Below are 143020 nucleotides of genomic sequence, written 5' to 3' on the forward strand. Positions count from 1 at the left end.
AACCCACTTCACTGCTACCAGAATCCCTCCTGCCCGCCCCTGCTAGAGGCCCCTCCCTGCCCAACCAGGGTGGGGGTGGGAGGAGAGGGTTCTGAGAACTTGAGCTGTGGTTTGGAGGTGGATCAGCTGTCAAGGGCACTGAGGGGGAGGTGGCAGGAGCCCACCCTTCAAGGAGGGGGTTTGGCACTGGAGGTTACTAGAAAGGACAACAAGACTCCATTCTGGGGGTCAGGAGGTGAATTCATCCCTCAGTGGTGGGCAGGTGCTAGGTGGAAATGCTGCTGGTTCCAGGTGCCCTTAATTCCCCCTGATTCCTCGGGGCGTTTGAGTCTCTGACAGGTTCTCATTCCCTTGCAGCAGGAGGACGTCACGGCCAAAGTGATGCACCAGCTCCGCATCATCCAGCTCTTGCGCCAGGTGCCTGAGGCACTGCAGGGGCTGTGCCTCTGAGGCCACCAGCAACTCCCGCTCCCTGCTGCAGGTACTGCTCTGGCTCACTGTAAATGGGGAGCTAGTGGAAGGGGAAATGGAGCCCCCTGGCACTCACTAAAAGGGAAAGTGGTGGATTCTCCATCTCTTGATGTCATTGAATGAAGACTAGATGCCTTTCTGGAATGTGTGTGCCCAAAAAGTAACTATTGTACTATACAGGAAGCCTATGATATGCAGGGGGTTAGATTAGATGCTCTAAAGGTCTCTTCTGGCCATAAAGTCTACTAATTTTGTTAAAACTGAGTGTAGCATTGGAAGCAGCCTCTGATGTTTTACTGTCTAGCCGGCTTGCTTCCTAGAATGAACACTCATTGAGTGGGGTGATCCACAGGGAGTAGCTCAAACCTTCAAAGTGTCTGGTCAGCGGCAGGACAATAGCACTTCAGGGGAGGGCTGTGTGTGGCAGTGACATCACAAAGGCCTTTTGCAGGACCTCAGCCTATTGGTCAAAGGTGGTGGGGAGGTGGTGCTGACGTGAGCCAGGCAGGATAGGGGCGCAGAGCCAGGAAAACCTCGGAGACCCCTGTGGCTTTGCTTCAGCAATTCTCCTTCTCGAGGTCTCTCTTTGAGAGAGTATTAGGGTTCACGTAGGTGAGTGCGAGGAGGAGCCTCTTTCGAGTTTTCTCCTTTCCTTTTACTGATTTTACTAGAAAGCAGACATCCCTGTTGAGAAGGTAAGAGCCTCGGAGAGGTTTGTAACCTGTTCAGTCTGATCCACCTGGTGCCAGCTGAATTCTAGGCATGGAAAACACTAGTTTAAGGTGGCAGAATTTTATAGCCCACCTGGGATTTTGTCCCGTGGAATCACTGGGGACATTAGGGTTTGTCCTTTTCGTTTTACCTTTTCCTCCATCCCTCCTTCCTTTCGCTTCATCTCTTACTTCTTTTGTCCTTTCTCCTGTCCCCCTCCCACCACCAGGAGGTGTGAGTGTGTGTGTGTGTGTGTGTGTTGCGGGGGTTGCTCTGCATCTCCCATTGTGGGAGGTCCACCCAAGAAAGTGGGGCTGAAATAGTCCTCGGACAGTGATCCCTACCGGTGACCTGGGCCTTCCTTTGGACTCTCTGGTGAGAACTCTCAGCCTCCCGCCCCTCAGTCTCTACCCTGATTGGTTGAGCAGGGGGTTATTGACAGGGAGGAGACTCAGGTCCTTTTTGTTCTCTTTTAAGAACAAATAAATAACTCATAACCAGTCATCTGTTTGACTAATTTTGCTGCTTCTGTACATTAATTGTCTCCGCGCAGTTCATGAACTGTTGTTGGTCTGTTTGAGAGCACTTTATTCAGGCTCTGGCTTCGGCAGGGATGGGGAGGGACAAAAAAGGCTGGTTAGTGAGAGGCTGCCTTGACCCCAGACTCACGCCTGCTCCCCGCTCGGTTCCAGGATGTCCAGGCTCCTGAGGAGGTTCAGGAAGAAGGTTCTGCAGGTGGCCCCAGAGCCTGAGGGAAGCAGCTGCCATCTTCCCCAAGAGCAAAGCGGCTTCTCCGTCCCTGCTGGCGGGGAAGGAGCTCCCGGCCGAGCGAGGAGGTGGAAGTGCCCAGCCTTCTGGCAGAGGAAAGCCGCTCCTGGCGCAGGCGCTGAGGTGAGAGAGCCACCAGCCAGGCCGAAATGGAGCTGGCCCAGGATGCGGCTGGGCAGGCAGGACCCAGCCCAGAAGGGGAGCCGGGCAGGGTGGCTCTGGGGCTTGTTGTGTGGGAAGCACCGGCCCCAAGAGCCCAGCCCTGATTCTCAGCAGGAGGCATCGCCCTGCCTAGTCCCTGAGGACCTTCCAGCCTCCCCACAGCAGGAGGTGGAGGATCCCTGTCGCAGCACCAGCAGCTCGGCCCACTCCCCAGGGGACAGCAGCAGCACCTGGGACTCAGGCAGCAGTGAGGCCGATGGGCGCTGCTGCTTTGTTCCAGGTGAGGAGCCAGGCTGGGCTCAGGGAGGGGTGAGGAGGGGGCTGTGAACACCCTGGGCCACGCACTCGACCAGTACTATGGGGGCGGGTCCCCAGCCTAGGTGTCTGGTCTGAGCCACGTGAACCCCACTGACACTAGATGCTGCGATCCTGTGGCTTAGCATTAGTGTCTGGGATGACTTGGGGCAAGATCTCAACCTCCCCGCAACCCACTTCACTGCTGCCAGAATCCCTCCTGCCCCCCCTGCAAGAGTCCCCTCCCTGCCCTACCTGGGTGGGGCTGGAGGAGAGGGTTCTGAGAACTTGAGCTATGGTTTGGAGGTGGATCAGCTGTCAAGGGCACTGAGGGGGAGGTGGCAGGAGCTCACCCTACAAGGAGGGGGTGTTACCAGATGTGCCCATTTCTTTGGGGTATGCTCATTTATTCGGGTTACTCTTCTGGGGAAGGGGGTTCTGTAATCCTGTCAATGTACTGCTTGTGTCACTTGTGTTTTCATATGAAGCTCTACTTCTCCCTTATGCAAGTCCCCTCCCAGTGGAGCTATCCTGCAGGACCTAGGCTCCCTAGGGCTGGGTTACTCCAGCCCCAGAACCGGATGAACACCCACACATACATTAACAGAGCAAGTGTGAGCGGACCGGGTCAATCAGCACTGTCAAGCTGACCCCTTATATGTCTCTGGACTCACTGGGCTGGATGAAGCAGCACTTTCAAGCTACCTCTCCTTATATGCCCCTGGGCTCCATGGACTGGGTCAAGCAGCACTTTCAAGCTGTTACCCTTATGCGTCCCAGATTCAGCACGTCCCTATTCCCACTCCCCCAACACAATTGTACTGGCAGTAACCTACTCGATGAGCAAACCCCACAGTATTTTGGGCGCTGCAGGGATCTTTAGCTTAGGTAAAAGAAGCGTTGCTGTAGAGTGAATGGGGGAAGCTAAAAACACAAACAAGTAAAGTTCAGCAAGAGAGAGAGAAGCAACCAAGTTAACCATAAAAGTTATTTATTGAATAATAGTGATAACTACACAAGGAGGACTAAACCAACATAACATACATTATTAAAGGTTAATACCTAAGGTAGAAAGGAAAACACAGAGAGAGAAAGAGGGGGGATCTCACCCACTCCATGAGGCTTGAACTGGTCGGGGTTCCCAGGTGATGGTGGTCGCAGAGGGTCCTGAATGTAGGAGACAGGCAGAGCCGCCAGCACGATCAGTCAGAAGATGGAGTTCCAGTGGAACTGATGCATAGTGTGGATCTAAGCATCAGAACCCTGACTAGAGGGTGAGTAGGGATTTTTGTAGAGAAATTACAATGGTTCAAGGGAGAACACTAGATTTGTTTATAGGTAAACTGATGACTCAAGGGTTTTCTTTAGACTAGACAATAGGAGCTGATCACTCTTGGCTATGGGTGGTGTTTTCTTCCAGGGAGCTCACAATGCAACTAGGCTGCTTCAGTATTTGGATCTCAATTAAGGATTCATTACTAGAATTGGTCTGATAACTGCTGAGCCGGGTGTGTGCAGGCGTAGGTTCATTAGCATCTGGAGCAGAGATTCCCAGGATGCAGTGCTTCCCTGCTTTTCTGGTCCCAGAATTCAGTGTGGTTCTCTGTTCTCCATTCTGTATGTAAATTGAGATGTCTTCCTGTCCCATCTTTCATGCAGATGAGGCTAGGGGAGTTGTCTTTGCTCTCCATTCTGTATGCTAACGGAGATGTCTTAATCTTGTCACCCTTGTCAGGAGGGGTCTAGGTGTGTCACCCAACGCCCTTCACTGCTCTCTGCAAGTTTTCTTCTTCTGATGGGTTTTAGTTTAAGCAGAGGTGGGGGGGAGGGTTTCTTTCATGAGTCAGGCTGGATACTGCACTTTAGACTTTAGTTTACATTTTATATTTATTTACATAAGGTCGCAACAACTTCTTACAGTTTTTTTCCATTTGCCTTACACAATTTTTTACAAATCTTGTGTTATTAGGGTTACAGTTAGCCTGACTCTTGCTAACAGAGAGTGTTCACATTGAAATCCCTTTCAAATCCCTGTCAGTTCTTGCTCTACTTCCACATATGCTACAGATATACTAACACATGTAGCACGAGAAAATGGATTTGGCTACATGAGGAACTTTCCTCTCCCCCCTCAGCCGAACAAGGACATCCCCTCTGTGACCCCCCTTTTATACACTGGTACAAATAAGTTACGTATTGCCCCACCATTTACTTTGTACTTGTTGGTTCGCTCAAAACATCTCTATCCATCACCCTGTCATCCTGACCTTATCTTTAGGAGGGGTCGCTGTGCCCCTGTATCATCTTCAGGGAGTGTGTTTAACTTGTATTAGGATGTTATGCCACTATCCTTCTGGAATGTGTTTACATGAATACTTAGTGCTTGTGTTTTTGACACGCGAGCCCTGTGCTTGGCAAGTTCATGTATCAGATAGGGAACCTGCAAGCAGGCATCTGCTTAGTTACAGGGCTTCACTTTTGCCTGTAGCCTGACTCTTGCTAACTTTATAGTTATCTCAGAAGAGTCTGAGTACACTACACAGCCAGACTTCAGGTGAGGGTGGGTAGGGAATGGGACATGGGGCCTTTCCCCTCTAGCAGGCATTGGCTCCAATCCAGCCCCAGGATGGGGGATGGCTGGCTCAGGGCGGTGGGAAACACGAGGCCTTTCCCCTCTAGGGGGCACTAGCTGCAAACTAGACCCAGGGTGAGGGACTGTTGAGCTCAGGGCGTTGGGGAATGGGATACGGGGCCTTTCCCCTTGAGGGGGCACCAGCTCCTATCCAAGACTGGCTGGCTCAGGTGGACTGAGAATCCGCTTCATTGTTTCTGTTCCCATCCCCAATGCAGATGTCTGAGGGAACAGATGGGCAGTCAAACCTGTCACAAATGAGCAGGATCTGGTCTCCTTGACCCAGATCCCTCCCCCCGGCTCACACCCACACTGTGGAGGAGGGGGGCAGCTGAGCAGCATCAAGGGGCCGGGTTCCCACCAGAAACTGAGCTGAGTCTTGGTCAAACTGCGGCTCCCACCACAGTAGCACCAAGCCTGGGCGAGAGCTCAGACTCTGTTGTAAGCTGCTGAGCCACCTCCCCCAGCTCCGCTCCAGATGTTTACAGTACACAATGGTGCACATCTGCTGCAGGGGTGGGGGAAGCAGGGTCCCAGCTCTATGTGGCCATAGCTGTGCCTGGCACCACAACAGGTAGCTCCCAGCTGGGCAGGGCTCCTGGGGCAGTGCTCTGCCAGGGGTACATGTGACCCAGCTGGGCCTGATCTCACCCACCCACCTCCCCAGCCTGCGTGGTGGGGTTTCCAGGAATGGAGACGGCCAAGGCTCCACCTGGCTGGTGAAAACATCAAACTGAGGTGTCCCTCACACCTCCATCTCTGTTCCAACCCAGGCACCTAGAGGAAGAGGACAGCAAAGCTGTGTCAGCAGATTTCTCAGCCCTAGCCACATGCTCCACCAGGTACATGCACGGAACCGGAAGAGAGCTATTGCTGTGCAAGGTGCATCAGGGCTCAGCTCTGCCCCAGATGTGCATGGCTACAGGCTGGGACAGTGACCAAATGTGCCGCAGCCCCAGCTGTGGAAGGTACCAGGCAGTATGGAACCTTCTTCCAACCCCTTCACCTGGATGGGGGTTGGGGGCAGGGATTTTGCTTTACAAGACAGAAGGCAAGCAAGTCTGTGAGTCTGTGGCTTGTTAAGGTCCCAACCAGACACAAGAGACCTCCCAGTGTACAGAGATGCTGAGATGAGGCTGGGTTAACCACCGCCTGGGCCTCAAACTGTTTACGGGTTTACAGGTACGGCCGCTGGCAGCTCCCAGTGGCTGTCGTTCACCATTCCCGGCCAATGGGAGTTGCGGGAAGCGGTGGCCCGGCCCACTTGTTCTTCCAGGTTGTGTCTGCCTGGCTTTTTACTTTGTATCTGCCTCACTTATGTCCTCAGGTCTTTCTGTTTGTGTTGTGATTGTCTGATCCAAATGCCCCATTACCCCAGAACAATATTCAGTGACAACTTTTTCTCCTGAATCATTAGAATTCCCCCTGGTGTACAGGGTTTTACATCAGCCGAGAGGACTCTGCAGCAAGGGTTGAATTTTCTCAGTTGAATTCTATAGGACATCTACAAATGCTGAAGAAAGGATTTGATATAAAAATGATCAAGGGTTTTCCACCATCAAAATTCCTAACTGCAGCACATCATTGGCTAGCTTAAATCTTTCCTTCACCCAACCAGAGAGCAGGAATGGGTCTATGTAGCTTAGATGGCCAACCTATCACCACGAAGCGTGGCTAGTCGAATTAAACAGCACATGAGAATAGGACACTGAAATGGTTGTGTGAAAAAATTTGCAAGTTCAAATGTTTTGTTTTACATGTTTTGAGTCGGACCCAACTTTTGTTTATTTTCAGTATTTTATATTCTTTTTTCCTCTTCCCACTCCACCGATATTTAATTATGTATTATTTATTATTGTGATAGTGACAGGACGTTGGAAAAATCCAAAGGAAGGGAACCAGGAAAGCATCTCTGATATACATTGGGACAAAAGAAAGAATTGTGTATTTCCAGCTATTTGGAAGATATAGAAAATGTTTGAAAAACCAATGGCCCTTGAGGGGGAAAAAAATCATTTTTTGAAAATAAACAGTTTTGTTTGAACAATTCGCTCTACCTTTTCCACCACTGGCATGTTGATTGGACATCACATGTGTGAACGATCCAGAGTTGGGGAGGATAATGGGGGCGGTGGGCAGAATGCAGGGAAGATGGGTTGAGCCATTAACAAAATTAGAGCTAAATGAGACCATCTAGGCCTGGATCCTCAGAGGTGTTTGGGTGCCTAACTCCCATTGAAATCAGCAGGAGCCTGAATACCGGTGAGGATCTGGGCTCTAGCTCTTCCCTCCAGGAGATCTCAAAGTGCTTTATAAAGGGTGGTCAAGATCATTAGCCCCCAATGGGAAAACTGAGGTACAGAGCTGGGTGTTGAATTGCCTAAGGTCACCCAGCAGCAGAGCTGGGAACAAAACCCTGGAGTCCTGAGGTGCAGGCTGGTGGTCCCACTACTAGACCACACTGCTTCCCCACAACTCACAGCAGCTCAGTCAGTCAGTCCCAGGTGCTGTGGCCCTCCTACCCCCTGCACCGCACTGCTTGTTAATTTCAACTCCCATCTTGTGTCTTCTGTAATCCATATAGACCTGATAAAAACATCTCCAGTGCTGAATTCCCTCCTGACCTCGGTTATCTGGGCCAGTCACTGGGTCCACTAGGGCAGGGCAGGTCTCTGGTTACAGGGTGTGGGGCTGCAACACCTACAGGGCTGGAATTATGTCCACCCCCAAATCGAGGACCGTGGAGCAGATACAGACAGAATTGATCTGTGTGTCTCCACACTCCCCTCCATCTGGCTCTCTCTGTCTGGTATCAGGGGCGGTGATGGCCAGCACTCCCCAGTACCGGGCAGTGCCGTGTGGCTGATCCCTGTCTGGCTAAAGGTCAGATTTGTCTGAGCCAGAAACATGAGAGAGATTCCCAGAGTTACTCTCAGATGCCCTGGGTCCCCCCACCCCGACCTGCTGCATTATGAGATCAACGTTCCTTCGACATATTCATCTATTCCAAGCCAAGAAGTTGCCAATGTGCTCATCCTGTCTGACCCCTGGGTAGCCCCAGTCCTGGGATGGCCCTGAGCTAATCCTGTCTCGAACTAGAGCAGAGCTGTTAGAGAAACGTCCTGGATTGAGTATCAGAGGGGTAGTCGTGTTAGTCTGAATCTGTAAAAAGCAACAGAGGGTCCTGTGGCACCTTTAAGACTAACAGAAGTATTGGAGCATAAGCTTTCATGGGTGAATGTCCCCGATTGAGTTACACATCGCCAGGGACAGAGAATCCAGCCCAGCCCTTGGAAGAAACATCTCCGTGCCTGATCTGGGCCCAATCACCAAAGGGATTTGAATGGGAAATTCCCAGACAATGTCATTCAGATCCCCTGGGCTGGGCGCTCTGGCCTGCGTGGTATGGGAGGGCAGAGATGGTCTGATGGCCCATCCTGGCCATCAGATCTCCGGCTCTATCAGCATCGCACCGTTGACATGATAGAAACCTTTTCACCTTCACGGCGTTTCCATCTCTGTATTCAGGGCAATTCCCGTTAAACAGTCTGTCTCCATCGGTGTAAAAAACACCAGGGGGTTCTCCCACATCTTGGGAGGGGAGACCCCCTAACCGCTGACAGTTACACTGCGGATTGTTGCTCTGCTACACCCCACTCACCCCAGCTGGGGATCTGGCCCCATTGACACCAATGGAGCTATGGCCCTTTGACCCTAGCTTGGTGAAGTGGCAGGGAATGGGACATAGGGCCTTTCCCCTCTAGAGGCCGCCATCTCCCATCTGGCCGCAGGGAAGAGAACAGGCTGGCTCAGTGGGTTGTATTGTCGCAGCCTCATCACGGTACGTGTGAGAGGCCCTTCTATCACTGATGCCTTGAAGTGCAGTGTTTGGTCTCTCTGACCTCAGCCCCTCCCCCTGTCTCTCTCATGGTGGGGGGAGATGTGAGAAGGATCAAAGGGCTGGGTTACCATCCGCAGCTGAGAGGAGTTCAGGTTAACCACAGCCCCCACTATAATAGGCAGGGAGAGACTCTAGTGTCTCTGGTGTTAGCAGGGAACTGATGTCCCCTAGCTCAGCACCAGATGTTCATGGAGACAGAGGCTGCTGGGCCCCAGCTGGGTACAATGGGGCATGGACCAGCCCCAGCTGTGCAGGGCTCCAGGTGCTGAACATCCCCAGAAGATGCCCAGCTGTGCAGACTCAGCTGGTCCTGACCCTCCACCTAGCCCATGCGGGGAACTCTCCAGAGAGCCACATGTCAGAGAGTTTGACACTGAGCTTTCCTGTTCCCCACCCATGTTTGTAAATGCCCGGGGCTGTGTGTGAAACACCTTCCCCTTCCCTGCTCTGCTGCAGAGGATGCTGCTGCTACTTCAGCTCCCTGTGGCCATTCTCCTGCCCCCCAGGGCTCGGGCTGGTAAGTATGGGGGACCTCATAGGGAGCACAGCCTGCCCATGGCTCGATGGAAGGGCCTGAGGCTGCTTCCCCAGTACAGTAATCCTGGGTGGCTCAGCTTCTCCTCGCCATCTCCCCAGCCCCCTCGTGGGGTGCCCCACGGCCGAGGCATCTGTGGGCCAGTGAGGTGGGGAGTAGAGGGGGGGAAGCTGTTTCCACTGATCTATGGGGATCCTGTCTGCATTAGGGAAGCTTCCCACCAATGAACAGCAGCCCCTGATCGTGTGTGTGACATCCCCTTGAGGCCACATGCAGGATAACAACTTCCTACTGCTGCTGGCTAACAGCCTCGCACCTTTAGCTCAAGGACTGTGCTCTAGGGCTGGGGTCAACCAAAGAGCTGGGAGGCCATTGCATCAGCTCCTATGGGAGCCCACCCAGATTTGCAGCCCCGGGTGGAGACCGGCTCTTCCTGCACCAGAAGCCAGCACAGGCGTGCTCCGAACGCAGCTGACTCCTCTGGCCATCTGTGCAGGGCACAGCGACCTCGGGGCTGCCCTAACCTGTCTGTGCCCCAAGGGGCCATTCTGGTAGCTGGGCAGAGCTGGGCACCTCCAGGGCTTGGCATAGATCTGCTTCCCCCAGTTGTATGCTGCTGGGGGCCCTGCCAGAGAGATTGCGCTGACAGCTGATTAATGGGGCGGGTGTTGCAAGGGCAAGGTGGGTCTGGAAAGACCAAAACTCCCATGGCCGGTGGGTGAGGGGCAGGTCTGACCTGGGACATGTGGGGCAGGATTACAACAGTGCTCTAGAACCACTGGTCTCAATGGGATTCTCCAGTGACCTCAGTGGGGTGGGAGGGGATTGTCAGTGATCTCCACATTATCTGGGCCGAGGGGCTGATCCAGGAGGAGGGGGCAGGGAAACTGGGCTGGCTGGGTTGAGAGGCTGATATGGGGCAGCAGAGAGCTGGGTAGAGGATGAGGAGAGGGATAGGACAGAAGTCCTTTGTTAAACTCTCCAGCCTCATGTTGTCCCAAAGCAGGTGAGTTTTTCCCCTCCCTGTCTCTCTGCCAGGGGAGATCATTGGGGGATGTGAAGCCCAGCCTCCCTCCGGACCCTACATTGCCTTTGTGAAAATAGGGATAGAAGGAAGTGGTGGAGGGTTTCTGATTAGTGAGGATGAAGTGGAGAGCCAGCCAGTCTCTGTCCTGTGGCTGGCCTCTTGTCATTTTGGGCCAGAAATGGCTTGAGGCACTGTTGTGCTGGGTACAGAAGGTGTCGGCAATAGAGATCCTGATCTGCTGCTCCAGGAATGGTATTGTAACCCCCTTTGAGCCAAGCAGTGAGTGGAGGGCTTGCAGGATGTTTCCATTAGGAGGATAAATTGCTGGTGGCATTTGGCATATTCTTTCATGCAATCCTGTTTATTTACAAAGAATGTCCAAATTCCTGTTTCTCTGAATGCAGTCAGAATTAAACAAGTGACTGTTTCTTTACTCCAAGTCCCAAGCCTCTTTCAGCCAGCACTGTGGCCAAAAGCTCTCTCCCCAGGCTTTAGCGCAGAGTCACACTTCACAGGCTTCTTTGGATGTGCCTGGTGCCTTCTCTGGCAACTTCTCTGGTCTTTCTGCTGCTTCTGTCAGACAAGCACAACTCCACCAGTCAATGCCCCACCCCATCCCCTGTGTTTACTACCTCAGTCCCTAGGGAAACCCCTTGGGTCACACGGCTCAGTTTGTACTCCTCTGATGTGCCTGTGGTTATGTCTACATGACACAGCCTGTATCAGCCCAGCGCTCTAGAGCTGATGCAGCGTACTCTGACAAAAAGGATTTTTCGGATGGTTTGAGAACACCACCTCCCCAAACGATGTCGACAGTGGTGTTCTTCCATCAACAGAGCTACCTCAACACTGAGGGGTTGCCAGAACCGCTATGTTGGGCAGGGATGTGAGGCACATTTGAGATGTAGGCCAGGCCTGTGTGATGGGTGGTGATTCTAGTCATTCAGCTTCCTCATTACATAAACAAGCATATAATGCCTTCTGTGCATTGATCCTGAGGCAAGACAGCTGTTAGACCCACCTACTTTAACAAGGTTAATGACCCAGAACTGTATCTACAGTATTGGCCTGTCTGTAGCACCTGCATCCCCTTGTATTTCACAGTACCATCACTGGGCTGCTGGGGGCCCACAATGTTGAAATAGATGAACTGGGGAGGCAGAATCTCTGGGAACATTGCCGAATCTCCCACGAGACATATGAAAATGACATCATGTTGCTGCAGGTACCACCCCCATCAGATCACCCCGACTCCAGTGGCCTCACACTGCTGCAGGTACCACCCCCATCCCATCACCCTTCCCTCAGTGACCTCACACTGTTGCAGGTACTGCCCCCATCCTATCACCACACCCCCAGTGGGCACATGGCATCACAGTGTTGCACAGTTGTCATGGGGATGCCCCACCTGGTCCCATCTAGCCGCATCCCCCCAGGACAGGATCCATCCCACAAGAGGAGTTTGATTTCCCTTCTCTCTCTCCCCCATCACAGCTGAAGCACAAGGCCAATCTGACCCAGACTGTGGTCACCATCTCCCTGCCCCAGCGAGAGGTGAAGGAGGGGGCTGTTTGCAGTGTGGCTGGCTGTGGCCAGACTAGTAGCAAGACAAATACCCAGCCATCCCCGACGCTGCAGGAGGTGAAACTGAGGGTCATGAGCAAGGGTGTGTGTTTGTCTCAGCCATATCTGCAGAACACCCCATCCAGTATGCTGTGCGTGGAGGACCCCCAGGAGAGAAAGGCATCAAACTCTGTGAGAATTTGCATGGAGCGGATAACGGGGTTCCCTAGCTCGTAACTTTCTACCATGTTTGATCACAATTCCTACAGAGGGCAGTTCACCTACTTACCAGATCAGCAGCTCACCTACTTACCAGATCAGCGGTCGGGGTCACCAGTGTTATCAGTTGTTGGCTGTGTGTGTGTTTGCTGTGTGTACTGCACCAGCTCTAGACAAGTAGTCCATACAGCAGATTTCTATCAAACTGTCCAAGAAGACCACAGACTCGGTTCAGTGGCGAAGGCGCTCAGCCAGGTTTATTGCCGACAAAGCACGGTATTAATGCCGTATATGTGCTACAGGTACACTAACACATGTATGCCCGAGACAAAGGACTCAGATCAGTGAGGAAATTTCTGCTCCCCCCTCAGCTGAACAAGGACACCCCATCTGTGACCCCTCTTTTATACACTGATACAAACAAGTTACGTATTGCCCCTCTGCTGTGGTTAGTTACCCCCCTTTGTTGTGTCCCTGTTGGTTCGCTCAAAACATCTCTATCCATCACCCTGTCATCCTGACCTTATCTATAGGAGAGATTGCTGTGTCCATGTATCATCTTCAGGGAGTGTGTTTAACATGTATTGGGGGTCTTTACCTTGTATTGGGATGTTCCAGCATGATCCTTCTGGAATGTATTTATGTGGATATTAGTGCCTAGGAGTGCTTGTGTTTTTGACATGCCAGCTCTGTGCTTGGCAAGTTCATGTATCAGATAGGAAACTGCAAGCAGACATCTGCTTGGTTACAGGGCTTCACTTTTGCCTGTAGCCTGACTCTTGCTAACTTTATATTTACCTCAGCAGGGCCTGACTCTAGCTCAGGCCTTAGGCCTTACACCAGGCCCCTTATAGCAGGCCTCATGTCTCAGGATCCCTCCTTCTATTACACCCTCCATGTCCATCCACCCCTTCTATCTATCCCTCCCTTTCTCCCTCCCCATCCACACCCTTCTATCAATCCATCCTGTCATCTGTTCCTCCTGCTCTCCCTATGCATTTGAAAGTCTCCATCCCTGCCTCCCACCTCCTCCCTCCATCCATCCATCCATCCCCTGACAGTGTTACCCGTTGCTGCAGCCTCAGCCCTCTTGGTGCCTTAACCTGTGTTTGCTTGTTAATTTCACTCCCTGTACTTCTTCTGCTGGCATCAATGGAGTGTAGTGACATTCAGCCTCTGTCCGTGTTTAATTCCTTCCAGGGCCTTTAGAACTGGCTGCTGCTATCACACACAGACAGGCTGGGATGTTCAAAGCCACCTGCAGAGTGAGGTGTCTAAATCCCATGGACTTTCAGTGGGGTTGGGCCCCTAACCACCTGACCCCCCGTTACAATCCTCAGCCCATCCTGTCAAGTGCTGGGGCTCAATCCCATGGAAGCTCAGCGCCCAGCATCTCCCAATGGGGGGATATGGGGATATTTTCAGATGCACTGAACAAGCAATGGGCCCCCCCAGGATGTATGGCCAGGAGCAGGTAAATACTGGAGTCCACTCGGCTCCTCTCTCAGTGCAATGGGAGCAGCTCCTCATGGGATCCAGCCTCACACTACATAGCGACTCTTGATATGAGGGTGGGTGGGAAATGCTGGGTCTTTCCCCTCTTGGGGTGTTGGCTCCAAACCAGCCCCAGGACGAGGAATGGCTGGCTCCGGGCGGAGGGGGGAGGGGAGGGATTAAACACGAGGCCTTTCCCCTCTAGGGGGCACTGGCTGCAACCTAGACCCATGGTGAGGGACTGGCTCAGGGGGGTGGGGGAGGGGACATGGGCCTTTCTCCTCTAGCTCCCATCCAAGACTGGCTGGCTCAGGTGGGCTGAGAATCAGCTTCATTGTTTCTGTCCCCATCCCCAATTCGGGTGTCTGTGGGAAGTAGTGCTGTCACAGACGGGAGGGATCTGATCTCCCTGACCCAAGTCTCTCTCCCCAGCTCACACCCACACTGCAAGGGAGGGTGAGGAGCTGAGCCAGATCAAGGGGCCGGGTTTGCGTCAGAAGCTGAGCTGAGTCTTGGTCAAACCACCGCTCCCACCACAACAGCAACAAGCCGGGGTGAGAGCTCAGAGTCCGTTATTAACTGCTGAGCCACCTGCCCCAGCTCCGCTCCAGATGTGCGGGGTACCCCGGAGTGCACAGCTGCCAAGGGGCAGAGCGGGGTCCCAGCTAGGTGTGGCCACAGCTGAGCCTAGCACAAGGACAGGCAGCCCCCAGCTGGGCAGGGCTTTTGGGGCAGAGCAGTGTGTGGGGGGGGGGAGGATGGCGCAGCTGGGCCTGATCTCACCTCAACCCAAGCCTGTGTGGTGCGGTTTCTAGGAATGGAGACGGCCAAGGCCCCACCTGGCAGTTGATAACATCATCCTTAGGTGTCCCCCCGACTCCCATCTCTGCTCTGATCCAGGCACGTGGAGGGAGACGCCAGCAAAGCTGTGTCAGTGAATGTCTCAGCCCTAGCCACATACTCTACCAGGCACATGCACAGAGCCTGGGGTGGGGGAGGGGGAGGGAGAGGGAGAGGGAGGGCTTCATGTGTAAGGTGCATCAAGGCTCAGCTCCACCCCAGATGTGCATGGTTCCAGGCTGGGCCAGTGCCCAACTGTGGAAGGCACCAGGCCGCAGAGGAACCTTCCTCCAACTCCTTCACCTGGATGCTGGTTGGGGGCTGCGGGTGGGGCGTTGCTTTGTAAGACACCAGGCAAGCGAGTCCGTGAGCTTGCGGCTTGTGTTGGTCCCAGCTGGACACAGCAGCCTTCCTGGTGCAGAGAGAGGCTGAGATGAGGCCAGGTTACCCACAGCCTGGCCCCTCCTCCTAGCTGCAGAGCTACTTCCCCCCGCTCAGCAGGGCTGCAGGGCACTGCCCAGGGTGAGCGCAGCCCTGCAATGCCCATGGCCCCACCGCAATGGACTCAGGCTGAGAGACCCCAGATAGTGACTCCCCTTTTCCACCCTCCGCACCCCAGGTGGTGTGTTGGGGGGGGGGGGTGATGTCCAAGCGCTGAGACCCACTAACACCCCCAGAGCACATGGTCTTGAGGTTTCCTGCCTTGCATCCCCGCTGCTCAGCCAGGCCTGTAACCCATCCCCCAGGCAGATGAGCCCCAGCTGCGCCCTGACAATGCTGCTCCTACTCCTGTTCCCTGAGGCGCCGGCTGGTGAGTGGGGGGGGGCATAGTGGCCCCCATGTGCAGAGCACTTGGGGTTCAGGGCCCCAGATCTGCACAGCCCCAGCAGGTTGCTTTCTGCTAGCTCTGCAGAGTGGCTGGTGAGAGACAATCCACGTGTGAACTCCTCCCTGGAAGGATCCAGGGGCTGTGGTTTACCCAGGGCCGGCTCCAGGCACCAGCTTAACAAGCAGGTGCTTGGGGCGGCCAAGGGAGAAGGGCGGCACGTGCGGCAATTCGGTGGCGGCAGGTCCCTCGCTCCCTCTAGCAGCGAAGGACCTGCCGCCGCCGATCGCGATCGCGGCTTTTTATTTTTTCTTCGAATTGCCGCCTCCGATCGTGATCGCGGCTTTTTTTTTTTTGCTTGGGGCAGCAGAAATGCTGGAGCCAGCCCTGGGTTTACCCTGAGCAGACCGTCACCTGGGGGGACCCAGCCCCTCCCCTTCCTTCTCCCTTGGCCAGGTCTATAAGTGACCCCATAGGCAGACGCATTGTCTCCTTCCCCAGACTCCCTCTGAGGATGCTGCTGCTGCTGCTGCTCCCCATGGTGTTTCCCTCCTCCAACCCCCCCCCCCCAGGGCTCAGGCTGTTGAGTATATGGGGAATAGGCTCCCCAGCCCCATAGGGAGCAGAGCCTGGCACTATCAGAGGTGTCTGCAAACCCAGGCTCCTCCCCAGAGTCAAATACTTCCACCAGCGCTATCAGTGTGTCCCCATCACCCAGACGGGGTGCCATGGGACCTGGGGGGCTATCAGTGTTTGCCCAGGATGCAACTGGCGAGCCTCAGGGCTGTGCGGTCTGCAGGTGGTTATCATTGTGTGCCCAGGATAAAGCTGAGATGCCCCAAAGCCATAGGGTTTGGGGGCATCGGTGTGTGCCCAGGACACAGCTGGGGAATTGTGGGGTCTGGGGGCAGGGAGCTAAGGGGTGAGGGTGAGGGGGGGTTGATGCTACCATAATAAATCCCCTGAGAGGGAACTGACACACAGAAACTCAATAAGGGCTGATGTGAACAGTCAACTTAATAAAGAGATCTTGGAGTCATTGTGAATAACTCTGAAAACATCCACTCAATGTGCAGTGGCAGACAAAAAGGCTAACAGAATACTGGAAATCATTAGGAAAGCGATAGATAATAAGATAGAAAATATCATATTACCTCTATATAAATCCACGGTACACCCACATCTTCAATACTGCATGCAGATGTGGTCGCCCCATCTCAAAAAAGATATATCGGAATTGGAAAAGGTACAGAAAAGGGCAACAAAAATGATTAGGGGTATGGAACTGCTTTCATATGAGGAGAGATTAATAAGACTGCATCATTTCAGTTTGGAAAAGAAACGACTAATGGGGGATATGATAGATGTGAGGTCTATAAAATCACGAGTAGTGTGGAGAAAGTAAATAAAGAACTAGGGGTCACCAAATGAAATTAATAGGCCGCAGGTTTAAAACAAACAAAAGGAAGTATTTCTTCACACAGCGCACAGTCAACCTGTGGAACTCTTTGTCAGAGGATGTTGTGAAGACCAAGACTACAAGGGGGGGTCAAAAAAGAACTAGATAAATTCATGGAAGATAGGTCCATCAATGGCTGTTAGCCAGGATGGGCAGGGATGGTGTCCCTAGTCTCTGTTTGCCAGGAGCTGGAAATGGGGGACAGGGGATAATCACTTGATGATTACCAGTTCTGTTCATTCCCTCTGAAGCACCTGGCATTGGCCGCTGTTGGAAGACAAGATACTGGGCTAGATGGAATCATTGGTCTAACCTCGTATGGACGCTCTTATGTTCTTAACTCCTAGACAGGAAATGCAGACTTGTGCTACCTGCGTGGTTAGAGCAGGAGCAGCTGGGAGCCAGGACTCCTGGATTCAGTTTCTGGCTCTGGGAAGGGAGTGGGTTCTAATGGTTAGAGGGTGGGGACAGGGGCTGAGCATCAGGACTCCTGGGTTCTTTTTCTATTTCTACCACACTCTGCACCAGTGATCTGGAGTGAGTCATTTTCCCATTGTGCCTGGATTTCCCAGCGTGTGAAACGGGGACAAGGATCTGTCCTGAGTCTACGGAAACTCTGTGGACAGGGCCGGCTCCAGGCACCAGCCGAGCAAGCTTGTAGGAGGCGGCATGCCGCCCAATCCTAGGGTGGCACGGCGGCTTTTTTTTTTTTTGGTGGTGTTCCGCTCCAGCCGCCCTATAGGGGGCAGCGGCGCAGAGGACGGGAGCGCCCTGCAGCAAGCCCGGCAGGGCAGCCTGCGTCCTTTCCTCCCAGGCGACCGGAGCAGCGCAGAGCTCTCCCAGCAGGCGGCGGGGCCGCGGGGCCGCCCCCCTTCTCTCTCTCTCCCCCCCGCTTCCTCCCCCTCCCCCCGCTAGCCGGGGCACATCTGCAGCGCAGGGAGTCCCCCTGCACCCTGGCTCCGGCCGCGCCACAGGTTGTTTTTTTTTCTTGGAGCGACCAAAAAGCCAGAGCCGGCCCTGTCTGTGGATCAGGATTTCTCACTGTTTCTCTGCAGTGCCTGGCACAATGGGGGCCCTGATATCAGTTGGGGTCTGTGCAGCGCCCACCACAATGGGGACTCTGATCTCGGTTGGGGGAGAGGTACACCAGTTGGCTGAACTAATCCCCTCTCTTGGCATCTATACCAGGGCAGATCATCGGGGGATGGGAAGCCTGGCCTCACTCCAAACCCTACATGGCCTTCGTGAAGATATAGACAAGAGTAAAAGAAGTAAACAGGTGTGGAGGGTTCCTGCTCCGGGAGGACGTGGTGGTGACGGCAGCTCTTTGTAACTGCAACCCTGGGTAAGAAATATAAGATCCCCTCACTCTGAGCCAGCTAGTCCCCTGCCCGGGGGCCAGTTCAAAACTGCACCCCCACACACACAGCAGGGGAAAGGCCCTGGACTACTGGCTTGTGTACCTTCATCCTGAGGGCCAGGCAGTGTCTCCACCCACCCACTTTAACGATGTTAACGATCCATGACTGTACCCACAGTATTGGCCTGTCTGCAGCACCTGCATCCCCTTTATCACAGCATCATCACCATGCTGCCGGGGGCCCACAGCATTTCAATAGATGAACCAGGGAGGAAGCATATCCAAGTATGTCAACGAATCCTCCACCCAAAATAAAAAGAGGAGACAGATGAAAATGACATCATGCTGTTGCAGGTACCACCCCCATCCCATCCCCCTATCCCCAATGACCTCACACTGCTGCAGGCACTGCCCACATCACCCTGCCTCCAGTGACCTCACACTGCTGCAGGTACCACCCCTGTCCCATCACCCTGCCCCAATGACCTCACACTGCTGCAGGTACCGCCCCCTCCCATCACCCAACCCCCAGTGACCTCACACTGCTTTGAGGGCTGCAGCTGTCACATGGCCATACCCCTCTATGGCCTCCTCATCACTCCTCTCTCTCTTTCCCCCTCCCCTGATCCTTGTGTCCTTTCCCACTTTCCCCTTGGAAGCTTGAACACCTGGCACAGATGAATGGCCGGGTGAAACCCATTAAGCTGCCAAAGGCAAACCAGAAAGTCGAGCCAGGCACAAGGACTTACTAGCTCAGATACTGAGAAGGCTTCAGATGTGCTGATGGAGGTGGAGTTGCCAGTGAAGGGGGACAACTTCTGCAGGCTTTACTTTGGCAGAGAGTATAACTATAAATCAATGCTCTGTACTGGGGATATGGGAGTCCTTGAAGGAACCTTAGAGGTAAATCTCCTTTGGCCTTGGATGGTTCTAATTCTCAGGGAGCTGTGATGGGGCTGGGTTTGGGCCTGGGCCTGGGGGGACATTTGCTGGAGAAGTACATAATGGGAGTGAGTGGGCACATCTCCTAATAGCTCGGCCCAGGGGAGTCACCTCCATTGTGTCTCACTATAAAGACATGGGGAAAGTGCTCCGTCAGATGTTCCTCACCCTGTTCCTTGTTTTCTTTTGAAGGATGATTATGGGGGGGCCCTGGTGTGTGATGGGGTGGCCCAAGGCATTTCCTCTTGGAATTTTCATGCTATGTCCCCTCCTGAAGTCTACACAAGAGTCTCCCACTTTGTCCCCTGGATAGAGAAAATGATGAAAAAGCTATCGCATTCAAGGAGAGCTTCCCAGCTCCTCTGCAACTTCTGCTACTCTTCAGGGATACTAGGCTCCATTCCCCATTGGCCTGCCCCTCATGATGTGGTTGGCTCCAGGATAAAGATGATCTAGACCTTTAGTGGCTATTGACATCCTCTTGCACTGGTGCACGAGAAAATCTTCAAATGATGAATCCCAAAAGCTCCTCCACCCGAAGGTAAATAGATTATAACTCAACCTTTTTAAAGAAAATCTCATAGTTTCATGATTTCTGGATACTTGGGATTGGCAGCATTGGTTAAATCATCTTTTTCTGTCAATTAGTTAAACCAGTGCAAAATCCCACGTAGATGGACGATTGATTTGTCTCCATTTACTTTGTGTTGTCCAAATGAGCAAGTTGCTTCTGTGTAACCTAAGGTGTGAATTTAAGTTGGTTTCGTTAAATTGGTGCAGATCCTCATGTGGACATTCTGATTTTGGTTTAGCTAAATCATTAGCAAACAGGTTTCAGCTAAACCAAAATAAGCCACTTGGAAACCAAAATTCACAGATCCATAACTTTTAAAGCCAGAACATAACAAACTGGGCCAAACTGGGTCAGACCAGTGGTCCATCTAGCCCAGTGTACTGCCTTCCAACAGTGCCAGATGCTTCAGAGCGAATGAACAGAAAAGGACAATTATCAAGTGATCCATCCCCAGTTATCCATTCCAGTTTCTGATAGTCAGAGGTTTAGGGACTCCCACAGCATGGGGTTGCAACCTTGGCCATCTTGGCTAATAGCCATTGATGGAACTATCCTCCATGAACTCCATGAAGGGACTGTTGTCCTCATTCAGTCTGACTTGCTGACCCCCCCCCCCCCCCACACACACACACACACAACTTCCCCAGCATCCAAGCACCCACACCGTGGGTTTAAAACTGATTAAAGTCAAGTTGTGGCCACTTTCCCATGTAGAGAAGGCCTCCCGAGTGCTGGATAGACCAATGACACCACTTTTAAACTGATGTGGGTCTGTGTTATTATTACTAGCATTGGTTATTTCTGTTGTGGGAGCCCGAGTCATATCCCAGGACCCCAATGCACCAGGCGCTGTAGACGCATAGAACAGAAAGACTCTCCCTGCCCCAAAGTTCTTAGTTTAACTCACATTGAGCCGGGGAGCGTGCTTGCCCCTGAACCACCTGAAAATGAAATGATTGATCGCTAGGCCCTCGTTCTTTCCATCCCCTCCCCCACCACACTATGCCTACTGGTTCTTTTTGCTCTTTGCTTTGTACCCCTGGTGTCTGGGCTGATTCCCCGCTCTGGCACTTTGAGTGCAGAAGGTGGGGGCCCACAAGGACTTTAAAAAAATAATACTTGCCACTCCGGGCTTCTGTTATACTCCCAAGGGTACATATGCCCCTGACCTTGGGTTGTAGTGCTGCCACCATCCAAGTGCAGAACGCATTTGAGAGCCCAGGAAGCCGCCCTTGGGAATTCCTTCCTGTGGGGTACCCTCAAGGCCTTTCACCCTCCTCCGGGAACAGCCGAGAAAAGGAAAAGAAAAAGAAATCAGCTGTTGCCACCAGCTGAACCTGGAACCCTCTGTTCCTCTTAGTAGCTAATGAATAACATATGCACAGATCCCTTCACTCCTAAGGCACAGGAATCCAATCCTGTTCTTAAAAAAGGTAAATGTGATTAAAAAAAGAAAGAAAACACATCTGGAAAATCAGGCTGTTGCTAGATATTAAAAGAGCAACTGAAAAGGATAAAACACAAAGAATGGCCTTCTTGGGGTCCAGCTTAAAGGTTACAAAAGAAACCAAAAGCATCTGTGTTTAGGACAGAGGAATCCACAAACCCAAAATAAAGAGATAAACCTGATCGCGTCTAACTAACCATTTCCTGTTCTACTTACATATCTGTAGTTCCAAATGAGTAATTTTAGGTATGAATATTGATGAATTTTCATACCTGGCCCAAGCTTCTTACAGCATAGCTGCTGCTCTGTCTCTCCAGCCCAGAGAACAACAAACAGCCCCAGAGGGGAAGTTTTTTTCCCAATTTTAAAAGTTTCTAGTCTTCCCATTGGCTCTTTTGGCCAAGTGCCAACTCAATTCCTCTTACCTAAGCATGTCAGTGAGACTTCTTAACCCTTTACAGGTAGGGCAAGTAGAGAACAGCTGCTAAGAAGGATTTTTATAGCTAACTGACTGGTTGGGTGTCCATAAAAGGGTGCTACCTTCCCCACCCCCACCCCCTCATTTACCACACCCTGCAATGAATAAAAATGAAGGTAACAAACTCCAAGGGTTGCCTTCCTGGGAAATGAATGAACTCCCCAAGCCTCGAAATCCAGAGTAGCTGCTGCATTGCTGATGGGGAGGGGGAGGGTCAGGCCAAATTTGAGTGAGTGGCGCTGTGACCCCATGTGCCAGGAGGCTATGCCCAGAGTGGGGATCCAAGCCCAGCCAGCCCCGGAGGACAGGAGCTGTGGAACTGTTGGGCGGTCTGTCTCTGTGTGACCCAATCCCCTTGACATCACTCCCCCTTGCGGGTGGAATTGATTTGCTCCATGGGACATGGGTGATCAGGCCAGGTATTCGAGCCATAGAGCCACTATGACTGTCTGGCCAGGAACGGCCAACCCCGCTGAGACAGAATACCACCGAGAAGAGGCAGCTGAGCACGGGATTGTATCAAGAGAACAAAGAGCAGAGGGGTCTGGGGTCTGTGTTAAGATGAGCAGGGTTCACAGACACAGGGGAGCCCATGTGGGGACAGAGAGACGAAGGGACAGGGAGCAAGAAGGAGCAGGACGGCGTGGGTTTTGTCTCTCTGTGCTGACCCAAGCACTTGCAGATGCTCTGTGCCGGGTGACTGATCGATGGTTCCCTTGTTTTGAACAGGCAGCCAGATGTCACAGCAGAGAACTGTACCCTATGGGGGGGATAACGTCTCCCTTAGGAGTCTGGCTTGGCTGTCCTCACGGCAGGGAGCTATGGAGAGAGACATGGGTCGCTGCTTCCCCAAGGCCAATCTCAGAGTTGTGGAGGCCACAGGCTTGCCCCTGTGAAGCTGGATGGGTCCTTGAGGTCCAGCACGCTCAGGGAGTCACTGCCAGGAGACAGGGTACAGGCTGGGACGTGGACTAGACCCTGAGTGTCTGTGATAGATGCACAGATGTTAAGGCCAGAAGGAACTAGTATGACCAGTCTGAGCCTGCATAGAACATGTCAGAGAATCCCCCCCCACCCATCCCATTGAGTTCTGGCCTCAGCCCAGGAGCTAAATCTCTCCCCACTGGAGCTGGCTGTTCTATTTTATACCCTCAGTCCCATGTGCTTGGGGAGCACAAGTCCAGGCATGTCTGAGGGCCTTGCTGAGTTCCCAGGCAAGGTTGAACAATTCCCCTGATGTGGCCCCATGCAGGTGAATCATTGCATTGTTGTTCCCTTGCTGGACAATGGCTGTTGATGGGTTGTTTGACACCCCGCCCAGGCGTTGGCTACTTTCCTTGCTGTTGTCTCTGGGGAGCTAATATCTGGCCGATACCCCAACTTACAGCATGTTTTACTGAAAGCCATACTACACAATCTCATAACTTCATACGCATTAATGATATACATATTTAGAGAGAAAAAGGACTTTCACCAGATCGTAACCTTTCCCCTGATACCTCACATGACATGCTTTATATGCAAGATCACAATTATATGTAAATGAGAGATATGGGGGTTACAGGGCACTCCCCCAAGGTATAGAATGTCAGAGCAGGATCACTCTCCCTCTTACACAAGCATAGAATTTTCTCTGGAATTCCATAGGCCTGCTACAAATGTGGATCATTTTATGTCCATTACCTTCCTCAAGGGTTTGCTACCATTAAAATTCCTAGCTCCAGAGTTTCAATGGCTGTCTTAAAAAAAAGATCCTTCACCAAATCAGAGAGCAGGAATGGGGTCATGTGGCTCAGATGCCGAACCTATCACCATATAGTGTGGCTAGTCGAATTAAACAGCCCATGACAACAGCACATTGAAAACTGAAATGATTGTGTAACGAACATTGAAATTTTGAATATTTTATTTTTTGAACTGGACTCAACTTTTATTTGTTTTCAGTATTTTCTTTTCTTTTTTTTCCTCTTTCCTTTCCTCACACACAAGTATTTAATGATGTGTTATTTATTAGTTATTATTTTGATACTGACTGGTGGTCAGAAAAACCCAAATGGAAGAAACCTGGAAAGCATCGCTGAGATATACTGGGACAAAATGAAGAATTGTGTATTTCCAGATATTTGGAAAATATTGAAAACGGACACCTGTTTGAAAAACAAATGTCACTTGAGGGGAGAAAAAAGCCATTTCTTGAACAAAACCATCTTGTTTAAACAATGTGTGCTTCCTTTTCCTTCACTGATCTGTAGAGAGGATGCTGCATGTGCAAATGATCCAGGGTTGTGGGAGGATATTGGGGTGCGGGTGGGGTGAGGGGAAGCTGGGTTGAGTCATAAACAAAATTAGTGCAGAATCAGAAAGTCTAGTCCCAGATCCTCAGAAGTGTTTGGGTGCAAAACTCCCATTGAAATCACTGGGAGCCTAGATACCTTTGGGGATCTGGGCCTCTAGCTCTTCTGTTCAGCAGATCTACAAGGCAGTTGAGATCATTAGCTTCAGATGGGGAAACTGAGGCACAGAGCGGGACCATGACTTGCAGAAGGTCACCCAACTGCAGAGCTGGGAACAGAACCCATGTGTTGTGAGGCGCAGGCTGCTGTTCTAGCTACTAGGCCACACTGCTCCCCAACTCATAGCACCTCAGCCAGGTGATCCTAGGCCCCCAGTCCCTCAGCCCCTTCACCATATTACTTCTTAATTTCACTTCCTGTCTTGTATCAGAGGGGTAGCCGTGTTAGTCTGGATCTGTAAAAAGCAACAGAGAGTCCTGTGGCACCTTTAAGACTAATAGATGTATTGGAGCATAAGCTTTCGTGGGTGAATGCCCACTTCGTCAGACGCATGTAATGGAAATGTCCAGAGGCAGGTTTCATGCATATTTATACCTGCCTCTGGAAATGTTCATTACATGCCTTCGTGAGTGTTTAATTCCTTCCAGGATCTTTACAGCTGACCACCGCTATCACACACAGCCAGGCTGGGATGTTCAAAGCCACCTGCAGGAGTGAGGTGTCGAAATCCCATTAACCTTCAGTGGGCCCTGGGCCCCAACATCCTGATTCTTCTTTACAAGCCTCAGCCCATCCTGTCACATGCTGGGGCTCAATCCCATGGAAGCTCAGTGCCTAGCATCTCCCATTGAGGGGATATGGGGAGATTTTTACAAGGACCGAACATGCAATGGGCTTCCTAGAACATATGGCCAGGAGCAGGTACACACTGGAGTCCACTCAGCCCCTCACTCAGTGCAAATGGGAACAGCTTCTCTTGGGATCCAGCCTCTCTCTACACAGCGACCCTTCATGGGAGGGTGGGTGGGGAATGGGACAGGAGCCTTTCTGCTCCAGGGAGTGCTGGCTCCGATCCAGCTCCAGGGTGGGGACTGGCTGGCTCAGGGGGTGGGACCTGGAGCCTTTCTCTTCTGGGGGGGAACCAGCTCCCATCAAAGACTGGCTGGCTCAGCGAGGTTGAGAATCAGATTCAGTATTTAAGGACCTCCTCCCCCAAATCTGGAGGCAGCGCTGTTACAGAGGAGGGGATTTCGTCTCCTTGACCCATGACCCTCCCCCCAGCTCACATCCCCTCTGCAGGGGAGGGGGGCTGTTAAGAAGGATCAAGGGGCCCCCACCGGAAGCTGAGCTGCATCTTGATAAAACCACGGCTCCCACCACAGTAGCACCAAGCCGGGGTGAGAGCTCAGATGCTGTTATTAGCTGCTGAGTCACCTCCCCCAGCTCCGCTCCAGATGTGCACAGTACCCAGTGGTGCGCGGCTGCTGGGGGGCAGAGCGGGGTCCTAACTAGGTGTGGCTCCAGCTGTGCCTGGCACCAGAACAGGCAGCCCCCACTGGGCAGGGCTCCAGGGGCTCAGCTATGTGAGGGTGTGACCCAGCTGGGTCTGATCTTCCCCCCAGCCTGTGTGGTGGGGTTTCCGGGAACGGAGACAGCCGAGGCCCCCCCTGGTAGGTGGAAACATCACACTGGGGTCTCCCCCTCCCCCACATCTCTGCTCCGACCCGGGCGCCTGGAGGAAGAGGCCAGCAAAGCCGTGTCAGCGGATGTCTCAGCCCTAGCCACATGCCCCACTCGGTGCATGCATGGAGCAGAGGTGGGGTGTGGGGGGGTTGCTTTGCAAGTCACCAGGCCAGCGAGTCGGTGAGCCTGCAGCTTCTAAAGGTTCCAGCCAGACACTGGAGCTTTCCTGGTGCAGAGAGATGCTGAGATCAGGCCGAGTTAACCACAGCCTGCACCTCAAACTGGGCCCCTCTTCTTAGCAGCTGAGCCACTTCCCCCCCCCCCCCAGCTCAGCAGGGCTGCAGGGCACTGCCCAGGGTGAGCGCAGCCTGCAATGCCCATGGCCCCACCAGAATGAACTCAGCAGCTGAGTGGCTGCAGATGGTGATTCCCCAGTTGGAGTGATAGGGGGTTCAAGCGCCGAGACAGCAAGACTCCCACTCAAGGCCCTTATCACATGACCCTGAGGTTTCCTGCCTTGCATCCACTCAGCCGGAGAACACACCTCCCATGCAGATGCCCCCCCACTGGACAGTGCTGCTCCTACTGCTGCTCCCTGGGGCTCAGGCTGGTGAGGGGGGGCGGCATCAGGGCGCCAGATGTGCACCTCCTCCAAGGCATACAGGCAGGGCCAGATTAACTCTTCTGTGGGTCCGGGGCTATTAGATTTGGTGGGGCCCCTGTATAAAAGTATTTTTCCTAATTTAAAACAAAATGATCACATGGGGGGGCAGAGGCTCGGGGCTTCCCCTAAGCTCTGGGGTGAGGCCAAAAATCAGGGGTTCAGAGTGCAGGAGGGGGCTCCAGGCTGGGGCAAGGGTTGGAGTGCAGGAGGGTGTGAGGGCTCCGACTAGGGGTGCAGGTTTTGGGATGGGCCTGGGGCTGAGGGATTTGGGGTGCAGGAGGGGGCTCAGGGCTATGATGCAGGGTTTGGGTGCGAGTTAGGGTGCGAGAGGGGGCTCAGGGCTGGGGCAGGGGTGTGGGGAGCTTACCTGGGACAGCTCCCATTAGGGGTACAGCTGGGCTCAGGCGGTCTCCTTGCCTCCCCTGGCCCCACGCCACTGCTGGAAGCTACTGGCATGTCCTTGGCTGAGGCCCGGTGGGCGGACAGGTGGCTCCGCGCACTGTCCTCGCCTCCAGGCGGCTCCGCGCACTGTCCTCGCCTCCAGGCACCGATCCTGCAGCTCCCATTGGCCGGGAATCACGGCCAATGGGAGCTGCAGGGGCAGCGCCTGCAGGTGAGGGCAATGTGTGGACGGACCTTCCCTGATCGCAGCCCAGCGGGGAGGAACGGCAGCGCACGGAGCCACCTCCCCTTCCCCTGTCAGGCAGGGCCTGATAATGCAGCAGAGGCTTCAGTGGCTGCAGCCCAGGGCCCGGGCTAAGGAGAGCCCTGCAAAAAGATCTGGACTTTTGGTGGCCTAGATATATGTTCCTGGGTCCCCCCTTAGCCCAGAGCTGCAGCACCTAAAGCCCCTGCGTTAATCTGGTACTGGGTACAGGGTCCCAGATATGCACAGCCCCCAGGGATGCAGGGTCCTAGATGTTTCCAGCCCAGATATGCACAGCCCTGGCCAGATGCTTTATGCTAGCTCTGCAGGGCAGCTGCTGATTGACTTACCCAACATGTGAACCCCTCCCAGGGGGCTGTGGTTTGCCCTGAGTCAAACATCACCTGAGGGGGCAGCCCCTCTGTCAAGGTTCCTTCCCCACTCTGAACTTTAGGGCACAGATGAGGACCTGCACGAGAAGCTCTAAGCTCAATTAACAGCTTAGATCTGGTCTGGCTGCCACCACTCCCAAGCACTAATTCCCTTCCCTGGGTAGCCTGGAGAGACTCTTCACCAATTCCCTGGTGAACACAGATCCAAACCCCTTGGATCTTAAAACAAGGAGAAATTAACCATCCCCCCTCCTTTCTCCCACCAACTCCTGGTGGATCCAGATCCAACCCCCTTGGATCTAAAAACAAGGAAAAATCAATCAGGTTATTAAAAAAGGCTTTTAATGAAAGAAAAGAAAGGTAAAAGAAAACCCTCTGGGAGAGATTAGCATACCAGCTACTCTCACAGACAACAGATTCCAAACACAGAGGATGTTCCCCTGGGGCAAAAACTTGGTACACAAAAAATACCCAATTTGATGATTCCTCTAATTGCACAAGACAAGTTACAAAGAAATAAACATAAACCTATTTATTCCCTTCACTAATACTCACTACTTGATAAGGGGCTGAATTCTGGAGCTTTCCTGCTCTGGTCAAAAGTGAAACTCAACAGACAAAGGGAACTTCCCTTTGAACCATCTTGTCCTCCCATTGGTTCCTCTGGTCAGGTGTCAGCTAGGCTAGGTGAACTTCTTAATCCTTTACAGGTAAAAGAGGAATTAACCCTTAACTATCTGTTTATGACACCCTCCCTTTCCTTCTCCCCCAGCCAGGTCTATAACTGACCCCAGAGGCAGACGCATCGCCCCTTTCCCCGGACTCCCTCTGACAATGCTGCTGCTCCTCCTGTTTCCCAGGGCTCCTGTTCCCTCCCGCCCTGGGGCTGAGGCTGGTGAATACATGGGGAATAAGATCCCCAGCTTCAAAGGTGCTGATGTTATCGGATCTGTCTGCAAAGCCTGTCTCCTCCCCAGAGTCAGATGCTTCCCCCAGAGCCATTAGTGTGTCCCCAGCACCCAGCTGGGGTGCTAGGGGATTGGGAGGGAGGGTGGTGTGTGCCCAGGACACAACTGGAGAGCCCCAGGACCATAACGTCTCAGGGTGGTATCAGTGTGTGAACAGCCAGTGCCAGGACAGGAAAGGAAGATCTGTACAGCCTGTGTGGTTAGAGCGGGGGGGACTCCTGAGTTCATTTTGTAGTTCCACCGCACACGATGGCAGTGATTTGGAGTGAGTCACTTTATCTCTTTGTGCCTGGACTTGCCAGTCTGTGAAATGGGGATAAGGCTGCTTCCTTTAAATGCCCTGGGGCAGGGATTCTGTGCAGCACCTGGTGCAATGGGGCCCTGATCGCCCTCGTGGCGCTTGGCACAGTGGGGGCCCTGATCTCAGTCAGAGTCTCTGCAGTGCCTGGCACAACAGAGCCCTGGTCTCAGTCAGGGGAGGGGTTCACCAGCTTGCAGAATTCGGGGCCTGAACTAACTTTTTCTTTTGGGGGCTCTGCCAGGGGAGATCATTGGGGGACAGGAAGGCCGGCCTCACTCCAGACGCTACATGGCCTTCATGAAGACAGAGACAGAAGGAAAAAGAGCAAAAGGTTGCGGGGGATTCCTGATCTGGGAGGATGTGGTGGTGGCGACAGCTCATTGTAACTGCAGCCTGCGGTAAGAAATGCAAGATCCCCTGTCCCTGAGCCAGCCAGTCCCTGTCCTGGGCCATTTCAAAGCTGCCTCCCCCCACTCCCCCTGAGCACTGGCTTCTGTACATTCATCCTGAATCCAAGGCAGTGTCTACACACACCCACTTTAACAAGGTTAACAACCCTGAATTGAATCCATAGTATTGGACTGTCTGCTGCACCTGCATCCCCTTGTATTTCACAGCAACATCAGCGAGCTGCTGGAGGACCACAACATTGAAATAGATGAACCGGGGACGCAGAAGATCTGGCTACATCGCTGAATCCCCCACCCAGAATACAATGACAAGACAAATGAAAATGACATCATGCTGCTGCAGGTACTGCCCCCATCCCATCACCCCCATCCCCTGTGACCTCACTCTGCTGTAGGTACCACCCCCACCATATCACCCAGCCCCTAGTGACGTCACACTGCTACAGGTACTGCTCCCATCCCATCACCCTACCCCCACTGACCTCACACTGCTACAGGTACTGCTCCCATCCCATCACCCTACACCCAGTGATCTCACACTGCTGCAGGTACCATCCCCACTCCATATCCCCACCCAAACCTCACATTGTTCCAGGTACCGCCCCATCCCATCATCCTGCCCTAGTGGGCATATGTCATCAGAGAATTGCACAGTACTCATGGGGATGCCCCACCTGATCCCATTTTACCTGAAATAACGGCTATCACACACAGCCAGGCTGGGATGTTCAAAGCCTTCTGCAGAGTGAGGTGTTAAAATCCCATTGACTTTCAGTGGGAGTTGGGCCCCTAACACCCTGACCCCCTTTTACAAGCCCCAGCCCATCCTATCAAGTGCTGGGGATCAATCCTATGGAAGCTCAGCGCCCAGCATCTCCCAGTGGGGGATATGGGGAGATTTTCAGAAGCACCAAACATGCAATGAGCCCCTGTAATACGTATGGCCAGAAGCAGGTACACACTGGAGTCCACTCAGCCCCTCCCCCAGTGCAATGGGAGCAGGTCCTTATGGGATCCAGCCTCACACTGCACAGCGACCCTTCATGTGAGGGTGGGTGGGGAATGGACATGGGGCCTTTCCCCTCCAGGGGGCTTTGGCTCCAATCCAGGCCCAGGACAGGGAATGGGTGACTCCAGGGGGATGGGAAATGGAACACAAGGCCTTTCCCGTCCAGGGTGCACCAACTCCCATCCAGTATTTGCTGACTTGAGAGGGGGTTGAGAATCAGATTCACCATTTCGCTCCCTGGCCCCAATCCAGGTGTTTGTGAGAAGCGGTGCTGTGACAGACAGAAATATCTGGTCTCTCTGACTCATGGCCCTCCCCCCAACTCACATCTCCTCTGCGGGGGAGGGGGGCAGCTGAGCAGGATCAAGGGGCCGGATTTCCACCAGAAGCTGAGCTGAGTCTTGGTCAAACAGCGGCTCCCACCACAGTAGCAACAAGCCGGGGTGAGAGCTCCGACTCTGCTGTTAGCTGCTGAGCCACCTCCCCCAGCTCCACTGCAGATGTGCACAGTTTCCAGTGGTGCACGACTGCTGGGGGTCGGGGGCACAGCTAGGTGTGACCACAGCTGTGCCTGGCACCAGAACGGGCAGCCCCCAGCTCCAAGGGCTCAGCTATGAGGAGGGGGTGCGACCCAGCTGGGCCTGATCTTTCCTGCAGCATGTGTGGTGGCATTTCCAGGAATGGAGATGGCTGAGGCCGGGCAGGTGGAAACATGACACTGAGGTGTTCCCCCCATGCACATCTCTGCGCCGACGCAGGCACCTGCAGGAAGAGGACAGAAAAGCTGTGTCTGTGGATGTCTCAGCCCTAGCCACATGCCCCACTCGGAGCATGCACGGACCGGGGGAGGGAGGGTGTCAGTGCAAGCTGCATCAGGACTCAGCTCCGCCCCAGATGTGTATGGCTCCAGGCTGATCCAGTGCCCAGATGTGCCGCATCTCCAGTTGTGGAGGGCACCAGGCCGCTGAGGAACCTTCCTCCAGCTCCTTCACCGGGATGCAAGGAGGGAGCGGGTGGTGTTGCTTTGCAAGACAGCAGGCAAGTGAGGCTGTGAGTTTGCCTTCCTGTTGCAGAGAGACACCGAAGAAGTGGGCTGTAGCCCACAAAAGCTTATGCTCAAATAAATGTGTTAGTCTCTAAGGTGCCACAAGTACTCCTGTTCTTTGTACAGAGATGAGGCTGGGTTAACCACAGCATTCGGCCTCAGACTAGGCCTTTCCTCTTAGCAGCTGAGCCACTTCCCTCCTTCTCAGCAGGGCTGCAGGGCCCTGCCCAGGGTTTGCGCAGCCCTGCAATACCCATTGCCCCACCAGAATGGACTCACCTCCCCTTTTCCACTCTCCCCACCCCAGTTGCTGTGGTGGGGGGTCCAAGCTAGGGATGTAACCGGTTAACTGGTAAGCATTAGGCTTACCATTAACTGGGACCATAACCGTTTACAGGACGCCAGCCCCAGCAGGCCGGGTGGGCTGGGGCACCGCAGCAGGACGGGCCAGCAGGATTCCGGCCGTGGCAGGCTGGAGCGGCACCGGCCAGGCCGGTGGGACCCTGGCTGCGGCGGGCTGGAGCAGCCTCAAATCCAGCTGCACCGAGCCAGGGAACCCGAGTCCCAGCCACGGCGGGCTGGAGCAGGCCCCGCTGGGCCAGCAGGACTCCGGTGGGCTGGAGTGGACCTTGCCAGGCCAGTGGGACCCCAGCAAGCTGGAGCGGCCTCAGCTGCACTGGGCCAGTGGGAGACCAGGCTCGGCCGCGGTGGGATGGGCTGCTTGGAGCAGCCCTGGCTGAGGCAGGGTGGGCCAGCGGGACCTTGACTGCAGGGGCCTGGAGCGGCTGCAGCTCCAGCCACACTGGGCCAGTGGGACCCCGGTCCCAGCCGCGGCAGGCGGGCTGGAGCAGCCCTGGCAGGACCCCAGCCCTGACCCCGGCGGGCTGGAGCAGCTCCAGTTCCAGCCACCCCGGTGGGTCCCCATTCCCTTTCTCCCCAGCCCACCTCAGTTAACGGTTAACCAGTTAAACGATATAATTTTCATCGTTTAACTGGTTAACTTTTTACAGCAATTTTTACATCCTTAGTCCAAGCGCTAAGACAGCAGGTCCCCCACCCACACTGGAGCGCATGGCCCTGAAGTTTCCTGCCCCTCCAGGCCTGTAACCCACCTCCCAGGCCGATGCCCCCTCCCAAACCGGGCCATGACAGTGCTGCTCCTACTCCTGCTTCACAGGGCTCAAGTTGATGAGGGGAGGGGGCATAGTGGCCCCAGATGTGCACAGCCTCCAGGGGTGCAGGGCCCCAGGTATGAATAGTCCAAGGGGTAAGGGGCCCCAGATGTGCACAGCCTCCAGGGGTGCAGAGCCTCAGATATGAATAGCCCGAGGGGTAAGGGGCCCAGATGTGCACAGCCTCCAGGGGTGCAGGGCCCCAGATATGAATAGTCCAAGGGGTAAGGGGCCCCAGATGTGCACAGCCTCCAGGGGTGCAGAGCCCCAGATATGAATAGCCCGAGGGGTAGGGGGCCCCAGATGTGCACAGCCTCCAGGGGTGCAGGGCCCCAGATATGAATAGCCCGAGGGGTAAGGGGTCCAGATGTGCACAGCCTCCAGGGGTGCAGGGCCCCAGATATGAATAGCCCGAGGGGTAAGGGGCCCCAGATGTGCACAGCCTCCAGGGGTGCAGGGCCCCAGGTATGAATAGCCCGAGGGGTAAGGGGCCCCAGATGTGCACAGCCTCCAGGGGTGCAGGGCCCCAGATATGAATAGTCCAAGGGGTAAGGGGCCCCAGATGTGCACAGCCTCCAGGGGTGCAGGGCCTCAGATATGAATAGCCCGAGGGGTAAGGGGCCCAGATGTGCACAGCCTCCAGGGGTGCAGGGCCCCAGATATGAATAGTCCAAGGGGTAAGGGGCCCCAGATGTGCACAGCCTCCAGGGGTGCAGAGCCCCAGATATGAATAGCCCGAGGGGTAGGGGGCCCCAGATGTGCACAGCCTCCAGGGGTGCAGGGCCCCAGATATGAATAGCCCGAGGGGTAAGGGGTCCAGATGTGCACAGCCTCCAGGGGTGCAGGGCCCCAGATATGAATAGCCCGAGGGGTAAGGGGTCCAGATGTGCACAGCCTCCAGGGGTGCAGGGCCCCAGGTATGAATAGCCCGAGGGGTAAGGGGCCCAGATGTGCACAGCCTCCAGGGGTGCAGGGCCCCAGATATGAATAGTCCAAGGGGTAAGGGGCCCCAGATGTGCACAGGCTCCAGGGGTGCAGAGCCCCAGATATGAATAGCCCGAGGGGTAAGGGGGCCCCAGATGTGCACAGCTTCCAGGGGTGCAGGGCCCCAGATATGAATAGCCCGAGGGGTAAGGGGCCCAGATGTGCACAGCCTCCAGGGGTGCAGGGCCCCAGGTATGAATAGCCCGAGCGTGCAGGGCCCCAGATGTGAACAGTCCCAGGAGAGCAGAAAGTCATATGTGCACAGCCCCAAGGGCTGAAGGGCCCCAGGTGTGCACAGCCCCCCAGGGATGCAAGACCCTATATCTACTCAGCCGCCAGGATGTGCAGGGCCACATGTGCGCAGCCCAAAGGGGTGCAAGGCCCCAGATATGCACATTCCAAGGATTGCTGTCTGCTAGCTCTGCAGGGTGGCTGGTGACTGCCTTACCCTAAGTGTGAACTCCTCCCCGGCAGGATCCAGAGGTTGCGGTTTGCTCTGAGCCTTTTTGTCACTTGGGGGAGCCCAGCCCCTCCCTCTCCTTTTCTCCTGGCCAGTCTTATAAGTGACCCCAGAGGCAGACGCATCCGTCTCCTTCCCCAGACTCCCTCTGAGGATGCTGCTGCTGCTGTTCCCCATGGCCTTTTTCTTGCCCCCTGGGGCTCAGGCTGGTGAGTACAGGAGGGGATAGGCCACTCAGCCTAATAGGGAGCAGAGCCTGGTGCTACCGGAGCTGTCTGCAAACTCGGGCTCCTCCCCAGATGCTTCCATCAGTGAGTCCCCAGCACCCAGCGGGAGTGTTGTGGGGCCTGGGGGGCTATCAGTGTTTGCCCAGGGCCCAACTGGCGAGCCTCAGGGCTGTGGGGTCTGGGGACAGTTATCAGTTTGCGTGTACCCAGGACAAAGCTGAGGTGCCCCAGACCCAGTATTGGTGCCCAGGACCCAGCTGGGGGACTGGGGGGTCTGGGAACAGATGGGCATGGAGCTAAAGGGGCGGGGGGGGGGGTTGATGCTCCCGTAATAAATCCCCTGAAAGGGAGTTGGCACCAGGGATTTTTTCCCTTAGAATCACTGGGGACATTAGGGTTTCTCCTTTTTGTTTTACCTTTTCCTCCATCTCTCCCTCCTTTCTCTTCATCTCTTACTTCTTTTCTCCTTTCCCCTGTTCCCTTCCCACCACCAGGAGGGGTAGAGTCTGTGTGTGTGTGTCGCGGGGTGTGTGTGCTCTGCAGCTCCCATTGTGGGAGCTCCACCCAACAAAGTGGGGCTGAAATAGTCCTCTGACAGTAATCCCCACCGGTGACTTGGGCCAACCTTTGGGCTCTCTGGTGAGAACCCTCAGCCTCCCGTCCCTCAGTGGCTGCCTCCATCCTGGGGCCACTAGATGGCGATGCCGTTCTAGCCCCAGGAGTTGGAGCCTGGCTCTGGGCAATCTGCTAATGCCTTACATCCTGTTGGTTTTAGGTCTTCGGAAAGTTCTTCTCGGAGGGACAGAGAAAATTCTTCCTCCGGACGGCAGTGCTGGCCATCCACGACCCCCTTCTGCGTGTCAGCCAGGTTGGGCTGGTCCTGGCCTACTGCCTTTTGGGGGAAGCTCAGCAGCTGATGGGGGACAAGGTAAGCAGCTGCATTAGACTCAGGAGATTGGGGCAGGGCCCAGGCCTCCTTCCCATCCTATCGCCATTCGCTGGCCTGGCAGCAAGGAGCCTGGTGGGGAATGAGAGTGAGAGCAGGTGCTACTGGGAAGGGAGATGAATTCACCTCCATGAGCAGGAGGGAACCAGCTTGTCCCCGGAGCAGCTCCAACACAGCTCTTTAGCAAGGCTAATTTATGACAAGCGTTACCTCATCACGGACTTATTTTCTTTGGAAACGGTGCTTTTGCTCTTGGGAAGAGCAGACGAGTCCCCTAGGTGCCATCTGCGAGCCTCTCCTGTCCAACAGGGCCTCACCGAGCTCCCGGTGACTTAATGTCTGTGTCAACCAGGCCACCACCTAGAGAGAACGGGAGGATTCAGTCAGCAGGGGCTGCTGATCTGCCCCATTCACCAGGGCTGCCATCCTGTAGCTTCAGCATTAGTGTCTGGGATGACTTGGGGCAAGCTCTCGACTTCCCTGCAACCCACTTCACTGCTGCCAGAATCCCTCCTCTCCACCCTGCTAGAGCCCCTTCCCTGCCCAACCTGGGTGGGGGTGGGAGGAGAGGGTTCTGAGAACTGGAGCTGTGGTTTGGAGGTAGATCAGCTGTCAAGGGCACTGAGGGGGAGGTGGCAGGAGCTCACCCTTCAAGAAGGGGGTTTGGCACTGGAGGTTACTAGAAAGGACAACAAGACTCCATTCTGGGGTTCAGGAGGTGAATTCATCCCTCAGTGGTGGGCAGGTGCTGTGTGGTAATGCTGCTGGTTCCAGGTGCTCTTAATTCCCCCTGATTCCTCGGGGCGTTTGAGTCTCTGACAGGTTCTCGTTCCCTTGCAGCAGGAGGACGTCACGGCCAAAGTGATGCACCAGCTCCGCATCATCCGGCTCTTGCGCCAGGTGCCTGAGGCACTGCGGGGGCTGTGCCTCTGAGGCCACCAGCAACTCCCGCTCCCTGCTGCAGGTACTGCTCTGGCTCACTGTAAATGGGGAGCTAGTGGAAGGGGAAATGGAGCCCCCTGGCACTCACTAAAAGGGAAAGTGGTGGATTCTCCATCTCTTGATGTCATTTAATGAAGACTAGATGCCTTTCTGGAATGTGTGTGCCCAAAAAGTAACTATTGTACTATACAGGAAGCCCATGATATGCAGGGGGTTAGATTAGATGCTCTAGAGGTCTCTTCTGGCTATAAAGTCTACTAGTTTTGGAAAAACTGAGTGTAGCATTTGGAGCAGCCTCTGATGTTTTACTGTCTAGCCGGCTTGCTTCCTAGAATGAACACTCCTTGAGTGGGGTGATCCACAGAGAGTAGCTCAAACCTTCAAAGTGTCAGGCCAGCAGCAGGACATTAGCACTTCAGGGGAGGGGTGTGTGTGGCAGTGACATCACAAAGGCCTTTTGCAGGACCTCAGCCTATTGGTCAATGATCGTAGGGTGGTGGTGACCTCACAGAGACATGCTGACATCAGCCAGGCAGGACCGGGCGCCAGGCCAGGGAAACCCCGGAGACCCCTGTGGGTTTCCTTCAGCAAGTCTCCTCGAGGTCTCTGAGGACTGAGAGAGTATTAGGGTTCACGTACCTGAGTGCGAGGAGGAGCCTCTTTCGAGTTTTCTCTTTTCCCTTTACTGATTTTGCTAGAAAACAGACATCCCTGTTGAGAAGGTAAGAGCTTCTGAGAGGTTTGGAACCTGTTCAGTCTGATCCATCTGGTGCCAGCTGAATTCTAGGCATGGAAAAGACTAGTTTAAGGTGGCAGAATTTTATTCCCCACCTGGGATTTTGTTCCGTAGAATCACTGGGGACATTAGGGTTTGTCCTTTTTGTTTTACCTTTTCCTCCATCCCTCCTTTCTCTCTCTTCATCTCTTACTTCTTTTGTCCTTTCTCCTGTTCCCCTCCCACCACCAGGAGTGGTGTGTGTGTGTGTGTGTGTGTGTGTGTGTGTGTGTGTGTGTGTGTGTGTGTGTGTGTGTGTGTGTGTGTGTGTTGCTGGGGGTGCTCTTCACCTCCCCTTGTGGGAAGTTCATCCAAAACTGTGGGATTGAAATAGTGCTTGGACTCCACTGACGCTATATGCTGCCACTTTGGTCGTTGATGCTCCAGTTGGGTGGGGGGGTGGGGAAGGCACCTCCTAGGGAGTCCAGGATAGTGTGTGGGGGTCTCTTTCCTACTGACTCCTGAAGGAGTTGGGGGCTGAAGGCATCACTGAGAGGGGGGAGTGTGGGGCCCAATCTGTCCTGGGTCCCGGAGGTGGGAAGGGGGCACATTGCCCCACCATGCCCCCATCTTCCCCTGAGTGGCAGCAGGCGTCACCCTATCCCCTTCTCTCCTTGTGCAGGTACCCCCAGGGACTCAGAGGACACGGGGGAGGAATAGGTAGACCTGGCCACAGAGGATGCTGCTCTCAAAAACATCCGAGAGCAGCTCCAGGGCCGAGAAAAGGTACAAAGGTTCCCCAGCTGTGCTGGAACTGAGATTGTCCTGCCCCTTCCCAGCACCCTGACCCCCTGCAGAGGGTCTTGTCTCTGATGATCCACCATGATCTGGCACCCCCAAGATGGGGGTATTTTTCACCCACCAGCCGGGGTCTCCACCCCCACAGGCACTGTCCCAGTTCCTGACCCTGCTTGTGCAGGAGTTGTGGGTGATTTGGACAGTGGGCGGGTCCCCACTATCCCCCATTCAGGCCTGAGTCCTGCAGCGGCTGTGGGTGGGGCAGGGAGGTCCCTGGCTAACTGACACACTCTCTCTCCCCTAACCCCACTCCTGGTGGGCGCAGGATGAGGCTCAGCAGCTCATGTTCCTGCACGCCATCCACCCCGCGTGTCTCGCTGCAGAGCAGAGAGGGCAGGACACATTGGAGCTGCACTGCTCGAAGGCGGCTGTGGTGGAGAGGATTGTGGTGAGTGAGACATGGCGCCCAGCTGCTGGAGGGAGCACAGAGTCATGGGAGGGGCAGGGGTCTCCCCGGGCCAATGGATGGGGGATGCCTGGTGCTGGAGGGGCAGCCGAGGGTTGCTCCTGTGGCAGAGGTGGTGGGAAGCTTCACACTGTCCTGGCTGGGCTGTTCTTTTCACACCAGTAACATTGCAATGGCTTTGGGGAGAGGCTCACTCCCAGGATCAGATACAGGAGGGGCAGCAGGGTCCAGGGAACAGGCGCTATTCCTGCCCTGCCACTGTCTGTCTGGGAAACCTTGGCTTTGTCATTCCCTGGCTTGGTGCCTCAGTTTCCCTGCTGTTTCATGGCCGTGTTGGTGCCAGTCCCACCCCCACACTGCACAGTCTAATACCGGCTCCTCTCTCTTCCCAGCACCATGACACCTGCCCTTGAGCCAGAGCTAGAGACCCACCTCCTTCGAGCTGCCCTGCATGCCGTCTTCACCCTAGGCACCCAGAAGGACACCACCCAAGTCCAGGTAGATCTTGCTAAAGTCGTGGATTGAAGAGACAGCTGTCATCCTGCCACGAACCCTTGCTAATTGCCTGCAGAGGGATGTGAATGAGAGAGGCTGGGATATGTGTTTGGGGGTCTCACCAGTGCTTCCCAGAGACCCTTCTTCCCATCCTGTGACAGTGTAGCCCCACTTTCCCTAACTCTGACCCATGGCTCACATTGAACCTGCTGGCAGAGTCCCAAGACACCGACAGGCTCCACTACATCTTGGAGGTGAGCCCGATGAGAGGGGTGGGGGCAATTTTACCTTAAGTCTTAGATCCATTTTCCAGTCTGTCCTCCTAGCTGGGTCCCCAGTGGCCCGTCCTCGGTCAGGGCAGTCAGTGCAATGCAGTGTCAGGCCCTTCCTAGTGAAGGACAGAGGAAGGAGCTGGGACTTCAAGCCAGAGCTCTGCCTGGTTCTGTTGAGCACTAACCACAGGGCCCCTGGCTGGCTTGGGGAGTGAGAGTCTGAACCCCTCCTGTGAGATCCAGAAGATGGTCCTCAGAGAAGAGTCACAGGCTCCTTCCTAGAGAAACAGAAGGACCCCAGAGAATCAGCCCTTCTCTCCGACGGGCCCTGAGATTCCTGGGGGGATTGTGCTCACGCTCAGTCCCTTCACCCAACCAAGGACTTGAGAGGCAGAGCAGAGAATGAGCTTGGCTTGAGTCAAGTTCTTCTTCTCTTGGCTAAGTGGTGACTGGGCTTTTAAGGGGACCATGCTCTAGGTTCATGCCTTCCTGTCATCCTGGAACAGCTGGGGAAGCAAGTCCTCATGGAGGGCCCTGCCCATATCCCTGTTCTCCAGGCTCCCTTGGGGGCAGAGAAAATTAAGGGTCTAGCTCTAGCTTCTATCCTCTAGCATCTCCTGCAGAGGGGCTGAGGGGAAAAAGAGAGTCCTGGCCCACGGGGGACTGGGATCTGGCAGGAAAATGCTGATGGAGTCCCCTCTCCCTCTCCCTTCCATTAGAACTCAGCAGAATTCCCCAGGATGGGTCACCACGTGGCACAGCTGGCTCTGTTGATCAGTGACCCAGCCCAGGACATCAGCCGGCAGGCCAGGGAGGGGGTTTACCGGTTCTACCAGCTGCTGCTGCACCAGAGGGGTAAGGAACCCAGCTGGGAAATGGCACCCGATAGACGAGTGAGACTGGGACCCCAGCCAATTTCTCTCAGACTGACCCCGGCTGGAGGATGAGTCTCTGTCTGTCTCTTTCTCTGTTCTACACCCCTCCGCTGCAATTCTGTTGGGCCAGGCACGCAGCGAGCACTCTGCCCACTGTGCAGCCACCAATGGGATTGGAAGGACACAAGCACTGCTACCAGAATGACAAATGTGTGTGTGTCTCTTTCCTAGGGCTGAGCATCCATGAGGCCAAAGACCAGTGGTGCTGGGACTGGCACCAGGACAGCAGGCTCCTGGGCTACAGGAACACAGCCAGGGTGGGGGAGGTAAGGACACTCTGCCAGGGCATGAGACAGCTCAGGGAGTGGGGGTGGCTGGGTCCCCTGCAGTGGCTGCCTCCAGGGGCCACTAGATGGAGATGCCGTTCTAGCCCCAGGAGTTGGAGCCTGGCTCTGGGCAATCTGCTAATGCCTCGCATCCTGTTGGTTTTAGGTCTTCGGAACGTTCTTCTCGGAAGGGCAGAGAAGACTCTTCCTCCGGACGGCAGTGCTGGCCATCCACAACCCCCCTGCTGCGTGTCAGCCAGGCTGGGCTGGTCCTGGCCTACTCCTTCTTGGGGGAAGCCCAAGAGCTGATCGGGGACAAGGTAAGCAGCTGCATTAGACTCAGGAGATTGGGGCGGGGCCCAGGCCTCATTCCCATCCTATCGCCATTCGCTGGCCTGGCAGCAAGGAGCCTGGTGGGGAATGAGAGCGAGAGCAGGTGCTACTGGGAAGGGAGATGAATTCACCTCCATGAGCAGGAGGGAACCAGCTTGTCCCCGGAGCAGCTCCAACACAGCTCTTTAGCAAGGCTAATTAATGACAAGCGTTACCTCATCACGGACTTATGTTCTTAGGGCACGGTGCTTTTGCTCTTGGGAAGAGCACACGAGTCCGCTATGTGACCTCTGTGAGCCTCTCCTGTCCCAGAGGGCCTCACCCAGTTGCCAGTGGCCTAGTGTCCGTGTCACCCGAGCCACCACCTAGAGAGAACGGGAGGATTCAGTCAGCAGGGGCTGCTGATCTGCCCCATTCACCAGGGCTGCCATCCTGAGGCTTCAGCATTAGTGTCTGGGATGACTTGGGGCAAGAACTCGACCTCCCCGCAACCCACTTCACTGCTACCAGAATCCCTCCTGCCCCCCCTGCTAGAGCCGCCTCCCTGCCCAACCTGGGTGGGGGTGGAGAAGAGGGTTCTGAGAACTTGAGCTGTGGTTTGGAGGTGGATCAGCTGTCAAGGGCACTGAGGGGGAGGTGGCAGGAGCTCACCCTTCAAGAAGGGGGTTTGGCACTGGAGGTTACTAGAAAGGACAACAAGACTCCATTCTGGGGGTCAGGAGGTGAATTCATCCCTCAGTGGTGGGCAGGTGCTAGGTGGAAATGCTGCTGGTTCCAGGTGCCCTTAATTCCCCCTGATTCCTCGGGGCGTTTGAGTCTCTGACAGGTTCTCGTTCCCTTGCAGCAGGAGGACGTCACGGCCAAAGTGATGCACCAGCTCCGCATCATCCGGCACTTGCGCCAGGTGCCTGAGGCACTGCTGGGGCTGTGCCTCTGAGGCCACCAGCAACTCCCGCTCCCTGCTGCAGGTACTGCTCTGGCTCACTGTAAATTTGGAGCTAGTGGAAGGGGAAGTGGAGCCCCCTGGCACTCACTAAAAGGGAAAGTGGTGGATTCTCCATCTCTTGATGTCATTGAATGAAGACTAGATGCCTTTCTGGAATGTGTGTGCCCAAAAAGGAATTATTGTACTATACAGGAAGCCGGTGATCATGCAGGGGGTTAGATTAGATGCTCTAAAGGTCTCTTCTGGCCATAAAGTCTACTAGTTTTGGAAAAACCGAGTGTAGCATTGGGAGCAGCCTCTTATGTTTTACTGTCTAGCTGGCTTGCTTCCTAGAATGAACACGCATTGAGTGGGGTGATCCACAGAGAATAGCTCAAACCTTCAAAGTGTCTAGCCAGCAGCAGGACATTAGCACTTCAGGGGAGGGGTGTGTGTGGCAGTGACATCACAAAGGCCTTTTTGCAGAACCTCAGCCTATTGGTGAAAGGTGGTGGGGAGGTGGTGACCTCACAGAAAGATGCTGACATGAGCCAGGCAGGATGGGGCGCAGGGCCAGGGAAACCTCAGAGACCCCTGTGGCTTTGCTTCAGCAAGTCTCCTTCTCGAGTTCTCTCTTTGAGAGAGTATTAGGGTTCACGTAGGTGAGTGCGAGGAGGAACTTCTTTCGAGTTTTCTCCTTTCCATTTACTGATTTTACTAGAAAACAAACATCCCTGTTGAGAAGGTAAGAGCCTCGGAGAGGTTTGGAACCTGTTCAGTCTGATCCACCTGGTGCCAGCTGAGTTCCAGGCATGGAAAACACGAGTTCAAGGTGGCAGAATTTTATAGCCCACCTGGGATTTTGTCCCGTGGAATCACTGGGGACATTAGGGTTTGTCCTTTTCGTTTTACCTTTTCCTCCATCTCTCCCTCCTTTCTCTTCATCTCTTACTTCTTTTGTCCTTTCTCTTGTTCCCCTCCCACCACCAGGAGTGGTGTGTGTGTGTGTGTGTGTGTGTGTGTTGGTGTGTGTGTGTGTGTGTTGGTGTTGCTGGGGGTGCTCTTCACCTCCCCTTGTGGGAAGTTCATCCAAAACTGTGGGGTTGAAATAGTGCTTGAACTCCACTGACACTAGATGCTGCCATCCTGTGGCTTAGCATTAGTGTCTGGGATGACTTGGGGCAAGATCTCAACCTCCCCGCAACCCACTTCACTGCTACCAGAATCCCTCCTGCCCCCCCTGCTAGAGCCGCCTCCCTGCCCAACCTGGGTGGGGGTGGAGAAGAGGGTTCTGAGAACTTGAGCTGTGCTTTGGAGGTGGAACAGCTGTCAAGGGCACTGAGGGGGAGGTAGCAGTAGCTCACCCTACAAGGAGGGGGGTTGGCACTGGAGGTTACTAGAAAGTACAAGAAGACTCCATTCTGGGGGTCAGGAGGTGAATCCATCCCTCAGTGGTGGGCAGGTGCTGGGTGGAAATACTGCTGGTTCCAGGTGCTCTTAATTCCCCCTGATTCCTCGGGGTGTTTTAGTCTCTGACAGGTTCTCATTCCCTTGCAGCAGGAGGACGTCACGGCGAAAGTGATGCACCAGCTCCGCATCATCCGGCACTTGCGCCAGGTGCCTGAGGCACTGCGGGGGCTGTGCCTCTGAGGCCACCAGCAACTCCCGCTCCCTGCTGCAGGTACTGCTCTGGCTCACTGTAAATGGGGAGCTAGTGGAAGGGGAAATGGAGCCCCCTGACCCTCACTAAAAGGGAAAGTGGTGGATTCTCCATCTCTTGATGTCATTTAATGAAGACTAAATGCCTTTCTGGAATGTGTGTGCCCAAAACGTAACTTTTGTACTATACAGGAAGCCTATGATATGCAGGGGGTTAGATTAGATGCTCTAAAGGTCTCTTCTGGCCATAAAGTCTACTAATTTTGGAAAAACTGAGTGTAGCATTGGGAGCAGCCTCTGATGTTTTACTGTCTAGCCGGCTTGCTTCCTAGAATGAACACTCATTGAGTGGGGTGATCCACAGAGAATAGCTCAAACCTTCAAAGTGTCTAGCCAGCAGCAGGACATTAGCACTTCAGGGGAGGGGTGTGTGTGGCAGTGACATCACAAAGGCCTTTTTGCAGAACCTCAGCCTATTGGTGAAAGGTGGTGGGGAGGTGGTGACCTCACAGAGAGATGCTGACATGAGCCAGGCAGGATAGGGGCGCAGAGCCAGGAAAACCTAGGAGACCCCTGTGGCTTTGCTTCAGCAAGTCTCCTTCTCGAGGTTTCTTTTTGAGGACTGAGAGAGTATTAGAGTTCACGTATGTGAGTGCGAGGAGGAGCCTCTTTCGAGTTTTCTCCTTTCCTTTTACTGATTTTACTAGAAAACAGACGTCCCTGTTTAGAAGGTAAGAGTCTCCGAGAGGTTTTGGAACCTGTTCAGTCTGATCCACCTGGTGCCAGCTGAATTCTAGGCATGGAAAACACTAGTTTAAGGTGGCAGAATTTTATAGCCCACCTGGGATTTTGTCCCGTGGAATCACTGGGGACATTAGGGTTTGTCCTTTTCGTTTTACCTTTTCCTCCATCCCTCCTTCCTTTCTCTTCATTTCTTACTTCTTTTGTCCTTTCTCCTGTTCCCCTCCCACCGCCAGGAGGTGTGTGTGTGTGTGTGTGAGTGTGTGTGTTGCGTGTTGCAGGGGGTGCTCTGCATCTCCCATTGTGGGAGGTCCACCCAAGAAAGTGGGGCTGAAATAGTCCTCGGACAGTGATCCCTACCAGTGACCTGGGCCTTCCTTTGGGCTCTCTGGTGAGGACTCTCAGCCTCCCGCCCCTCAGTCTCTACCCTGATTGGCTGAGCAAGGGGTTATTGAGAGAGAGGAGACTCAGGTCCTTTTTGTTCTCTTTTAAGAACAAGTAAATAAGTCATAACCAGTCATCTGTTTGACGAATTTTGCTGCTTCTCTGCATTAATTGTCTCTGCGCAGTTCATGAACTGTTGTTGGTCTGGAGCTCATTTGAGAGCACTTTATTCAGGTTATTCAATATATGAAATTCAAGATCCGATGGTTAGATTGAAAGTCATGGCTCTTGGGTCCTATTCCCAACTCTGCCACTGACTGGCTGTGTGACCTAAGACAAGTCAATTCTCCTTTCTCAGCCTTAGCTTCTCCCCCTTTCAAGTAGGGATAACAATCCGCTTCTATCTACCTCAGCGTAGGTGGAGGATGGGGATCCATTGGAGAGTGTCACTAGGAGCACTGCATAATATGTGGTGTCCTATCCCGTTTTTTCAGATCAGATTATGACAGAATAGAATAGCTGAAATATTTAATTTTTTTTGTATTTTATTCTTTTGAAATTGTTAAGTGCAGCAGGCTCCAGGAAGGTGTGTAAAGTGCCGGGATGTCAGGAGCTGGGATGCGCTGTCACCCCCGCACTAGGGCAGTGTTCTGCACCCCCTGCTGCTGGCTGAATTTCTCTGTCCCTTGGCAATAAGACAGACACTTGTTTTCACAGCCAGTCGATCGCCCAGTGTCATCACCCTGCCTGCTGGCTGGGCAGGGTAACTCCTCAGGTCACCACCCTCTCTAGCCTGCCTTGGGCTTGGAGAGTGAGGAGGAGGGCAAGGGACACCTGGGGACCCTGAACATCCACCATCCATCGCTCCATCAGCCAGAGCAAGTGAGTGGCATTAGGGTTCCTCGGTGGCGTCCCCTGTCTGTCTGGGGAGAGGCAGAAAGAGGGGGAGAGAATCTCTCCCAAAGGAGATTGGATTTGCAATCCATGGGAGCAGATCATGCAATGAACTCCAGCCAGTGTGTGTAGATTGCATTCCCTGCACCCCTGTGCGGGGAGCAGGAGCTGCTCTGGCTGGGGCAGGGATGGGGAGGGAGCAAACAGGCTGGTTAGTGAGAGGCTGCCTTGACCCCAGACTCACGCCTGCTCCCCGCTCGGTTCCAGGCTGTCCAGGCTCATGAGGATGTTCAGGAAGAAGGTTCTGCAGGTGGCCCCAGAGCCTGAGGGAAGCAGCTGCCATCTTCCCCAGGAGCAGAGCGGCCTCTCCGTCCCTGCTGGCGGGGAAGGAGCTCCCGGCCGAGTGAGGAGGTGGAAGTGCCCAGCCTTCTGGCAGAGGAAACCCGCTCCCGGCGCAGGCGCTGAGGTGAGAGAGCCACCGGCCAGGCCGAAATGGAGCTGGCCCAGAATGCGGCTGGGCAGGCAGGACCCAGCCCAGAAGGGGAGCCGGGCAGGGTGGCTCTGGGGCTTGTTGTGTGGGAAGCACCAGCCCCAAGAGCCCAGCCCCGGTTCCCAGCAGGAGTCATCGCCCTGCCTGTTCCCTGAGGACCTTCCAGCCTCCCCACGGCAGGAGGTGGAGGATCCCTGTCGCAGCACCAGCAGCTCGGCCATGGGACAGCAGCAGCGCCTGGGACTCAGGCAGCAGCGAGGCCGATGGGCGCTGCTGCTTTGTTCTAGGTGAGGAGCCAGGCTGGGCTCAGGGAGGGGTGAGGAGGGGGCTGTGAACACCCTGGGCCACGCACTCGACCAGTGCTATGGGGGCGAGTCCCCTGCCCAGGTGTCTGGCCTGAGCCACGTGAACCCCACTGACACTAGATGCTGCCACTTTGTGGTTGATGCTCCAGTTGGGTGGCGGGAGGGGAAGGCATCCCAGGGAGTCCAGGAGAGTGTGGGGGGTCTCTTTCCTATGGGCTCCTGAAGGAGTTGGCGGCTGAAGGCATCACTGAGAGGGGGGAGTGTGGGGCAGAATCTGCCCTGGGTCCCGGAGGTGGGAAGGGGTCATATTGCCCCACCATGCCCCTGTCCTTCCCCCGAGTGGCAGCAGGCATCACCGTGTCCACTTCTCTCCCTGGTGCAGGGACCCCCAGGGACTCAGAGGACGAGGAGGAAGAATGGGTGGACGTGGCCACAGAGGAGGCTGCTCTCAAAAACATCTGAGAGCAGCTCCAGAGCACGAGAAAGAACCTCTTTTGAGTTTTCTCCTTTCTTTTACTGGTTTTACTAGAAAACATACGTCCCTGTTTAGAAGGTAAGAGCCTCCGAGAGGTTTGGAACCTATCCTTTTTGTTTTATCTTTTCCTCCATCCCTCCTTCCTTTCTCTTCATCTCTTACTTCTTTTGTCCTTTCTCCTGTTCCCCTCCCACCACCAGGAGGGGTGTGTGTGTGTGTTGCTGGGGGTACTCTTAATCTCCCATTGTGGGACGTCCATCTAAAAATGTGGGGTTGAAATAGTGCTTGGACCCCACTGACACTAGATGCTGCGATCCTGTGGCTTAGCATTAGTGTCTGGGATGACTTGGGGCAAGATCTCAACCTCCCCGCAACCCACTTCACTGCTGCCAGAAACCCTCCTGCCCCCCCCTGCTAGAGCCCCCTCCCTGCCCAACCTGGGTGGGGGTGGGAGGAGAGGGTTCTGAAGACTCAAGCTGTGGTTTGGAGGTGGATCAGCTGTCAAGGGCACTGAGGGGGAGGTGGCAGGAGCTCACCCCACAAGGAGAGGGGTTACAACTGGAGGTTACTAGAAAGGAGAACAATCTCCATTCTGGGGGTCAGGAGGTGAATTCATCCATCAGTGGTGGGCAGGTGCTGGGTGGAAATGCTGCTGGTTCCAGGTGCCCTTGATTCCCCCTGATTCCTTGGGGCGTTTGAGTCTCTGACAGGTTCTCGTTCCCTTGCAGCAGGAGGACGTCACGGCCAAAGTGATGCACCAGCTCCGCATCATCCGGCTCTTGCGCCAGGTGCCTGAGGCACTGCGGTGGCTGTGCCTCTGAGGCCACCAGCAACTCCCGCTCCCTGCTGCAGGTACTGCTCTGGCTCACTGTAAATGGGGAGCTAGTGGAAGGGGAAATGGAGCCCCCTGGCACTCACTAAAAGGGAAAGTGGTGGATTCTCCATCTCTTGATGTCATTGAATGAAGACTAAATGCCTTTCTGGAATGTGTGTGCCCAAAAAGTAACTTTTGTACTATACAGGAAGCCTATGATATGCAGGGGGTTAGATTAGATGCTCTAAAGGTCTCTTCTGGCCATAAAGTCTACTAATTTTGGAAAAACTGAGTGTAGCATTGGGAGCAGCCTCTGATGTTTTACTGTCTAGCCGGCTTGCTTCCTAGAATGAACACTCATTGAGTGGGCTGATCCACAGGGAGTAGCTCAAACCTCCAAAATGTCTGGCCAGCGGCAGGACATTAGCACTTCAGGGGATGGGTGGGTATGGCAGTGACATTGGAATTAATTGATAAACTCAACATTAACAAGTCACCGGGACCAGATGGCATTCACCCAAGAGTTCTGAAAGAACTCAAATTTGAAGTTGCGGAACTATTAACTAAGGTTTGTAACCTGTCCTTTAAATCGGCTTCGGTACCCAATGACTGGAAGTTAGCTAATGTAACGCCAATATTTAAAAAGGGCTCTAGGGGTGATCCCGGCAATTACAGACCGGTAAGTCTAACGTCGGTACCGGGCAAATTAGTTGAAACAATAGTAAAGAACAAAATTGTCAGACACATAGAAAAACATAAACTCTTGAGCAATAGTCAACATGGTTTCTGTAAAGGGAAATCGTGTCTTACTAATCTATTAGAGTTCTTTGAAGGGGTCAACAAACATGTGGACAAGGGGGATCCGGTGGACATAGTGTACTTAGATTTCCAGAAAGCCTTTGACAAGGTCCCTCACCAAAGGCTCTTACGTAAATTAAGCTGTCATGGGATAAAAGGGAAGGTCCTTTCATGGATTGAGAACTGGTTAAAGGACAGGGAACAAAGGGTAGGAATTAATGGTAAATTCTCAAAATGGAGAGGGGTAACTAGTGGTGTTCCCCAAGGGTCAGTCCTAGGACCTATCCTATTCAATTTATTCATAAATGATCTGGAGAAAGGGGTAAACAGTGAGGTGGCAAAGTTTGCAGATGATACTAAACTACTCAAGATAGTTAAGACCAAAGCAGATTGTGAAGAACTTCAAAAAGATCTCACAAAACTAAGTGATTGGGCAACAAAATGGCAAATGAAATTTAATGTGGATAAATGTAAAGTAATGCACATTGGAAAAAATAACCCCAACTATACATACAACATGATGGGGGCTAATTTAGCTACAACGAGTCAGGAAAAAGATCTTGGCGTCATCGTGGATAGTTCTCTAAAGATGTCCACGCAGTGTGCAGAGGCGGTCAAAAAAGCAAACAGGATGTTAGGAATCATTAAAAAGGGGATAGAGAATAAGACTGAGAATATATTATTGCCCTTATATAAATCCATGGTTCGCCCACATCTCGAATACTGTGTACAGATGTGGTCTCCTCACCTCAAAAAAGATATTCTAGCACTAGAAAAGGTTCAGAAAAGAGCAACTAAAATGATTAAGGGTTTAGAGAGGGTCCCATATGAGGAAAGATTAAAGAGGCTAGGACTCTTCAGTTTGGAAAAGAGAAGACTAAGGGGGGACATGATAGAGGTATATAAAATCATGAGTGATGTTGAGAAAGTGGATAAGGAAAAGTTATTTACTTATTCCCATAATACAAGAACTAGGGGTCACCAAAAGAAATTAATAGGCAGCAGGTTTAAAACAAATAAAAGGAAGTTCTTCTTCACGCAGCGCACAGTCAACTTGTGGAACTCCTTACCTGAGGAGGTTGTGAAGGCTAGGACTATAACAATGTTTAAAAGGGGACTGGATAAATTCATGGTGGCTAAGTCCATAAATGGCTATTAGCCAGGATGGATAAGAATGGTGTCCCTAGCCTCTGTTCGTCAGAGGATGGAGATGGATGGCAGGAGAGAGATCACTTGATCATTGCCTGTTAGGTTCACTCCCCCTGGGGCACCTGGCATTGGCCACTGTCGGTAGACAGATACTGGGCTAGATGGACCTTTGGTCTGACCCAGTACGGCCTTTCTTATGTTCTTATGTTCTTATGACATCACAAAGGCCTTTTGCAGGACCTCAGCCTATTGGTGAAAGGTGGTGGGGAGGTGGTGACCTCACAGAGAGATGCTGACATCAGCCAGGCAGGACAGGGGCGCAGGGCCAGGGAAACCTGGGAGACCCCTGTGGCTTTGCTTCAGCAAGTCTCCTTCTCGAGGTCTCTCTTTGAGGACTGAGAGAGTATTAGGGTTCACCTACGTGAGCGCGAGGAGGAGCCTTTTTCGAGTTTTCTCCTTTCCTTTTACTGATTTTACTAGAAAACAGATGTCCCTGTTTAGAAGGTAAGAGCCTCCGAGAGGTTTGGAACCTCTTCAGTCTGATCCATCTGGTGCCAGCTCAATTCTAGGTTCCATAACCCTGACCCATGGTCTCCCTCCGCTGACAGGCTCGGAAGAAGGCCTGCCCAGAGACATGGATGCCGTGCTGAAGAGCTTGCTGATAGCAACCCCCAGCACAGACAATCTCCAGCACATCTTGGAGGTGAGCATAATGGTCAGGGGGAGCAGGAATTTTACCTTAGCCCTGGGGAGGCCTGGAAATGAGAGACTGGATGATCCACGTTTCCATTGTGTCCTGCTACCTGAGAGCCATCCGTGGTCAGGGCAGTGAGTGCAGGGCAGTGTTGGGGCCCTTCCACCTTCCGGGATAGAGGGAAGGCGCTGGTGCTCGACAACAGGGCTCTGCCTGGTTCTGTTGAGCACTAACTCCAAGGCCCCAGGCAGGCTTGTGGAGTGAGAGCATCAGACCCCTGTGAGGTCCAGGAGAAGGCCCTCTGAGAAGAGCACTGGCTCCTTCCTAGGAAGCTGCTGAGATTCTCAAGGAGGGAGTCATCCCTTCTCTCCCATGGACACAGAGGATTGTAAGGAGCAGGGCGTTGTCCTTTATCCAACAGAGACCTGTCCTAGCTCTCACCCACAAACCTGGGAGAGAGCTGGGCACTTGACCGGATCCTACCCCTGCACTTGCCCTGGTACACTTTCTTCTCCCCTCCTGCCTTGGCTATTAAGCTATGACTCTATGAACATGAAACAAACAGGAACTTCTTCTCTATCTGTAAGCCAAAGTGATTTATCAAGTCTGACCCCTCAACATATTTCAGGGGGCGTATTTCCGGTACATGTACAGAACTCATTATACCCCACTCAGACCTACATCACACAAGGATATTCATCACCAGAGTGTTGTCAGCTTTCCAAACATAAGAGCGGCCATACTGGGTCAGACCCAAGGTCCATCTAGCCCCATATCCTGTCTTCCGACAGTGGCCAATGCCAGGTGCCCCAGAAGAAATGAACAGAACAGGTAATGATCAAGTGGTCCATCCCCTGTCGCCCATTCCCAGGTTCTGGCAAATAGAGGCTAGGGACAGCATCCTTACCCATCCTGGCTAATAGCCATTGATGGACCTATCCTCTATGAGCTTACCTAGTTCTACCTGTTATAGTCTTGGTCTTCACAACATCCTCTGGCAAGGAGTTCCACAGGTTGACTATGTGTTGTGTGAAAAAATACTTCCTATTTTTATTTTTCAACCTGCTGCCTATTAATTTCATTTGGTGACCCCTAGTTCTTGAACGATGAGGAGTAAATAACATTTCCTTATTTACTTTCTCCACACCAGTCATGATTTCAAAGACCTCTTATCATATCCCCCCCTTAAGTCATCCCTTTTCGAAGATGAAAAATCCCAGTCTTCTTAACCTCTTCTCATTCTTGAGTGGTAACAGCTAATTTAGATCCCATCATTTTATATGTAGAGTTGGGATTGTATTTTCCAATGTGCATTTCTTTGCATTTATCAACATTGAATTCTGAACATTGAACATTGCCATTTTGTTGCCCAGTCACCCAGTTTGGTGAGATCCTTTTTGTAGCTCTTTGCAGTCTGCTTGGGATTTAACTATCTTGAGTAGTTTTTTTATCATCTGCAAATTTTGCCACTTCACTGTTTACCCCTTTTTCCAGATCATTTATGAATATGTTGAACAGCACTGGTCTCAGTTCAGACCCCAGGGGGACACCACCATTTACCTCTCTCCATTCTGAAAACTGACCATTTATTCCTACCCTTTGTTTCCTATCTTTTAACCAGTTACCAATCCATGAGAGGACCTTATTAGGTACCTGTATGGTACAATAATTCTGCATTGAATCAGTTGATTCAATTGCTTATTCTTTGGGGTGCAGAGACCCTCTGTTCTCCCCCTGGGGTGACAGAACCCTGATTGTCACATCTGTCTTTCAGGCTCTGTCCCAGCCTCTCACAGAGATGTATCCTGCAGCTAACCCAGCTCAGGGAGCAGTGGAGACAGGTGATCTCATCCTGTCAACCCAAGCAACATGGGTCTCATTGAGGCTCAGATGGAAGATCCCATGCATCTTGTGGAGGTAAGAACCATTGACTCTTCCTGCCACTTGGGGCTCTTGCAACAAACGGGGCTACTGCTACATACCCTGGTTGGGAGCTTTCCCTATCCCTGGATCCCAGGCCTGGTACAGAGACCTATTTCTCATCACGATATGCTCATTTTATTCTCAGAGGATGTGTCCAGGATCCTGGATAATGTTTTCTGCAGGAGGTTTGAACGGGGAGAGATCACTCACTGTCAGGACCCAGAGGTCTTCAACCCGGGGCTGTAGGGTTCATGGAAGCAGCCACACTCCACCTGGAAGCCTGCTGAAAATTGCTTACCTAGGACCCATGAAGTTCAGCCCCAGTTTGAGGCTCCACTCCTGAGGTCCTATTGGAGGAGTCCCAGAGAAGCTAATTGGCCCTCTGGCCCTGCTTAAGGCAGCAGCAGGAAAAGGAAGCTGACTGAACACCAGGGCTGCTCCCTGTTCTGGACCATGTGCTGCCTGTTTCTGCTGCCGCTCCCCAGGCTTGATTTCGTGGCATCTGATTTGTGGTTGTGATTGCAAGTTTCTCTTGTGCTTCTGATCTTCCAGAATCCTGACCCAGCTGAGTCTCAACTCCTGTCATGTGAGTGTGGACTCTGGCTCTGACCAGTAGGTCTGGCTGCCCTTGACCGAGCCGTGACATTGTACAATTTCTCCAATGCTCTTTTTTGCTGTCCAGCAAGATACACCAGTAGCTTGGCTCCCAAAGTCCTGGTTGCCTGCTATTCAAGGGCTGAGGGGTAGTGCTTGTATTGCCCCCACCCTCACCCCAGCTGCTTTTCCTATGGGAATCTCCCTAGAGCAGAGGAGAAATCTCCTCTTTTCTTAGGATCAGTCCCAACAGTAATTCCACCCACCCTGGCCTCACCTCAGCTACTTTGTTGACCTGGGATCAGGGACCACTTTTGAAGCCCTTAGCATGTGGGTGGAGGTGGGAGCAGAGGCTGAAGCTCCAGCAGTTTCCACCAAAGAACACCACCTTGTCTTTCTATGGTCTGACTAGGGCTCACCATCCATCTTGGAGCTGAACACCAAATGGGAGCTGATAGATTGTCCTTGGTGGGCCATGTTCTTGTGTGTGATGGAGCTGTGTGCCAGAGAGGGCCAGGAGAAGATGCACCACGCATGGCCAGGACCGGGCTAAACAGTCTGTAATGGTAGGTGAGTCAAACCTTGGCCATATATAGATACCTTAGGCATCCGTGGGGACTGAATCTGGGCCCTTCGCTGCCAAGAGCACAACTCACTCCAATTTGAGTCATTACAGTAGTGACCCCTCTGAGGGGGTCAGTATTATCTCTGTTAGCTGGCGCACAGGGGTGGAAAGCAACTGGCTGCAAGGTCACACACAACATCACTGCCAGAGGCAGGAAGGAAGCATGGTACTGATACCAGTCCAGCTCCAACCACTAGACTCCACCCGCCTCTAAAGCCAGAGAACCCCAGGAGCCCTGACTCTGACAGCTAGGCCTTAAATGACAAGACCAACCTCCCTCCCACTCAGGAAGCCATAGAAAGGGACCATCTGCTGAGCTCCCCTTTGCAATGACAGTGTCAGAGACCATTGCTAGTGGGTGCCAAGTGACTGAGCAGGGAACTCCTTGAGAGACTCCTAGAGACTTGCAGGTGTTTCACTGTGACCCTCTGGGGTCCGTGGAAAGAGAGCTGCATTGAAGAGACTCTCCTGCTCTAACAAAGGGTTTCTATGCTCCTAGAGAGTCAGCCAGTGAGGCCAGTTTTCAGAATGTGGAAGAGCTGTTTGGCGATGGGTTGGAGGATTCACCACGTAGGTGGCAGCAGCTGCAGTGCCTGGGGTCCCCATGGGCCAAGCCTCCACTCCTGACACACTAAGCTAATTTCCCACTGCTCTCAGTGGGGCTTTGGCTTTAGCTGCTGGGCCTGCGTGCCTAGACAGAGGACTCAGGTATTTCCGTCATGCTGCTCAATGGCAAATACAGCCATCCACAGAAGTGAAGAATGGAAGTGAAAGAGTAAAGCTGGAGCATCCGCTGAGCTGCTGCACTCAAGTGAGCAGAGCTGGGGAGAGAAGAGGGAGAACGCGAAGGTGGCTGGTGGCAGTAAGGAGGAAAAACAGTTTGGGAGCCAGGAGCGTAGAAATAAATAGTTAATGATGAATACTGCGGGCTTTGTCTTGTGTGGTGAAGGGTTGAAAATGGGTCTCTTTACTATCACACTCAACTTTAAAATAGCCTTGTACGATGAAAGGGCAGGTCTATAAAGGTAAGAAGTCACTCTAGGGGCTTGACATCCCAGTTTCTGTCACTACTGCATGCTTCTATCAACATGATCTCAAGCCAACAAATCCCTGAGGTGGTAGCAGTAGTGAGCTCTTCTTCTCTTTTTCTGGACTAGCCACCAGAAAAAGGACACAATACATGTGGCCAAGGAAATAGAGAGGCATGGGGGTCAGTCGCAGTGTTGCCTGTTAATATGGCTCTTGTCAGGGAGCACGGCAGGTTACTTTGGACTAGGTAGGAGCCACATGTCTCCAAACCTGCACATCCCGAGGCTCCAGAGACCTCTCTTCAGATCCCAGAGCTTATGTTATGTGTCCTCTCCTGCCACACTCACCTGTTGGTGACTAATGCAGTCACAGAGTTTAGGCTCGGTGTCATGCATTCCTCTGGGCTGCAACAAGCAGGAGGACTTGAACTGCAATGGATCCTCCTGTGCATGGGCTGAGTGGGCAACCTCCCTAATGCCATATCTGGTTTCCAGCCCATATACACTAAGGAGGAAGTAATGGACTTACCCCAGAGGTGGGTGTGGGAAGAAGCAGAGTGAAGCGGTGATCAGAAAGCCATCCCATAGCATTCCACCTAGAGTCATTCCAACAACCACCTGGCTCCTTCCTGCTGTAGGCCGCAGCCCCTAGGTTCCATAGGGAATTTTTGAATGAACCCTCTAGAAAGCTGCCTCTGGCTCTCTACAAGCTCTCACACAGCCCTATCATGAGAGGTAAGGAATAAGGTCCTGCCTCCCGCAACTGCTCAGGGGAATCTTCTCAGAGAAATCACTACAGGGCATTATGCATCTCTACAAACAGATCACTTTGCATTGTGTAGTCAAGAAGCTGCACCACTCTTTTTAGAGAAACATTAACACCCACCGGGATTTCTGGTCTAAATCCTCCGGGCCTGAGGGAAGGATTCTGTGGGAGAAGAGGCTGTTCCCTTGCTCCAATCCAGGCTCTGCTGTTCTGATGCTGCAGAGCAGGTAGGGAAGGCTTGAGGGTTCCTGGAGAGCATGCTGCAACGCCAGCAATCCCATGCTGCAATGCCAGCAATCCCATTCTGCCTCAGCCCTAGGGACACGTTCTCTTTCTCCCCCGGCAGCTTCCAATGGAGGGAAGAAAGGAACACGTAAGATGGAGTCTCTCCCTGGCTTATAGATAACCCAACCTGCAGTAACCCAAGTGTGGACGCAGAGGAATGCTGTGGTGCAGTGTATGTGCCCTGCAAGACATCTCTCGTGAAGGGAAGCAACACTGCTCTTGGCACTGGAACCGGGGCAATAAGGAAGAGGAGCTGGAAATTCTCCCTGGGGTGGGGAAATGGGGAAACCCGGTGGGACGATGTGTATGACTGGAATGTTAATGTCACTGGTTACAACCCATTGAGGTAGGGGAGAGAGGATAAAAGTGGTGGGCAGGGTGGCACTTTACATTAGACCAGCGGTTCTCAAACTGTGGGTCAGGACCCCAAAGTGGGTTGCAACCCCATTTTAATGGGGTCACCAGGGCTGGCATAAATTGACTGGGGCATGGGGCCAAAGCTGAAGCCCAAGCTCCACTGCCTGAGGTTGAATCCAAAGCTTGAGGGCTTCAGCCCTGGACAGTCAGGCTCAGGTTGCAGGCCCCACGTCTGGGGCTGAAGCCCTTGGGCTTCGATTTTTGCCTCCCCACGCAGGGTGATGGGGCTCGGGCTTTGGCTTTCCCCCCACACCTGGAGCGGTGGGGCTCGGGAGGGCTCAGGCTTTAGTCTCCCCTCCTGGCGTCGTTTAGTAATTTTTGTTGTCAGAAGGGAGTCGGAGTGCAGTGAAGTTTGAGAATCCCCACATTAGACACATCATTACCTGTTTTATGTTCTTGGTTATTGAGAACCCCAGGACCTCGAATGGATAGGGATCAATCTGCTAATTCACACAGCCCAGCAGGTGAACCGGTGGGGGGCTGGGACAGTTCACTGAATCCAAACCAGAGAGCAGGAAACGTTTCTCCTTTTGCACCTGTCTGTGACTTGTGGGAAGAAATTAGGTTCGCACGGGGGACTTCCTACTGGGAGACAGACGGGGAGGTCTCCCGTAGCCAGGAGTAAATCATCCTTGGAGATTTTGAAAAATTATAAATACTTTTCTAATGCAAAGTACCCAACTAGGGGTGACTCTATTGTGGGCCTCCTTGTAGTGGATAAAGATGAACTGATCACTGGACTGGACGTTCGTGGTTGCTCTGGGGCACTGATCATGACTTGACTGTATTCAGTAAGGACCAGTAAGGAGGTTTTGGAACAAATTGATAAATTAAACAGCAACAAGTCACCAGAACCAGATGGTATTCAGCCAAGAGTTCTGAAGAAACTCAAATGTGAAATTGCAGTACTACTAACTAACTGTGGTATGTAACCTATCCTTTAAATCAGCTTCCATACCAGATGTCTGGAGTATAGCTAATATGACACCAATGTTTTTAAAAGGCTCCAGAGATGCTCCCGGCAATTACAGGCCACTAAGGCTAACTTCAGTACCAGGCAAATTGGGTGAAATGATAGTAAAGAGCAGAATTATTAGACACATCGATAAACGCTATTTGTTGGGGAAGAGTGAACATGGTTTTTGTAAAGGGAAATCATGCCTCACGAATCTACTATAATTCTTTGAGGGAGTCAACAAGCATGTGGATAAAGGTGATCCAGTGCATATAGTGTACTTAGATTTTCAGAAAGCCTTTGCCAAGGTCCCTCACCAAAAGCTCTGAAGCAAAATGGGATAAGATGGAATGTCCTCTCTGGGATAGATAACTGGTTAAAAGGCAAGAAAGAAAGGGTCTGACTAAATGGTCAGTTTTCAGAATGGAGAGAGGTAAATAGTGGTGTCCCCCAGGAGTCTGTACTGGGACCAGTATTGTTCATCATACTCCTATGTGATCTGGAAAAAGGGGTAAACAGTGAGGTGGCAACATTTGCAGATGATACAAACCAACTCAAGTTACAGAGTGGTAGCCGTCTTAAGCTGTATCAGCAAAAAAAAATGTGGAGTCCTTGTGGCACCTTAGAGACTAACGAATTTATTTGGGCATAAGCTTTCATGGGCTAAAACCCACATCCGATGAAGTGGGTTTCAGCCCATGAAAGCTTATGCCCAAATAAATGTGTTAATCTCTAAGGTGCCACAAGTAAACCAACTCAAGTTAGTTAATGCCAAAAGAGACTGCAAAGTGTGGCAAAGGGATCTCACCAAACTAGGTGACGGGGCAACAAAATGGCAGATGAAATTCAATGTTGATAAATGCAAAGTAATGCACATTGAGAAACATGATCCCAACTCTACATCTAAAATGATGGGGTCTAAATTAGCTCTTACATCTTAAGAAAGAGATCTTGGAGTCATTGTGGATAGTTCTCTGAAAACATCCACTCAATGTGCATCGGCAGTCAAAAAAGCGAACAAAATGTTGGGAAATCATTAGGAAAGGGAAAGGGATTGTTACCCCAAAATCTCTGTGTGGAATAATAAGGAGGTGACATATACAACAGGTTCAACTCCTACCAGCATCTATCAGCTGGGAGAATTAGAAATCTGTGTGCCTCCCGCCCATGTTGCATTGAAATAAAGGATAGAAAGAATATAACCTTAAACAGAAAGCAGATTTATTAAGGGATAGATACAACTGGGGGAAGATTCACTATGGGGAACACTACAAATACCCATGAATAGATTCCAGCAAGGGGGCATAAAGCCCGGGACCTTAAACTGTCCCTTGCTAAACTAATAAATGTCCAAAAAATAATTACTGTCTCTCTTCTAGCTGCAGGTGGAGGACACTGGCAACGGATGGTCCGTCTCAGGATCTCTGGAACATCGGAGGATCTGGCTCTCTACTGCCCAAGCAGGAGATCAACAGATCTGAGCGGATAGCACAGCCTTCACTGGATCCTTTGGTGGATTACAGGAGTCAGGTAAGTATCAGAGTCCTTGACAGATGTTAGTAAGCGAAGTCTTGATCTAATGCTGCACAAAGAACCTGGACATGGCTGCCTCGATGGTGGACAGCACCTGCATCACCACTAACAGTCCCTTATACGCTGTCTGAGGCGCGCATTCCTGAGGCACACTCTGACAGGCACCGCTCCCAACCGGTTCCCGCCCGTTCTCTGTCCCTCAGGTTCCGTGAGGAAAACAGAGTTTTGGCGGGAAAATGCCATGAAGAAAGGGTACCATAATGGTGTTCAAACCCTTCCTATCATATGTGCCATCTTGAATTTCTAAACTCCATTTTGAATTGCAGCAACATTCCTAACAGAATATGACCATGTACCAAAATCACCTTACAGGATAGGTAAGAAGACAGAAATGTAATATTGCCTCTCAATAAATCCATGGTATGCCCCATCTTGAATACTGGAGCTGGTCTGAAAAAGATATCCTGGAATTGGAAAAGGTACAGAAAAGGGCAACCAAAATTATTAGGGATATGGAACAGCTTCCGTATGAGATGAAATTAATAAGACTGGGTGGAGATTTCAGCTTGGAAAAGAGGTGACTAAGGGGGGATATGATAGAGGTCTATAAAATGGTGACTGGTATGGAGAAAGTAAATAAGGAAGTGTTATTTACTCCATCTCATAACACAAGAACTAGGGGTCACTAAATGAAATGAATAGGCAGCAGGTTTAAAACAAAAAAAGGGAGTATTTCATCACAGAACACACAGTCAACCTGGGGAAACTCTTTGCTAGAGGATGTTGTGAAGGCCAAGACTATAACAGAGTTCAACAAAGAACTAAATAAGTTCATGGAGGATAGGTCCATCATTGGCTATTAGCCAGGATGAGCAGGGATACAAAACCATGCTCTTGAAGTGTCCCTAGCCTCTGTTTGCCAGAAGCTGGGAATGGGCGACAGGGGATGGATCGCTTGATGATTACCTGTTCTGTCGATTCCCTCTGGGGCACCTGGCATTGGCCACTGTGGGAGGATAGGATTCTGGGCTGGATGGACCATTGGTCTGATCCAGTATGGCTGTTCTTATGACCAACAGAGGGCAGACCCAACCAGCAATATGTATATTTGGTGCACTGAAAGGGTTAACTTTCCAAAGCTGACCAAAATGATTAGTGAAAGTGTTTTGGAGCAAAAGAATTAAACAGAACAATGTGAATGAAAATTGGGAGCTATTGTTTAAGGAGCTTGTTAGATGGGGCATAACCCCCATTACATAATTAGCTGAGCTTGCAATGGCCTTCCACTCAACTCGCTGACATTTCTCTGTCTGTAAATGTGGTAACCGTTTTTAAATCTAGATCCAATCAATTACAACATGTCAGGGAACATTTTAGGCATCAATGGTCTGATCATTGCGTTGATGGCGGTAAACAAGAGATTCCCATATGGCTCCCACCCTCTCTCTCTCTCTCTCTCTCTCTCTCAATGTCTCCCTCCCCCCCCGCCAACAGCCACCCTCATCCTCTCTCCCCTTTCTGCCCCTGCATCCTCTGCAAACTTTCAAAGACAAATGCCTCGTGATGGCATTCGCTCGTGGGGATGTTGCCTAGTGGTCAGGGTTTCAGCCCTTCGACATGTGGAGGGGAAGGGCGCGGCAGATGGTGGGGGAGCCCAGGGCCTCCCACAGGGTCTCACCCAGGCCACTCTGAGGGCAACACAAGGGTGTGACACTTCCTACCAGCCAGTTAGTGTCCAAAGTTCAGAGTTTATCACAGGAGGCTCTGAAGGGTGTCAGCTCACTGCTTGGCACCTCTTCACAGCTCGGCGTGGCGTGGCAGCTCTCTCCCTCTTGTGGTGGCAGCTGCCTCTGTAATGCTGACAGACCCTGGTTGTTGGGACCTCTGGAGCTTAGTGCATGAGCCTCTACAGCATGTGCTAAAAGCCAACTGGCTGTTAGCTAAGACTGTAGAGCCAGACTCATTTTATCTTTCTCTCTAAGTGGTCTCGGTGCCACTAGATGGGACACACCACCACACCCAGAAGGTGTGTGGGTTACATACTTCCCCTAGCTGAGGAAGCGCGTCCTGAGCTTCAGAGACTTCCCAGTTGAAATCCCAGATGACCCCTGTAACGATGCGGCCTCTGGTGGGACACTACTGAGAGTATCAATTCAGGACAAATTGCTTGGAGCAGGACAGTCACAGCCCAAGGCTGGGTGTCCTTTACTATTAAGGCACACCAAACCAGCCAAACAGAAAGAACTTTGGTTTTACCCCACTGGCTAACCAGAAGTCATACAAGCAATTCCCTCAGATACCCCAGTTCCCTTGTATCACCACCAGCACCACTCCTTATGAGGATGAATGGTTATGAAAACCAATACCAATGCAGAAAAGGACCTAGGGGTTACAATGGACGAGAAGCTGAATATGAGTCAACAGTGTGCCCTTGTTGCCAAGAAGGCTAACGGCATTTTGGGCTGTATAAATAGGGGCAATGCCAGCAGATCGATGGACGTGATCATTCCCCTCTATTCGACATTGGTGAGGCCTCATCTGGAGTACTGTGTCCAGTTTTGGGCCTCACACTACGAGAAGGATGTGGAAAAATTGGAGAGAGTCCAGCGGAGGGCAACAAAAATGATTAGGGGGCTGGAGCACATGACTTATGAGGAGAGGCTGAGGGAACTAGGATTGTTTAGTCTGAAGAAGAGAAGAATGAGGGGGGATTTGATAGCTGCTTTCAACTACCTGAAAGGGGGTTCCAAAGAGGATGGCTCTAGACTGTTCTCAGTGGGAGCAGATGACAGAACAAGGAGTAATGGTCTCAAGTTGCAGTGGGGAGGTTTAGGTTGGATATTAGGAAAAACTTTTTCACTGGGAGGGTGGTGAAGCACTGGAATGGGTTACCTAGGGAGGTGGTGGAATCTCCTTCCTTAGAGATTTTTAAGGTCAGGCTTGGCAAAGCCGTGGCTGGGATGATTTAGTTGGGGATTGGTCCTGCTTTGAGCAGAGGGTTGGACTAGATGACTTGGTGAGGTCTCTCCCAACCCTGATATTCTATGATTCTATGATTCTAATACCCCAGTAAAAGAAAAAGGTTCTCCCGATCCCAAAGGACCAAGCCCCAGACCCAGGTCAATAGACGAGTCAGATCTTACCCACAAATCACGCTGTTACCAATCCTTTTGAATCTAAAATCTAAAGGTTTATTCATAAAAAGAAAGAAATATAGATGAGAGTTAACATTGTTAAGGGAACAATTACATACAGCAATGGCATAGTTCTTGGTTCAGGCTTGTAGCAGTGATGGAATAAACTGCAGGCACAAATCACGTCTCTGGAGTACATCCACAGATTTGGATGGGTCATTCAGTCCATTGTTCAGAGCTTCAGTTTGTAGCAAAGTTCCTCCAGAGGTAAGAAGCAGGACTGAAGACAAAATGGAGGTGTTTCCCGGGCCTTTTCTATCCTCTGCCATGTGGAAGGACCCCTTTGTTCTTACTGTGGAAAATCACAGCAGCGAGGTGGATTTTGGAGTCACATGGGCAAGTCACGTGTCCCTGCAGGACTCAGTTCTTTACAGGTAGAACAACCATTGCTCACATGCTACCTTGAACGTTCCCAGGAAGGCTTCTCATATGTGGATTGGAGTCTCCCAAGGTCCATTGTCAGTTAAGTGTTTCTTGATTGGGCACTTAATCTGAAAATTCCTTTCTCAAGAAGCTGACCAAATACTTCACTAATGCTACTTAGAATCAAACACAGTGAGATACAAATACATAACCAATACTCTTAACTTCAAATACAAAATGATACACACATACAGACAGCATAATCATAACCAGCAAATTACAACCTTTTCATAGACACCTCGTTTGACCTCCCTTGTACAAGATTTGGTGCAACTATAGGACCTTGGTTGCAACAATGATCTATACAGTAACAGTTCATGTCCGTAACGTCACAACCCCCCACTTGTAACACTGACAGACCCCAGTCGTCAGCGGGCAGGATCAAACCTGGGATCTCTAGAGCTTAGTGCATGAGCCTCTACAGTATATGCTAAAAGCCATCTGGCTATTAGTTAAGGTTATAGAGCAGACTCATTTAACTCTCTCTCTAAGTGGTCTCAGTGCCACTAGATGGGACAGAACACCACACCCTGGTGCAACAGGAACAGGTCCTCCCTTCCCTCAGGGAGAGGGACCTTCAGGCAGTTGCTGAGGGAATGATCCTGCCTTCCTTCAGGGCCTGCAACGTAGAGGTCCTTCCTCTTGCCTGGTCTGCCCACAAGTCCTCGTCCAGTCTGTGCACCCCCTGCAGGTGTGATGGAGCTGGGCTGGCTGAGGCCAGAGCAGCTCCTTAACCCCTTGTTCCCCAGTGTGGGGTTTGTATTCCCAATCACAAGTCCAAAGAGAGGGGAAAAAACCTTGAAGATATAGCTTTCCATACTCTTATTAGCTAACAGGCCTAGCAGGGCCTGAGGGCGTATTTTTCCAAGGAGAGCTTTTTGTTATCTTGGGTATGCCGATCTAATGCTGCAGATGGCGACTTTAGATGATGCTTCATGCAGCAGGGCATTCTTTTGCCCTGTGTTGTCCGGGCTTTTCTGTTGCTGGATTCAGGAGGAGGGTTGATGAGATTCCACTCTGCTGCCTGCAGAACACTGCATTCTAATCAAAAGTATGTTACTTTGGGTCCTGGTTTCCTTCTGTTCCTGGAAGGTGATGTTTGGAAGTTTTTCATGGAGCATGAAACAAAGTCCGAGTCAGTATTGGTAAATGTCCCCCAAACACGACTTCAGCCTACCCTGCATCAGCGAGATCCAGCCTCTTAATTTCTTTGGTATTGATTTAAAGTAAAATCAGTGTTACTCACACACCTGCATAGGATGTGCATGTGTGAATCCTCCAAGGGCAGAAGTGAGATGGAGTGTACATGAGACTTTGAGTGATATCCAAGCATTCCACAATGTTGGAAATCATGGCCTTGTGGACAGACAGAAACCAAAGTGGGGGATTCTTTCTCCCTCCCACCATGGCAATACAATGAACATACCCTCCGTTTCATTCCATTGGAAGACACTTCCACACCTGCTGGGTCAAGCCTGCTGCCTGGGACTGCGGGTGCTGCAAGTGGCCAGCAGTGGGCCAGAAGGAGGAGGACCATGCAGGAGCTTTTGGAGATAGGGGCAAGGAGGAACAAGGAGCACGTTGCTTTCAAAAGTTCCCAGGAGGAAAGGGACACGGTCCAGGAAGAGAGGAAGAGCAGGGAGCAGGACTGATTGCTCAGAGAGAGAAGGCAGGATATGGGGGCCAGCAGGGTGGTTCATCCAGGTCATGTCACAGCGCCAGCACCAGTGCATGTGCCAGCTGCTATGTCTGCAGGTGTGCAGGTACATGTAACTATGACAGTGGAATGGTGTTCCTGGTCCTGGCTCAGAATGGTTAGAAGGTGGAGTTTGTGGCAGAGCTATTGAGCAAAATTACAGATGGGGTTTCAGTTCCCAACTATTGATAGTTGTGTGTCTCAGAGAAAGCTCCTCTAACCCCTCTCTCAAAGACGTACCCTTGTCTCCAAAACCAGTGAGGTGGCAGAGCGCCTACTGGTTTATGCCATATACTACAGATTTTCTGGCCAGCCTTGAACTCTCCAATTCCCTGATGAATGTTCTTCTGACACTTAATGGCTTTTATATTTTTGCTCTAGCGATTATTCAGACACTCAGCCCAATCGGCCAGATCCTGCTTCCATGTGGAGCCACACTTTCCTCCTCTCTGAAGTGGGGATAATCCTAACCAACAATTAGACAGTGTTTGATCCTCAGATCTTGCTTCCCAAATCCCTGCCCTCCTGGTCCAACACCGGCCTCTTCCCCATTTCCCCAAACTTCCATATCTATGCTAGTGCCTGTCTCCTCCCCCAACTGCAAGGTCTCATACACGGTCTCCTTCCAGCAAGCTGAAGCTGCCCCTGGCTGTGAAACTGGAATCGCATGTCCTGAGAGCTTCCCTTGCATGGTGGATTCACCGTGGGCATGAGAAAGGACAATACCCATATGCAGGTAGAACATCAACCTCCACCTCCGTCCCAGCAGCAGGATGGCCTCTGGTCCCTGCTCCCTTGGACAGCTGGAGCTACTGAGAGGTGGGGTTGGAAGAGCATGAGAACAGCCCATGAGGTTAAAAAATGGCAGGGAGAGCCTCTTCCCTCCATGGGACATTACGTTGTCCCTCCGTGGGCAGTCCTTTCTTTCTGCAGGCTGTGCTTTGGTTCCTGGACTCTGCCCAGAGGCCCAGCTCCCATCCCTAGCAGCTTGGCTGTTCCCTACCCTGCTGTGCACCAGGCCCTCTGCAGAGAGCTGCTCTGGGCAAGAACTGCAGAGCCAGCTGTCATCCTGGCAGGTGTAGCCCCAGGTTCCATAACCCTGACCCATGGTCTCCCTCCGCTGACAGGCTCTGAGCAAGGCCTGCCCAGAGAACATGGATGACGAGTTCTAGATCCTGCTGACAGCAGCCCCCAGCACAGACAAACTCCAGCACATCTTGGAGGTGAGCAGAATGGGGAGGGGCAGCAGGGGTTTTACCTTAGCGCTGGGGACTCCTAGAAAGAAGAGACTGGAAAATCCATGTTTCTATTGGATCCTTCCGAGTATGCATTCGTGATATAAACTCACTGGGTGACCTTGGGGTTAACTCACTTCTCCCTTACGGCATCAGTCTTCTGCCCTATCAAATCTACCCTGGGGAATAAGGACAGAAGCCCCGACAATCACCTTCACCTGTGGGTGTCTGGCCCAGGGAGCCTAAACCAACTGGACTATCTGCCCCATCACCTAAACTGCCCTGTATTTTCCTCCTAGGGCCTTAAATGCTCAGCCTGACCCCTTCCCGGCTTGTCCCTGACCTTTAAAGGACTATCCAAGCCCCACCACCCATACCTGCTCCCCTTGGGGTCTCTCTCCTGGCTGAGCACAGGCTGCCCTTATATCTCTCAGCAGGCCTGGGTCCCAGTCCCATGCTGATTCTTGTCACGTGACCCCCACACTTATTCCCTTCACCCTAGGGAGCTGCATAACCTGGGCTAGGTGCAGTTGAGCACCAACCCCTTTCCTGGCCATCTCACCCAGGGACAGGTTGAAACTGGAAACCTGTGGGCTAACAGTAACTGTTTGCTCCCAAAGGTGCTGAAGACACAATGGAAGAGGAAATCCTTTGGCCTGGATTTAAATTATTCCAACTGAAAGTGAATGAGAGAAAATAGATCCAGAGTTACCTTCCTAGCAGCAGAAAATGTGGAGATTGATAGATGTTAAGGTCAGAAAGGACCATTATATGCCTCTAGTCGCACCTCCTGTATAACTCAGGCCCTAGAATGTCACCAAGTGGTTCCTTCAGCCAACCATAGCATGGGACTGAGCCAGAGCATGTCTTTTGGAATGACGTCCACATGCTTTAGAGCCAGCTGGCTAACAGAAAATCTTTCTTCTGCAGTGACGTGGGATTAAGGGACATGGGGGGAAAAGACATGGAAGCTGTGATTAAAGTTAGGGCAGCGAGGCCAGGATAACTGGGACTAGGTCCCAGGACTGGCTATCACAAGACTTGCCATTTTCTATTCCTGGCTTTGGGACCATGAGCGAGTCTCTTCACCGCTGGGTGCCTCGGTTTCCCCAACTATGAACCAGAGCTAATCGAGGTTTTGTTTGTTGTCCCCATTTTACAGGGTGGGAAACTGAGACACAGTTGGGACCTGGCTACACTACAGGTCTGTAGTGCATTTGTAAGCTGCTGACCCTCACATGTTGTTCAGAGCCTATGGACAAGACAGGTCCTAAAGGTGTGTTTGTTCTGTGCTTATCCCCTATGTACCAGCAGGGCTGGACGGCCTTTTCTCACTGTGCTGTGGGGAGCAGGTCCTGGGTACTAAGGGTCTGAAGAAGCTCTCAAGGACTAATTTTTTAACATAATTTTTATCAATGAATTGGGAGAAAACATACAATCACTGCTGATAAGACTGGTGGGTGAAAAAATACTGGCAGAGTGGTAATTACTGATGAGGAGAGGGCAGTGATACAGATCAGTCTGGGTCATTCAGCAAGTTGGACCCATTCAAAGAAAACAAGTTTGACCGGAGCCAAAGGCAAGGTCCTATACCAAGCAAGAAGCCATGCCGTGCACACCTACAGAATGGGGAAGTGTATCCAGGAAAGCAGTGACTCTGAAAAGGATTTAGAAGCCATAGTGGCGAAGCCACTCAACATGAGCTCCCAGTGTGATGCTGTGGTGAACAGGGCTAGAGCCATCATTACACGTACGAGCAGAGCCGTGAGTACTATAGGGAGGTGATACAGCATCAGGGAGGCTGATACTGGAATACGGCATCCGGTTTTGGTGTCCTCATTTGGAAAAGATGTTGAGAAATTGGAGCTGGGGCAGCAAAGAGCCACCAAATGTTCTGAGGGCTGGAGAAAAATGCCTTCTAGAGCCCTATTGAAAGATCTCAACCTGTTTAGCTTATCAAAGGAAGATTGAAAGGTGACTTCATTGAAATGTTGAAGTGCCTTAATGGAGAGAAAATATTGGGTATTAAAGGGCACTTTAATCTAGCACAGAAAGTCATAACAAGACCCAATGGCTGGAAGGTGAAAAGAGACAAATTCCTATTACAAATAAGGCACAACTATTCAACAGCGAGGATGATTCACCACAGGAACAAGCTACCAAGGAAAGCGGTGGATTCTCCATCTCTTGATGTCATTTAATGAAGACTAGATGCCTTTCTGGAATGTATTTGCCCAAAAGTAGCTATTGTGGTATGCAGGAGGCCTGTGATATGCAGGGGGTAAGATTAGATGCTCTAAAGGTCTCTTCTGGCCATAAAGTCTACTAATTTCGGAAAAACTGAGAGTAGCATTGGGAGCAGCCTCTGATGTTTTACTGTCTAGCCGGCTTGCTTCCTAGTATGAACACTCATTGAGTGGGGTGATCCACAGGGAGTAGCTCAACGTGTCTGGCCAGCGGCAGGACATTAGCACTGCAGGGGAGGGGGGGTGTGTGGCAGTGACATCACAAAGGCCTTTTGCAGGACCTCAGCCTATCGGTCAAAGGTGGTGGGGAGGAGGGGAGTTCACAGAGAGATGCTGACATCAGCCAGGCAGGACAGGGGCGTAGGGCCAGGGAAACCTTGGAGGCCCCTGTGGCTTTGCTTCAGCAAGTGTCCTTCTCGAGGTCTCTCTTTGAGGACTGAGAGAGTATTAGGGTTCACGTATGTGAGCGCGAGGAGGAACCTCTTTAGAGTTTTCTCCTTTCCTTTTACTGATTTTACTAGGAAACAGACATCCCTGTTTAGAAGGTAAGAGCCTCCGAGTGGTTTGGAACCTGTTCAGTCTGATCCATCTGGTGCCAGCTGAATTCTAGGCATGGAAAACACTAGTTTAAGGTGGCAGAATTTTATTCCCCACCTAGGATTTTTTCCCTTAGAATCACTGGGGACATTAGGGTTTCTCCTTTTTGTTTTACCTTTTCCTCCATCTCTCCCTCCTTTCTCTTCATCTCTTACTTCTTTTCTCCTTTACCCTGTTCCCCTCCCACTACCAGGAGGTGTAGTGTGTGTGTGTGTGTGTGTGTGTGTGTGTGTGTGTGTGTGTCGCGGGGGGTGTGTGTGCTCTGCAGCTCCCATTGTGGGAGCTCCACCCAACAAAGTGGGGCTGAAATAGTCCTCTGACAGTGATCTCCACCGGTGACCTGGGCCAACCTTTGGGCTCTCTGGTGGGAACCCTCAGCCTCCCGTCCCTCAGTAGCTGCCTCCTGGGGCCACTAGATGGAGATGCTGTTCTAGCCCCAGGATTTGGAGCCTGGCTCTGGGCAATGTGCTAATGCCTCACATCCTGTTGGTTTTAGGTCTTCGGAAAGTTCTTCTCAGAAGGGCAGAGAAGACTCTTCCTCCGGACGGCAGTGCTGGCCATCCACAAACCCAGCTGCGTGTCAGCCAGGCAGGGCTGATCCTGGCCTACTCCCTCATGGGGGAAGCCCAAGAGCTGATGGCGGACAAGGTAAGCAGCTGCATTAGACTCAGGACATTGGGGTAGGGCCCAGGCCTCATTCCCATCCTATCGCCATTCGCTGGTCTGCCAGCAAGGAGCCTGGTGGGGAATGAGAGCGAGAGCAGGTGCTACTGGGAAGGGAGATGAATTCACCTCCATGAGCAGGAGGGAACCAGCTTGTCCCCGGAGCAGCTCCAACACAGCTCTTTAGCAAGGCTAATTAATGACAATCATTAACTCATCATGGACTTATGTTCTCAGCGCATGGTGCTTTTGCTCTTGGGAAGAGCAGAGGAATCCCCTAAGTGCCCTCTGCGAGCCTCTCCGGTCCCAGAGGGCCTCACCCAGTTGCCAGTGGCCTAGTGTCCGTGTCACCCGAGCCACCACCTAGAGAGAACGGGAGGATTCAGTCAGCAGGGGCTGCTGATCTGCCCCATTCACCAGGTCCGCCATCCTGTGGCTTCAGCATTAGTGTCTGGGATGACTTGGGGCAAGATCTCGACCTCCCCGCAACCCACTTCACTGCTACCAGAATCCCTCCTGCCCGCCCCTGCTAGAGGCCCCTCCCTGCCCAACCTGGGTGGGGCTGGAGGAGAGGGTTCTGAGAACTTGAGCTGTGGTTTGGAGGTGGAACAGCTGTCAAGGGCACTGAGGGTGAGGTGGCAGGAGCCCACCCTTCAAGAAGGGGGTTTGGCACTGGAGGTTACTAGAAAGGACAACAAGACTCCATTCTGGGGGTCAGGAGGTGAATCCATCCCCCAGTGGTGGGCAGGTGCTGGGTGGAAATGCTGCTGGTTCCAGGTGCCCTTAATTCCCCCTGATTCCTCGGGGCGTTTGAGTCTCTGACAGGTTCTCGTTCCCTTGCAGCAGGAGGATGTCACGGCCAAAGTGAAGCACCAGCTCTGCATCATCCGGCACTTGCGCCAGGTGCCTGAGGCACTGCAGGGGCTGTGCCTCTGAGGCCATCAGCAATTCCCGCTCCGTGCTGCAGGTACTGCTCTGGCTCACTGTAAATGGGGAGCTAGTGGAAGGGGAAATGGAGCCCCCTGGCACTCACTAAAAGGGAAAGTGGTGGATTCTCCATCTCTTGATGTCATTGAATGAAGACTAGATGCCTTTCTGGAATGTGTGTGCCCAAAAAGTAACTATTGTACTATACAGAAAGCCCGTGATCATGCAGGGGGTTAGATTAGATGCTCTAAAGGTCTCTTCTGGCCATAAAGTCTACTAGTTTTGGAAAAACTGAGTGTAGCATTGGGAGCAGCCTCTGATGTTTTACTGTCTAGCCGGCTTGCTTCCTAGAATGAACACGCATTGAGTGGGGTGATCCACAGAGAGTAGCTCAAACCTTCAAAGTGTCAGGCCAGCAGCAGGACATTAGCACTTCAGGGGATGGGAGGGTGTGGCACTGACATCACAAAGGCCTTTTGCAGGACCTCAGCCTATTGGTCAAAGGTGTTAGGGAGGTGGTGACCTCACATAGCGATGCTGACATCAGCCAGGCAGGACAGGGGCGCAGGGCCAGGGAAACCTCAGAGACCCCTGTGGCTTTGCTTCAGCAAGTCTCCTTCTCGAAGTCTCTCTTTGAGGACTGAGAGAGTATTAGGGTTCACGTATGTGAGTGCGAGCAGGAGCCTCTTTCAAGTTTTCTCCTTTCCTTTTACTGATTTTACTAGAAAACAGACATCCCTGTTTAGAAGGTAAGAGCCTCCAAGATGTTTTGGAACCTGCTTAGTCTGATCCATCTGGTTCCAGCTGAATTCTAGGCATGGAAAACACTAGTTTAAGGTGGCAGAATTTTATTCCCTCCCTGGGATTTTTTCCCATAGAATCACTGGGGACATTAGGATTTGTCCTTTTCGTTTTACCTTTTCCTCCATCCCTCCTTCCTTTCTCTTCATCTCTTACTTCTTTTGTCCTTTCTCCTGTTCCCCTCCCACCACCAGGAGTGGTGTGTGTGTGTGTTGCTGGGGGTGCTCTTCACCTCCCCTTGTGGGAAGTTCATCCAAAACTGTGGGATTGAAATAGTGCTTGGACTCCACTGACACTAGATGCTGCCATCCTGTGGCTTAGCATTAGTGTCTGGGATGACTTGGGGCAAGATCTCAACCTCCCCGCAACCCACTTCACTGCTACCAGAATCCCTCCTGCCCGCCCTGCTAGAGCCGCCTCCCTGCCCAACCTGGGTGGGGGTGGAGAAGAGGGTTCTGAGAACTTGAGCTGTGGTTTGGAGGTGGAACAGCTGTCAAAGGCACTGAGGGGGAGGTAGCAGGAGCTCACCCTACAAGGAGGGGGGTTGGCACTGGAGGTTACTAGAAAGTACAAGAAGACTCCATTCTGGGGTTCAGGAGGTGAATTCATCCCTCAGTGGTGGGCAGGTGCTGGGTGGAAATACTGCTGGTTCCAGGTGCCCTTAATTCCCCCTGATTCCTCGGGGCGTTTGAGTCTCTGACAGGTTCTCATTCCCTTGCAGCAGGAGGACGTCACGGCGAAAGTGATGCACCAGCTCCGCATCATCCGGCACTTGCGCCAGGTGCCTGAGGCACTGCAGGGGCTGTGCCTCTGAGGCCACCAGCAACTCCCGCTCCCTGCTGCAGGTACTGCTCTGGCTCACTGTAAATGGGGAGCTAGTGGAAGGGGAAATGGAGCCCCCTGGCACTCACTAAAAGGGAAAGTGGTGGATTCTCCATCTCTTGATGTCATTGAATGAAGACTAGATGCCTATCTGGAATGTGTGTGCCCAAAAAGTAACTATTGTACTATACAGGAAGCCCATGATATGCAGGGGGTTAGATTAGATGCTCTAAAGGTCTCTTCTGGCCATAAAGTCTACTAATTTTGTTAAAACTGAGTGTAGCATTGGGAGCAGCCTCTGATGTTTTACTGTCTAGCCGGCTTGCTTCCTAGAATGAACACTCATTGAGTGGGGTGATCCACAGGGAGTAGCTCAAACCTTCAAAGTGTCTGGTCAGCGGCAGGACAATAGCACTTCAGGGGAGGGGGGGGTGTGGCAGTGACATCACAAAGGCCTTTTGCAGGACCTCAGCCTATTGGTCAAAGGTGTTAGGGAGATGGTGACCTCACAGAGAGATGCTGACATGAGCCAGGCAGGATAGGGGCACAGAGCCAGGAAAACCTCGTAGACCCCTGTGGCTTAGCTTCAGCAATTCTCCTTCTCGAGGTCTCTCTTTGAGAGAGTATTAGGGATCACGTAGGTGAATGCGAGGAGGAACCTCTTTCGAGTTTTCTCCTTTCCATTTACTGATTTTACTAGAAAACAGACATCCCTGTTGAGAAGGTAAGAGCCTCGGCGAGGTTTGTAACCTGTTCAGTCTGATCCATCTGGTGCCAGCTGAGTTCCAGGCATGGAAAACACGAGTTCAAGGTGGCAGAATTTTATTCCCCACCTGGGATTTTGTCCCGTGGAATCACTGGGGACATTAGGGTTTGTCCTTTTCGTTTTACCTTTTCCTCCATCCCTCCTTCCTTTCTCTTCATCTCTTACTTCTTCTGTCCTTTCTCCTGTTCCCCTCCCACCGCCAGGAGGTTGTGTGTGTGTGTGTGAGTGTGTGTGTTGCGTGTTGCGGGGTGTGCTCTGCATCTCCCATTGTGGGAGGTCCACCCAAGAAAGTGAGGCTGAAATAGTCCTCGGACAGTGATCCCTACCGGTGACCTGGGCCTTCCTTTGGACTCTCTGGTGAGAAATCTCAGCCTCCCGCCCCTCAGTCTCTACCCTGATTGGTTGAGCAGGGGGTTATTGAGAGGGAGGAGACTCAGGTCCTTTTTGTTCTCTTTTAAGAACAAGTAAATAAGTCATAACCAGTCATCTGTTTGACGAATTTTCCTGCTTCTCTACATTAATTGTCTCCGCGCAGTTCATGAACTGTTGTTGGTCTGGAGCTCATTTGAGAGCACTTTATTCAGGCTCTGGCTTCGGCAGGGATGGGGAGGGACCAAAAAGGCTGGTTAGTGAGAGGCTGCCTTGACCCCAGACTCACGCCTGCTCCCCGCTCGGTTCCAGGCTGTCCAGGCTCCTGAGGAGGTTCAGGAAGAAGGCTCTGCAGGTGGCCCCAGAGCCTGAGGGAAGCAGCTGCCATCTTCCCCAAGAGCAAAGCGGCTTCTCTGTCCCCGCTGGCGGGGAAGGAGCTCCCGGCTGAGCGAGGAGGTGGAAGTGCCCAGCCTTCTGGCAGAGGAAAGCCGCTCCCGGCGCAGGTGCTGAGGTGAGAGAGCCACCAGCCAGGCCGAAATGGAGCTGGCCCAGGATGCGGCTGGGCAGGCAGGACCCAGCCCAGAAGGGGAGCCGGGCAGGGTGGCTCTGGGGCTTGTTGTGTAGGAAGCACCGGGCCCAAGAGCCCAACCCTGATTCTCAGCAGGAGGCATCGCCCTGCCTAGTCCCTGAGGACCTTCCAGCCTCCCCAGGGCAGGAGGTGGAGGATCCCTGTCACAGCACCAGCAGCTTGGCCCACTCCCCAGGGGACAGCAGCAGCACCTGGGACTCAGGCAGTAGTGAGGCCGATGGGCGCTGCTGCTTTGTTCCAGGTGAGGAACCAGGCTGGGCTCAGGGAGGGGTGAGGAGGGGGCTGTGAACACCCTGGGCCACGCACTCGACCAGTACTATGGGGGCGGGTCCCCAGCCCAGGTGTCTGGTCTGAGCCACGTGAACCCCACTGACACTAGATGCTGCGATCCTGTGGCTTAGCATTAGTGTCTCGGATGACTTGGGGCAAGATCTCAACCTCCCTGCAACCCACTTCACTGCTGCCAGAATCCCTCCTGCCCCCCATGCAAGAGTCCCCTCCCTGCCCTACCTGGGTGGGGCTGGAGGAGAGGGTTCTGAGAACTTGAGCTATGGTTTGGAGGTGGATCAGCTGTCAAGGGCACTGAGAGGGACGTGGCAGGAGCTCACCCTACAAGGAGGGGTGTTACCAGATGTGCCCATTTCTTTGGGGTATGCTCATTTATTCGGGTTACTCTTCTGGGGAAAGGGGTTCTGTAATTCTATCAATGTACTGCTTGTGTCACTTGTGTTTTCATATGAAGCTCTACTTCTCCCTCTGCAAGTCCCCTCCCAGTGGAGCTATCCTGCAGGACCTAGGCTCCCTAGGGCTGGGTTACTCCAGCCCCAGAACCGGATGAACACCCACACACCCACACATACATTAACAGAGCAAGTGTGAGCGGACCGGGTCAATCAGCACTGTCAAGCTGACCCCTTATATGTCTCTGGACTCACTGGGCTGGAGGAAGCAGCACTTTCAAGCTACCTCTCCTTATATGCCCCTGGGCTCCATGGACTGGGTCAAGCAGCACTTTCAAGCTGTTACCCTTATGCGTCCCAGATTCAGCACGTCCCTATCCCCACTCCCCCAACACAATTGTACTGGCAGTAACCTACTTGATGAGCAAACCCCACAGTATTTTGGGCGCTGCAGGGATCTTTAGCTTAGGTACAAGAAGCGTTGCTGTAGAGTGAATGGGGGAAGCTAAAAACACAAAAGAGTAAAGTTCAGCAACAGAGAGAGAAGCAACCAAGTTAACCATAAAAGTTATTTATTGAATAATAGTGATAACTACACAAGGAGAGCTAAACCAACATAACGTACATTATTAAAGGTTAATACCTAAGGTAGAAAGGAAAACACAGAGAGAGAAAGAGGGGGGATCTCACCCACTCCATGAGGCTTGAACTGGTCGGGGTTCCCAGGTGATGGTGGTCGCAGAGGGTCCTGAATGTAGGAGACAGGCAGAGCCGCCAGCACGATCAGTCAGCTGAGCAGCATCAAGGGGCCGGGTTCCCACCAGAAGCTGAGCTGAGTCTTGGTCAAACTGCGGCTCCCACCACAGTAGCAACAAGCCTGGGCGAGAGCTCAGACTCTGTTGTAAGCTGCTGAGCCACCTCCCCCAGCTCCGCTCCAGATGTTTACAGTACACAATGGTGCACATCTGCTGCAGGGGTGGGGGAAGCAGGGTCCCAGCTCTATGTGGCCATAGCTGTGCCTGGCACCACAACAGGTAGCTCCCAGCTGGGCAGGGCTCCTGGGGCAGTGCTGTGTCAGGGGTACATGTGACCCAGCTGGGCCTGATCTCTCCCACCCACCTCCCCAGCCTGCGTGGTGGGGTTTCCAGGAATGGAGATGGCCAAGGCTCCACCTGGCCGGTGAAAACATCAAACTGAGGTGTCCCTCACACCTCCATCTCTGTTCCAACCCAGGCACCTAGAGGAAGAGGACAGCAAAGCTGTGTCAGCAGATTTCTCAGCCCTAGCCACATGCTCCACCAGGTACGTGCACGGAACCGGAAGAGAGCTATTGCTGTGCAAGGTGCATCAGGGCTCAGCTCTGCCCCAGATGTGCATGGCTACAGGCTGGGACAGTGACCAAATGTGCCGCAGCCCCAGCTGTGGAAGGTACCAGGCAGTATGGAACCTTCTTCCAACCTCTTCACCTGGATGGGGGTTGGGGGCAGGGATTTTGCTTTACAAGACAGAAGGCAAGCAAGTCTGTGAGTCTGTGGCTTGTTAAGGTCCCAACCAGACACAAGAGACCTCCCAGTGTACAGAGATGCTGAGATGAGGCTGGGTTAACCACCACCTGGGCCTCAAACTGTTTACGGGTTTACAGGTACGGCCGCTGGCAGCTCCCAGTGGCTGTGGTTCACCATTCCCGGCCAATGGGAGTTGCGGGAAGCGGTGGCCCGGCCCACTTGTTCTTCCAGGTTGTGTCTGCCTGGCTTTTTACTTTGTATCTGCCTCACTTATGTCCTCAGGTCTTTCTGTTTGTGTTGTGATTGTCTGATCCAAATGCCCCATTACCCCAGAACAATATTCAGTGACAACTTTTTCTCCTGAATCATTAGAATTCCCCCTGGTGTACAGGGTTTTACATCAGCCGAGAGGACTCTGCAGCAAGGGTTGAATTTTCTCAGTTGAATTCTATAGGACATCTACAAATGCTGAAGAAAGGATTTGATATTAAAATGATCAAGGGTTTTCCACCATCAAAATTCCTAACTGCAGTACATCATTGGCTAGCTTAAATCTTTCCTTCACCCAACCAGAGAGCAGGAATGGGTCCATGTAGCTTAGATGGCCAACCTATCACCACGAAGCGTGGCTAGTCGAATTAAACAGCACATGAGAATAGGACACTGAAATGGTTGTGTGAAAAAATTTGCAAGTTCAAATGTTTTGTTTTACATGTTTTGAGTCGGACCCAACTTTTGTTTATTTTCAGTATTTTATATTCTTTTTTCCTCTTCCCACTCCACCGATATTTAATTATGTATTATTTATTATTGTGATAGTGACAGGACGTTGGAAAAATCCAAAGGAAGGGAACCAGGAAAGCATCTCTGATATACATTGGGACAAAAGAAAGAATTGTATATTTCCAACTATTTGGAAGATATAGAAAATGTTCGAAAAACCAATGGCCCTTGAGGGGGGGAAAAAAATCATTTTTTGAAAATAAACAGTTTTGTTTGAACAATTTGCTCTACCTTTTCCACCACTGGCCTGTTGATTGGACATCACATGTGTGAACGATCCAGAGTTGGGGAGGATAATGGGGGCGGTGGGCAGAATGCAGGGAAGATGGGTTGAGCCATTAACAAAATTAGAGCTAAATGAGACCATCTAGGCCTGGATCCTCAGAGGTGTTTGGGTGCCTAACTCCCATTGAAATCAGCAGGAGCCTGAATACCGGTGAGGATCTGGGCTCTAGCTCTTCCCTCCAGGAGATCTCAAAGTGCTTTATAAAGGGTGGTCAAGATCATTAGCCCCCAATGGGAAAACTGAGGTACAGAGCTGGGTGTTGAATTGCCTAAGGTCACCCAGCAGCAGAGCTGGGAACAAAACCCTGGAGTCCTGAGGTGCAGGCTGGTGGTCCCACTACTAGACCACACTGCTTCCCCACAACTCACAGCAGCTCAGTCAGTCAGTCCCAGGTGCTGTGGCCCTCCTACCCCCTGCACCGCACTGCTTGTTAATTTCAACTCCCATCTTGTGTCTTCTGTAATCCATATAGACCTGATAAAAACATCTCCAGTGCTGAATTCCCTCCTGACCTCGGTTATTTGGGCCAGTCACTGGGTCCACTAGGGCAGGGCAGGTCTCTGGTTACAGGGTGTGGGGCTGCAACACCTACAGGGCTGGAATTATGTCCACCCCCAAATCGAGGACCGTGGAGCAGATACAGACAGAATTGATCTGTGTGTCTCCACACTCCCCTCCATCTGGCTCTCTCTGTCTGGTATCAGGGGCGGTGATGGCCAGCACTCCCCAGTACCAGGCAATGCCGTGTGGCTGATCCCTGTCTGGCTAAAGGTCAGATTTGTCTGAGCCAGAAACATGAGAGAGATTCCCAGAGTTACTCTCAGATGCCCTGGGTCCCCCCACCCCGACCTGCTGCATTATGAGATCAACGTTCCTTCGACATATTCATCTATTCCAAGCCAAGAAGTTGCCAATGTGCTCATCCTGTCTGACCCCTGGGTAGCCCCAGTCCTGGGATGGCCCTGAGCTAATCCTGTCTCGAACTAGAGCAGAGCTGTTAGAGAAACGTCCTGGATTGAGTATCAGAGAGGTAGTCGTGTTAGTCTGAATCTGTAAAAAGCAACAGAGGGTCCTGTGGCACCTTTAAGACTAACAGAAGTATTGGAGCATAAGCTTTCATGGGTGAATGTCCCCGATTGAGTTACACATCGCCAGGGACAGAGAATCCAGCCCAGCCCTTGGAAGAAACATCTCCGTGCCTGATCTGGGCCCAATCACCAAAGGGATTTGAATGGGAAATTCCCAGACAATGTCATTTAGATCCCCTGGGCTGGGCGCTCTGGCCTGCGTGGTATGGGAGGGCAGAGATGGTCTGATGGCCCATCCTGGCCATCAGATCTCCGGCTCTATCAGCATCGCACCATTGACATGATAGAAACCTTTTCACCTTCACGGCGTTTCCGTCTCTGTATTCAGGGCAATTCCCGTTAAACAGTCTGTCTCCATCGGTGTAAAAAACACCAGGGGGTTCTCCCACATCTTGGGAGGGGAGACCCCCTAACCGCTGACAGTTACACTGCGGATTGTTGCTCTGCTACACCCCACTCACCCCAGGTGGGGATCTGGCCCCATTGACACCAATGGAGCTATGGCCCTTTGACCCTAGCTTGGTGAAGGGGCAGGGAATGGGACATAGGGCCTTTCCCCTCTAGAGGCCGCCATCTCCCATCTGGCCGCAGGGAAGAGAACAGGCTGGCTCAGTGGGTTGTATTTTCCCAGCCTCAGCACGGTACGTGTGAGAGGCCCTTCTATCACTGATGCCTTGAAGTGCAGTGTTTGGTCTCTCTGACCTCAGCCCCTCCCCCTGTCTCTCTCATGGTGGGGGGAGATGTGAGAAGGATCAAAGGGCTGGGTTACCATCCGCAGCTGAGAGGAGTTCAGGTTAACCACAGCCCCCACTATAATAGGCAGGGAGAGACTCTAGTGTCTCTGGTGTTAGCAGGGAACTGATGTCCCCTAGCTCAGCACCAGATGTTCATGGAGACAGAGGCTGCTGGGCCCCAGCTGGGTACAATGGGGCATGGACCAGCCCCAGCTGTGCAGGGCTCCAGGTGCTGAACATCCCCAGAAGATGCCCAGCTGTGCAGACTCAGCTGGTCCTGACCCTCCACCTAGCCCATGCGGGGAACTCTCCAGAGAGCCACATGTCAGAGAGTTTGACACTGAGCTTTCCTGTTCCCCACCCGTGTTTGTAAATGCCCGGGGCTGTGTGTGAAACACCTTCTCCTTCCCTGCTCTGCTGCAGAGGATGCTGCTGCTACTTCAGCTCCCTGTGGCCATTCTCCTGCCCCCCAGGGCTCGGGCTGGTAAGTATGGGGGACCTCATAGGGAGCACAGCCTGCCCATGGCTCGATGGAAGGGCCTGAGGCTGCTTCCCCAGTACAGTAATCCTGGGTGGCTCAGCTTCTCCTCGCCATCTCCCCAGCCCCCTCGTGGGGTGCCCCACGGCCGAGGCATCTGTGGGCCAGTGAGGTGGGGAGTAGAGGGGGGGAAGCTGTTTCCACAGATCTATGGGGATCCTGTCTGCATTAGGGAAGCTTCCCACCAATGAACAGCAGCCCCTGATCGTGTGTGTGACATCCCCTTGAGGCCACATGCAGGATAACAACCTCCTACTGCTGCTGGCTAACAGCCTCGCACCTTTAGCTCAAGGACTGTGCTCTAGGGCTGGGGTCAACCAAAGAGCTGGGAGGCCATTGCATCAGCTCCTATGGGAACCCACCCAGATTTGCAGCCCCGGGTGGAGACCGGCTCTTCCTGCACCAGAAGCCAGCACAGGCGTGCGCCGAACGCAGCTGACTCCTCTGGCCATCTGTGCAGGGCACAGCGACCTCGGGGCTGCCCTAACCTGTCTGTGCCCCAAGGGGCCATTCTGGTAGCTGGGCAGAGCTGGGCACCTCCAGGGCTTGGCATAGATCTGCTTCCCCCAGTTGTACGCTGCTGGGGGCCCTGCCAGAGAGATTGCGCTGACAGCTGATTAATGGGGCGGGTGTTGCAAGGGCAAGGTGGGTCTGGAAAGACCAAAACTCCCATGGCCGGTGGGTGAGGGGCAGGTCTGACCTGGGACATGTGGGGCAGGATTACAACAGTGCTCCAGAACCACTGGTCTCAATGGGATTCTCCAGTGACCTCAGTGGGGTGGGAGGGGATTGTCAGTGATCTCCACATTATCTGGGCCGAGGGGCTGATCCAGGAGGAGGAGGCAGGGAAACTGGGCTGGCTGGGTTGAGGGGCTGATCTGGGGCAGCAGAGGGCTGGGTTGAGGATGAGGAGAGGTATAGGACAGAAGTCCTTTGTTAAACTCTCCAGCCTCATGTTGTCCCAAAGCAGGTGAGTTTTTCCCCTCCCTGTCTCTCTGCCAGGGGAGATCATCGGCGGATGTGAAGCCCAGCCTCCCTCCGGACCCTACATTGCCTTTGTGAAAATAGGGATAGAAGGAAGTGGTGAAGGGTTTCTGATTAGTGAGGATGAAGTGGAGAGCCAGCCAGTCTCTGTCCTGTGGCTGGCCTCTTGTCATTTTGGGCCAGAAATGGCTTGAGGCACTGTTGTGCTGGGTACAGAAGGTGTCGGCAATAGAGATCCTGATCTGCTGCTCCAGGAATGGTATTGTAACCCCCTTTGAGCCAAGCAGTGAGTGGAGGGCTTGCAGGATGTTTCCATTAGGAGGATAAATTGCTGGTGGCATTTGGCATATTCTTTCATGCAATCCTGTTTATTTACAAAGAATGTCCAAATTCCTGTTTCTCTGAATGCAGTCAGAATTAAACAAGTGACTGTTTCTTTACTCCAAGTCCCAAGCCTCTTTCAGCCAGCACTGTGGCCAAAAGCTCTCTCCCCAGGCTTTAGCGCAGAGTCACACTTCACAGGCTTCTTTGGATGTGCCTGGTGCCTTCTCTGGCAACTTCTCTGGTCTTTCTGCTGCTTCTGTCAGACAAGCACAACTCCACCAGTCAATGCCCCACCCCATCCCCTGTGTTTACTACATCAGTCCCTAGGGAAACCCCTTGGGTCACACGGCTCAGTTTGTACTCCTCTGATGTGCCTGTGGTTATGTCTACATGACACAGCCTGTATCAGCCCAGCGCTCTAGAGCTGATGCAGCGTACTCTGACAAAAAGGATTTTTCGGATGGTTTGAGAACACCACCTCCCCAAACGATGTCGACAGTGGTGTTCTTCCATCAACAGAGCTACCTCAACACTGAGGGGTTGCCAGAACCGCTATGTTGGGCAGGGATGTGAGGCACATTTGAGATGTAGGCCAGGCCTGTGTGATGGGTGGTGATTCTAGTCATTCAGCTTCCTCATTACATAAACAAGCATATAATGCCTTCTGTGCATTGATCCTGAGGCAAGACAGCTGTTAGACCCACCTACTTTAACAAGGTTAACGACCCAGAACTGTATCTACAGTATTGGCCTGTCTGTAGCACCTGCATCCCCTTGTATTTCACAGTACCATCACTGGGCTGCTGGGGGCCCACAATGTTGAAATAGATGAACTGGGGAGGCAGAATCTCTGGGAACATTGCCGAATCTCCCACGAGACATATGAAAATGACATCATGTTGCTGCAGGTACCACCCCCATCAGATCACCCCGACTCCAGTGGCCTCACACTGCTGCAGGTACCACCCCTATCCCATCACCCTTCCCTCAGTGACCTCACACTGTTGCAGGTACTGCCCCCATCCTATCACCACACCCCCAGTGGGCACATGGCATCACAGTGTTGCACAGTTGTCATGGGGATGCCCCACCTGGTCCCATCTAGCCGCATCCCCCCAGGACAGGATCCATCCCACAAGAGGAGTTTGATTTCCCTTCTCTCTCTCCCCCATCACAGCTGAAGCACAAGGCCAATCTGACCCAGACTGTGGTCACCATCTCCCTGCCCCAGCGAGAGGTGAAGGAGGGGGCTGTTTGCAGTGTGGCTGGCTGTGGCCAGACTAGTAGCAAGACAAATACCCAGCCATCCCCGACGCTGCAGGAGGTGAAACTGAGGGTCATGAGCAAGGGTGTGTGTTTGTCTCAGCCATATCTGCAGAACACCCCATCCAGTATGCTGTGCGTGGAGGACCCCCAGGAGAGAAAGGCATCAAACTCTGTGAGAATTTGCATGGAGCGGATAACGGGGTTCCCTAGCTCGTAACTTTCTACCATGTTTGATCACAATTCCTACAGAGGGCAGTTCACCTACTTACCAGATCAGCAGCTCACCTACTTACCAGATCAGCGGTCGGGGTCACCAGTGTTATCAGTTGTTGGCTGTGTGTGTGTTTGCTGTGTGTACTGCACCAGCTCTAGACAAGTAGTCCATACAGCAGATTTCTATCAAACTGTCCAAGAAGACCACAGACTCGGTTCAGTGGCGAAGGCGCTCAGCCAGGTTTATTGCCGACAAAGCACGGTATTAATGCCGTATATGTGCTACAGGTACACTAACACATGTATGCCCGAGACAAAGGACTCAGATCAGTGAGGAAATTTCTGCTCCCCCCTCAGCTGAACAAGGACACCCCATCTGTGACCCCTCTTTTATACACTGATACAAACAAGTTACGTATTGCCCCTCTGCTGTGGTTAGTTACCCCCCTTTGTTGTGTCCCTGTTGGTTCGCTCAAAACATCTCTATCCATCACCCTGTCATCCTGACCTTATCTATAGGAGAGATTGCTGTGTCCATGTATCATCTTCAGGAAGTGTGTTTAACATGTATTGGGGGTGTTTACCTTGTATTGGGATGTTCCAGCATGATCCTTCTGGAATGTATTTATGTGGATATTAGTGCCTAGGAGTGCTTGTGTTTTTGACATGCCAGCCCTGTGCTTGGCAAGTTCATGTATCAGATAGGGAAACTGCAAGCAGACATCTGCTTGGTTACAGGGCTTCACTTTTGCCTGTAGCCTGACTCTTGCTAACTTTATATTTACCTCAGCAGGGCCTGACTCTAGCTCAGGCCTTAGGCCTTACACCAGGCCCCTTATAGCAGGCCTCATGTCTCAGGATCCCTCCTTCTATTACACCCTCCATGTCCATCCACCCCTTCTATCTATCCCTCCCTTTCTCCCTCCCCATCCACACCCTTCTATCAATCCATCCTGTCATCTGTTCCTCCTGCTCTCCCTATGCATTTGAAAGTCTCCATCCCTGCCTCCCACCTCCTCCCTCCATCCATCCATCCCCTGACAGTGTTACCCGTTGCTGCAGCCTCAGCCCTCTTGGTGCCTTCACCTGTGTTTGCTTGTTAATTTCACTCCCTGTACTTCTTCTGCCGGCATCAATGGCATGTAGTGACATTCAGCCTCTGTCCGTGTTTAATTCCTTCCAGGGCCTTTAGAACTGGCTGCTGCTATCACACACAGACAGGCTGGGATGTTCAAAGCCACCTGCAGAGTGAGGTGTCTAAATCCCATGGACTTTCAGTGGGGTTGGGCCCCTAACCACCTGACCCCCCGTTACAATCCTCAGCCCATGGAAGCTCAGCGCCCAGCATCTCCCAATGGGGGGATATGGGGAGATTTTCAGATGCACTGAACAAGCAATGGGCCCCCCCAGGATGTATGGCCAGGAGCCGGTAAATACCGGAGTCCACTCGGCTCCTCTCTCAGTGCAATGGGAGCAGCTCCTCATGGGATCCAGCCTCACACTACATAGCGACCCTTGATATGAGGGTGGGTGGGAAATGCTGGGTCTTTCCCCTCTTGGGGTGTTGGCTCCAAACCAGCCCCAGGACGAGGAATGGCTGGCTCCAGGTGGAGGGGGGAGGGGAGGGATTAAACACGAGGCCTTTCCCCTCTAGGGGGCACTGGCTGCAACCTAGACCCATGGTGAGGGACTGGCTCAGAGAAGGACATGGGCCTTTCTCCTCTAGCTCCCATCCAAGACTGGCTGGCTCAGGTGGGCTGAGAATCAGCTTCATTGTTTCTGTCCCCATCCCCAATTCGGGTGTCTGTGGGAAGTAGTGCTGTCACAGACGGGAGGGATCTGATCTCCCTGACCCAAGTCTCTCTCCCCAGCTCACACCCACACTGCAAGGGAGGGTGAGGAGCTGAGCCAGATCAAGGGGCCGGGTTTGCGTCAGAAGCTGAGCTGAGTCTTGGTCAAACCACCGCTCCCACCACAATAGCAACAAGCCGGGGTGAGAGCTCAGAGTCCGTTATTAACTGCTGAGCCACCTGCCCCAGCTCCGCTCCAGATGTGCGGGGTACCCCGGAGTGCACAGCTGCCAAGGGGCAGAGCGGGGTCCCAGCTAGGTGTGGCCACAGCTGAGCCTAGCACAAGGACAGGCAGCCCCCAGCTGGGCAGGGCTTTTGGGGCAGAGCAGTGTGTGTGGGGGGGGGAGGATGGCGCAGCTGGGCCTGATCTCACCTCAACCCAAGCCTGTGTGGTGCGGTTTCTAGGAATGGAGACGGCCAAGGCCCCACCTGGCAGTTGATAACATCATCCTTAGGTGTCCCCCCGACTCCCATCTCTGCTCTGATCCAGGCACGTGGAGGGAGACGCCAGCAAAGCTGTGTCAGTGAATGTCTCAGCCCTAGCCACATACTCTACCAGGCACATGCACAGAGCCTGGGGTGGGGGAGGGAGAGGGAGGGCTTCATGTGTAAGGTGCATCAAGGCTCAGCTCCACCCCAGATGTGCACGGTTCCAGGCTGGGCCAGTGCCTAACTGTGGAAGGCACCAGGCCGCAGAGGAACCTTCCTCCAACTCCTTCACCTGGATGCTGGCTGGGGGCTGGGGGTGGGGCGTTGCTTTGTAAGACACCAGGCAAGTGAGTCCGTGAGCTTGCGGCTTGTGTTGGTCCCAGCTGGACACAGCAGCCTTCCTGGTGCAGAGAGAGGCTGAGATGAGGCCAGGTTAACCACAGCCTGGCCCCTCCTCCTAGCTGCAGAGCTACTTCCCCCCGCTCAGCAGGGCTGCAGGGCACTGCCCAGGGTGAGCACAGCCCTGCAATGCCCATGGCCCCACCGCAATGGACTCAGGCTGAGAGACCCCAGATAGTGACTCCCCTTTTCCACCCTCCGCACCCCAGCTGGTGTGTTTTTTTTGGGGGGGGGGTTATGTCCAAGCGCTGAGACCCACTAACACCCCCAGAGCACATGGTCTTGAGGTTTCCTGCCTTGCATCCCCGCTGCTCAGCCAGGCCTGTAACCCATCCCCCAGGCAGATGAGCCCCAGCTGCGCCCTGACAATGCTGCTCCTACTCCTGTTCCCTGAGGCGCCGGCTGGTGAGTGGGGGGCGGGGGCATAGTGGCCCCCATGTGCAGAGCACTTGGGGTTCAGGGCCCCAGATCTGCACAGCCCCAGCAGGTTGCTTTCTGCTAGCTCTGCAGAGTGGCTGGTGAGAGACAATCCACGTGTGAACTCCTCCCTGGAAGGATCCAGGGGCTGTGGTTTACCCAGGGCCGGCTCCAGGCACCAGCTTAACAAGCAGGTGCTTGGGGCGGCCAAGGGAGAAGGGCGGCACGTGCGGCAATTCGGTGGCGGCAGGTCCCTCGCTCCCTCTAGCAGCGAAGGACCTGCCGCCGCCGATCGCGATCGCGGCTTTTTATTTTTTCTTCGAATTGCCGCCTGCGATCGCGTTTTTTTTTTTTTTTTTGCTTGGGGCAGCAGAAATGCTGGAGCCAGCCCTGGGTTTACCCTGAGCAGACCGTCACCTGTGGGGACCCAGCCCCTCCCCTTCCTTCTCCCTTGGCCAGGTCTATAAGTGACCCCATAGGCAGACGCATTGTCTCCTTCCCCAGACTCCCTCTGAGGATGCTGCTGCTGCTGCTGCTCCCCATGGTGTTTCCCTCCTCCAACCCCCCCCCCCCCCAGGGCTCAGGCTGTTGAGTATATGGGGAATAGGCTCCCCAGCCCCATAGGGAGCAGAGCCTGGCACTATCAGAGGTGTCTGCAAACCCAGGCTCCTCCCCAGAGTCAAATACTTCCACCAGCGCTATCAGTGTGTCCCCATCACCCAGACGGGGTGCCATGGGACCTGGGGGGCTATCAGTGTTTGCCCAGGATGCAACTGGCGAGCCTCAGGGCTGTGCGGTCTGCACGTGGTTATCATTGTGTGCCCAGGACAAAGCTGAGATGCCCCAAAGCCATAGGGTTTGGGGGCATCGGTGTGTGCCCAGGACACAGCTGGGGAATTGTGGGGTCTGGGGGCAGAGAGCTAAGGGGTGAGGGTGAGGGGGGGTTGATGCTAGCATAATAAATCCCCTGAGAGGGAACTGACACACAGAAACTCAATAAGGGCTGATGTGAACAGTCAACTTAATAAAGAGATCTTGGAGTCATTGTGAATAACTCTGAAAACATCCACTCAATGTGCAGTGGCAGACAAAAAGGCTAACAGAATACTGGAAATCATTAGGAAAGGGATAGATAATAAGATAGAAAATATCATATTACCTCTATATAAATCCATGGTACACCCACATCTTCAATACTGCATGCAGATGTGGTCGCCCCATCTCAAAAAAGATATATCGGAATTGGAAAAGGTACAGAAAAGGGCAACAAAAATGATTAGGGGTATGGAACTGCTTTCATATGAGGAGAGATTAATAAGACTGCATCATTTCAGTTTGGAAAAGAAACGACTAATGGGGGATATGATAGATGTGAGGTCTATAAAATCATGAGTAGTGTGGAGAAAGTAAATAAAGAACTAGGGGTCACCAAATGAAATTAATAGGCCGCAGGTTTAAAACAAACAAAAGGAAGTATTTCTTCACACAGCGCACAGTCAACCTGTGGAACTCTTTGTCAGAGGATGTTGTGAAGACCAAGACTACAAGGGGGGGTCAAAAAAGAACTAGATAAATTCATGGAAGATAGGTCCATCAATGGCTGTTAGCCAGGATGGGCAGGGATGGTGTCCCTAGTCTCTGTTTGCCAGGAGCTGGAAATGGGGGACAGGGGATAATCACTTGATGATTACCAGTTCTGTTCATTCCCTCTGAAGCACCTGGCATTGGCCACTGTTGGAAGACAAGATACTGGGCTAGATGGAATCATTGGTCTAACCTCGTATGGACGCTCTTATGTTCTTAACTCCTAGACAGGAAATGCAGACTTGTGCTACCTGCGTGGTTAGAGCAGGAGCAGCTGGGAGCCAGGACTCCTGGATTCAGTTTCTGGCTCTGGGAAGGGAGTGGGTTCTAATGGTTAGAGGGTGGGGACAGGGGCTGAGCATCAGGACTCCTGGGTTCTTTTTCTATTTCTACCACACTCTGCACCAGTGATCTGGAGTGAGTCATTTTCCCATTGTGCCTGGATTTCCCAGCGTGTGAAACGGGGACAAGGATCTGTCCTGAGTCTACGAAAACTCTGTGGACAGGGCCGGCTCCAGGCACCAGCCGAGCAAGCTTGTAGGAGGCGGCATGCCGCCCAATCCTAGGGTGGCACGGCGGCTTTTTTTTTTTTTGGTGGTGTTCCGCTCCAGCCGCCCTATAGGGGGCAGCGGCACAGAGGACGGGAGCGCCCTGCAGCAAGCCCAGCAGGGCAGCCTGCGTCCTTCCCTCCCAAGCGACCGGAGCAGCGCAGAGCTCTCCCGGCAGGCGGCGGGGCCGCGTGGCCGCCCCCCTTCTCTCTCTCTCCCCCCCGCTTCCTCCCCCTCCCCCCGCTAGCCGGGGCACATCTGCAGCGCAGGGAGTCCCCCTGCACCCTGGCTCCGGCCGCGCCACAGGTTTTTTTTTTTTCTTGGGGCGGCCAAAAAGCCAGAGCCGGCCCTGTCTGTGGATCAGGATTTCTCACTGTTTCTCTGCAGTGCCTGGCACAATGGGGGCCCTGATATCAGTTGGGGTCTGTGCAGCGCCCACCACAATGGGGACTCTGATCTCGGTTGGGGGAGAGGTACACCAGTTGGCTGAATTAATCCCCTCTCTTGGCATCTATACCAGGGCAGATCATCGGGGGATGGGAAGCCTGGCCTCACTCCAAACCCTACATGGCCTTCGTGAAGATATAGACAAGAGGAAAAGAAGTAAACATGTGTGGAGGGTTCCTGCTCCGGGAGGACGTGGTGGTGACGGCAGCTCTTTGTAACTGCAACCCTGGGTAAGAAATATAAGATCCCCTCACTCTGAGCCAGCTAGTCCCCTGCCCGGGGGCCAGTTCAAAACTGCACCCCCACACACACAGCAGGGGAAAGGCCCTGGACTACTGGCTTGTGTACCTTCATCCTGAGGGCCAGGCAGCGTCTCCACCCACCCACTTTAACGATGTTAACGATCCATGACTGTACCCACAGTATTGGCCTGTCTGCAGCACCTGCATCCCCTTTTTCACAGCATCATCACCATGCTGCCGGGGGCCCACAGCATTTCAATAGATGAACCAGGGAGGAAGCATATCCAAGTATGTCAACGAATCCTCCACCCAAAATAAAAAGAGGAGACAGATGAAAATGACATCATGCTGTTGCAGGTACCACCCCCATCCCATCCCCCTATCCCCAATGACCTCACACTGCTGCAGGCACTGTCCACATCACCCTGCCTCCAGTGACCTCACACTGCTGCAGGTACCACCCCTGTCCCATCACCCTGCCCCAATGACCTCACACTGCTGCAGGTACCGCCCCCTCCCATCACCCAACCCCCAGTGACCTCACACTGCTTTGAGGGCTGCAGCTGTCACATGGCCATACCCCTCTATGGCCTCCTCATCACTCCTCTCTCTCTTTCCCCCTCCCCTGATCCTTGTGTCCTTTCCCACTTTCCCCTTGGAAGCTTGAACACCTGGCACAGATGAATGGCCGGGTGAAACCCATTAAGCTGCCCAAGGCAAACCAGAAAGTCGAGCCAGGCACAAGGACTTACTAGCTCAGATACTGAGAAAGCTTCAGATGTGCTGATGGAGGTGGAGTTGCCAGTGAAGGGGGACAACTTCTGCAGGCTTTACTTTGGCAGGGAGTATAACTATAAATCAATGCTCTGTACTGGGGATATGGGAGTCCTTGAAGGAACCTTAGAGGTAAATCTCCTTTGGCCTTGGATGGTTCTAATTCTCAGGGAGCTGTGATGGGGCTGGGTTTGGGCCTGGGCCTGGGGGGACATTTGCTGGAGAAGTACATAATGGGAGTGAGTGGGCACATCTCCTAATAGCTCGGCCCAGGGGAGTCACCTCCATTGTGTCTCACTATAAAGACATGGGGAAAGTGCTCCGTCAGATGTTCCTCACCCTGTTCCTTGTTTTCTTTTGAAGGATGATTATGGGGGGGGCCTGGTGTGTGATGGGGTGGCCCAAGGCATTTCCTCTTGGAATTTTCATGCTATGTCCCCTCCTGAAGTCTACACAAGAGTCTCCCACTTCGTCCCCTGGATAGAGAAAATGATGAAAAAGCTATCGCATTCAAGGAGAGCTTCCCAGCTCCTCTGCAACTTCTGCTACTCTTCAGGGATACTAGGCTCCATTCCCCATTGGCCTGCCCCTCATGATGTGGTTGGCTCCAGGATAAAGATGATCTAGACCTTTAGTTCCTCTTGCACTGGTGCACGAGAAAATCTTCAAATGATGAATCCCAAAAGCTCCTCCACCCGAAGGTAAATAGATTATAACTCAACCTTTTTAAAGAAAATCTCATAGTTTCATGATTTCTGGATACTTGGGATTGGCAGCATTGGTTAAATCATCTTTTTCTGTCAATTAGTTAAACCAGTGCAAAATCCCACGTAGATGGACGATTGATTTGTCTCCATTTACTTTGTGTTGTCCAAATGAGCAAGTTGCTTCTGTGTAACCTAAGGTGTGAATTTAAGTTGGTTTCGTTAAATTGGTGCAGATCCTCATGTGGACATTCTGATTTTGGTTTAGCTAAATCATTAGCAAACAGGTTTCAGCTAAACCAAAATAAGCCACTTGGAAACCAAAATTCACAGATCCATAACTTTTAAAGCCAGAACATAACAAACTGGGCCAAACTGGGTCAGACCAGTGGTCCATCTAGCCCAGTGTACTGCCTTCCAACAGTGCCAGATGCTTCAGAGTGAATGAACAGAACAGGACAATTATCAAGTGATCCATCCCCAGTTATCCATTCCAGTTTCTGATAGTCAGAGGTTTAGGGACTCCCACAGCATGGGGTTGCAACCTTGGCCATCTTGGCTAATAGCCATTGATGGAACTATCCTCCATGAACTCCATGAAGGGACTGTTGTCCTCATTCAGTCTGACTTGCTGACACCCCGCCCCACACACACACACACAACTTCCCCAGCATCCAAGCACCCACACCGTGGGTTTAAAACTGATTAAAGTCAAGTTGTGGCCACTTTCCCATGTAGAGAAGGCCTCCCGAGTGCTGGATAGACCAATGACACCACTTTTAAACTGATGTGGATCTGTGTTATTATTACTAGCATTGGTTATTTCTGTTGTGGGAGCCCGAGTCATATCCCAGGACCCCAATGCACCAGGCGCTGTACACGCATAGAACAGAAAGACTCTCCCTGCCCCAAAGATCTTAGTTTAACTCACATTGAGCCGGGGAGCGTGCTTGCCCCTGAACCACCTGAAAATGAAATGACTGATCGCTAGGCCCTCGTTCTTTCCATCCCCTCCCCCACCACACTATGCCTACTGGTTCTTTTTGCTCTTTGCTTTGTACCCCTGGTGTCTGGGCTGATTCCCCGCTCTGGCACTTTGAGTGCAGAAGGTGGGGGCCCACAAGGACTTTAAAAAAATAATACTTGCCACTCCGGGCTTCTGTTATACTCCCAAGGGTACATATGCCCCTGGCCTTGGGTTGTAGTGCTGCCACCACCCAAGTGCAGAACGCATTTGAGAGTCCAGGAAGCCGCCCTTGGGAATTCCTTCCTGTGGGGTATCCTCAAGGCCTTTCACCCCTCCTCCGGGAAGAGCCGAGAAAAGGAAAAGAAAAAGAAATCAGCTGTTGCCACCAGCTGAACCTGGAACCCTCTGTTCCTCTTAGTAGCTAATGAATAACACATGCCCAGACCCCTTCACTCCTAAGGCACAGGAATCCAATCCTGTTCTTAAAAAAGGTAAATGTGATTAAAAAAAGAAAGAAAACACATCTGGAAAATCAGGCTGTTGCTAGATATTAAAAGAGCAACTGAAAAGGATTAAACACAAAGAATGGCTTTCTTGGGGTCCAGCTTAAAGGTTACAAAAGAAAACAAAAGCATCTGTGTTTAGGACAGAGGAATCCACAAACCCAAAATAAAGAGATGAACCTGATCGCGTCTAACTAACCATTTCCTGTTCTACTTATATATCTGTAGTTCCAAATGAGTAATTTTAGGTATGAATATTGATGAATTTTCATACCTGGCCCAAGCTTCTTACAGCATAGCTGCTGCTCTGTCTCTCCAGCCCAGAGAACAACAAACAGCCCCAGAGGGGAAGTTTTTTTTCCCCAATTTTAAAAGTTTCTAGTCTTCCCATTGGCTCTTTTGGCCAAGTGCCAACTCAATTCCTCTTACCTAAGCATGTCAGTGAGACTTCTTAACCCTTTACAGGTAGGGCAAGTAGAGAACAGCTGCTAAGAAGGATTTTTATAGCTAACTGACTGGTTGGGTGTCCATAAAAGGGTGCTACCTTCCCCACCCCCACCCCCTCATTTACCACACCCTGCAATGAATAAAAATGAAGGTAACAAACTCCAAGGGTTGCCTTCCTGGGAAATGAATGAACTCCCCAAGCCTCGAAATCCAGAGTAGCTGCTGCATTGCTGATGGGGAGGGGGAGGGTCAGGCCAAATTTGAGTGAGTGGCGCTGTGACCCCATGTGCCAGGAGGCTATGCCCAGAGTGGGGATCCAAGCCCAGCCAGCCCCGGAGGACAGGAGCTGTGGAACTGTTGGGCGGTCTGTCTCTGTGTGACCCAATCCCCTTGACATCACTCCCCCTTGCGGGTGGAATTGATTTGCTCCATGGGACATGGGTGATCAGGCCAGGTATTCGAGCCATAGAGCCACTATGACTGTCTGGCCAGGAACGGCCAACCCCGCTGAGACAGAATACCACCGAGAAGAGGCAGCTGAGCACGGGATTGTATCAAGAGAACAAAGAGCAGAGGGGTCTGGGGTCTGTGTTAAGATGAGCAGGGTTCACAGACACAGGGGAGCCCATGTGGGGACAGAGAGACGAAGGGACAGGGAGCAAGAAGGAGCAGGACGGCGTGGGTTTTGTCTCTCTGTGCTGACCCAAGCACTTGCAGATGCTCTGTGCCGGGTGACTGATCGATGGTTCCCTTGTTTTGAACAGGCAGCCAGATGTCACAGCAGAGAACTGTACCCTATGGGGGGGATAACGTCTCCCTTAGGAGTCTGGCTTGGCTGTCCTCACGGCAGGGAGCTATGGAGAGAGACATGGGTCGCTGCTTCCCCAAGGCCAATCTCAGAGTTGTGGAGGCCACAGGCTTGCCCCTGTGAAGCTGGATGGGTCCTTGAGGTCCAGCACGCTCAGGGAGTCACTGCCAGGAGACAGGGTACAGGCTGGGACGTGGACTAGACCCTGAGTGTCTGTGATAGATGCACAGATGTTAAGGCCAGAAGGAACTAGTATGACCAGTCTGAGCCTGCATAGAACATGTCAGAGAATCCCCCCCCACCCATCCCATTGAGTTCTGGCCTCAGCCCAGGAGCTAAATCTCTCCCCACTGGAGCTGGCTGTTCTATTTTATACCCTTAGTCCCATGTGCTTGGGGAGCACAAGTCCAGGCATGTCTGAGGGCCTTGCTGAGTTCCCAGGCAAGGTTGAACAATTCCCCTGATGTGGCCCCATGCAGGTGAATCATTGCATTGTTGTTCCCTTGCTGGACAATGGCTGTTGATGGGTTGTTTGACACCCCGCCCAGGCGTTGGCTACTTTCCTTGCTGTTGTCTCTGGGGAGCTAATATCTGGCCGATACCCCAACTTACAGCATGTTTTACTGAAAGCCATACTACACAATCTCATAACTTCATACGCATTAATGATATACATATTTAAAGAGAAAAAGGACTTTCACCAGATCATAACCTTTCCCCTGATACCTCACATGACATGCTTTATATGCAAGATCACAATTATATGTAAATGAGAGATATGGGGGTTACAGGGCACTCCCCCAAGGTATAGAATGTCAGAGCAGGATCACTCTCCCTCTTACACAAGCATAGAATTTTCTCTGGAATTCCATAGGCCTGCTACAAATGTGGATCATTTTATGTCCATTACCTTCTTCAAGGGTTTGCTACCATTAAAATTCCTAGCTCCAGAGTTTCAATGGCTGTCTTAAAAAAAAAGATCCTTCACCAAATCAGAGAGCAGGAATGGGGTCATGTGGCTCAGATGCCGAACCTATCACCATATAGTGTGGCTAGTCGAATTAAACAGCCCATGACAACAGCACATTGAAAACTGAAATGATTGTGTAACGAACATTGAAATTTTGAATATTTTATTTTTTGAACTGGACTCAACTTTTATTTGTTTTCAGTATTTTCTTTTCTTTTTTTTTCCTCTTTCCTTTCCTCACACACAAGTATTTAATGATGTGTTATTTATTAGTTATTATTTTGATACTGACGGGTGGTCAGAAAAACCCAAATGGAAGAAACCTGGAAAGCATCGCTGAGATATACTGGGACAAAATGAAGAATTGTGTATTTCCAGATATTTGGAAAATATTGAAAACGGACACCTGTTTGAAAAACAAATGTCACTTGAGGGGAGAAAAAAGCCATTTCTTGAACAAAAACCATCTTGTTTAAACAATGTGTGCTTCCTTTTCCTTCACTGATCTGTAGAGAGGATGCTGCATGTGCAAATGATCCAGGGTTGTGGGAGGATATTGGGGTGCGGGTGGGGTGAGGGGAAGCTGGGTTGAGTCATAAACAAAATTAGTGCAGAATCAGAAAGTCTAGTCCCAGATCCTCAGAAGTGTTTGGGTGCAAAACTCCCATTGAAATCACTGGGAGCCTAGATACCTTTGGGGATCTGGGCCTCTAGCTCTTCTGTTCAGCAGATCTACAAGGCAGTTGAGATCATTAGCTTCAGATGGGGAAACTGAGGCACAGAGCGGGACCATGACTTGCAGAAGGTCACCCAACTGCAGAGCTGGGAACAGAACCCATGTGTTGTGAGGCGCAGGCTGCTGTTCTAGCTACTAGGCCACACTGCTCCCCAACTCATAGCACCTCAGCCAGGTGATCCTAGGCCCCCAGTCCCTCAGCCCCTTCACCATATTACTTCTTAATTTCACTTCCTGTCTTGTATCAGAGGGGTAGCCGTGTTAGTCTGGATCTGTAAAAAGCAACAGAGAGTCCTGTGGCACCTTTAAGACTAATAGATGTATTGGAGCATAAGCTTTCATGGGTGAATGCCCACTTCGTCAGACGCATGTAATGGAAATGTCCAGAGGCAGGTTTCATGCATATTTATACCTGCCTCTGGAAATGTTCATTACATGCCTTCGTGAGTGTTTAATTCCTTCCAGGACCTTTACAGCTGACCACCGCTATCACACACAGCCAGGCTGGGATGTTCAAAGCCACCTGCAGGGGTGAGGTGTCGAAATCCCATTAACCTTCAGTGGGCCCTGGGCCCCAACATCCTGATTCTTCTTTACAAGCCTCAGCCCATCCTGTCACATGCTGGGGCTCAATCCCATGGAAGCTCAGTGCCTAGCATCTCCCATTGAGGGGATATGGGGAGATTTTTACAAGGACCAAACATGCAATGGGCTTCCTAGAAATATATGGCCAGGAGCAGGTACACACTGGAGTCCACTCAGCCCCTCACTCAGTGCAAATGGGAACAGCTTCTCTTGGGATCCAGCCTCTCTCTACACAGCGACCCTTCATGTGAGGGTGGGTGGGGAATGGGACAGGAGCCTTTCTGCTCCAGGGAGTGCTGGCTCCGATCCAGCTCCAGGGTGGGGACTGGCTGGCTCAGGGGGTGGGACCTGGAGCCTTTCTCTTCTGGGGGACACCAGCTCCCATCAAAGACTGGCTGGCTCAGCGAGGTTGAGAATCAGATTCAGTATTTAAGGACCTCTTCCCCCAAATCTGGAGGCAGCGCTGTTACAGAGGAGGGGATTTCGTCTCCTTGACCCATGACCCTCCCCCCAGCTCACATCCCCTCTGCAGGGGAGGGGGGCTGTTAAGAAGGATCAAGGGGCCCCCACCGGAAGCTGAGCTGCATCTTGATAAAACCACGGCTCCCACCACAGTAGCACCAAGCCGGGGTGAGAGCTCAGATGCTGTTATTAGCTGCTGAGTCACCTCCCCCAGCTCCGCTCCAGATGTGCACAGTACCCAGTGGTGCGCGGCTGCTGGGGGGCAGAGCGGGGTCCTAACTAGGTGTGGCTCCAGCTGTGCCTGGCACCAGAACAGGCAGCCCCCACTGGGCAGGGCTCCAGGGGCTCAGCTATGTGAGGGTGTGACCCAGCTGGGTCTGATCTTCCCCCCAGCCTGTGTGGTGGGGTTTCCGGGAACGGAGACAGCCGAGGCCCCCCCTGGTAGGTGGAAACATCACACTGGGGTCTCCCCCTCCCCCACATCTCTGCTCCGACCTGGGCGCCTGGAGGAAGAGGCCAGCAAAGCCGTGTCAGCGGATGTCTCAGCCCTAGCCACATGCCCCACTCGGTGCATGCATGGAGCAGAGGTGGGGTGTGGGGGGGTTGCTTTGCAAGTCACCAGGCCAGCGAGTCTGTGAGCCTGCAGCTTCTAAAGGTTCCAGCCAGACACTGGAGCTTTCCTGGTGCAGAGAGATGCTGAGATCAGGCCGAGTTAACCACAGCCTGCCCCTCAAACTGGGCCCCTCTTCTTAGCAGCTGAGCCACTTCCCCCCCCCCCCCCCCAGCTCAGCAGGGCTGCAGGGCACTGCCCAGGGTGAGCGCAGCCTGCAATGCCCATGGCCCCACCAGAATGAACTCAGCAGCTGAGTGGCTGCAGATGGTGATTCCCCAGTTGGAGTGATAGGGGGTTCAAGCGCCGAGACAGCAAGACTCCCACTCAAGGCCCTTATCACATGACCCTGAGGTTTCCTGCCTTGCATCCACTCAGCCGGAGAACACACCTCCCATGCAGATGCCCCCCCACTGGACAGTGCTGCTCCTACTGCTGCTCCCTGGGGCTCAGGCTGGTGAGGGGGGGCGGCATCAGGGCGCCAGATGTGCACCTCCTCCAAGGCATACAGGCAGGGCCAGATTAACTCTTCTGTGGGTCCGGGGCTATTAGATTTGGTGGGGCCCCTGTATAAAAGTATTTTTCCTAATTTAAAACAAAATGATCACATGGGGGGGCAGAGGCTCGGGGCTTCCCCTAAGCTCTGGGGTGAGGCCAAAAATCAGGGGTTCAGAGTGCAGGAGGGGGCTCCAGGCTGGGGCAAGGGTTGGAGTGCAGGAGGGTGTGAGGGCTCCGACTAGGGGTGCAGGTTTTGGGATGGGCCTGGGGCTGAGGGATTTGGGGTGCAGGAGGGGGCTCAGGACTATGATGCAGGGTTTGGGTGAGAGTTAGGGTGCGAGAGGGGGCTCAGGGCTGGGGCAGGGGTGTGGGGAGCTTACCTGGGACAGCTCCCATTAGGGGTACAGCTGGGCTCAGGCGGTCTCCTTGCCTGCCCTGGCCCCACGCCACTGCTGGAAGCTACTGGCATGTCCTTGGCTGAGGCCCGGTGGGCGGACAGGTGGCTCCGCGCACTGTCCTCGCCTCCAGGCACCGATCCTGCAGCTCCCATTGGCCGGGAATCACGGCCAATGGGAGCTGCAGGGGCAGCGCCTGCAGCTGAGGGCAATGTGTGGACGGACCTTCCCTGATCGCAGCCCAGCGGGGAGGAACGGCAGCGCACGGAGCCACCTCCCCTTCCCCTGTCAGGCAGGGCCTGATAATGCAGCAGAGGCTTCAGTGGCTGCAGCCCAGGGCCCGGGCTAAGGAGAGCCCTGCAAAAAGTTCTGGACTTTTGGCGGCCTAGATATATGTTCCTGGGTCCCCCCTTAGCCCAGAGCCCTGGGCTGCAGCACCTAAAGCCCCTGCGTTAATCTGGTACTGGGTACAGGGTCCCAGATATGCACAGCCCCCAGGGATGCAGGGTCCTAGATGTTTCCAGCCCAGATATGCACAGCCCTGGCCAGATGCTTTATGCTAGCTCTGCAGGGCAGCTGCTGATTGACTTACCCAACATGTGAACCCCTCCCAGGGGGCTGTGGTTTGCCCTGAGTCAAACATCAGCTGAGGGGGCAGCCCCTCTGTCAAGGTTCCTTCCCTACTCTGAACTTTAGGGCACAGATGTGGGGGACCTGCATGAGAAGCTCTAAGCTCAATTAACAGCTTAGATCTGGTCTGGCTGCCACCACTCCCAAGCACTAATTCCCTTCCCTGGGTAGCCTGGGGAGACTCTTCACCAATTCCCTGGTGAACACAGATCCAACCCCCTTAGATCTTAAAACAAGGAGAAATTAACCATCCCCCCTCCTTTCTCCCACCAACTCCTGGTGGATCCAGATCCAACCCCCTTGGATCTAAAAACAAGGAAAAATCAATCAGGTATAAAAAGGGCTTTTAATTAAAGAAAAGAAAGGTAAAAGAAAACCCTCTGGGAGAGATTAGCATACCAGCTACTCTCACAGACAACAGATTCCAAACACAGAGGATGTTCCCCTGGGGCAAAAACTTGGTACACAAAAAATACCCAAATACCCAATTTGATGATTCCTCTAATTGCACAAGACAAGTTACTAAGAAATAAACACAAACCTATTTATTCCCTTCACTAATACTCACTACTTGATAAGGGGCTGAATTCAGGAGCTTTCCTGCTCTGGTCAAAAGTGAAACTCAACAGACAAAGGGAACTTCCCTTTGAACCATCTTGTCCTCCCATTGGTTCCTCTGGTCAGGTGTCAGCTAGGCTAGGTGAACTTCTTAATCCTTTACAGGTAAAAGAGGAATTAACCCGTAACTATCTGTTTATGACACCCTCCCTTTCCTTCTCCCCCAGCCAGGTCTATAACTGACCCCAGAGGCAGACGCATCGCCCCTTTCCCCGGACTCCCTCTGACAATGCTGCTGCTCCTCCTGTTTCCCAGGGCTCCTGTTCCCTCCCGCCCTGGGGCTGAGGCTGAGGCTGAGGCTGGTGAATACATGGGGAATAAGATCCCCAGCTTCAAAGGTGCTGATGCTATCGGATCTGTCTACAAAGCCTGTCTCCTCCCCAGAGTCAGATGCTTCCCCCAGAGCCATTAGTGTGTCCCCAGCACCCAGCTGGGGTGCTAGGGGATTGGGAGGGAGGGTGGTGTGTGCCCAGGACACAACTGGAGAGCCCCAGGCCCATAACGTCTCAGGGTGGTATCAGTGTGTGAACAGCCAGTGCCAGGACAGGAAAGGAAGATCTGTACAGCCTGTGTGGTTAGAGCGGGGGGGACTCCTGAGTTCATTTTGTAGTTCCACCGCACACGATGGCAGTGATTTGGAGTGAGTCACTTTATCTCTTTGTGCCTGGACTTGCCAGTCTGTGAAATGGGGATAAGGCTGCTTCCTTTAAATGCCCTGGGGCAGGGATTCTGTGCAGCACCTGGTGCAATGGGGCCCTGATCGCCCTCGTGGCGCTTGGCACAGTGGGGGCCCTGATCTCAGTCAGAGTCTCTGCAGTGCCTGGCACAACAGAGCCCTGGTCTCAGTCAGGGGAGGGGTTCACCAGCTTGCAGAATTCGGGGCCTGAACTAACTTTTTCTTTTGGGGGCTCTGCCAGGGGAGATCATTGGGGGACAGGAAGGCCGGCCTCACTCCAGACGCTACATGGCCTTCATGAAGACAGAGACAGAAGGAAAAAGAGCAAAAGGTTGCGGGGGATTCCTGATCTGGGAGGATGTGGTGGTGGCGACAGCTCATTGTAACTGCAACCTGCGGTAAGAAATGCAAGATACCCTGTCCCTGAGCCAGCCAGTCCCTGCCCTGGGCCATTTCAAAGCTGCCTCCCCCCCACTCCCCCTGAGCACTGGCTTCTGTACATTCATCCTGAAACCAAGGCAGCGTCTACACACACCCACTTTAACAAGGTTAACAACCCTGAATTGAATCCATAGTATTGGACTGTCTGCTGCACCTGCATCCCCTTGTATTTCACAGCAACATCAGCGAGCTGCTGGAGGACCACAACATTGAAATAGATGAACCGGGGACGCAGAAGATCTGGGTACATCGCTGAATCCCCCACCCAGAATACAATGACAAGACAAATGAAAATGACATCATGCTGCTGCAGGTACTGCCCCCATCCCATCACCCCCATCCCCTGTGACCTCACTCTGCTGTAGGTACCACCCCCACCATATCACCCAGCCCCTAGTGACTTCACACTGCTACAGGTACTGCTCCCATCCCATCACCCTACCCCCACTGACCTCACACTGCTACAGGTACTGCTCCCATCCCATCACCCTACACCCAGTGATCTCACACTGCTGCAAGTATTGCTCCTACCCCATCACCCTACCCCCAGTGACCTCACACTGCTACAGGTACTGCTCCCATCCCATCACCCTACCCCCAGTGATCTCACACTGCTGCAGGTACCATCCCCACTCCATATCCCCACCCAAACCTCACATTGTTCCAGGTACCGCCCCATCCCATCATCCTGCCCTAGTGGGCATATGTCATCAGAGAATTGCACAGTACTCATGGGGATGCCCCACCTGGTCCCATTTTACCTGAAATAACAGCTATCACACACAGCCAGGCTGGGATGTTCAAAGCCTTCTGCAGAGTGAGGTGTCAAAATCCCATTGACTTTCAGTGGGAGTTGGGCCCCTAAGACCCTGACCCCCTTTTACAAGCCCCAGCCCATCCTATCAAGTGCTGGGGATCAATCCTATGGAAGCTCAGCGCCCAGCATCTCCCAGTGGGGGAAATGGGGAGATTTTCAGAAGCACCAAACATGCAATGAGCCCCTGTAATACGTATGGCCAGAAGCAGGTACACACTGGAGTCCACTCAGCCCCTCCCCCAGTGCAATGGGAGCAGGTCCTTATGGGATCCAGCCTCACACTGCACAGCGACCCTTCATGTGAGGGTGGGTGGGGAATGGACATGGGGCCTTTCCCCTCCAGGGGGCTTTGGCTCCAATCCAGCCCCAGGACAGGGAATGGGTGACTCCAGGGGGATGGGAAATGGAACACAAGGCCTTTCCCGTCCAGGGTGCACCAACTCCCATCCAGTATTTGCTGACTTGAGAGGGGGTTGAGAATCAGATTCACCATTTCGCTCCCTGGCCCCAATCCAGGTGTTTGTGAGAAGCGGTGCTGTGACAGACAGAAATATCTGGTCTCTCTGACTCATGGCCCTCCCCCCAACTCACATCTCCTCTGCGGGGGAGGGGGGCAGCTGAGCAGGATCAAGGGGCCGGATTTCCACCAGAAGCTGAGCTGAGTCTTGGTCAAACAGCGGCTCCCACCACAGTAGCAACAAGCCGAGGTGAGAGCTCAGACTCTGCTGTTAGCTGCTGAGCCACCTCCCCCAGCTCCACTGCAGATGTGCACAGTTTCCAGTGGTGCACGACTGCTGGGGGTCGGGGGCACAGCTAGGTGTGACCACAGCTGTGCCTGGCACCAGAACGGGCAGCCCCCAGCTCCAAGGTGTTGCTGGCACAGAGGTGCCCGAGGCAAAGCAACAGGGGTTCGTTGCCCGGCGTGCTTCGCGCCAATAAACACACCGGGGTGGAGAAACAATCAAAGGTTTATTTGAGATCTCAAAGTGGTGCAAGGAGACAGGCAAATCTCAAATCGAGCACACAGAACAAAGCAGCTTCTCTCTTCTTATACTTTACAATTAAGCCCCCACCTCTCTCCCCCTGCACCCCCCCCCCACTCCCCCTCCCCTTTCTACCGAAGACATGTTTATACATTTAAGCCGTTAAGTCATTCTAGGGCTATAAATCTAGCTTGTTAGTAACATTCCTCTAAACAATCATTGGGTCCTATGTACTCTAGTTTACTATGTTTGCATGTTTCCTCCAGCTAGAAACATGCAAACCTCATCATTATTGCTTAGGACCTGGTTATAAGCAAGGTCGTAATAGGTAACTGACTATTTACACATTCCAATTCCTGTCCTTGGCTTTTAAGGCCGCTTAGAGTTAAACATGGAAGAACAGAGTTTAAACATGGAAGAACTCTGGTTCATATATAGGCCTAATGACACCATCAGTTCCCTCCTTTGAGAATACTCAACAAACTTTTGGCTGAGTTTTCTCATATTCTGTAGACAAGATATGATTGAGTGCCATGGAGCTGGGGTTCTCAATGAGAGGGTATGCTGGGATTTCTGGGGAACGGGGGGCACAAAGCTTACGGAGGAGCAATTTAAAACAAGCAATCAGGAGGAGGGTGACCAGGCACAGTACCACACCTGTGAGGAGGAGACGCACAAGGCTATTTCCCAGTCCTCCTAGGTTGGGCAACCAACTCCAAAGGGAATCGAAACCTGTGGGTTCCCTTTCCTGAGCCTTCCACTGCTCAAAAGCCTGTTCGGCTGACAGGACGTGCTTGTTAATGTCCTGTGAGTTTTCTGGGACATAAGTACAACATTCACTCCCAATAAGGGCACACACTCCGCCCTGGGAGGCTAAAACATAATCTAAGGCCTGTCTGTTTTGCAGGGACAGCAACCGGAGCTGGTAAAGCTCTGAGTTAAGGCTTTTCTCTATGGCCAAGGTCTCATTGGCATACTTGGTGAGAAACACAGAGAGCCTACGATAAAATTGAGCCAGTCATCCCACCCCATAGGATGGGAGAAAGATCATACCCAATCTGTCTCCTTCTGAAATGGGCTCTGGGGTGGCATACAAAGATCTATGCTGCCTAGGGCGGCCAGGGGGCAGCTTAGGGAAAACACGAAGGGGAGGGGCAAGATATCCTAGGTAGCAGCTTCCATACCACCGATGCGGCAGCCACTTATAGGCAGAGGTACCGCAAATATAAAAGGAGTGGCCATTCCCTACCAAGCCATTATAACCGCTACTCCATTTATTTGCTTGTCTGGCATTCAACGATCCGAGCCAGGCGGTAGAGTTGGATTTGCCTTTAACATAGACAGGGATGGAAGTGTCACTGTCAGGGGATAAATAATACTGACAGGTGCTATTCCCAGCAAACCAGGTGTGATTGCTGGACTTAAACTGTCGATAGCACACCAAACCAGGGGCCACTGGCCGCAACCTAATAGGGGAAGGGATATACGTTGAGTTGGCCTGCGGCTTCCAGGGGTCGTCCCTTAACGCATACTGGGACTCCATGGTACAATTCTGTGACAAGGGGGTACCTGAGACATTTTTCCCCCTACTGAACCATCCCCAACAGATATCTGACCAATTCTGGGGAACTACCCTCCAGGGTAACCCTGCAGCATGGTGCGGGATTTGGGAGCATACCCAGCAGTTGGAGAGGTTAAACTCTTGGGCAAAGCAAACCTTCAGGGACTCATATGTATTTGTCTCTAAGTTAGTAGGGATTCCTTTCCATCCCGCATGTGCCTGGGGGGAAATGGGAGTTAACAAGAGGAGTGTCTCTATGGCAAAGAGCACCACTGTGGCAGACCCTAGACCTGAACCCATATTGGGCAGGTGACCCTAGGGCCTAACAATCACAATTCCCCAAATACCCACAAAATAACAATTACTAATAGTAAGCAGATTAAAAACAACAGGGACCAGGCCACCAGGTTAGGCCGGCCCTGTGAAAATAAACACAACCAACGCTCAGAGGTCTCGCGGGGAGTGCGCTGTGTCTGTCCAAAGAGAGCACAGGGCATTCCCAGCAGACACTATTGTCGCCTGAATAACAGCTTAAGTCCCAGATCGTCGCTTGCAGTCTTCTCTGCAGGCTGGACGGTCCACCGTTCAGGAGCAGGCACCGCTTTCAGGCGAGAGTGATGAATCCAGTTCTTGTGTCCCTCAACCTTTGCCGCTGTATGGGAGACCAGCAGGACGGTGTGAGGTCCCTTCCACTTCTCTTGGAGAGGCTCGTCCTTCCAGGTCCGAACGAGTACGGAGTCACCTGGCTGCAAGGAGTGGATCGGGGCATCCAGCGGGAGAGGCTGCAAATCTTTGGTATACCTGTGGAGAGAACAAAGAACAGCAGACAGAGAGCACATGTACTGAGATAAGAAACCACACCCCATTTCCCACTCCCCTGCCAGAACCGGTGTACCATTCATAGGCCATGCCCTTCCAAACATAATCTCGAAGGGACTGAGCCCTAACCTGCCCTTAGGGAGAGCGCGAATGCGGAGCAAAACAAGGGGCAAAGCATCAGGCCACTTAAGGGAAGCCTCTTGGCAAACCTTTGAGAGGTGCCGCTTAAGAGTCTGATTTGTACGCTCCACTACCCCACTGGCCTGCGGTCGCCATGGCGTGTGAAGCTTCCAGGGGATCTGTAGGGCATCTGATATCTTCTGAACGACTTGGGATGTGAAGTGTGTTCCATTATCAGATTCCATCCACTGGGAGAGCAATCTGAGCCTTACTCTGTGCTACTCGATATCCTCGGAGTCCAACAAAGTTCAGGAGGCTCACAGTGGCTTTAAGGCAAGAGGTTAGACTCACAGCAGCAATTAACAAGTCATCCACATATTGCAGGAGGAGGACTTTGTCCTCGTTGTCCCACTCCTCCAAGTCTCTAGCCAGGGCCTGGCTGAAAAGGGTGGGGGAATTTTTAAATCCCTGGGCCAGCACTGTCCAGCAAAACTGCTTTCTAACCCTCCTTTTGTCCTCCCACTCGAAGGAAAAAATCTCCTGTGACTGGGGGTCAACCGGAATCGTGAAGAAGGCATCCTTTAAATCCAGGACTGAAAAATGGGTGTACTGCCCCCCTATAGAGGCCAACAATGTATATGGATTGGGAACAAGGGGGTGTAGAGTCTTAACCCGCTCATTAACTGCCCTCAGGTCCTGGACCAGCCGATATGTACCATTGGGCTTTTGTACAGGCAAGATAGGAGTGTTCCAAGCTGACTGGCATTCTCGAAGTACCCCGCACTTTAGGAACTGGTCTATAGTTTCCTGCAGTCCCTCTCTGGCTTCCCTTTTGATTGGATACTGCTTGATTCGCACTGGACTTTTTCCTGGCAAGAGCTGAACAGTAATAGGAGTATGATGGGCTGCCTTTCCTGGGATCCCTGATGCCCATACCAGAGGAAAAACCCGCTTCTCCCACTGACTCCACTCTGGGGCTTGCATAGCTGAGGGCTCAATTGCAAGTGTCATTATCCAGGCATTCTCTGGGGGTAAGGTGAGGGTTATTTCATCTTGGGTGAAATGCAGGGTAGCACCTAAGCGACAAAGCAGGTCCCGTCCTAATAGTGGCGTTGGACAATCGGGGAGGTAAACCAGTTTGTGAGATAGAGTTCTGTTCCCCAAAGCACATTCCGCTGGGGCATATACTGGGCACTTAGTTCCTTTCCCTGTTGCTCCCACCACAGTGAGGGAATCTGCCACAGGCAGCTGAAGGGGTTGGTTTACAGCAGTTCGTGCAGCTCCAGAGTCTATTAAAAAGTCTATGTCTGAATCTCCCACCCGCATTTTTACTCGGGGTTCCGGGGGCAGGATAGTCCGTCTCCCCTGACACCCCTATTCTTGATCCTCTGCTGCCATCATAGGGGTACCTTCCCTTTCAGGGCACTCATTTTTCCAATGTCCCTCCTTTCGGCATATGGCACACTGATTGCGACCCAGACGCCTTTCTTGTAAGCCAGGGCACCCACGCCCACGTCCTCTCATTCCCCGGCCCCTTCCACCTTCCTGAAATCTTCCCCTGCCACCAGCCTGTACTGCTGCAACCATCATTTTCACTTGCCTCTTTTCCTTTTCTCCTTCCCTAAGGCTGTAAGCCCTGTTTGCAGTTTCCAGAATCTGTGCCATTGTCATGCCCATCAAATCCTCCTTTTTCTGCAGTTTCCTTTTAATATCAGGGGCAGCACGGCTGGTAAAGATACCCTTTATAATTGCCTCAGTAATCAATGGATAGAATCCCACCGAGGGGGCAATCTCTGGGACCTGAGGCACCCTGTCTTTATATGGTGGGGGTGTTGGAGCCGAAGGGGACACCGACTCTGCCATCACAACCGGGGGAGGGTTCTGGGGACTAACAGTAGTTACTACCGAACCTGTCGGAGTCAAATTACACCTTTACAAAAGATCTGACCTATTTCTTAACAACATAAACAACTGTACATACATATGTTCATTCCATTTACCCGTACGCTGACAAAACAAAAGCAATTGAAGGATCGTATTATAATTAAGTGATCCCTCCGGTGGCCACCTTTCCTGGTCCTCTAGCTGATATTGAGGCCAGTCTACTGTACAGAATCTTTTCAGTTTACTTTTAATCAACGGATCTGATCCAAACACTTTCCAGTTCACCAGAATGCATTCTAAGGGTGTACACCTTGCCCTGCCTGCAGTACTCTGCCCCTGCCCCATATTAGGGAGACTCTGGGCATCCCCAATTCAAAACAGGTAGACACTGGGCGTCCCCAGGTCAAGACAGATAAAGTCCCCACTGGACTGCTCCTACCTTATCCACAGGACCGGTTCCCCACCGTCGCCCGCAGCTGCTTCTCCACTACTCAAGCGGGTTGCACCGTTGTGCCCTCCGGGGTCGAGCAAACCACGTCTCCGCCGAGGCCCCCGATGAAGTCACCGGTGAGCTCTGGGCGTCGGTCATCGCCGTAGTCCGTCGGCCTCCAAGAGGGGTCCGGGCAAGGCTAAATTTCAGCCTCGAGCCCACCCAGGGACGCCAAGACTGTTGCTGGCACAGAGGTGCCCGAGGCAAAGCAACAGGGGTTCGTTGCCCGGCGTGCTTCGCGCCAATAAACACACCGGGGTGGAGAAACAATCAAAGGTTTATTTGAGATCTCAAAGTGGTGCAAGGAGACAGGCAAATCTCAAATCGAGCACACAGAACAAAGCAGCTTCTCTCTTCTTATACTTTACAATTAAGCCCCCACCTCTCTCCCCCTGCACCACCCCCCCCACTCCCCCTCCCCTTTCTACCGAAGACATGTTTATACATTTAAGCCGTTAAGTCATTCTAGGGCTATAAATCTAGCTTGTTAGTAACATTCCTCTAAACAATCATTGGGTCCTATGTACTCTAGTTTACTATGTTTGCATGTTTCCTCCAGCTAGAAACATGCAAACCTCATCATTATTGCTTAGGACCTGGTTATAAGCAAGGTCGTAATAGGTAACTGACTATTTACACATTCCAATTCCTGTCCTTGGCTTTTAAGGCCGCTTAGAGTTAAACATGGAAGAACAGAGTTTAAACATGGAAGAACTCTGGTTCATATATAGGCCTAATGACGCCATCAAAGGGCTCAGCTATGAGGAGGGGGTGCGACCCAGCTGGGCCTGATCTTTCCTGCAGCATGTGTGGTGGCATTTCCAGGAATGGAGATGGCTGAGGCCGGGCAGGTGGAAACATGACACTGAGGTGTTCCCCCCACGCACATCTCTGCGCCGACGCAGGCACCTGCAGGAAGAGGACAGAAAAGCTGTGTCTGTGGATGTCTCAGCCCTAGCCACATGCCCCACTCGGAGCACACACGGACCGGGGGAGGGAGGGTGTCAGTGCAAGCTGCATCAGGACTCAGCTCCGCCCCAGATGTGTATGGCTCCAGGCTGATCCAGTGCCCAGATGTGCCGCATCTCCAGTTGTGGAGGGCACCAGGCCGCTGAGGAACCTTCCTCCAGCTCCTTCACCGGGATGCAAGGAGGGAGCGGGTGGTGTTGCTTTGCAAGACAGCAGGCAAGTGAGGCTGTGAGTTTGCCTTCCTGTTGCAGAGAGACACCGAAGAAGTGGGCTGTAGCCCACAAAAGCTTATGCTCAAATAAATGTGTTAGTCTCTAAGGTGCCACAAGTACTCCTGTTCTTTGTACAGAGATGAGGCTGGGTTAACCACAGCATTCGGCCTCAGACTAGGCCTTTCCTCTTAGCAGCTGAGCCACTTCCCTCCTGCTCAGCAGGGCTGCAGGGCCCTGCCCAGGGTTTGCGCAGCCCTGCAATACCCATTGCCCCACCAGAATGGACTCACCTCCCCTTTTCCACTCTCCCCACCCCAGTTGCTGAGGTGGGGGGTCCAAGCTAGGGATGTAACCGGTTAACTGGTAAGCATTAGGCTTACCATTAACTGGGACCATAACCGTTTACAGGACGCCAGCCCCAGCAGGCCGGGTGGGCTGGGGCACCGCAGCAGGACGGGCCAGCAGGATTCCGGCCGTGGCAGGCTGGAGCGGCACCGGCCAGGCCGGTGGGACCCTGGCTGCGGCGGGCTGGAGCAGCCTCAAATCCAGCTGCACCGAGCCAGGGAACCCGAGTCCCAGCCACGGCGGGCTGGAGCAGGCCCCGCTGGGCCAGCAGGACTCCGGTGGGCTGGAGTGGACCTTGCCAGGCCAGTGGGACCCCAGCAAGCTGGAGCGGCCTCAGCTGCACTGGGCCAGTGGGAGACCAGGCTCGGCCGCGGTGGGATGGGCTGCTTGGAGCAGCCCTGGCTGAGGCAGGGTGGGCCAGCGGGACCTTGACTGCAGGGGCCTGGAGCGGCTGCAGCTCCAGCCACACTGGGCCAGTGGGACCCCGGTCCCAGCCGCGGCAGGCGGGCTGGAGCAGCCCTGGCAGGACCCCAGCCCTGACCCCGGCGGGCTGGAGCAGCTCCAGTTCCAGCCACCCCGGTGGGTCCCCATTCCCTTTCTCCCCAGCCCACCTCAGTTAACGGTTAACCAGTTAAACGATATAATTTTCATCGTTTAACTGGTTAACTTTTTACAGCAATTTTTACATCCTTAGTCCAAGCGCTAAGACAGCAGGTCCCCCACCCACACTGGAGCGCATGGCCCTGAAGTTTCCTGCCCCTCCAGGCCTGTAACCCACCTCCCAGGCCGATGCCCCCTCCCAAACCGGGCCATGACAGTGCTGCTCCTACTCCTGCTTCACAGGGCTCAAGTTGATGAGGGGAGGGGGCATAGTGGCCCCAGATGTGCGCAGCCTCCAGGGGTGCAGGGCCCCAGGTATGAATAGCCCGAGGGGTAAGGGGCCCAGATATGAATAGCCCGAGGGGTGCAGAGCCTCAGATATGAATAGCCCGAGGGGTAAGGGGCCCAGATGTGCACAGCCTCCAGGGGTGCAGGGCCCCAGATATGAATAGTCCAAGGGGTAAGGGGCCCCAGATGTGCACAGCCTCCAGGGGTGCAGAGCCCCAGATATGAATAGCCCGAGGGGTAAGGGGTCCAGATGTGCACAGCCTCCAGGGGTGCAGGGCCCCAGGTATGAATAGTCCAAGGGGTAAGGGGCCCCAGATGTGCACAGCCTCCAGGGGTGCAGAGCCTCAGATATGAATAGCCCGAGGGGTAAGGGGCCCAGATGTGCACAGCCTCCAGGGGTGCAGGGCCCCAGATATGAATAGTCCAAGGGGTAAGGGGCCCCAGATGTGCACAGCCTCCAGGGGTGCAGGGCCCCAGATATGAATAGCCCGAGGGGTAAGGGGTCCAGATGTGCACAGCCTCCAGGGGTGCAGGGCCCCAGGTATGAATAGCCCGAGGGGTAAGGGGCCCAGATGTGCACAGCCTCCAGGGGTGCAGGGCCCCAGATATGAATAGCCCGAGGGGTAAGGGGCCCCAGATGTGCACAGCCTCCAGGGGTGCAGAGCCTCAGATATGAATAGCCCGAGGGGTAAGGGGCCCAGATGTGCACAGCCTCCAGGGGTGCAGGGCCCCAGATATGAATAGTCCAAGGGGTAAGGGGCCCCAGATGTGCACAGCCTCCAGGGGTGCAGAGCCTCAGATATTAATAGCCCGAGGGGTAAGGGGCCCAGATGTGCACAGCCTCCAGGGGTGCAGGGCCCCAGATATGAATAGTCCAAGGGGTAAGGGGCCCAGATGTGCACAGCCTCCAGGGGTGCAGAGCCCCAGATATGAATAGCCCGAGGGGTAGGGGGCCCCAGATGTGCACAGCCTCCAGGGGTGCAGGGCCCCAGATATGAATAGCCCGAGGGGTAAGGGGTCCAGATGTGCACAGCCTCCAGGGGTGCAGGGCCCCAGGTATGAATAGCCCGAGGGGTAAGGGGCCCAGATGTGCACAGCCTCCAGGGGTGCAGGGCCCCAGATATGAATAGCCCGAGGGGTAAGGGGCCCAGATGTGCACAGCCTCCAGGGGTGCAGGGCCCCAGATATGAATAGCCCGAGGGGTAAGGGGCCCAGATGTGCACAGCCTCCAGGGGTGCAGGGCCCCAGGTATGAATAGCCCGAGGGGTAAGGGGCCCAGATGTGCACAGCCTCCAGGGGTGCAGGGCCCCAGGTATGAATAGTCCAAGGGGTAAGGGGCCCCAGATGTGCACAGCCTCCAGGGGTGCAGAGCCCCAGATATGAATAGCCCGAGGGGTAAGGGGCCCCAGATGTGCACAGCCTCCAGGGGTGCAGGACCCCAGGTATGAATAGCCCGAGGGGTAAGGGGCCCAGATGTGCACAGCCTCCAGGGGTGCAGAGCCCCAGATATGAATAGCCCGAGGGGTAAGGGGCCCCAGATGTGCACAGCCTCCAGGGGTGCAGAGCCTCAGATATGAATAGCCCGAGGGGTAAGGGGCCCCAGATGTGCACAGCCTCCAGGGGTGCAGGGCCCCAGATATGAATAGCCCGAGGGGTAAGGGGCCCAGATGTGCACAGCCTCCAGGGGTGCAGGGCCCCAGGTATGAATAGCCCGAGGGGTAAGGGGCCCAGATGTGCACAGCCTCCAGGGGTGCAGGGCCCCAGGTATGAATAGTCCGAGGGGTAAGGGGCCCAGATGTGCACAGCCTCCAGGGGTGCAGGGCCCCAGGTATGAATAGCCCGAGGGGTAAGGGGACCAGATGTGCACAGCCTCCAGGGGTGCAGGGCCCCAGGTATGAATAGCCCGAGGGTGCAGGGCCCCAGATGTGAACAGTCCCAGGAGAGCAGAAAGTCATATGTGCACAGCCCCAAGGGCTGAAGGGCCCCAGGTGTGCACAGCCCCCCAGGGATGCAAGACCCTATATCTACTCAGCCGCCCGGATGTGCAGGGCCACATGTGCGCAGCCCAAAGGGGTGCAAGGCCCCAGATATGCACATTCCAAGGATTGCTGTCTGCTAGGTCTTCAGGGTGGCTGGTGACTGCCTTACCCTAAGTGTGAACTCCTCCCTGGCAGGATCCAGAGGTTGCGGTTTGCTCTGAGCCAAACGTCACTTGGGGGAGCCCAGCCCCTCCCTCTCCTTTTCTCCTGGCCAGTCTTATAAGTGACCCCAGAGGCAGACGCATCCGTCTCCTTCCCCAGACTCCCTCTGAGGATGCTGCTGCTGCTGTTCCCCATGGCCTTTTTCTTGCCCCCTGGGGCTCAGGCTGGTGAGTACAGGAGGGGATAGGCCACTCAGCCTAATAGGGAGCAGAGCCTGGTGCTACCGGAGCTGTCTGCAAACTCGGGCTCCTCCCCAGAGTCAGATGCTTCCATCAGTGAGTCCCCAGCACCCAGCGGGAGTGTTGTGGGGCCTGGGGGGTATCAGTGTTTGCCCAACTGGCGAGCCTCAGGGCTGTGGGGTCTGGGGACAGTTATCAGTTTGCGTGTGCCCAGGACAAAGCTGAGGTGCCCCAGACCCGGTATTGGTGCCCAGGACCCAGCTGGGGGTCTGGGGGGTCTGGGAACAGATGGGCATGGAGCTAAAGGGGCAGGGGGGGGGGTTGATGCTACCATAATAAATCCCCTGAAAGGGAGTTGGCACACAGAAACTCAGTAAGGGCTGATGTGGACGGTCAGCTCCTAGACAGGAAATGTAGAGCTGTGAAGCCTGTGTGGTTAGAGCAGAGGGGGTTGGGAGCCGGGACTCCTGGGTTCTTTTTCCAATTCTACTGCACACTGCACCAGTGATCTGGAGTGAGTCGCTTTCCCTCATTGTGCCTGGATTTCCCAGTGTGTGAAATGGGGATGAGGATCCGTCCTGTGTCTGCGTAAACTCCCTGGAGCAGGGATTCTCACTCTGTTTCTCTGCAGTGCCTGGGCAGGATGGGGGCCTGATCTCAGTTGGTTTTTGCACAACACTCGGCACAACAGGGGCCCTGATCTGGATGGCGTCTGTGCACGCTGAGGACAATCGAAGCCCTGATATCAGTTAGCAGACGGATACACCAGCTGGCTGGCTGGGGGCCTGAACTAACTCCTTCTCTTGGTATCTCTGCCAGGGGAGATCATTGGGGGACAGGAAGCCCGGCCTCACTCCAGACCCTACATGGCCTTTGTGAAAATAGAGAGAGAAGGAAAAGGAGGAAGCATGTGTGGAGGGTTCCTGATCAGGGAGGACGTGGTGGTGACAGCAGCTCATTGTAACTGCAACCTGGGGTAAGAAATACAAGATCCCCTGTCCAGGAGCCAGCCACTCTCCTAACCTTGGGCCACATCAAAGCTGCCCCCCACCCAGTAGGGGAAAGGCCCTGGAGTGCTGGCTTCTGAACATTGACCTGAGTGCCAGGCAGCATCTACACCCCCCCACTTTAACACAGTTAGCGACCCATGACTGAATCCAGAGTATTGTCCTGTCTGAGAACCTGCATCCCCTTGTATTTCACAGTAACATCTCTGTACTGCTGGGGGCCCACAACTTTGCAATAGGTGAACTGGGGAGGCAGAAGATTTGGGTACGTCGCCGAATCCCTCACCCTGAATTCAATGACGAGACATTTGAAAATGACATCATGCTGCTGCAGGTATCACCTCCATCTCACCCCTGACCCCACTGACCTCACACTGCTGCAGGTACTGCCCCCATCCCATCACCCCACTGTGATGGGTTCCTCCTGGGATGCCGCTTGAAACTAGGGATGTAAAAGGTTAACTGGTTAATCAGTTAACTGGTTAATCAGTTAACATTAGCATTAGGCTTACTGGTTAACCAGACCTTAATCATTAACCCCTAGCAGCCCCTGTCATATTCGTCATATTCGGCAGGCTGGCCAGAAGGACTCCAGCCCCGCTGGGCAGGTGGAGCCCAGGCCACAGTGGGTGGGCCAGACAGAAGACCTCAGCCCCGGCACGGTCCCAGCTGTGGGACCCCGACTGCGGCGGGCGGGTGGGCAGGACAGCAACCCCAATCTTGGCCAAGCCGGGTGGCTGGGCTTGAGCAGCCCCGGCCATGACAGGCCGGAGGGGTCCCGGCCACAGTGGGTGGGACCCCAGCCAGCAGGCAGGACCCCAGCCCTCGCAGGCAGGTGGGACCCTGGCCGGCCCCCAGCCATGGCGGGTCAGAGCGATCCCCGGGCAGGGCGGGTGGGCTGGTGGGACCTCAGGCCAGTCGGGCTGGAGTGGCCCCAGCCCTGGCGAGCTGGCCGGCGGGACTCCGTCTGCAGTGGCCTGGGCGGGTTGGAGGAGCTCCGACCATGCCGGCAGGACCCAGCCCCACAGCTCCAGCAGGACCCCAGCCCGTTCATTGACTTAGGTTAATGGTTAACCGGTTAACCGATATAATTTTAATCATTTAACTGGTTAACTTTTCTAACTGATATTTTCATCCCTACTTCGAACTGGGTTACCACTGAGCCTTCCTGACCACCAGCCTGGGCTCCCTTTACACTGTACTGCTGCAACAGGCTCTCACGCCCCCTCCATCATAGATACTGGTAGGGACCCATCCAGCTGCAGCTTGACACCGATGCTGAGATCAGCCCCTGCATGGGAAGGGGGCCACTTTAGCAAAAAACCTTCAATGTGAGAGCCACCACCAAAGCCCCACCCAGCTCATGCACCCCCTCCCTCCCTCTCCCCCACCCTCACTCACTTTCACTGGGCTGGGGCAGGGGTATGGGGTATGGGAGCAGGGTTCCAGGGTGGGGCCAGGGCTGAGGGCTTTGGGGTGCAGGAGGGAGCTTTGAGCTGGAGCCAAGAAGGTTGGAGTGCAGGAGTGGGCTCAGGGCTGGGGCAGTGTGTTAGGATGTAGGAGGGGATGTGGGCTTTGGCTGGGGCTGAGGGGTTCACAATGTGGGAGGGGGCTCTGGGTTGAGCTGGGGCAGGGGGTTGGGGTGGAGGAGGGGGAGGGTTCAAGCTCTGGAGGAAGTTTAGGTGCAGGAGGAAACTCCAGACTAGGGCACAGTGTTGGGGTGCAAGAGGGGGTACGGGGTGCTGGCTCTGGGGTGGGGGGTGCAGGATGGGGTATGAGGGGCTGGCTCCAGGAGGGGGCAGCACTTACTTCAGGGCCCCCCGGCCCAGCGCCACTTCCAGAAGGGGCCAATGCAACCCAGATGCCCCTCTCTGCAAAGCATCATCCCCGCAACTCCCACTGGCTACAGTTCCTCATTCCCGGCCAATGGGAGCTCGAGGGCGGTGCTTGCAGACAGGAGCAGCGTATGAGGACCTCTTCTCCCCCCAGCGGGGCCGCAGGGGGGTGCTGGCTGCTTCTGGGAGTGGCGTGGGGCTGGGGCAGGCAGAGATCCTGCCAGTGCCTTAGCGGCAGCCCCTCCCACCAGAGATCAGGGAGCCACACTTTGGGTCCATGGGAGCGGCCACTGGCTTGCAGGGCCTTGCAGTGAAGAACACTGATGTAAGCTCATGAAATCCACCCCCTCCCTCAATGTGGAGCGGGACATGCACAGCTTTCGGCCCCAAGTTATAATTTCCACACACACACTGGTTTTAGACAAAACAAAACTAGTTTATAAAATACAAAAGATAGATTTTAGGTGATTATAAGGTATAGCAAACAGATCAAAGTAGATTACCTAGCAAATAAGACAAATACACAATCTAAGCTGAATATACTAAAGAAACTGGTTACAAGTAGCAAATTCCAACCCTAAATGTTGTTTTAGGCAGATTGCAGAGATTCTTGAAGGCCAGTTGCATTTGCCTGCAGCTTAAAACTTCAGATATTTCATTCACAGGCTACACAGCCTTCCAGCCTGAGCTCAGTCCTTCGGCCCTCATACAGTCTATGTTTCTCAGATGTTTACAGCAGTCATCCTGGACGGGGATTCAGTGAAGAAAGAACCATGATTACGTCACTTCCCTACGTTCAATAGGTTTTACATATGGCGGGAATCCTTTGTCTTCCAGTGTGATTCCCACCCCTGGACAGTGGAAAAATACTGATATTATCATGGAGTCCAGTACCAGGTGGCTTGATCACATGATCCTGCAGCCATAACATAAAGACTCTTTGCAGTGTTCCCAGGAAGGCTTGCCTAGGAAGGCTCCCTGGTGAGAGATTAGCTTCTTCTAAGAATTTACCAGCCAGCAATCTAGACTGATTGCATTCTGTCTAATGGGTGTTCCCCAGGTGTAAACGCATTTGTAATAGGTGCATAGACAATATTTCTAAGTTCAGATACAAAAATGATACATGCATACAAATATGATAATCATGCTTAGTAAATCATAACCTTTCCAATGATATCTCACATGCCTTATCTTGCACAAGATACTTCATAATTGTGCCATACTAATATCATAATATTACTCTGAATAATATGGGGCATAATGCCACCCCCACCCCCAGTGAATTCCCACTGCTGCATGTACCACCCATATCCCATCACCTCACCCCCAGTGACCTCACACTGCTGCAGGTACCTCCCCCATCCCAGCACCAAGCCCCGAGTGGGCATCACAGATTTGCACAGTTCTCATAGGGATGCCCCACCCGGTCCCATCTAACCCCATCCCCCCATGACTGATCGATCCCCAAATAGGAGTTTGCTTTCCCTTCTCTCTCTCCCCTGCATCACAGCTGAGGAATAAGGCCAAGATGACCCAGACTGTGGGCACCATCTCCCTGTCCCAGGAGACGGTGAAGAAGGGGACAGTGTGCAGCGTGGCTGGCTGGGGCCAGACCAGTATGAAGACAAATGCCCAGCCCTCCCCAACCCTGCAAGAGGTGGAACTGATGGTCATGGGGAAATGTATGTGTCTGTCTCGGCCCTATCTGCACTATGTCCCGTCCAGGATGCTGTGCGTGGGGGACCCCCAGGAGAGGAAGGCACCATTCCTGGTGAGTGTGGGACAGGGACACGTGGTGCCCCAAGGTGCTGCTAGAACAGGAGACCGATAGGTCTCGGCAGAATGGGGAGAGTCAGGATCCATGGTGAGCCAGGCAGATCCTGGGAACCAGGAGTGGTTCCCTAGGATTGGCCAGATCCTAGGAATCAGGAACGGAGGCTAGAAATCAGGGACAAGAACCAGGCAGATCTTTCAAATGAGGAATGGATGCTAATAATTTGGGAACTGGTTAGATCATAGAAATCAGGGACAGAAATCATCTGATGTTCAACAGGTTCTAGAAATCAGGGACAAGAATCAACCACATCCTAGAAATCAGGGATGGATCTTAATAGTGAGAGATAGATCCCAGAAATCAGGGTTGGGAATCAGATGGATCCTAGGAGTCAGAGAGGGGAATTGCTGAATAAAGAACCCAGGATTTGATCTGAGAAATCAGCAGAAAATACAGAAATCAAGGGCAGGAGTCAGCCAGATGCTGGATATCAAGATTCGGAATCAGGGGAGGGAACTGAGCAGGTTAAAGACATTGGGGATGGATTCTAGAAATCAGACACCGGAACTGGCCAGATCCTAGAAATCAGGTATGGGGCTGGCTGGCTGGCTCCCTGGGGTGGAAGCCCTAGGTGGGTCCTGGGAGTAACTTGATTGTGAGTCCCCAGGAAAGGGGATACAGAGCTGAATTTCAGGACCATGGATACAGAATGCAGCTGGCCCTTTGCTTGGTCATCGGTAACCCTGCACCTGGTGTTTGCTTTTCAGGGTGACTCCGGGGGCCCCCTTGTCTGTGATGGGAAGGCTACTGGCATTGTCTCCCATGGCACTGGTGACGGGTCGACTCCCAGTGTGTTTACTAAGCTCTCCAAATACGTATGCTGGATCAAGAAAACTCTGCGCAAGCTGAAGCCTTAGAGGGGAGTATCCATCTCTAGTGTGAGTGGAGAGATAGATGGGTATTGCAGAGCGATGGCTGGCTGGCTGCCTATTGCAGATGGATGGATGGATGGATAGATGTGTAGCCAATGATTTTAGTTTTTTGCTCATTTCTTGTGTGATGTTATGATTAATTAACATGTTATGCCGTACATAATCTTTCTATGCTCAGTAGAGTTAAGTTGTAGCATTATAGAAGTATAAGATTGATCAGTCGTCGAAGTGATAATTAGGTATTAGGTATCTAAATAAGGAGGTCTCAAACGCAAGGCCTACAGGCTGAGGCCTGTAAGATTTTAGCTTAGCCATATTAGGCCATAGGCTTAAGCAATGCTTGACATCAGTAAGTGACCAAAGAATGACCCTATGCCACAAGATAATGGGAAAAGATGTACCCATGGGGGCTATTGTAAAAATTAACAGTAAGAGTAGTTTTTGCTTACAAAATATCCAATAGTCAGATTTTTCTACCACATGTCCTAACCGCAAGGTGTACTATGTGTGGAAATGCTAATGAGGAATAGTTGGAATCGCGTTATAAAAAGAGGGTGCCCAGATTAGGAAAACTGAGCTCCCTATTGGATACCCCAGCAGGAGCCATCCCTCCATTGATGCTGGCAGCTAGAGGACAGGGAGTGAAATTAACAAGCAAACATGGCAGAGGTGAAGGCGCCAACAGAGCTGAGATACTACAGCAATGGGTAACACAATCAGGGGATGGGTGGAGGGAAGGAGGGGATAGGTGGGGAGGGAGGGAAGGATGGAGACTTGCATATATGTAGGGAGAGCAGGAGGGATGGAAGGCAGGATGGATAGATAGAAGGGGTGAATGGATATGGAGGATGTAGGAGAAACAGAGATCTAGAATCATAGAATATCAGTGTTGGAAGGGACCTCAGGAGGTCATCTAGTCCAACCCCCTGCTCAAAGCAGAACCAATCCCCAACTAAATCCTGAGACACACTGCTATAAGAGGCCTGGAGTAAAGTCTAAGGCCTGAAATAAAATCAGACTCTGCTGATACAAAGTAAATTTAGCAAGATTCAGGCTACAAGCAAAAGGGAAGCCCTGTGACTAAGCAGATGCCTGCTTCAGGATCACTATCGGATACATGAACTTGCCAAGGACAGGGCTGGCTTGGCAAAAACACAAGCACACCTAGGCACTAAGCATTCACACAAACACATTCCAGAAGGATCATGCCTGAACACCCCAATAAAAGTTAAACACTGTGATGGGTTCCCTCGTCGGGACCCGCTTGGGACTGTCACTTGATGCGCTGAGATACCACTGAGCCTAACTTTTCTCCCAGCCTGGGCACCCCTTGTCTCTGTCTTGCTGAGCCAGACACTCCAGGCCTCCTCCAGCACAGACACAGAGACTGGGCCACACCCCTCTGCAGAATACAGATACTATGTTTAGCTCAGCTCTGGGAAGGTTCAGTTAATAGGGACTTTTCTCAGCACCCAATTGTACAGCCCCAATGGGACCTGAACCCCAGAAAGATCTGCCTTACACTGTATAAAGTTTAATACAGTCTAAGTTCATATTGTTCGCCCTCTTTCTCGAAGTAAGGAGAGATATACACAGACTGTTTGCCCCCCAGGTAGCAATTACTTACACTGGATTTATTAATAAACAGAAGTGATTTTATTAAGTATAAAAGAGAGGATTTAAGTGGTCATAAGAGATAACACAGAACAAAGTAAGTTACTAAGCAAAATAAAACAAACACGTGAGGCTAAGCTTAACACACTAAGAAACTTGTTACATGTAATATCTCAGCCTCAAATATGTTCCAATAAGCTTCTTTCACAGACTACAGTCATTTCTAACCCAGGTCCAATCCTTCCTCCTGTTCAGTCTCTCTTAGTTCCAGCAGACATCTTGAGTGATAAGCAGGGGCATCCTCATGACTGGCCGCCTTCTTGTTAGGTTTCCCACCCTTATATAGCTTTTGCAGAAGGTGGGAATCCTTTGTTTGAGTTTAAACATTTTCCATGTCTCTGGTGGCAAAATACCACATCCAAGATGGATTCCAGCATCAGGCGACACAGACAGAGGTCTTTGCAGCCCCCCCCCCCCCTTCTTACAGGCATTCCATAGACGTACAGGAAAACAAAACCATCCACAGCCTATTGTTCTGGTAAATGGGGCAATCAAGTTGCTAACGTACTAATGACCCTCACCTAGTATGACTACATCAGTAACACAAGTTTATACTTCATATTCCTAACTTTAAATATAAGAATGATACATGCATACAAATAGGATGAACACAGTCAGTAGATTTCAGAGTAGCAGCCATGTTAGTCTGTATCCGCAAAAAGAACAGGAGTACTTGTGGCACCTTAGAGACTAACAAATTTATTTGAGCATAAGCTTTCATGTTCTCTGTATGTGTATACATATCTCCTTACTATATATTCAATTCTATGCATCCGATGAAGTGGGCTGTAGCCCACGAAAGCTTATGCTCAAATAAATTTGTTAGTCTCTAAGGTGCCACAAGTACTTCTGTTCTTTATTCAGTAGATTATAACTTTTTCAATAATACCTTATGTGGTGAATGAGGTGGGAGGACACCATTTCTCTAGACATTCCAGCCATTCAGCTAGCTAAAATCTTTTCTCAGTAGTGTTAACTCTTTAGACCTAACCCTAATTGCCTTGCCTACAAGGGTTAAAATCATAGACAGTGAATCAGAGAGAGAGACCCCAGGAAGAGAGGGACTCTATCCCAGTCCCAGGAATGCTTAGGGAAGCAGGAAGTGAGTTGGCAGGATGCCAGGAGAGCCAATGAAAACAGAGTGTGGGCTTTTGAATTGGGAACAGCAGCCCTTCCTCTTTCCTATTGGCTGGGGAAGCTGTGCTCTGTGGTTTTAAACCCTTTTTTTAGTTGCTCTATAACACCTAGCAACCAAGCAATGTTCTGCCAGACCTGTTTTCTTTTTGTTTAATAAAAATCACTCTTTTAAGATCATGATCTGACTCCTGTGTCCTAGAAGGTGGAGGTTCTGTGTGAATGTGTTTAAGATCGCACAACCAGCTACTAAGAGGAATTAAGAAATTGAAGTTTCATGTTCAGCTAATATCAACAGCTGGGTTTTTCCAAGCTCTCTCCAGAGGGAGTGTAATGGCGTGATTTAGAAAAAAATATTAAAGGACCCCTGCTAAAGAAAACACAGGCACGGATTATCCCTGAGTCAAGGGGAGAATATGGGGTCATTAGTGCCTTTTGGATAGTGGGATGGGGCCATCACAGCCCCTCGGGAAGGGACACCAGCCCTGCTCCTAGCCTGTTTAGATTTTTTCTTACAGTTGTGCAACTGAGTAACACAGAGATCATCTTATGCACCTACATGTGGATGGACTTCCTCCTTCTCCCCTATGGTTAGCTAAAGAGTCACCAAAAGACTGACCAACGCACTGTTCTCCTATGCAGGGTGACCCATTGTCCAGTTCTTGTGTGCATGGTTCAAGAAAGATGTTGATAAACTGGAAAGGGGTCAGAGAAGAGCCACAGGAATTATCAAAATATTTTGGAGAACCCCCCTTACACTGAGAAAATCAAGATCAGGGTTCTCAAACTGGGGGTCGGGACCCCTCAGGGGGTCATGAGGTTATTACATGGGGGGTTGCAAGCTGTCAGCCTCCACCCCAAATCCTGCTTTGCCTCCAGAATTTATAATGGTATTAAATATATTAAAAACTGTTTTTCATTTATAAGGGAGTCACACTCAGAGGCTTGCTGTGTGAAAGGGGTCACCACTACGAAAGTTTGAGAACCACTGCTCAAGATCAACTGGTTTCAAATTCAGAGGGACTATAAAGGATTCTGTTTGTTTTTCTTTCTTAATGATTGTTTCATGGTATGAGTTTTTAACAGGGACTGTAACTAACCAGTGTTAACCAGTGTAATAATTTACCAAAGGTCACAGTGGATTCTCCATCACTGGCCATTTTTAATCAAGACTGGATTTTTAAAAGTTCTGCTGTAGATCAGAAGGAATTATCTGGGGGACATTCTCTGGCCTGTGTTATACAGGAGGTCACACAAGATCACAATGATCTTGGAATCTATCTATGAATCATTGTGCTGTACGGCAGAGGGAGGAAAACACCCACGGAAAGGGGTAAGGCCCTATCTGGGGCGTAACTTTGAAATATTATAAGAATTTGCTGAAAAGGGGGAATCCCAGGTGCCTAGGCTGGGCTGAGACAGAAAAAAGGTTGCTGGAATGAATGAAACATACAAAGAAGAAAAGGGTTAAAGAGTTTTTTATGCACCGACAACATTTACTGGGTACGGATGGAAATAGCAGGAAGCTCAGATCTGCCCTGGCAAACGACCCTGGAGACAAAGGTCAGTATTTGGGATATAGGAAGTTGCTGAGTACATCAGATAACTTGTTGAAGTCCAGAAGAGAGCGTATCTTAGGTCGATTTATCTGGCCGTGAGGACAGCGGCGAGTCGACCGCTGCCGCTCCCCCGTCGACTTCGCTTCCGCCTCTCGCTGCGGTGGAGGTGGATTTCCGGAGTCGATGGCAGAGCGATTGGGGATCAATTTCATCGCGTCTACCCTAGATGTGATAAATCGATCCCCGATAGATCGATCACTACCCGCCGATCCGGCGGGTAGTGTAGACGTACCCAAAATCCCATTGACTTTCAGTGGGTATTGGGCCCCTAACACCCCTTTGAAATTCCCAACCCATCCTGACAAGTACTGGGGCTCAATTCCATGGAAGCTCAGCACCCAGCATCTCCCAGTGGAGGGATGTGGGGAGATTTTCACAAGCACCGAACATGCATTGGGCCCCCTAGCTTCTTCTCAGGTCTTTTCCCATGGCTGTCACTTCACAAACCCAGATACTAAGTTGTTCTTAACCAATCAAGAAATCCCCTAATTGCCTTTGGTGATCTGAACCTTACTGAACAGAACAACTTTGTCAGTAATTGACATAGATAAGGGCTGGGGCTCAGCTGTTCCGCCAGAGAATGATCCAGTCCCCCGGATTTCCTACTATGTTCACTTATGTTCATGAACCATCAATTATTTCATGTCTTTAGCACATTTCGCACACTTCACATCATTAATTCTCTGGGCACTAAAGATGCACTTTCCCTTAAGGTGTGCTAAGCATGTGGCCTCTGCTAATTCTAGTTTGCGGAAGCACTATATTAAAGGATCAAAAGCAGTCACCTCAAGTTATCGTTGGAGGTTCTCCTAGGCCCTTGACTTAGATGGATGAAGGAGAAACACTCATAGAGCCTGACTTAGTTAAAATCCTTGAGGTCCAACTAGGCCGAGAGCAGAGTCAACAGGAGAACACCCAGATACAGAGATTAAAGGTTAGCAGGACATGAAAAGAAGAGAAAGTCCAGAAGTTCTGGTCCCTGGTTCCCAGGATCTGCCTGGCTCACCATGGATCCTGACTCTCCCCATTCTGCCCAGCCCTGCCAGTCTCCTGTTCTAGCAGCACCTTGCCCCAGGCACTGCGTGCCCCTGTCCCACACTCACCTGGAATGATGCCTTCCTCTCCTAGGGTTCCCCCATGCACAGTATCCTAGATGGGTTATAAGTATCAGAGGGGTAGCCGTGTTAGTCTGAATCTGTAAAAAGCAACAGAGGGTCCTGTGGCACCTTTAAGACTAACAGAAGTATTGGATAGGGCTGAGACAGACAGACATCCTTGCCCATTACCTTCAGTTCCACCTTCTGCAGTGTCAGGCAGGGCCGGGTGTTTGCCTTGGTACTAATCTGGCCCCAGCTGGCCATGCTGCACACAGCCCCCTACTTCGCCTCTCACTTGGGCAGGGGGATGGTGCCCACATCATGGGTCAGCCTGGCCTTGTGACTCAGCCGTGATGCGGGAGAGAGAGAAGGGAAATCAAACTCCTCTTGAGGGATAGATCTGCACTGGAGGGAGGGGGCCAGATGAGACCAAGTGGGACATCCTCATGACAACTGTGCAACACTGTCATGCTATGTGCCACCTAAAGCACTGCCTCAAGCAGTGTGACATCAGTGGGGGCGGGGTGATGGGATGGAGGTGGTAGCTGCAGTAGTGTGAGGTCACTGGGGATGGAGTGATGGGATGGGGGCGGTACCTGCAGCAGTGTGAGGTCACTGGGGGTGGAGTGATGGGATGGGGTGGTACCTGCAGCAGTGTGAGGTCACTGTGGGTTGGGTGATGGGATGGGATGGTACCTGCAGCAGCATGATGTCATTGTTACAGGTCTCATTGTTGTATTGTGGGTGGGGGATCCAGCGGTGCATGGAGATTGTCTGTTGTCTCTGTTCTCTAATGATATGGGCTCCCAGCGTGACAGTGATCTCGCTGTAAGAGCCAAGTGCAATCCATGGGGCATTGGGGGCAGGAGTGTACATGAGGTGGGGGATGGGCACATGTGAGTCTGACTCATGAACAGTAATATGGGGGGGAGATAACTCAGCTTCTGGCTTGGAGAAACCTAGAAACCACTGTACACATTGCCAGCTCCCATCGAGCCCCAGGGCTGGGGCCTGGCTGGCTCAGGAGGGTGGGAAATGACACAAGGGGCCTTTTCCCTCTAGGAGGCACTGGCTGCACCACATAGCACCTGCCCAGTGGCATTGGGGTCCCAGCCTGTGTCATCACCACCCCTTGTGCTGTTCCCTTGAGCTGCTTCCCCCCTGGGTCTCAGCTCCTCTCCACCCCAGTGGCCCTTCCCTGGCTAGATCCAGACAGGTTTCTGTGCCCAGCTCTCCCTAGCCCAGAGTCCTGTAGAGCTGTCCTGGGGCTGTGAGCCCCTCCCTGCCCCGATCTGGGTAATGGGCCAGACCCCAGCTGGTGTCAATGGCCGTAGCTCCATTGATTTACCCAGCGTTGGATCTGGACCATGGTTTGCACAGGCCCTTAGAGACACGCCGATGCCCCCTGAGCAGATCAGACTCTGGGCTCTGCTCTCCCAGCCTGTCGCACTAACTGCTCCTTCCCTGCAACCTACGATGGCGTCAGAGCTCCCGGCTGCCCCATCACCCGCTAATGCCCGACCTGCCCCGATCTCCCCAGCACAGAGGCACTTACTCTCCATTGCAGTGAGCGGCTGTCAGCACGAAGTTCTCTGACACCAGGAACCCTCCACAGCTGTAATTCTTGTTTCCATGTTGTATATCCAGATAGGCCATGTTGGATCTGGAGTGGGGCTGGGCTTCCCGGCCCCCAATGATCTCACCTTGGGAGGGACCAAGTTCATACAAAGAGGCCCATCGTCTCCCAGGGCCACGCTGGGACCGAGCTCCCCATCCCGAAGGGGAGTCCCCACAGCTTCAACCCACCCCCTGTGATGCTCTCCCTGGGGGATCCCTGTGCCTGGAACCCTGCCCCCTGCTCAGCTCTCCCCCACACTGGACACCCCATGGGGCCAGAGGGTAAATCTAAAGCTCTGACCTTTTTAGGTGGAGAATCAATGCCAAACGCACCAGGAGGGGGTCAGTAATCGCACTGCCTGGAGTTAACAGCTTTGGGGGCCAAAGTGACTCCAGATTAGGCCAGGCAGCCCCCAGAAGGGTACTGACAGGTCCCTTGTGGAGGCTTCTCCTTCTCCATCAACCCACAGTGACCAGTCAGAGCTGCTCCAAGCATGACCTGCCAAACGTTTGGTTGAGTGGAAAATTGTGGTTTTTACTAAAGACATTTTTTCCTCAGAAAACCTCATCTTGAACCTGTCTGAATTATTGTGGTGAAACTGATTCCCCTCCCCCTCAGTTTATGGTAATTTGTAAGGGAAAATTTTCAGGTTTTGTTCACTGTAAAAGAAACATTTTGGGTTTTTTTCCCATGGAAAAATAATAAACCTTTTATGATCAACTCTCAACAAGTCTCCACCCAGGTGGGCGGATGTGTTGGAGAATCCCACCTTTAACAAATTGCTGCTACAGTAATGCCGCAGATTTATAACCACCAGAATTACAAACTGACCCGTGTACCACACACCTCATTTGGAACAGCAGTATGCAGTCAGGCATCAGCAGAGAACAAACAAAACAAAAACAAAAATGAAGCAAATACAGCACAGTGCTGTGTTAAATGTAAAACACTAAAAATAAAAGGAACGTTTTTTAAAAAGATATGACAAGGCAAGGAAACTGTTTCTGTGCTGGTTTCATTTAAATTAGGATGGCTAAAAGCAGCCTTTTTCTTCTGCATAGTAAAGTTTCAAAGTTGTATTACATCAATGTTTAGTTGTAAACTATTGAAAGAACCAGCATGTTTTGTTCAGTTATGAACATTTCACATTGTGGAGAGGGATAGCTCAGTGGTTTGAGCATTGGCCTGCTAAACCCAGGGTTGTGAGTTCAATCCTTGAGGGGGCCACTTAGGGATCTGGGGCAAAAATCAGTACTTGGTCCTGCTAGTGAAGGCAGGGGCATGGACTTGATGACCTTTCGGGGTCCCTTCCATCTCTATGAGATAGGTATATCTCCAAATATAAAGTTATGAACAGCCTCTGTTTGCAACTCTGAGTTTCTACTGCATTTACATTAGGGTGGGACCTAGACTGAGATCAGGGCCCCCATTGTGCTGGGCACTGCTCAGACCCACAATCCCTGCCCAAAGAGCATCCAGTTCAAACAGACACAAGCAGAATCATTCTCATTGTACAGGTGGGGAGACTGAGGCCTGGGGAGATTGCCCCTAAGGGGTTTGGGTGCTCAGTTCCCATCAGCACTGCATGAAAATCCCAGCCCCAGGGAGAGGCCCGATGCCCTCACAGGGAGCCTGGGCTGAGCTGGGAAATGATCCCAGGTTTCTTGGGTTCCAGCCTGGTGCCTTAGCCCCATGGCCAGCCTCCCTGTGTGGGGTACAGATTGGCAGTGGGGTCCCAAAGAAGCCTGTGGGGGCTGCTCTGAGAGCCCCAGCCACACTCAAGAGGCTGCAGGGTTCGCTAGAGCCCCCTTGGCCTCACGCAATCTAGCTGGGTGTAGTTGTGCCGAGTGATCACAGCATCTGGAGGGGTTGCTGCTGGTCACTAGCAAGGCACTGTGAGAGACAGCCCAGGCTGGAGAGAGTTCAGTGGTCCTACAGTCCCAGGCTGCAACCTTGGGGATCCTGTCACAACCTCACAAGGTCTACTTTGTACGAAATGTATCATAGTCCTGTAAAAGGGGTGAAGATAGGGGTACAGACTGTCACAGGCCCCTAGATACCACTCTCTGAACCCCATCCTTGAGACACCCCCCCCCATTCACCCCAAATCCAGGAGGCCCTGATCCCTGCTGTGCTCACCAGCCCAAGCCCCAGGGAGCAGAAGCAAGATCTGTACCTGCATGTTTGGAGTTAGTGCAGGGATGGTGCATCTGCTTCCAAAGGGGGGGTAGCAGGGGGAGGAAACCTCAGAGTCACCCGGACAGTCATCTGGCTCAGGTGGGGGACAGCTGGGGATCCTCCAAAGGTGGCTGGATCCTGCATGTCTGGGTCCCTGCACAGCTGGATGGATGATGATACAGCACTGGACTGGGTGCCGGTTCACATATGGGCTGCTGGGCACATCTGGGGTTCTTACTCTGCCAGACCCATCCTCACTCAGCTCCCTGCCCTTGTCTCTGTGGTGGGGGCTGACTGATCTCAGTGGCAAGTGGAAACATGACCCCTTGATTCTTCTCCTGGTTGCCCAGCCGTGAGCAGGTTGGGGTTGGGCAGACCAGTTGTTCAGACTGGGGTCTAGAGGCCAAGTCATGATGTCACTTCCCCTCTTTTATACTTTATTTCCAGCTTGCTGGAAAGATCTTTGCTGTGATGTGGGTTAGTCGGCTCCCATGGTGTACTTGCCTTCTCCTTGAAGCCTCTGGGATAGTGGATTGGGTGTTGATGAGCCATTAACGCCATCTGGCTATTGATGGCTACTCCTTTATTGTAACTGAAAGGCTGGTAGTGGGTGCTCCCAACCTCACAACCTCACATATTTCAGTAACACATACAGCAATACTTCATAACTTCACCTATAATGCTAGCACATATGTGACAAAGTGGATTTCCCCCCCTTATTATGTTGTACGTGAGCCTATATGAGTCTTACTGTTATGCATGAATACTGTGAATGCCTCACAGTTTCCCTGTGTATTGCACCTATGCCTAGGTGGTGGAAATAAGGGGGTGTGATTTTGCTGAGACCCTCGGGGGCAGGTGAGGCGGCTCCACCTCCCTGCACGTAAGCAATGGACGGTGCCATTCGTAACCTGAGACCCAGGAGGGGGATGTGACCAGGTGACACTTTACCTGGGAAGCGAGACAGACCAGGAAGAGAGGCAACCGGCATGTTGAAGGTCGGGTCACTGGAAGCTGGGCAGTTTCCTGTTTGGGACTCAGAGGGGGGAGTCCAGGGTATCCAGCCTGGGGTCCTCCCAAGATGGACTTTGCTGAAAGTCACTGATTTCTGTGCTAACAAGCTCTGTTCTACGCTGTGTTCCTGTCGACTAACAAAACTTCTGTTTTACATGATGGCTGAGAGTCACAACTGACTGCGGAGTTGGGGTGCAGGGCCCTCTGGCTTCCCCAGGGATCCTGTCCAGGTGCATCCACCAAGGGGCAGTGTGAGGTGAGAACAGGGATGCTGAATGCTCCAAGATCAGACCAGGAAGGCTGTAGCGAAGGAGAATTTTTGCCCTGGACAGCCTGCCCCGAGGGGAGTCACGCTACCCAGAGCGCTGGCTGGCTTCATACAGAGCAGTTCCAGAGCATCGGACCCATGACTCCGTCACAACATACAAATCAACACAACATTAATGTTTAGCAGATCAAGACTTAAAGTAATACTTCACAAGGCACACTTTGTACAAACATATCATAATTGTTGACAGTGGTGAATATGGTGGTTCCAGATGCTACTTTGAAGTACAGAGTGTCACACGTCCCCGCTTAGTTTACTGCAGGAGTGCTAGGCACTGACTAATATGGAGGAAGTGGGCCCCAGATCCTTTTCAGGTTTTGATTATGCTACTCCCAACTGTTGCTAAACATTGTAGTGTTACCCACATGAGCTCTTGCAAATTTCAATGTACCTTTTAACCCTTTGTGGATCAGTCTAGTGAGCTCAAAAGTTAGCCAAAGTGTCTTCTCTGGGTTACTAGAACCCATCTCTTTGTAAATATGCAACATTGTTAACCCTTCTTCTGTTCTAAGTGGTGTTAACTCAGTGCATATATTAATGTTTTCTAAAGTGTAGGTATCTTGGCATTTAGCCATCTATGTCCTTAGGTGACATGCCTCAGTTTCCCCTTCCACACAGCAGACCAGGTTTATTATGGTTTCTCTGCTGTGACAAGCTTCAAGCATGTTTACAGGTGTTAGCTGAGAAGTAGCATTCCCAAAAAGTTTCTTAATACGTGGTGTGTTCTTATTTACCCCTCCTAGCATGTCCAAAAACTTATTCAAAAAATCATGCATGTTACACTGTTTCATAGGATTTATCATCAGTACTAAATTCTCTGTCTTAAGGTTAGCCATTAGCATCAAACTTTTTATCATGAGATTTAACAGTAACACCTAACACTTCACCGCAGGTAGGCGTTTCCAAGTATTTTTATCATATCACTCCTTCTGTTTACACATTCTGATTTGCTCAATCCCCATTGTGTCTACCAGCTCCCTCCTGAAACTTAGCAGGTGTTCAGTTACTGTTTTTGTTTTCCCTTCAGTGTGGGTGCTCAATCTAATGGTATTTTTGGGGCTCTGGTACTCCAGGATCTGGTGAGGTCAGGATCTGGAGGGATTCTGCATATTGGAGAGCTCTCTGTGGAGCTGTCCCCCAACACCAGGGTTTTTTATGTTCAAAAATACACCTCTTCTTTTGGGGTTACCCTGTTACTCCATTCCCAACACTGGGAAAAGTTCACCCACCTTTTTTCTTGTAGGGTTCCGATCTGTGATCTCTGGTGAAGAGTGTCTACTTTTTGGTCAGATGCACCTTTTCTCAGCAGCTTTCCCTCAGCTGCTTTCTGGGCTTACCAGCCCAGGGAAAGCCCTCCTCCCCTCTTCCAGCTGAGTCGCTTGCATTCTCAGAGACATCCATTTCTTCAGTAGAATCTGCATCCTGTCTCAAAGAGATACCATTAATTCCACAAGCATATCAGGCCCCATGTCCTGAATAACTGGGACCTGGATTGGGGTACCCTCTGCCACCCCTTTTTCCATCCCCGAGTGGTCAGCTGTGTGACTGCTCTACTCCGAGAGAGCAGTTACACAGTTCGCTCTCAAAACCTGGGTCATGGGCTGAGTGCCTGGATGTACAGATGCTGACTCGGCCATTCTGTCCTGGGCTTTCTCTCTCAAGTGACCAGTGAGGAGACCATCATGTACTCCCACTATTCCTTTCCCAGTTTCTTCCTCTGGGCCCCCCTTTAGGACACATCTCTCTATGCTCACCAGAGTGGGAACTATCCCTTGTTCGGGTGCAATGTGCTGGCAGCTAACAACCTGGACCCTTCTCTCACTGACAGGCACCCCATCCTGTTTCCTTCCTGAAGAAGTGTTGCCGTCAGCTGCAGTGCAGGAGCCGGTCTCAACCTCCCCAACGCCGAGCATGATGCTTCCCCTCCTACAAAGGAATCAAAGAGACTCTCCCTCTTTCCCTCCTGGGACATGCTCTTAAGTTCCCTCTAAACTCTGTGGGCATGCAGCGGGCTATAAAGGGCTGTGCAGCAGGGGCCTGGAGAGGAGAGAGGTGTTGGGGGTGGGGTGGGAACTGGGGAGGGGAGCAAGTTGGGGCATGCAGGACTGCTGTGGGCCTCTCCCTCAGCCTGTAGCTCACTGCTGCTGGCAGGGAGAGAGGGGCCCCTCCCCCAGAGCTCTGTGCTGCTGGAGGAGAGAGGGCTGGTGGGAGTTCTCTGGCTTCAGCCCCAGGGCAGCCTGTACCCCAAACTCTTCATCCTCACCCCCACCCCAGAGCCTGCACACCCAACCAGAGCCCTTACCCCCAACTCTCTGCCTTGCACGCTGAACCCCTCATCCCCGGCCCCCGAAGCCCTCGTCCATGCACCCCAACTCTCTGGCCCAGTCCTGAGCCCCCTCCCATACCTGAAACCCATCATTCCCAATCCCGCCCCAGAGCCCTCACCCCCCAGCTGGAGCCCTCATCCCCCCACACCCCAACCCTCTTCCCCAGCCCTGAGTCCCCTCCCACACTCTGAACCTCTTGGTCCCACCCCATTAATTTTGTTATGTGCACCAATATGGATGTGATTTGTCACACATACCTCCATATTGGTGCACATAACAAGATTCATTCTGCACATTAATGGGAAAAATTAGAGAGAACACTGCCTAGCATAATACTCCTTCTTGCTATGGGTAAACACCTGAACAACCTGAACTACGTGGAAAAAATCATTCCCAATAAGCGTGTCAATGGGAATATGGTCTACCATTCCCACTGTTGATACCCTTTCTAAACCATCAGTTTCTATGTGTAGTTTGGCTAAAGGCACAAGAAGCCTGTAGCCTCCTATTAATAAAAGCTCTGCCCTTTGTCCTGACAATATGTCACCTTGAATTACACTCTGCTTAACCACAGAAATTTCTGCACCTGAATCTTGACAACCTTTATGTGCTCCAGGCCAGGTTCCGCACAGGCTCATCCCACAAAAGCAATATGATAAATCTGTCGCCTGAGAGGTTTCTGCGTTGAGAACAGCAGAATTACCATGGCCTATTTGCTGCCTGCTTCTTCCCAGCACAGCGTTTATCCCTCAGGTGATCAGTGGAATTACAGTGATAGCACATTTTGGGCTCTTCTGTTTTCACAGGAGATTTGGGATGGGGATTAGAGGAATGGTTTGGAGGAAGTGAGTGTCCAGGTTCCAGCCACCCTCCTTTTTCCCAGGGGTAAAATGGGAACCCTGCTTCCCACTAGCTTTAAACCCCTCTTTCTGTGGTTTATTCTCAATAGATGCCTGTGTCTGCTCAAAGGCATCAGCTAGAGATGCCATCTCAACCACAGTTTTCACATTTTTGTCTCTAGACACTGTTTCACATCATCTTTGCATATAGTTGGGAAATGCTCCTGAACAACAAGGTCAAACATTTCTTCAAAGCTTGCAACCCCCTTTCCTCTCGCCCTTTTACTCATCATGTCTTTCATCTTGTTTACATATTCCCCATTACTCATACCAGTGTGACACATTCACACCCCCCCCCCAGGTGAAACCTGGAACTGGGGTTCCACTGAGCCCTCTGACTCACCAGCCTTGGCTTCCTCTCACACTGTGCTGCTGTGAGAAGCTGTAAACCGCTCCTGGTCCTATATTCCCATCAGCATTCACACAGGAGGGGACACACCCAGCTGCAGTTACATGCAGTCTCTGACCAGCCCCTTCATGAACCAACAATAGAAAGGCTACAGCAAGATACCCCCAGCTCTCCAGCCTAGGACCCCAGAGCTGTATTGTCCTGCCCAGGCCAAAAACCCGATCAGTATGAATTTATTACCCAGTTTGCCTCTCCCTCGATGTGCAGAGGAATATGCATATTTGTGTTAACCAAGGTGAGATATTTTCCCCCAGTTACTTCACTTAAAGTTACACTGGTTTAGAAAAAAACACAAACAAACAAAAAACCAAGTTTATTAACTACAAAAGATAGATTTTCAGTGATTATAAGTGATAGCAAACAGATTAAAGCAGATTACCTAGCAAATAGACAAAAATGACAAAACTAGACAAACTAAGCTTAACATACTAGAAGAATACTAGAAGAATAGGATTTGAATTAACAATTTCTCACCCTGACTAATAATACAAGCAGTCCACAAATTTCCATACACAGGCTAGAAATTTCTTTAGCCTGGGACCAGCACTTCTCCCAGGTCAGTCTTTGTTCTTCAGGTATTTCCAGGAGTGCTTTAGTGTTGTGTGGGGAGTGAGGCTACTTGATGATGTCACATCCCACCTTATGTAGGTGTGCCATATGGCGGGAACCCTTTATTCCAAAAACAGTTTCCAGCCCAGTTTGTGGAAAAATACAGGTACCCCAATGGAGTTCAGTATCATGTGGTTTGGTCACATGACCTTGCTGAGTGATAACAGCCATTACTTACAGGCCAGCTGAACCATTACAGGAAGACTAAGCTTTCCACAGCCCATTGCCTTTGTTGATTAACCGTTGGCACTGTCTAGCTTCAACGTTGTTGTACCTGAAAGGCTAGAGGCTAGCTGTGGGTGTTTTCCAGAGTAAGCACATTTGACATACTCATAGTCACAGTCAATATTCATAACTTCAGATACAAAAATTGATACACAAATAGAAAAATACACAAATAGAATAATCATATTCAGCAAATCATAGCTTTTCCAATGACACCTGACAAGACATATCTTGTACAAAATGCATTATAATTATGTTATAATTATATCCTAATCATACAACTCTGAAGAATATGTGGTGCAGTGTCACAACCAGCACCCCTCATAAGATTCCTAATTTCACTGTATTATGTTTCGGGGTAATCTGAAATCATTTAAAAACAATTTCTTTGAATTAAGAGTAATTTAAAGCAGCTTGAATTGCCATTTCATTGAATATATCACTGGTCTACAATTTTTGAGAAGTCGTCTGCTTCAGAGATAAAATGTGCTATTTATTATGTATTTTGATGTGCTGAATTCAAATATGACAATTAAAACAACTGATTGGCTACTGTTTCTAAGATATTTAAGTTTTTACATTTTATGTCTATGTATATTGTGTAGATAGTAGAGTTTTAATTATAAATTGTAAACCTAGGTCTTTTCATGTGTTTATGGTTGCTTTACATGATAATATTTCACCTGTCCTGTTTATGTAACACTTTAAAAATCAGCCAAAGGGTTATATAAATAAAATTTATTATGAAACAAAAGGCAAAAAACTATTCTGTACATAGTTTAGTCCTATTCAGTGTCTACTCGGCGCTTCTTGGCTTGTCTCTTGAATTCATTAAATGGAGCATCTCTTGTCACTGTCCAGCAATAGTCTGCAAGCATTGATGGGCTCCATTTGCCCTGATAGCGTTTCTCCATTGTTGCAATGTCCTGGTGAAATCGCTCGCCGTGCTCTTCGCTCACTGCTCCACAGTTCGGTGGGAAAAAATCTAGATGAGAGTGCAAAAAATGTATCTTTAGTGACATGTTGCAACCAAGGCTTTTGTATGCCTTGAGGAGGTTTTCCACCAACAACCTGTAGTTGTCTGCCTTGTTGTTTCCGAGAAAATGTATTGCCACTAACTGGAAGGCTTTCCATGCCGTCTTTTCCTTGCCACGCAGTGCATGGTCAAATGCATCATCTCGAAGAAGTTCACGAATCTGAGGACCAACAAAGACACCTTCCTTTATCTTAGCTTCACTTAACCTTGGAAATTTTCCACGGAGGTACTTGAAAGCTGCTTGTGTTTTGTCAATGGCCTTGACAAAATTCTTCATCAGACCCAGCTTGATGTGTAAGGGTGGTAACAAAATCTTCCTTGATTCAACAAGTGGTGGATGCTGAACACTTTTCCTCCCAGGCTCCAATGACTGTCGGAGTGGCCAATCTTTCGTGATGTAGTGGGAATCTCTTGCATGACTATCCCATTCGCAGAGAAAACAGCAGTACTTTGTGTATCCAGTCTGCAGACCAAGCAAGAGAGCAACAACCTTCGAATCGCCACAAAGCTGCCACTGATGTTGGTCTTAGTTTATGCACCTCAAAAGTTGTTTCATGTTGTCATAGGTTTCCTTCATATGGACTGCATGACCAACTGGAATTGATGGCAAAACATTGCCATTATGCAGTAAAACAGCTTTAAGATTCGTCTTCGATGAATCAATGAACAGTCTCCACTCTTCTGGATCGTGAACGATGTTGAGGGCTGCCATCACACCATCGATGTTGTTGCAGGCTACAAGATCACCTTCCATGAAGAAGAATGGGACAAGATCATTCTGACGGTCACGGAACATGGAAACCCTAACATCACCTGCCAGGAAATTCCACTGCTGTAGTCTGGAGCCCAACAGCTCTGCCTTACTCTTGGGTAGTTCCAAATCCCTGACAAGGTCATTCAGTTCACCTTGTGTTATGAGGTGTGGTTCAGAGGAGGAGGATGGGAGAAAATGTGGGTCCTGTGACATTGATGGTTCAGGACCAGAAGTTTCATCCTCTTCCTCTTCCTCGTCTGACTCAAGTGAGAATGATTCTGGTGCATCAGGAACCGGCAGTCCTTCTCCGTGGGGTACTGGGCGTATAGCTGATGGAATGTTTGGATAATGCACAGTCCACTTTTTCTTCTTTGACACACCTTTCCCAACTGGAGGCACCATGCAGAAGTAACAATTGCTGGTATGATCTGTTGGCTCTCTCCAAATCATTGGCACTGCAAAAGGCATAGACTTCCTTTTCCTGTTCAACCAATGGGGAAGATTTGTTGCACAAGTGTTGCAGCATATGTGTGGGGCCCACCTCTTGTCCTGATCTCCAATTTTGCAGCCAAAATAAAGGTGATAGGCTTTCTTAACCATAGTGGTTATACTGCGCTTTTGTGATGCAAAAGTCACTTCACCACAAACATAGCAGAAGTTATCTGCACTATTCACACAAGTACGAGGCATCTCTGCTCACTTTGGCTAAACAGAAATGTGTCCCTTTGCAAAATCAAACACTGACAAATAAGAGAGCTGTATGATTTCTAGAGCTGATATAGGGCAATTTGTTCAGCAGAGTGATGTAAGCTTCGTTATGATTGCATCATCCATGACTTCTAGGAATAACATGATGCAATTCATATCATGTATGACGCAATACGAGCTTCAGATTGCATCATTCATTGTTTTGCCTAAAAAGCAAGTACTGTCCAAACCCAGTCATAGATTTATTCATAGATCCAGTCAAAGATGTATTTTAGTCATTTCTGGTTTAAATTGAGATCCCTTCCCTTTATAACTCACGTATCCTCCGCCATTCCCAAGTCAAGGGTCGTATATACTGACCCAATAGCATATCTTGAAAACTAGAGCCAATCAACAATTTTAAGCATCATTTTCGTTCTCAGTGACCCAGAATTAGTAAAGTTTGACTACATTTATTTCAGAAGCATTTTGGCTGTAGAGCAGTGTATTCAGAGATTTGCTAGTGACCTTTGCAACTGAAATAGGGATTTTCTTGTCCTCAGGAAAATGATTAATCACATACAGCCTCTCAAAGGTAACTATAACACCTTCATGATGATTGGAGGGGTGGAGGGGAGACCCAGAAGAGGGCAAAGATTCTGCAAAGGGGAATCTGCTTCTGGCTTCAAGGGTCCTTTATAAATCATTATTATTAATGAGGCTGTTGGTGTTCCAATCAGGCATACAAGCAGCAATCGGGGATCAAGCCCCACTGCACAAGGTGCTGCACAATTGAATTGGAAAATAACTGTTCTTCACCCAGGGGAAGGCAGAGATGGTTAGGCACTGGGAGGCTAACATCTGGGCAATGGGGGGCCAAGGAGATTTGGGTGGACATCGGGTGGCGACACTGAGACCAGCTGAACCAGGGGGTAGGGGTGTCACTGAGCTCTGCATCATCAGGAATGACTCACTGAGCTGTTTGCCATCTGTGGCTTGTATTATTTCTCAGGGCGACCCTGGGGCCCCCCTAGTGTGCGGGAAAACAGCCTCGAGCATCATCTCTTCAGGATTCCAGAAGGGGACATCGCCCCCCCCCCCCCCAGAGTGTACACAAGACTTTCCTCCTTCATGCCCTGGATACAGGCAACGATGAGGAAGCTGCTGCCCTGAGCCAAGCCAGGAATCACTGCATGGGCAAGATCTCTGTCACTTCTGTCCTTCAGAGAGGCCCAGATGTAGGGTCTGCATTGCAGAGGGGTTGAGCCCCCCCAAGACATAGCCCCCTCCAGCCATAGCTCCACTCATGCAGCACCCAACCCATGAGCCTCAGGGCAGGGAGCCTAGAGGAGTTAGGAGCCAGGTTCAAAGCCAGCTCCTATCAGCTCCCTTGGAAATCCCAACCCTTAGGCTGTCTCTTCGCTAGGGAAACAGCTCGTTTATTTCGCTCAGTATAACAGACATGAGCAAAACCCTGAGGAAGACCCAGCAGTTTGTAGCTCTTCCCTCATCTCAGCCAGTCGAGTCATTACCTTTACCTGCTAAGTCATATTAAAACTGCAGGGAATTCAGAGAAGGGCTACACAGAACTGATCGCAGATCAGTCCCCATCGCTGACAGCCTTCCCACCTCCCCTGCTACGCTTTGCTGCACGGCCTGTGGCATTTCGCTTGCTATTTTGTACCCAGCAATGAATAGAAATGAAGTTACCAAAAAAGTGATTCTAGCAATGAGTAAGCAACCTGACCCACAAAACCCAGAGTAGCCGCTGCATCTGCCAGAGCTCAGGAGGGAATTAACCCCTGCAGGGGAAGGCTGGGCTTGTGGTTAATGCACTAGCCTGGGAGCTAGGACAGATCACATGTTTTTTTTCCCTACACATTATAGACAGGTGTGCAAGGAGCCAGGTATCCTCTTCCCAAGTGTGAAGTGACGGTCTATAGCAGACATCAACTCATATCCTCTCTTGTGCTTTATCTGGTAGAACATTGCTCCGTAAGCATCCAGGATCATTTTCTTCTGAGTTACCAGTTACTCGGAAGAAGTTTGTGCCATTTTTGACATTCAGCATAGGCACCGGCTTCTAATGGCGCTTGTGGTTGCTCAATCTCCCTCTGCCCCCGGCCCTGCCCCAACTCCACACCTGCCCCACTGCCTCCCACCCCCATTCTAAGCCCTTCCCCAAAGTCCCTGCCCCAACTCCGCCCCCTCCCTTCCCCATTCGACTTCTTCCTCAAGTCCCCACCATGGCCCTGCCTCTTCCCCGCCTCCTCCCCTGAGTGTGCCACGTTCCTGCTCCTTCCCCCTCCCTCCTGGAATTTGTTACTGCTGTTTAGTGGCGGCAAGCACTGGGAAGTAGGCAGAGGAGCTGGGATGTGGTATGCTCAGTGGAGGAGGTGGAGGAGGAGGTGAGGTGAGGTGGGCAGCTTGGCTGCCATTGGGTGCAGAGCACCCATGGAGTCGGCGTCTATTACATTGGCCTGGTCTACACTACGAGTTTAGGTCGACTTTAACCGCGTTAAATCGAATTAAGCCTGGACACGTTTACACGACGAAGCCCTTTCTTTCGACTTAAAGGGCCCTTTAAACCGGTTTCTTTATACCACCTCTGACGAGGGGATTAGCGATAAAATCGGCCTTAGGGGGTCGGAATTGTGTTAGTGTGGACGGAATTCGACTTTATTGGCCTCCGGGAGCTATCCCACAGTGCTTCATTGTGACCGCTCTGGACAGCACTCTCAACTCAGATGCACTGGCCAGGTAGACAGGAAAAGCCCCGTGAACATTTGAATTTCATTTCCTGTTTGCTCAGCGTGGAGAGCACAGGTGACCATGCAGAGCTCATCAGCACAGGTAACCGTGATGGAGTCCCAGTCCCAGTCCCAGTCCCAGGATCGCAAAAGAGCTCCAGCCTGGACCGAATGGGAGATACGGGATCTAATCGCCATCTGGGGAGATGAATCAGTGCTGGCCGAACTCCAAAGCAGTAAAAGAAATGGCAAAATATTAGAAAAGATCTCCAAGGCCATGAAGGACAGAGGCCATAACAGGGACGCACAGCAGTGCCGCGTGAAAATTAAGGAGCTAAGGCAAGCCTACCACAAATCCAGAGAAGCAAACGGAAGGTCCGGGGCTGAGCCGCAAACATGCCGCTTCTACGCAGACCTGCATGCCATTCTAGGGGGTGCAGCCACCACTACCCCAAGCGTGTGCTATGAGTCCCTCAGTGGAGAAAGACACAGGGAAGCGGGTTCGGCAGACGAGGAAGATGATGATGGAGAGAACATAGATAGCTCACAGCAGCAAGGAAGCGGAGAAACCGGTTTCCCCAACAGCCAGGATATGTTTATCACCCTGGACCTGGAACCAGTAACCCCCGAACTCACCCAAGACCCTGTGGGCACACAGGGGACCTCTGGTGAGTGTACCTTTGTAAATATTACACATGGTTTAAAAACAAGCGTGTTTAATGATTAAGGATTAATTTGCCCTGGCAATCGCGGCCAGTACAGCTACTGGAAAAGTCTGTTAACGTGTATGGGGATGGAGCGGAAATCCTCCAGGGACATCTCCAGAAAGCTCTCCTTCATGTACTCCCAAGGCCTTTGCAAAAGGGTTCTGGGGAGGGCTGCCTTATCCCGTCCGCCATGGTAGGACACTTTACCACGCCAGGCCAGTAGCACGTAGTCTGGAATCATTGCATAACAAAGCATGGCAGCGTATGGTCCCGGTGTTTGCTGGCATGCAGACAACATCCATTCCTTATCGCTCTTTGTTATCCTCAGGAGAGTGATATCATTCGCGGTCACCTGGTTGAAATGGGGCGATTTCATTAAGGGGACATTCAGAGGTGCCCCTTCCTGCTCTGCTGAACAGAAATATTCCCCGCTGTTAACCACGCGGTGGGGGGGAGGGGTGAAGTGACCATCCCAGATAATTGGGTGTGTGGGGGAGGGGAGTTAGTTGGGTTTGTGCTGCATGTTAAACCTGAAACCGCAGCCCCTCCTTTTACATTGCAAACCCATTTTAAATGGCCAACCCAACGGGTGCTTGGTATGGTTCATGAGAGCAGTACTGTTTTAAACCATCCCCACTTGTTAACAAGGTTAAAAAAGCCAAAAGACTGTGTCTTACCATGGCTGCCTGCAAGCTGAAATCTGTGGCCTGGCACTGCGTGAGTGATCTCTCACACCAAACCGGCAGGCCCTCAATATAAGAGGAAAAATGCGACCTTGTAACGAAAGCACATGTGCTGTGTGATGTGAACAGCAAAATGTAACGTGAAAAAGTGTACCCATTGTTCTCTAAAATGTATCTTTTTTAACAACCTCTCCCTTCTCCTCCACCAGCTGCAAATGTTTCACCTTCACAGAGGCTAGTGAATATTCGAAGAAGGAAGCGAAGGACGCGTGACGAAATGTTCACTGAACTACAGACTGCCTCCCACGCTGACAGAGCACAGCAGAATGCGTGGAGGCAGTCAATGACTGATTTTAAAAAAGCCCAATATGAGCGAGAGGAGAGGTGGCGTGCTGAATCGCGGGCTGAAGAGGAGAAGTTGCGTGCTCAAGAGGAGAAGTTGCGTGCTGAAATGCGGGCTGAAGAGGAGAAGTGGCGTCAACTTGTACTCAGAAAGCAAGAGTCGATGCTCCGGCTGCTGGAGCATCAAACTGATATGCTCCTGCGTATGGCTGAGCTGCAGGAAAGGCAGCAGGAGCAGAGACCGCCGCTACAGCCCCTCTGTAACCAACAGCCCTCCTCCCCAAGTCCCATTGCCTTCCTCACCCAGACGCCCAAGAACACGGTGGGGGGGCCTCCGGCCACCCAATCACTCCAGCCTAGATGATTTCCAGTGCAATAAGTTTTAAAGTTTTAAAGTTTTAAAGTGCAGTGTGTCCTTTTCCTTCCCTCCTCCCCCACCCATCCCGGGCTACCTTTGCAATTATCCCCCTAGTTGTGTGCTGAATTAATAAAGAATGCATGAATGTGAAGTAACAATGACTTTATTGCCTCTGCAAGTGGTGCTTGAAGAGGGGAGGGTAGGGGAGGGTGGGGTGCTTGGTTTACAGGGTAGTAGAGTTAACCGGGTGGGTGGGGGGGGGGGGCGGCGATTTCATCAAGGAGAAACAAACAGAAGTTTCACACCGTAGCCTGGCCAGTCACAAAACTAGTTTTCAAAGCCTCTCTGATGCGCACCGCGCCCTGCTGTGCTGCTCTAACAGACCTGGTGTCTGGCTGCGCGTAATCAGCGGCGAGGCGATTTGAAATCGGCTGCATACAACCGGTTTCTATAAAACCGGCTTCTATAAATCCGACCTAATTTTGTAGTGTAGACATAGCCATTTTGAGTGCATGTCCCCACCCCTTTTGTCCACATGACCCTTCCTGACTAGGTGGTAATCATGGATTCTAATCATCCACTCAGGAGAATCATTCCACCAGCTTCCAATCATACCAGCTAGAGCAAAGTAATGCTCCCAGAGGAGCAGTTCCAGTTCCTCGTGTTCGTTCCCCAGACTCCTCGCTCTGGTGCAGAGGTGAGTTAAGAGTTTCTTCTCTTCATTTAATTGGTGTTCTGGATTACTTTTGTTCTTGATTTTGTACTGGCCATAGGCACTGACTAGAACCCACTGGCAGCCAACTCCCCCGGCCTCCCAGCACCTTCCACCCACCGGCGGCCCTCCTGATTAACTTCTCCCCCTCCCTCCCAATGTCTACTGCACGGCATGCATGAGGATCTGGGAGGGAGGGAGTGGAGCGGGAACAGGGAATGCACAGGGGAGAAGATGGGAAGAGGCAGGGAAGAGGCAGGGCGGGAAGAGGTGGGGTGGAGTGGGGACTTGAAGTGGGGGGTTAAGCACTTCCAGGGCCCGGAGGAAGCCAGCACCTATGGTGCTGACTGCTCATTTCTTCCCCCTTTTTAACCTCCCATTTGGCTATTAGTTTAGCCCCCTCTTGGCTCCTCTAGATGACCTGTCCCCATGGAGATTGGTCCCCCTTCTCCTGAGGAGGAGGCCATCGAAATTCTGCAGGCCCCTCTCCCCATAGAAGATAGACTGATATTCCACAAACCTTCCACTCTCCATACTGCCAACATAGAGAGTAATCAGACCCCATCTCAGCCAGCATTTTAAGCTAATCCAGCCCTGCTCTTTCACTCTTCTCTCTTTGGACCGGCTCTTTGGTCCCCTGAGCGCCCTCACAGTCCTTCTCTGCTTCTGCTCCGGTCTTAGTTCCTCTGTCCTGCACACAAATTGGCTCCAGATGGGAAGCCAGGGGGACAGCAGTGTGATTTTGCACTCCATATTCTTTATGGAAATATGTGTATGAATATGAATATGACATAACTGGAATATGCTTTATGCAATATACTTCATGTAAGGTATCATTGGAAAGCTTATGATTTGCTGAATATGATTATCCTATCATATTTCTGTAGCTAGAGTCAGGAATATTGACTGTAGATTTATTATCAATGAGTTCATGTAGGAAAGAGCCAATTACTGGCCCATCAGGTTCAACATTGAAGAAACCAGACACAGAGCTAATGGCCCATTAGCAAGAGAGACAGTGGATTATGCAAAAACTTGGTTTTCCTGTAAGCCTGAGGATCAGCCTGTAAGAAATGGCTACTGGTTCTGCAGCAACCTGTGACCATATCACCTGATGCTGGAATCCATCTTGAATTCTGTACTTTTCCACAAGAAAGGAGTCTCACTTTATGCAAATCCTATTTAAGGATGGGGATTGAGATAATCTTGGTTGTCAGTGTTCCCCTGCTACCCCGCCCAAGATGACTGCTGGAAACAACTATAGTCTGAACTGGGGACAAGCACATGGACCCAGACTGGAAGGGTATCCAGCCTGTGCAAAGATTCTTAGAACTGTGAGGGTGAGATATTACTTGTAACAAGTTTCCTTAGTATATTAGTTTCGTTTGCGTGTTCTGTTTTATTTTGCTTAGTAACCTTCTTTGTTCTGTGTGCTGTCTCTTATGACCATTTAAATCTTACCTCATATACTTAATAAAATCACTTTTGTTTATTAATAAACCAAGTGTAAGTAATTGTTACCTGGAGTGGAGCAAGGAGTCTGCATATTCTCTTCCACACTCACGGGAGAGGTGAATTTAATATAATTTTGGTCTTGAAGTCCTAGGAGGGGTGGACACTTGGGTGCTGTGGGCAAGTCCCTTAAACTGAGTCTTCTCAGAGTGCATCTCTGTCTCTCTGTGCAGCTGGGTGTGGCTCTGCCTGTGTGTGCTTGGCTGGAAAAGGCTGGAGCTAACCTAGCCCAGCAAGTCCAGGTGAAAAGGGGCCCATGCTAGCAGGAGAGTCTGGCTAAGTGGGTGTCCCAGCACCCTAAGTGACACCCCAAGTGGTCCAACTCATCACAGGCAGCTCCCGGTGCACTCTGAAGAGTGATGGGAGGTGTTTGCTGAGGTCGCAGCACTGGTCCAGTGCAGCTGGAATGAGGTATCCCATGCCACTAGGAAAGGTGCCCGGTGGTAGGTCTAGCCCCGGAAGCCTGCCTTGGGAGCCCCACAGCTAGGGACAGAGGCTTGGCTTGGCCCAAATGCATCTGATTGCAAGCATGTGAGGGTCAGACGTGGGTCTGCTTGCGACAGAGCAGAGCCTGCATGGCAGGGCTGGGTCAGATGTAACTGGGACAATGCCTCCCACTCAAGAGACCCAGCCAGGGGAAGAAGGAAATGGAGAGGTTCAGTCCCTTAGAAAGCCCAGATGACACATGCACAGGCCTCTAGGGGATGGATGTGGCTTCTGGCTGAGACCCTCAGAAACCTCTGGGTCATCATGCAAGTGCTGTGGTTCCTTCTTTCTCACATTCAAGATGCCGGGGATAAGGCCACTCAGTAAGGAACAGCCCACAGCCTAGAGCACTGCACAGCTGTGGCCATGCACAGCTGGATGTATGCAATGCTCAGCTGGAGGTATACAATACACAGTAGGGGCCATGCACAGCTGGAGCTTTGGAATGCACAGCTGGGGCCTTGCACAACTGGAGCCAGGCCTACCTAGAGCTGAGCTCAGGCAGTTCTGCAGCCCATGGGAGGTCCTTGCGCGCACACACACACACACTGGTCTGATGATGAATGTGACTAATGCTCTTTATTGAGGTGAGACATCAGCCTGCTTACTCACATGTAGGGGAGGGGACATGGCTCCAGCTGGAGATGCAGATGGGGATTTAGAAAGAGCGACTTAGTGCAGGGCTTGGCCTGTGGATTCCAGGCCTCAGCTGAGATTCTGTAGCATTCTCTGCTCCCCCCCAAGCCAGTCAGTCCCCCAGACATGGGTCCTGATGAGAGCCAGTGCCACTCAGAGGGGAAAGACCCCACCTCGTATTCCCCATCACCAATGACAGCACAGGCAGATGCAAATCGAGTGGCTGGATCTTAGTGATTTGTTTTTCTTACTACCCTGGTCTGACAGACAGCTCATACTGCTGGGTTTAGCCACTGAGAGGCTGGGGCTCCCCTTGCCTGGCTGACAGAGATCCAGGAGAGAAGGAAATACTCACAGGGATGGGGTTTCATGGGGTTTCATAAAACTTTGTGTTGATTCCAGAGGACACAAACCTGCCTGTGAAATTAAGAAGTAAATAGGTCAGATGGTGGGGAGAAGAGGGGACTTTAACTACTCAGACATCTGCTAGAAAAATAATGAAGCAAGACACAACATTTCCCATAAGTGCCTGGAATGGCTTGGGAACAACTTTTTATGTCAGAAGGTGGAGGAAGATGCCGGGAGGGAGGGGCATTTTAGACTTGATTCTGACCAACAATGAGGAATTGGTTGCAAATCTGAAGGTGGACGGCAGTTTAGGTGGAAGTGATCCTGAAATATAGAATTCCTTATCCTAACGAAACAAAGGAGTCAGAGCAGCAGAATAAGGACAGTGGACTTCAAACAAGCAGACTGAACAGTTCAGAAAAGTATAGGTGAAGTGCCATGCGAAGAAAATCTAAGTTCTAAAGTCGTTCAGGAGAGCTGTCAGTTTCTAAGGAGGACAATATTAAAGTCCCACTGCAAACTATTCCTATTCAAAGGAAAGACGCGAAGAACAGTAAGAGGACAATATGGCTCCAACAGAAGCTCTTTAATGACTGAAAACCAAAGAAGAATCCCACAAAAATGGGAAACTTGGAAAAATTACTAAAGCGGAGTACAAAAGAATAGGACTAGCAAGTAGGAACAAAATCAGAAAGGCTAAGGTACAAAATGAGTTTCACCTAGCAAGGGGAATAAAAGACAATAAGAAGAGGTTCTTGAAATGCATTAGGAGCAAGAGAAAGATTCAGGGAAGTGTAAGTCTGCTACTTAGCCAGGAAGGAGAACTAACAAACAAGAATATGAACAAATGATTGTAATGTATCAGAGGGGTAGCCGTGTTAGTCTGAATCTGTAAAAAGCAACAGAGGGTCCTGTGGCACCTTTAAGACTAACAGAAGTATCGGGAGCATAAGCTTTCGTGGGTAAGAACCTCACTTCTTCAGATGCAAGTAATGGAAATCTCCAGAGGCAGGTATAAATCAGTATGGAGATAACGAGGTTAGTTCAGTCAGGGAGGGTGAGGTGCTCTGCTAGCAGTTGAGGTGTGAACACCAAGGGAGGAGAAACTGCTTCTGTAGTTGGATAGCCATTCACAGTCTTTGTTTAATCCTGATCTGATGGTGTCAAATTTGCAAATGAACTGGAGCTCAGCAGTTTCTCTTTGGAGTCTGGTCCTGAAGTTTTTTTGCTGTAAGATGGCTACCTTTACATCTGCTATTGTGTGTCCAGGGAGGTTGAAGTGTTCTCCTACAGGTTTTTGTATATTGCCATTCCTGATATCTGACTTGTGTCCATTTATCCTCTTGCGTAGTGACTGTCCAGTTTGGCCAATGTACATAGCAGAGGGGCATTGCTGGCACATGATGGCATATATAACATTGGTGGACGTGCAGGTGAATGAGCCGGTGATGTTGTAGCTGATCTGGTTAGGTCCTGTGATGGTGTTGCTGGTGTAGATATGTGGGCAGAGTTGGCATCGAGGTTTGTTGCATGGGTTGGTTCCTGAGTTAAAGTTGTTATGGTGCGGTGCGTGGTTGCTGGTGAGAATATGCTTAAGGTTGGCGGGTTGTCTGTGGGCGAGGACTGGCCTGCCTCCCAAGGTCTGTGAAAGTGAGGGATCATTGTCCAGGATGGGTTGTAGATCACTGATGATCCGTTGGAGAGGTTTAAGCTGAGGACTGTAGGTGATGGCCAGTGGAGTTCTGTTGGTTTCTTTTTTTGGGCCTGTCTTGTAGCAGGAGGCTTCTGGGTACACGTCTGGCTCTGTTGATTTGTTTCTTTATTTCCTTGTGTGGGTATCGTAGTTTTGAGAATGCTTGGTGAAGATCTTGTAGGCGTTGGTCTCTGTCTGAGGGGTTGGAGCAGATGCGATTGTACCTCATTGCTTGGCTGTAGACGATGGATCGTGTGGTGTGTCCGGGGTGGAAGCTGGAGGCATGAAGGTAGGCGTAGCGGTCGGTGGGTTTTCGGTATAGGGTGGTGTTAACGTGGCCATCGCTTATTTGTACGGTGGTATCTAGGAAGTGGACCTCCCGTGTAGATTGGTCCAGGCTGAGGTTGATGGTGGGGTGGAAGCTGTTGAAATCATGGTGGAATTCTTCCAGGGTCTCCTTCCCATGGGTCCAGATGACGAAGATGTCATCAATGTAGCGTAGGTAGAGAAGGGGCGTGAGTGGACGAGAGCTGAGGAAGCGTTGTTCCAGGTCAGCCATAAAAATGTTGGCATATTGTGGGGCCATGCGGGTGCCCATAGCGGTGCCACTGGTCTGGAGGTATATATTGTCACCAAATTTGAAATAATTGTGCGTGAGGATAAAGTCACAGAGCTCAGCAATAAGTTGTGCTGTGTCATCATCAGGGATACTGTTCCTGACAGCTTGTATTCCATCTGTGTGTGGGATGTTTGTGTAGAGAGCCTCTACATCCATGGTGGCTAGGATGGTGTTTTCTGGGAGGTCACCAATGCACTGTAGTTTTCTCAGGAAATCTGTGGTGTCACGGAGATAGCTGGGAGTGCTGGTGGCGTAGGGTCTGAGTAGGGAGTCCACATATCCAGACAGTCCTTCAGTGAGAGTGCCAATGCCCGAGATGATGGGGCGTCCAGGATTTCCAGGTTTGTGGATCTTGGGTAGTAGATCGAATAACCCCGGTCGGGGCTCTAAGGGTATGTTGATTTGTTCCTGTGTTAGTGTAGGGAGTGTCCTGAGTAGATGGTGCAGTTTCTTAGTGTATTCCTCAGTGGGATCTGAGGAAAGTGGCCTGTAGAATTTGGT

The 143020-nt window shown here is 52.0% G+C and overlaps 1 protein-coding gene and 2 pseudogenes across 1 annotated transcript; all 3 read left to right on the forward strand.

Moving 5' to 3' along the window:
- The first annotated feature begins 9398 nt into the window (after window positions 1–9398).
- On the forward strand, window positions 9399–19660 carry LOC135886338 (granzyme B-like; annotated as a pseudogene).
- An 8556-nt stretch (window positions 19661–28216) lies between these two features.
- Window positions 28217–87626, forward strand: LOC135886339 (mast cell protease 1A-like; annotated as a pseudogene).
- A 20818-nt stretch (window positions 87627–108444) lies between these two features.
- Window positions 108445–114050, forward strand: LOC135886565 (mast cell protease 3-like). The gene is made up of 6 exons (XM_065414315.1): window positions 108445–108505; window positions 109337–109493; window positions 109723–109858; window positions 110100–110186; window positions 112870–113130; window positions 113901–114050. Exons 1-6 carry the CDS (start codon window positions 108451–108453, stop codon window positions 114048–114050), a joined length of 846 nt encoding a protein of 281 aa, XP_065270387.1. The 5' UTR covers window positions 108445–108450.
- The last annotated feature ends 28970 nt before the right edge of the window (window positions 114051–143020 follow it).

The sequence above is a fragment of the Emys orbicularis genome, chromosome 12 (assembly GCF_028017835.1).
Source record: "Emys orbicularis isolate rEmyOrb1 chromosome 12, rEmyOrb1.hap1, whole genome shotgun sequence".
In the NCBI taxonomy this organism is placed as follows: domain Eukaryota; kingdom Metazoa; phylum Chordata; order Testudines; family Emydidae; genus Emys; species Emys orbicularis.

Coding starts and splice junctions, on each gene's coding strand:
- LOC135886565 (XM_065414315.1), top strand. CDS start 108,451: ATGCTGCTGCTGCTGTTCCCCATGGCCTTTTTCTTGCCCCCTGGGGCT. Junction 108,506..109,336: donor GCCCCCTGGGGCTCAGGCTG/GTGAGTACAGGA, acceptor TATCTCTGCCAG/GGGAGATCATTGGGGGACAG. Junction 109,494..109,722: donor CATTGTAACTGCAACCTGGG/GTAAGAAATACA, acceptor TGTATTTCACAG/TAACATCTCTGTACTGCTGG.